This window comes from Hetaerina americana, unplaced genomic scaffold (assembly GCF_022747635.1).
Source record: "Hetaerina americana unplaced genomic scaffold, ioHetAmer1.1.p SCAF_60, whole genome shotgun sequence".
In the NCBI taxonomy this organism is placed as follows: Eukaryota; Metazoa; Arthropoda; class Insecta; order Odonata; family Calopterygidae; genus Hetaerina; species Hetaerina americana.
The window spans coordinates 1,645,290-1,789,468 of record NW_027287206.1 but is presented as its reverse complement, the minus strand read 5'-3'; the positions used below and the strand labels follow the sequence as shown (position 1 = coordinate 1,789,468).

General features: G+C 38.1%; 5 protein-coding genes across 6 annotated transcripts in view; 2 read left to right on the top strand and 3 right to left on the bottom strand.

The window, feature by feature from the left end:
• The window catches only part of LOC139695601 (zinc finger CCHC domain-containing protein 24-like), a 65,554-nt gene extending 19,019 nt beyond the window's left edge, over window positions 1-46,535 (bottom strand). The window contains exons 1-2 of the mRNA XM_071594401.1: window positions 46,398-46,535; window positions 20,938-21,178 (exon numbers count right to left, since the gene is read on the bottom strand). Of these exons, the coding sequence (XP_071450502.1) occupies window positions 20,938-21,178; window positions 46,398-46,532 (376 nt within the window). The 5' untranslated portion in view covers window positions 46,533-46,535. The remainder of the gene's footprint in view (window positions 1-20,937; window positions 21,179-46,397) is intronic.
• A 2,398-nt stretch (window positions 46,536-48,933) lies between these two features.
• Rev1 (Rev1 DNA directed polymerase) lies at window positions 48,934-84,218 on the bottom strand. Its single transcript, XM_071594393.1, has 17 exons — window positions 83,983-84,218; window positions 81,751-81,880; window positions 74,935-75,508; window positions 72,895-73,050; window positions 69,727-69,906; window positions 67,743-67,863; window positions 66,662-66,815; window positions 63,539-63,726; window positions 63,274-63,408; window positions 62,943-63,061; window positions 60,367-60,532; window positions 58,553-58,664; window positions 56,245-56,458; window positions 51,426-51,522; window positions 51,217-51,238; window positions 49,163-49,278; window positions 48,934-49,068 (listed from the first exon to the last, which is right to left on the bottom strand). The coding sequence occupies exons 1-17, from the start codon at window positions 84,007-84,009 to the stop codon at window positions 48,934-48,936; spliced, it is 2,646 nt and encodes an 881-aa protein (XP_071450494.1). The 5' UTR covers window positions 84,010-84,218.
• A 5,770-nt stretch (window positions 84,219-89,988) lies between these two features.
• LOC139695598 (tRNA (guanine(6)-N(2))-methyltransferase THUMP3-like) lies at window positions 89,989-109,194 on the bottom strand. Of its 2 annotated transcripts, none has more exons than XM_071594396.1 (9): window positions 109,074-109,194; window positions 108,712-108,990; window positions 98,958-99,032; window positions 94,790-95,099; window positions 94,166-94,354; window positions 93,898-94,076; window positions 93,632-93,817; window positions 91,951-92,088; window positions 89,989-90,113 (listed from the first exon to the last, which is right to left on the bottom strand). In XM_071594396.1, exons 2-9 carry the CDS (start codon window positions 108,907-108,909, stop codon window positions 90,006-90,008), a joined length of 1,383 nt encoding a protein of 460 aa, XP_071450497.1. In that variant the 5' UTR covers window positions 108,910-108,990; window positions 109,074-109,194; the 3' UTR covers window positions 89,989-90,005. The 2 variants fall into 2 exon arrangements, with proteins under 2 accessions (XP_071450497.1, XP_071450498.1); XM_071594397.1 differs by having other exon boundaries at window positions 108,712-108,978.
• Window positions 109,195-110,386: 1,192 nt separating this feature from the next.
• On the top strand, window positions 110,387-112,280 carry LOC139695600 (protein aveugle-like). Its single transcript, XM_071594400.1, has 3 exons — window positions 110,387-110,577; window positions 110,654-110,767; window positions 110,880-112,280. The coding sequence occupies exons 1-3, from the start codon at window positions 110,527-110,529 to the stop codon at window positions 111,054-111,056; spliced, it is 342 nt and encodes a 113-aa protein (XP_071450501.1). The 5' UTR covers window positions 110,387-110,526; the 3' UTR covers window positions 111,057-112,280.
• Window positions 112,281-116,704: 4,424 nt separating this feature from the next.
• On the top strand, window positions 116,705-138,521 carry LOC139695618 (protein O-linked-mannose beta-1,2-N-acetylglucosaminyltransferase 1-like). The gene is made up of 13 exons (XM_071594422.1): window positions 116,705-117,173; window positions 117,249-117,419; window positions 123,021-123,171; window positions 125,014-125,249; window positions 128,241-128,396; window positions 129,024-129,128; window positions 130,132-130,398; window positions 130,977-131,150; window positions 131,230-131,362; window positions 132,569-132,721; window positions 135,517-135,690; window positions 137,468-137,602; window positions 138,089-138,521. Exons 1-13 carry the CDS (start codon window positions 117,134-117,136, stop codon window positions 138,174-138,176), a joined length of 1,983 nt encoding a protein of 660 aa, XP_071450523.1. The 5' UTR covers window positions 116,705-117,133; the 3' UTR covers window positions 138,177-138,521.
• Window positions 138,522-144,179: the final 5,658 nt, after the last annotated feature.

Here is a 144,179-nt window from a genome sequence, read left to right as displayed (position 1 = left end):
CATAGGTGGCGATGGGAATTGTTACTCCATTATAGATGATTATTAAGAAGTCGGTGCCGAACTTAAACCTGCAGTATCTTCGAGCTGCCCGGAAGATTTTCTTTATTTAATTGGTGGTGTATTTAATGTGGACTTGGTAGGATAATTTCTCGTCTAGCATAATTCTGAGGTATTTAAATACGTAAGCCCTTTTTATGTTTTTATTATAAATTTTCACATTAGGGTTCCTAGCCAACTTGCTTCCGAAGATCATGTATTGGGTTTTAGCAGTCGATATCGTTAATTTGTTATCAGTTTCCCAGTTTTCAATTATATATATATATATATATATATATATATATATATATATATATATATATATATATATATATATATATATATATATATATATTATATAAATATATATACACCATAATCATAGGTTCCATTTTGGCTCTGGTGCTTGCTTCTATAGTCGGAGCCATATCGTCTGCGAAGGCAATGAGCTCGCACCCAATAGGGAAGTCTCCTAAATTCATATTGGTTAGCGTGTCGTCGAAAATAGCTTCAATTCTACCCTTGATAGCTCTTTCAAATGTTTTGCCTAGATCCGGAAGCAGTGTGATTAGCCTAAATGAGGAAGGCTCAGATGGATCCTTTTCCTTAGATTTTTAGATGGTATGCAAGGTTCCGATTTTCCATGAGCCTGGGAAATATGAAAACATGAGACAATCATTAAAGATGTTTGTAATGAATTTGTCCAGGTTTCCGGCTAGTTTTTGTAATATGATTCCATGTATCTGGTCGTGTCCAGGTGCCTTCTTGGGTTTGATTTGTTGGACTGCTAGTGATACTTCGTCCTCGTTGAACGGTTCCATGTCTGGGGTGTCCGGCATGATTAGTGACTCCTCCCTAATAATCAATTGTTCGTAATTGTCAGCAGTATCGTCGGCCAATAAGGTGTTTAATGATATTTTAATTATTTCCTCCGTAAGAGGGATGGTACTGTCAAGGATAGAAGTTCCAAGTATCGCGGGTAGTTTAACTTTTTCAGCAAATAGTTTGTAGACGAGTCCCCAAGCATTGTGTCAAGATTTCTTGAGCTAAATATTTCCCAAGATTTACGTTTGGATTCTTTCATGTTGAGCTTATATTCCTTTAACTTGGCTTTATATCTGTAACGAAAGATATTTTTATCCTGAGAGTTACACCTTTGGTAGTCTTTGCGAAGTTTGTCTACGACTTCTTTCATTCGTTCTAGTTTAGCGGTCCACCAAGGGTGTTGATTATCGAGCTTGATGTAAACCGGAATGTTTTCCATCATCGTGTCGTTAATGGCAGAAGTTAAGTTAGAAATGCGCTCATTTGTTTTGAGTGGGGAATCCAAAGTAAATGTCTATCAATATGAACTAATTTTTTTAAGAAGCTATTATTGATTTTTTCCCAATTCACGCTACCAAAGTTGAATCTTCTTTGTGGTGTCAATATCGTTTTGCCATCCTTAATTTTTATCAATAGTAGCCTATGATCACTTGTTATTAGATCATGCATGACCTTTCACTCATTAATCTTTCTAAGATAAGGGGCACTTATTACAGCTGGATCGATATTAGATGAACCGTTTAGACTATAAAAAGTTTCCGGTTCGCCAGGTTGGTTTACTATAAACAAGTTGGTCGAAAAGATTAGTTCTTCTAGGAGGTTCCCCCCAGCGTCAGATGTTGATCTAAACCAAGTTTCACTCTTGGCGTTAGAATCCATAGATATAATCAATTCTCTGTTCTTAAAATGATCTATTATTGAACGAATTTGCGAAAGAAAAGCAACAATGTCACGGCTTGGCGGGAAGTAAGCACTGACCAAGATAAAAGATTCTAAGAGAGATCTCACTTCTGCAACAACGATATACTGATTCGTAAAGTTAGCAATTTCCAGAATATCAAGGTCTTCATTGAACACAATAATAGCCGCATATCCTCTATTTATTGACCTGGTAGGCACAATTCTCGTTTTAAGGCCTTGTCCTGGAATAATCCAATGACTGTTAGGTGTTGTGAACATAGTATACGGTTCTTGAGCAAGGCAAATGTCTAAATGAAGCTGCTCCTTTACTACTCTTAGTTCGTCTGTTGGCGTCTTTGCACGTTGTAGATTGACTTGTGCTAATATAAGGCTATTACTAGATGCCTCCATGTCTATTGTCTCTATTAAGTTCCGCAGCCTTCTTTGATACAAACTACATTTAATACCCGACGCCTTATGGTTGCAGTCTTCGATCTTGGCTAATTTACAATTTGCACAGGTGGGTGTTCCTTCATTCTTCTTGCATTCCTTAGTAGTGTGCTCCTCGGAGCAATGGGCACACACAGAGTTTGGTGCATTGCAGTTCTTCGAAATGTGGCCGAACTTTTGGCATTTAAAGCATTGAGTGATTTTGATGTAATCACTTACTTTATGTGAGTCATAACCGGTATAGACCCTTTTTAAGTTGTTCAAGGTTTTCCTAGTTTCACAGTCTACTTCAATGACACAATTTACTCTCTTATTTTCCCGTTTCCCAAATTTGAAGATCAGCTTAAGGTGGCACGTGTCCAATAGGTCGTTTTGTTTCCTGATACACTTCAGTATGTCGTCTTCAGATAGGTTCGCGTTAACGCCAGTAATACATATTCTTGGTTTGTTTTTAACCTCTCTGCGTATCTTCAGGATTTTCTCGTTAACTTATTGATATTCTTTCAGTTTCAGTTCCAAATCGTGGTTTTCCGCCTCCAGGCTAACTCCGTTGTCCTTCATTTTCGTTAGTTTGGTGATTTTTATGCCGGTTTTACGCGGGTCCATTAATTTCATAATTTCTTTCTTCGTATCTTCACTGGTTTCGATGCCCTTGTCATCAGAGGGGTAAATCATCAATGCCGTCCTACGTTCTGTGGTGATTTTCTTACCACCTGGGAGCATGACTTTATTCGTGTTGTCCTTCCTCTTAATGGCAGCAATATCTGCAAACGATGCAGTTATGCATGGTTTGCGGCAGCTTGTCAACTCTTCCCGGACAATTTCCCTTATCATCTTGTCATCGAAACTGTGCCCAACTTTAGCTTCTAGTTTCCCGGTCGTTCTTTGGTATCTAGACATTAAATTACGGAATAAGTCGTCCAGTTTTTTAAATTCGACAAAGATTTCACCCTTTCTGGACGAGGAAATTCTCTCATTATTAATAATTCGTCGCGCGGTGTCACTGGCGGCACTAAATTGGACATCAAGTGACGGAAGTTCTGTTTCCCCAAGTTTAGGTTGGACGAGTGAGAGGTCCTCACCCGGAATGTTTCCCGAAACCATATTGGATGTTTAATGAATACTAAGATTTCATATGTTGTTTATTGCCTGGGCTCGCATATAAAACTGAGGTCACTTTTGCATTAGAGAGACACACTTTGAACCCTTCACTCGCTAAAACACACGAAACACATCACACTATAAAATAATACCTAAACCATCACACGCAAAAAAGGTAAGACAAAGCAAGCAGTAAGTTAAAGAAATATTGAGCAAATTTTTAACTGGTTGATGCAGGTGTTGAAGGATAATATGTAAACACTTTGAAACTCACTATGATGGATGTGTCTTTGATATTACACGCTGTTCTAGAGAATCAGCAACTCCCGGACCATGAGCACGTGTTCCGGTTTACTTTTAAGTCGTCAAATCGTCAGCTAATTCACAAACATTTTGACCATTTACATAAAAAATCACTGTTTAATTTGGATAAGAAATCTTTAGCCGTTCGGTCAGTATGGTCACTTCCGGACTGTGGCCACGTGTTCCGGTTCACCTTACTATCGACCAATCTTCACCAAATTTACAACCATTATTACTAATTACAACAAAAAACACTATGATTAATTTGGTTTTGTAACCATCACCGTTTCCGAAGATATGGCCACTTCCGGTCCGTGACCTCGTGTTCCGGTTCACCTTAAGGTCATCCGGTCTCCACCAAACCGACAGCACATATTACTTTTCACAATACTTCTCTCCCGTAACTATTAAAGCACTCACTTAACCGGTTTCCGGGATATTCGTCAAAACCGTTTTTTAGGGGTTTATTAAAAAATTAATTACGCCGTTATTTTTACCTTTTAGCTATCACAACTGGTCTGTTGATGGATAAAAGATGCGGGTACACAACAATAAGATAAAACTTAGGACCAGTTGACTAATAACCGAGAGAACACAGTTTCAAAAAGAGACTAATTCTTTCGGCTACGCTCAGGTCGGCCACGCAGAGCTCCTTGCCGGCACGTCTGACTTACCGGAATGAGGTCCCTGAACTGAGAGGTGACTTTTGTCAAACGAAAAAGAAATGTTTCCAAATCCAAGCTAAGCAAAACGGATAGTGGTGATAATTAACTTCATATGCCTACAAAAAATGCCCAATTATTTTTTAATCAAGACAAGAGAATTATGTGGTAGTTTTTGTCTATCCAAAACCTACCTTAACCGATAGATTACCAATATTAATAATGGAAATCAGAGCGAATTTTTCAAAATACGATTCGTTCAGATATTGACTAAAATACCAAAATGTACGATACATATGTTAAAATAACCTTCTCAAATAAAAATCATAACCACAATAATCGACCAGAAGGTCGGTTTGGTGGGTGATGGTAGAGTTCACCCTGTACTAATCCCGATGGTGAGTGAAATTCACCCATTAGGGTAATAATGAGGGCCAGATCATTTCACTGTACTTCAAATATAATTTATGCATATTTATGCTCAAAGTTGAATTTATACGCGGTCCATTACGCACAACGCGGCAGACATATTGAACCTAATTCACAAAACGTAAAGCTCCACGAATGTTGATTATTTCTTACCACTGCAGATAATATTGTATAAGGATACAAATGTGAAAAACCGGTGTACTGGGCGAAGGGTATACCATACTTTGTGCTCTCAGAGGAGGGAAAGATAATATTTGGCGAATTCCATTTTATTTGCTGGCATGATACGGAGGTTCATCATGATGGCCTAAATATTTGTCTGAAAAACTTTTTCTTCGGCGTTCCATCGAAATTCATTGACAAAAAGAATTAAAGTTGTGTACCCAGTAAGCTCACTCTTCATCATCAAGTCATTAAAAAACCATTATAAAAAGAATATGAGAAAATATCAAATTAGGTAAATTATTTCTCCTATGATTACTTGGGGGATGATTAGTTTCAGTTTAGGAAAGCGAAAAACACGCGCAATACATTAGTACTAATGAGGTCACAAATAGAGAGGAACATAGAATACAATCAGGATGTGATTGCTTCAATAGTAGATTTTGAGAAGGCATTTGATAGAAATAATTTGAAAAATTTCGTGTATGTACTCGTATTGTAAAATACAGGAGTAAATTGGAGGGCTAGCCGACTTATACGCAACCTGTACATATCTCAGTCAGATCAGATGCAGGTGGTTTACGGAGAGTTGGGATGGTCAGTGTTAGGAAGAGAAGTAAGGCAGGTATGCCCATTGTTACCTGTGCAGTTCACTGTTGATGAAAAGGAATTGATTGAATAGGTATGTGAAAAACTGCAGATAGCAATGATAGTCGGCAGGGAATTCATAAAATCAGTTAGGTTTGCTGATTTTCCAGCTATAGTTTGCCAGTCAGTCAAGGGATTTCATGAATTGCTGAGTGCATTGAAAATTCAGTGCAATAGAATTGGCATGCGAATCAATATAAATAAAACAAAGGTGTGTGATTTTCCAGAAAGAAAAAGGCTAAGCTAAACATTAAAATAGGAGGGAAAAAGGCAGAGCAGAGAGAACATTTTGCGTATCTCGGAAGTGTTTTGGACCAACACGGTCAAAGCAGTAGGGCTGTTAGGTCCCTACTTAATTTCATTCCTATCTGCAGGATCTCACATGCCTCTTTAATCATTTCCTCCTCATATACGTTGAACAGCACAGGTGATAATGGACATCCCTCTCTTACAACTCTTCTTAGCACTGCCCATCCGGACTCTCTGTAAACCACTCGCAGCTGATCTGTCTGAGACATGTACAGTTTGCAGATAAGTCGCCTATCCCTCCAATTTACTCCCGTTTTCTGCAATACAATAATTAATTATTATATTCCTTTTATCAAATCCCTTTTTGAAATCTATGAAACAGACAAGTACATCCTAATTGTATTATATGTTCTTTTATTAGTGAACTCATTACTACATTGGCATCACGCGTGCCCCTCCCCTTCCCGAATCCAAACTGATCATCCCCTGATTAATCATTTGCCCTACTCTCTATCCTTTTGTCGATGATCCTGAGAACAAATTTAGCTGCGTGTGGATTCGAACGTATTTTTCTGTTGTCCTCACATGATTGAGCCTTTGATTTCGGAAGAGGAACTAACACTGACCTGAAAAAGTATTCCAGCCAGATTCCTTCCTTAAAGATGCTACGAATTAGTCCATATAGATTCTTCCTCCCACATTTTCCTAAATCTTTTAGTAGTTCCGCAGGAATTTTATCCACCCCCAGAGACTTATTTGATTTCATCTCTCTCAATGCCCTTTCTATCTCATCTTCAAGTATGCCTGGACCTGAGCTATCTTCATCTACGTCATATTCCTTTTCTATGTCTAAGCTTGTTGGCCTAAGTTCTCCAGCATACATCTCTATACATTTCTTCCATATCTCTTGGATATTTTCTGGTTCAATCAATATTTTCCCCGATTTATCTCCGATCGTTAACACAGATTTCCCCTTCTCAATTCCCTTTAGTGATTTAACCTCCTTGTATAGCTCACCAATGTCACCACCAGTCCCCTGCAAACTTTCCACATCTTCGCACTGCGTCTTCCTCCATGCTTCTTTTTCTTTATTTGTTACCCGTCACAATTCATTTTTTAACTCTTTGTACTTCTTTCTGCCTAATTCTTTGTTTACATTCTTCCATTTTCTTCTCTCATTTGTCTTCCAATCACTCATCCGTGATCCATAGTTACCTATAAACAGTTGGTATAGTTTCTTTGGTGGCTTTCGATATCCATTTTTTTTAATATATTCCCTTTTTCTCGATAGTACTCAGCTCCTTTCAAATTTATCTCATGATTTTCTCTATAGCCTGCTGATACTCCTTCCTTGTCAATCCAGTTAATACTTTTACATTCCATTTCCTAACACGCCATCCCTTCTTCTCTTTTTGAATCAGACGCTACACTTCATTACTTCTAAATTGTGATCACAGTCTACATCCAATCCCGGGAAACTGTGCGAATTGATCACACTCTTCCTAAATCTGTGTCCAGCCATACTTTAGCCAGACGGATAAATTTTTTAGATCACCGGCATTTCCACCAACACCTTGATAGTGATGGAGATTAGGAAGGCGGTGTTAGCTGATGGGAGATCGGAGAGTGAGGTGCAGGGAGGGTTTGAGGAAAACCAAAACGTTGCAGGAGAAATGGTTTTAATTGAACCGACACCCAATTTAAACCCCAAAATACATTAGGTACGTGGGTTGTTCAATTGGTCCTCAGGAAAAATATAAAAATATTATTTTGGGTAATTTTTTATACTATTCAACAATTCCCTTTTATCTCGATTCACTTTCCCAGTGATCTCATACTTTTTATAGCCGTTCCAAAACGTAGGATTTTGGAAGGTACTCAAAATCTGTGTTGGCGATGACTTCCGCGTTTGGCGTGAATCGTTCTCCTCAGGGCAATTTTTTTTAGTTTGGCAACAAAAAATTTACTGGGGGTATTACCTGCTGAATATGGTGGATTATGTAATAACTTGTTCTTTAATCCTATAATATTTACCATCATTACTGAGTAAGTAAGCATTGTGTTGTCGAAGGAGAATTTTTTCTTTGTCAAACGAGGACGTTTTTTTCTTGATTTCTTTGTTCAACCGGTGCAATTATGACGTATAATAATCTCCACTTATTGTTTCTTCTTATCAGAAGTAATCGAAATAGGTGATTCCACGTGTATCCCAAAAAACCGTGACCAGCACCTTGTCCACCAATTTCACCGTCTTCACCTTGCTCGGAACTGGATCTCCTTTAGCCCCTGTTTCGAATGTTCCTTTGCCTCTGGAGTGAAGTAGTATATCCATATTTTGTCCAGAGTTATTATCGACAGCACCATCGTATCTGCAACCCCTACCCCTACTTCGAGGTTGCTGCCTATGGAAGAGGAAAGCGGTCTAGGAGGGGGGGGAATTACTCGTATTATGATAGGCAGTTCCAATGTCCTCCGTATAATGTTTCCCTTACGACTTAGGGTCCAAGGAGAGGGAGATGTTGGATCGTTGTCCTCGTGGTGTATACCCGGCGGCTGGGTTCCTCGGGTGACGCAGGCGGTGAAGGCGGCTGCACGTGACGTGGGTTGCTCCAAGCTACGAATTTTAGAACATGTAGGGATAAAAGACGCCACGCACTGCGGATCCATGGAAATTCAGCGTTTTTTTGAGGAACTGAATTCAGAGGGGAAGCGGGTCGGGGCGGAGTTTAAATTCCCAGTAAAGTTAAACATTTGTTCAATTGTCTCGCGATTTGACCGTGGTGGAATGGTTTGGAGTCGGTACGAAGGGGTTAATTATAGATTGGGAAATTTTTGTCGGGGAATTGGAGTGGACTTCATAGACTTGTGGCCTGTCCTTGCATCGTATCGGGAGTCTCTTAATCGTTCGGGAGTACATTACACGGTTAAGGTAGCGAAAAGGATTCAGGAACATATGAGGATAGTTTAGCACATTTAGTAGACTAGAGAGTAGGTCAACTAATAGGAATTTACTTAATAGACATTGCATGTGTCATTCACAAAAGAATTGCGACAAGAATCACGGCTTTATATAGTGAACTATTAGACTTAGCACAAGAGAATGAACAGGTACATATAACTCCTAGAGTAAGTAGCATCAAAAAGAAAAAATCACAATAAATTGATAAAGAACAGACCTATCTCCGTTGGGACAATCAACTGTCGAAGTTTAAAAAACAAATTAGCCGAATTTAACCATATGGTTAGAAATACCGAAGCCGATGTAATTATACGAACTGAGAACTGGTTATCTCAAGACATTACAGACGAGGAGATTTTTTCTAGGGGCATCAGAATTTCCAGAAGAGAGAGAAAAAATAGGATTGGGGGGAGGAGTGTTCATATCTGTTAAAGATATTCACGAAAGCAGAAGTGAATCATTCCTTAATCGTAGCATGTAAAATGTTTGGTGTTCCATAAAAAGTCCTCGGTCAAAAGGAGTCTACATTCGTGCATACTACGGACCCCCTGATTCCGGAGAAACACCAATATTAGAACTAGAAAGAGAGGTCGCAACTTTAATTTCCCATTTACACAATAGAAAAATTATAATCGGAAGGAATTTCAATCTTCCATTCATTAATTGGAAAAACTATAGTTTTATAGCAGGAGGTGAGGACAAGGAGTCATGCGAGTCCTTGCTTCGTGTTTTCGCATCACATTCGTTAAACCAATTAGTACTGACACCCACCTGAAGAAACAATATACTTGATCTAGTAGCCACACATTTATCCGAAGTTGTCCTAAATACAGCCACACTTTGGACTTAGTGACCACAGAATAGTGCTAGTTAAAAGTAACTTGATGACTATGAAAAATCGGAAACCCAAAAGAAAAATTTACTTGTTTGACCGGGCCGATTACGAAGGATTCAGGCGTGACCTACTGCAGTCTTATGGTACATTTAAGAAAAGTAGTAGAAACAGAGACAATGAGAGTTTTTGGAGTGCTTTTCTCGACGTCACACGAGCTACAATAGAAAAACACATACCTAGTAAATTTAAAAGTGACAGGAGGGAACCTGGATGGTACAACGTAGAAGTACGGAAAGCATAAAATACCAAAGCGCATGGTATTCAAAAATGAAGAGATCGCAAAAGGACGAGTCTGACATTAAACAATATGAAATAATACATAACTATGAAACAGCTAAATCGTTAGTAAGAAAAACATGTCGCCAGATGTTAATAGAATTTTAAAATAAAAGATAGGGTGAGTATTTGGAGTATTTGTAATCCAACTGGGAAACAAGTCGACAGTGCCATCCCTAAATAACAACGGGAAAACACTTAACACCAGTTTATAAAAAGCTAAAACATTAAACCACTATTTTCAAAGCGTTTTTAATTTCATAGGAAAAATTCGAATCACCACCCCTGAGTTATTACCGACCAACCTCTCTCACATCTATCTCATGCACAATTTCAGAGTACGTTATTGTAATAATTACGAGTAGCGGATGAAAAATCAGAATGGGCAGCATCAGCCAAATTGGTTAGACAAGGTTATCCATTATCACCCGTGCTAATCAAAGTATACAAAAAAATGGCAAAAGGCATAGGGAGAGATACAGGTATGAATTAAATTAAAGAGAGAGCACAACATTAGTCAGGATTGCTAATGATTAAATTTTAACCACCCAAAATTTCAGCCATAGTACCTCTGGCGGAAGCACTACACAAGTAGTGCGATAGAAATTGTTTGAGAGTAAATTAACAAACGAAGGTAATTAGGTTCTCGAGAAATTGAGAGGTTTAGTTAAGCTTTAAAGTTGAGATACAAACCAGAGCAGATAAGACAATTCAAGCATTTAGTTAGTGTTTTAGACAATAGTGATTTTAGATGGATCAAGTATGAAGGGAAAAAAAGAAGAATTGCGCAATAGAAGAAGCTTCTACCAAGAGGAGAGAGTTGATGGCAAGGACATTCGAAAAGAAAGAAAGTCAAAAATTTTGACGCATAGAATAGCTTAGTATAGCTCAGTCTACGGCGTCTGTCCCAAAAATAAGTAGAATAAATCCGGGAAAAAAATTTATTGCCAGTGACGAATGCCATTTACTCATATTCTTCAAAATAGCAGCGCCCTTGTGCTTCGACACACGACGCCAGCGCCACTACCAGTCGCGGTACGCTTCCTGGAAGGCGTCAACGGGATCCTCGTGTTAAGACATCTCAATGGCCTCTTTGGCGTTATTCAGCGTTCCAAAATGGTTTCCTATCGAGCTCTTTTTTATTATTGGGAACAAAAAGAAGTTCGGTGGAGACACATCGGGGCTTGAGGGCGGCTAAGGTGAGGTCTAAGAGATCACGCGAGTGTCACACGAGCAGCCTTCTGATCTTCCGACAGCACCATTGGGACCATTGGCACACACCGTTATCATTACTAAATATTCGGTAGGAATATGATGCACTGTTTTTTTTCGAATATTGCCCTCTTCTGCTAACATTTGGACACCCAGGTGTCGATCGGAGTTGAGCTGGTCTCTCTCACTTTTTGCACATTTCTGTCGCACTGTGTAGCTGACGGGCGCCCAGGGTGTTCCTCATTGTCAACCTCCTCTCTCTCCTCCTCTCTAACATTTTGTGTCTGCGGAACAACCATCCCTTAGGACATTCTTCACTAGCATACACGTCTCCGCACCCAATTTTCCGAGCTAAGCACATTTTATCGCGCCCCGTTGCTCCATGGAACGTGGTATCGTGGATTCATGACGCGATCCTCGAACAGGGGTCCAGTCTAGCAGGGATCTACACACGGCAACGACCCGCAGAAAAGTGAAGCGGGTCACGTCGCTTTCCTAAGACCTCTCACCCCTTTCCAAACCACAAATCGCCCCACTCCAGTCGTCCACGTCGGCGGGAAAAAAATTGTTCTACTTAGTTTTGAGGCAGAACTTGTAGTCATTGAGGCAAGAGGATTGTAGATTGGAGGACTTTGTGGTGTGGGTATGGTAGAGGACAGTAATAATGAAATGAATGGAAAATTAAAGCAAACGAAGAAGTGATAGGCATGGTAGAGTAATAAGGAAAGTTTTTCGAGGAAATTCAAAGGGAGCAGGGAAATTGAATACATGAGATTCTGAGATGCAATGAGGCTATGAAGGTGTGCATTTAGATTAGGCGACATAGAAAATATAAGGTATGTTGAACGGAATGAAGGAAGGTAGGAAACTATGCAGAATTGAAGAAATTCTCGTTGCAGCCAAGGGGGTCATTGTTTTAGTGTCCTGATGGACTGTACACGGTGGTAAGTGTATCACATAAAACTACATTGACCGGCGTATAACTGCTAATACTTAATAACAGTTGCTTATACTTGCACTTGCTTATACTTACTCTTGCTGCTTATACAAATAATAACAGGCATAAAGTAACAATGTTTGTAAATGACATTAACAGCAAAGCTTCATGATGCACATGAAAGTAATCGGAATCAAACCACTTGTCCACATTATCGTGAAAAAACAGCCGCAATAGTGAGGGCATATCTATTGCTCTAAGAAAGAATGCGATTGAAATTCACCCGTCACACAATCAGAGTGATAATACACAATTCGTCAGCGACAATTAAAAAATTATTGATAAATAAATAAAAATATGAGTCCATAGAGGGGTGAATATAACTAAAGGATCTCACCAAGTGAGTGTCCTTGGCCTCTGCATTCCAGCCACCTTCACACGGTGGGCCTGTTGAGATGAGTGACCTGGCGGGGATTGGGTTCGAACCCCAGAGGAAACGGGTGAACGAACGACTGAGATGTGGTCTAATGGGGACTGTGCAAGAGTAACACATCTTACAGACCCTCTCCCCTAATTTACAGAGTTATTAATACCCCAAAAATGGCAACGGAAGAACCCAGAGGCCAACCGCGGCGTCCATAGCCTACCAGAAATCTATCACTGCCTCCCCAAACTAAAAAGTATCAACTGAGGTCACCACCTTGAGACCCGGGATGTGCAACAAAAGCCATTGGGTATTTGACATCCTGCGAGTCAAACCAAGTAAGAGGGGATATAAAGGACAGCTGCTTGAAGGCCTAACACCCTCAGGTGTGTGTAAATTGGGTTCCAAAAAACCATATGAGAGCCTTGGGCGAGTGACGCAAGGGTGGAGGTCGTCGCGGAAGTAGGATACTCGACCAAAAGATCAACGAACTTGTAGACGGAAAATAACGCGCAGACCATGCTTGGCCCAGATAAGTGACAACCACAAAAGCAGGAGAACCAACGAGACGCCTGAGGTGGACGGACAAAAGAGATGAGCGGCTGTGTAAAGCACTACTGCTACATACAAAGTAACCAAACTATATGTACTCAACTAAACTGATAGCAATTAAGGTTTTCAAGCGCCATTCGTCATATTTTTTACGAGAGTCCTAGGTAGTGTTATTTCATTCAATTCATCCTGATTCCACACGTAGCATAAATGTGTATTGGTTTTACTATATTTGTAAATAGCTCAGAGATATCTTGTAATTAAAAATCTAACATGAATGGCACATATGAGATGACCGTTTAGCACCCACGCGGATAGAGTCGTTAAAACGAAGCATCGATAATGGAAGGACCATAGAGAGTTACGGACCAAAAATCACAGTGTTAAATGCTGCAACAGAATAGGGTGCGTTCATTAAGTAATGCTATTAAAATTCCCACGCCGCTCCTGTTGGTCGGTGTGGGATTGCACGACTTGGAGTAGGTGGCGGGGGGGGGGGGACAAACCTTTGCCGCAAATCCGGTCTCAGCACTCTCCAAGCTGTGAAAACGGCAGGACGTCAGTTATTGTAAATCTCTGCGCGCCGACCGTGTCACGAAAAATTTGATTCGACGATCGAGCAACGTTACGCGATTACTAAGTTTTGTGCTAAACTGAAAAAGTCTCTTGAGGAGACTAACAAAATGATTCGCGAGGCTTATGGGGACTCTTCCCTGTCCTACTCACAAGTATCGAGGCGGTTAAAGGCCTTTAAAGAGGGCCGGGAAGAGGTTCACGACGAACAACGTTCTGGGCGGCCGTCAACCAGCAAAACCGACAACAATGTGGCTCATGTTCGATAGTTGTTGGACTCTGACCGTCGATTGAGTATCAATATGGTTGCCAATGAATTGAACTGGTCGTCTACCGTTGTGTTTCGCATTGTTACCGGAGATTTAGCGATGAAGAAAGTATGCGCCAAGCTCGTGCCCAAGGTGTTTGCCACAACCCGCTACGAGTCCGCGAGTTTCTAGCGAATCAGCAGGTGTCAACGCTGTCCCAACCCCCCTATAGTCCTGACGTCGCTCTAGCAGACTTCATTTTGTTCCCTCAGATTAAGGCAGCCCTGAAAGGAACCCATTTTTCGTCCATAGAAGAGATGCAATCAGCCGTGACGAAGACCTTGCGAGAGGTCCCCGAAGATGCCTTCCAGGGCGCGTACCGGTCATGGCAAAGTTGCCATATCCCGCAAGCCGCCACACGCCCTTGCGGCGGCCTGCGAGATTTTAAGTAGATATAGATGCAGGTGTCTCACTAGGCTCGACCCCTGTGGTATGTGAAAAAATATCCCAGGCTGTAATAAAGACTGAATGGTCGCGCACAAAGGGTCATGCATGGTTGGAGCTCTAATGGGACTAAAGTCACGTGAAGTGTTCCCCAAGGAAGTGTCATCGACCTCTTCTACACCATATATAGGTAAACGGCATTAATCAACACTGCATTTAACTGAGAAAGATGCTTATTTGCAGACGACGCAGTGCAGTGCTCATTTTACGATCGTAGTTACAGATACATTCTTAACGTCTTGGAAATAAAGTTGCAAGCAGACTTTAATACATTACATTACTGGTGCGCTAAGTGTTAATTAGATTTAAACTTAAAAATAGGTGTAGTGGTTAGCTTAATTACATGAGTAGTTCTCCCCCGAATGCTTACTACATCAAAAACACCGAAATAGAAAGTATAATCTCTATTAAATCCTACGGGAGGGTTAAAACGCGACGACATATTTGACGCTTGTTAGGCCTCAAATAGAATATGCTTCGGAGTCCTTATGAAGACCGTTTCAATAACGAAATAGATTGTGACTGGGAAAGAGGAGTTACATTTGTAAAACGTTGGTATGATAGCCGTAGTTATTAAATTCATGAAAGGCATTAAATTATTAAGAGGAACTAGGTAGGGAATCACTCACGGAGCAAAGGTTAAAATTCAGGTTAAACCTCTTGCAAAAGTGGAAAGCAGGTGGAAGCAGCATCAGTATTGATGTTGAAAACATACGAGGTTGAGTCCCATGGTGCTACGGGAGCGGTGACCATAAAAATAATATTAGAGAGAACAAGTGCATCACCGACAAATTTAAGATTCATTTTTCCCCCGCGAAAGATAATGGATCAGAAAAATGCAAACGACCACGCTTGGGAGAAAAGTGTTCTTCATTCTAGGTAGTCTGGTATGTTGACAATTTTATCCAACACTTAATAGAATGAACTTCTTGGCCCTGGTAGTAGTGGGCGGCGACACTCAGGCCCCGCAACCATTCACGAGTAGAGTGCCCCCCTCCGAGAGACCAAGGGTCTCCCCCCTCAAGGCAGTCTCGTCTCCCTCTTGGCTGCCACCGGACTCAAAGCCCCCTCCCAAGGGAAGCTCTCCACCGTTTCATATCCCTCTGTGCGCGAAATCCCATTCCCTCCTCTCTATCTCTCTGCCAGCCTCCCAGTACCTGTCCGTTTCCCCCATCCAGCCCTCCTACAGTGTCCTCCTCCTTAGGTGATCTTTAATTGACTTTTTTAACTAACGCAATGGAACACAATTAACTGCTATTCAATGGTAATAATCTCTTTTGATTCGTGAAAGCATCATAATGCCTAGTCTTTTGCATTAGAAATGCTGATATAGATAGATATGTCGGCATGCATATATTTTCTGTCAACAATTTTATTATTTCCGATTGAGGATTATTGAATTTCTTCAACTTTAAATCATTTCGCACTGCATTTTAGCTCACTGTGGCTGGAGACACATTGCAAAAATTGCAGAGTGTAAAAATCATTCGTCTTGACCGGGATTGCGACCGGAGCGAATGATTTTCACACTCTGCAATTGTTGCATTATAATGCATATTAGCGGATGACTCGGTCAAAAAGTTACTGTCGCGGCATCTTCCACAGTTTCTTGTAATCTGTAAGCACATAAATACGAACGACAGGAAATGGTTAAATTTCAGCAGTGTTTCAATTTTATTTTCAGCAGTGTTTAGCGTTGGGAAGAGTCTAGATAAACAAAATTTGTAGAATTTTCCAGAAGTTAAACTTGTTCAGGAAGATTTCTTAGCAATTGAAACCACCCAATGCCTTCTGGTATCCAATAGTCAACACCAATGCCTTCAAAAAACACCACATACTGCAGACAAATAAAAATTTAGATGTTTCATTTGGACCAAAGTCATCGATACAACACCCCCCGCCTCCCCCCTCCTTAACCACCACCTCCATCGTCGCTTCATGCTCCACGTGTCCCCCCTCCACACACACACCCTCATCCCCCTCCCCCCTCCTGCCAGAGGACGACTGTGGCCTCGTTTGAATTTTCCTCGCCAATTTTATTTCCCCCACTTTTCCCCTTCCCACCTCCCAGTCCCGATTCCCCTTCATTCGTTTGAATCATTTTGCACTTGCCCCATCTCTCTCCCCATCACCAACAGCCATCATCGCCTCCCCTTCCCTCCCCCCCAACCCACCCCCTCACCTTCTCGTGCCGTTGATTCCCGCGTTCCGAGGCACACAGGGATCCGCGACTCATTACACCAGTAGGATGCCCGCGACAATGTTTGAGAGAGTCCTTCTATTACAATGCGGCCCTTCCCATTACATTGGACTCGGTTCTTCTGGACTTTCCGGCAAAATAGCACCCTCGTCCCCTCGCGCCTCCTGAGGCATGACGGCATGTTTTCCCTTTACCATGCGTCGTACAGTACTCTTTTGTCAATGACTTTCGCGCGCTCCTTCCCCTACCCTATTTCCTCAAAATTCGATGCATTCGACCACTCCCTCTCGCGAGTTCCCCTCGCCGATGGAGACCGTCACTCGGAGCCCAACCCCACTCCCACCTCCCGGGAGTGGTACAACACCTGAACGTTGACTGGACGCTGACCCCATGACTGCTTCCAAATCGATTTCTGCATTCATGTTTTCCCATATCAGAGACCGTAGCTTCCCAGATAATGTATCCATATTTTCGGACAAGATCGCTAAAACAATATATTAAACTTTTAAATATCAAACAGTTCTGGAAACTTGTACTTTAATAAATGATATTTCACAACGTCTGAATTACTGATTCCCAGCAGGTCTCGGACGAACGTTTGGCTATCGAAGCGGGGAAGGAGAAGATGCGTATTTTTTGGCAACTCTTCCTTTTTTCGCAAATTCAAATCAATAAACAAATCACAACTTAAGAAACTCTCACCCCGTTGAGGAAGAGGAAAAGGCCGCGTGGATATGAACCATAGGGATGATGAAGAGCACACGTCATCCTGATTTTGGTGAGATATTCAGCAATGCGGCCATGAATTATCGTGGTGCAACATTCCAGCTATTACTTTGGAATGTACACTTTTGCAACTAATATAGCTACATTTATAATATGCTACATTTGCGATAATCTGTGCTGGTACGTCATTCCGTAGCACCAATCCCACAACATCGAAAAATAGCACGACAAAACGTAGTTCTTCCCGCAGAAGCCACCCACCCGGCTTGTTGGTGATTCTGGAGATTACCGTACGAAATTTTGGTTTTTGCTATCAGGATTAAAATGATGTTGCCAAGTGTCATCACCTTTGATAAACTTCAAAATAAAGGCCTCATCTTCATGCACCATCAACTACAATCGCCAACATACGTGCTGTACGAGAATGTCTTGTTGCTTGGGTCTGAATAGCCTCGGAACCCACCGCGCACAAACACTTCTCACGTGCGATTCCTCTGCCACTACCTCGTGGATGGCTCTCAATGAAATCTCCAATATTTCTTAAAGTGCTGTACATGTCATTCCGTGATTTTCTCTCACAATGGCAGCAGCGATGTTAACGCTTACTTCTGGTAGAGTACCGACTACAGCTCTGGAGCCACCTTCCTTTGACATTGATTCTATTCACTCTTTAAATATTCCAGAACACCTTCCAACTGCGCTAAGGGAAATTACACAATTTTCCAAGACTATATGTTTACATTAATCTCAGCTTATGATTTGTTCTTAACTTCAATTTATACTTTTCCACAATAAATAATGCAAATAAAAATTTATGAACGACTCTCGACCCTTTGTAGGACTAACCATAAATTTAAATTTACAGTTAAATCTGATAACTTTGTCCTAAATCTTTTAAATAAAAACAATGCGGTCCCGAGCACCCATTTCATCCAAAGCATTATATTATCAGGTATCAAATAATTAAAAGCACCTATTGCTCTTTGGTGAGTTGCAGATGGGGTGTGTGAGTGCAAGCAAGCAAAAAATTAAGATTTATTAGATAATACAGGAGACATGTGACAAGAGCGACGCTGTATTTCTCTATTTATAACCTATTTAGTGTTGAGTGTGATCTCGAATAAATACTTAGGCGTTACCCTCACTCGCGAACTCTCCTGGGTGAAACAAAGACAGGGAATATGTGGACGAGCTAACAACAAATTAGAAACCATTAGAAAAGTATTGGGGAAATATGACGAGAAGATTGAAGAGTAGTGCCTATATATTTAAGGTCACTGACTCAAAGGATAGAGGATTAGAAAAACTGACGAGGACGACGCTTGGATAATAAGGTTTTAACATGATGCGTGCAAGTTGGCTGAGTGGTAGTAATTTTAACTACCATTTACAACATTGTTCTCTTGAATAGGTACATGTCTCAGATGCAGACGCCTGGAGATCTCGTATGTTATACTCAAATGATCACATTATTATTTAATGCACCATATATATGCTAACCCTCTCCGCGGATCCTCTCTCTTGTGTATTCTGATGACCCCCGGAGCTGTGCTTGCGGCAGTTCCTGGAAGGGCCACCCATGCCAGATAGATAGAAGGTTAGGAGCCGGACGTATGTTAGTCCGCGCAGGATCTGTGCCTCAGTGAGGCGGCTGCGAAGCCGTCTGACCCCAGCGGGGAGGCCATTGAGTGATGGTGTCACGTTAGAAACGCTATTGAGAAGGGACGCAGAAAACAAACCCCATTAATCTTCCCCTGCTACTATAAATGACATAGATCTGAGTATGAGTCCTGGCAACTACGGGATTCAGTCCGGGGAATCGGGATGGTGCGGTGGCTAATGTACAGGCTTCCCACCGAGAGGGCCCCGATTCAAATCCTGGGGACAACATATATTTTTCAGAGGTATGCGGAACCCTACTTGAGGTGCTTTGTGGAGAGCACTTTGAGTGAGTACGACGTCCGTCGCATGGGACGTTAAACTGCGGACCCCTTGGCGCCTTTCGACAAGAAGTAGGTATACATAAAAAATCCCAGGTGACTCAGAAAGGTATTATTTAGATTATATTATGGTAAGGCAAAGGTTAAGGAACAGTGTGATCGTTTCGCACAGCTTCCCGAAAGTGGATGCGGACTCTGGCCGCAATTTAGTTGTTATGAAATGTAGCGTCCGTTTCAAAAAGATTAGGCAGTATTGGAGTAGGGAAGAGATGACAACGAGGTGGGGGAATATGGTTTAGGTACGAGGATTAACCGCGGGGAGAAAGCAATAGAGTACGGGAATAAAAATAGTTTAATCCTAACAAACACTTGGTTTAAATACGACAACAGAAGTAGATGTATGTTGAAAATATTCATGGAACCATAAATTTATCAGTCAAATTATTTTATGGTGAAGCTTAGATTTAATAACAGAAATAACCCAGTTTCACAGAAGTGGATGCTAAATTTAAATATTAATTTAGTACTATCAAAATTTTAAGAAGTAGCAACATAAAGCAGCGGGAAAACTGATAAGTGAAGTTAGGAAAACTAGTGTATATAAAAGGGAATATATTTATACAAGTAGAAGGGATTTCCTCAGCCAGAAGCGACACTATCGACAGTTAATGTAAATAAACAAGGAATCCATGGATTACTGACAAGATGATTAGAAAGAGAGACGAGAGAAGGAAATGGATTAATATAAACACAGAATTAGGTAGAAGAAAGTGCAAAGAGATAAATACTAGACTGATGACGGATATTAATAGGCTGAAAAAAATGCTGGAAAATTTATTATGCAATAATGGAAATTTTCGAAGTAAGGGAGAAATTGGTGCGCTGTACAGGAGGGTGAAATCATTTCGAAAACTAAGTAGATTTCATCTGTACACACTATTAAATATACCAAATAATATTATTTATTGACGCAAAAAAGAATCGATTGGGATTGATAAAATACATTAGAGGATCAAAGGCAAGTACATTAGGCCAGAATTTTAAGATGCAGAAAAATAATGTTACCTAGATGAAGATAGCTTAGGGTTGGATATACTTGCATGCTAGATGGAAGTCCATTAAAGGAAATGAAATGAAATGAGGCACTGTAGATATATAAAATCCGGGCAGAGATAATTAAAAGTCTAGAAAAACGTGGAAGGAAATTTTTAATGAGTTAATACGAAACATTAATGAGGGAGTAATTTGTCCGGAGGGGTACGTTCGATCAGAATAAGTTCGCATCCCAAAAAAACGTACAGGGAGTCATACTAAGTGAGAATTTTAGACAATTAGTTTGATTTCACTCATGGCCAAAATGGTATTTAGGATCGATGATAAGATGATGGGGAGGAGGGCCAATGAGTACTCAGGGAACGAGTAGTTTAGGCTTAGGAGGGGGAGAGGTTGCGTGATACCAGAGCAGTAATGCAACCAGTATGCATTTTTTTACGTCATAGATTTCGAGAGAGCGCTCAATAGAGACTGGAGGAAAACAAGTACCAGAAAAGTTCACCGCACCACTAACAGAAAAAATAGAAAAAAGTGGTAATTAAGGAAACAATTACTCGGAATATTTCATGGTGCGATTGGCATATTTGGAAACGTGATGGCTTTTTCTCTTGCCCGTGCAACCGAAGGTGACGGATCTTATACGTCTCCGGTGTTACGTCAACCCTGCTCTCACCGATTATATCTCCAGGTGCAGGGTGTGATGCTCGGATGCCGCTTCCGTTGGCGGCGCCAACGACGCCGAGGGTGCGACGCGCGGGCGCCATGTGTGATGACGTAGTCACATGACTGACGTAACCACCGCCCTCGTACACCCGCTTGCCGCCACTGAGGCAGCCTCCTGCAAATGCCGCGTAGCCCAGGTGGTGGGGAGGGCCGCAGAGCGTTGGACTCCAGAGCGGAGAGACAATCTTCGGCTGAAAAATTGAAAGACGTTGCGATCAGATAGACGCCAACACTCCGGCAGTACATTCGTATCTGCTCGCGGACATAACTTCTTTTCTAATAACATACAAATTTTGAACATTTGGACGCAAAATTTGGAAAACTGAAAAGTTTAGGAAATGGAGAAGTTTTGGCTGATCATCATTATGAGAACATTGAGAATGACTCAGGAGGCCATATTGAGTACCACAGCCAAAGTACATAAAGTGTGTGTATATATATATATATATATATATATATATATATATATATATATATATATATATATATACACATATATACAGAAACATATATAAGGAAAAGGGATAGGAACACGTATAAAGGACGAACACAATAGAGGTGGGGAAGGCGGAATCGAACGGATCACAAGAGTAAAAATATTTCCTCAACCGGGACTCGAACACCGGATCTTTCCACTTGCCGGGCGGATGCTCTTAACCACTTGAGCTATCGAGGATATGTAATTTGCCCTGAGATCCGTGGGTCTTATATGTCGCCAAGCGCCCCGATTCTTTAGCCAAGAGATGGCGTCAGGGGGCTGTTTCACCCACCAAAGGAGAAATAGACAATACACCAGAGGAAAGGACAGTGGTTAGAATTCATACATATATATATATATATATATATATATATATATATATATATATATATATATATATATATGGGTCGCGGTAGTCCAGGGGGTAGAGCGTTGGACTACTGACCAGAGGGTCCCGGGTTCGTTTCCTGGGCAAGGCACTCTGGGCACCTGCAGCTCCACCCAAGCTATGTGATTATTCGGGTACCAGGTCTTCCTGGGAAACCATAACCGACAAAGGGAATGGAACTGGTCCTCATACCCTGATGTGTGAATGTCACACACCGTCGGCCTGGGTGAACTCTACCATCACCGACCGGACCGGTCGACCTTTAGGTTGATTACTGCGTTTATGGTTACATATATATTTAAAAGTTATATATATGTGTATAAATATTTAATACATATATGTATTAAATGTACACCAAGATAGAACTGGCGAACAAAAACACAGAAACATACAAAAAAGAAAACAATATCCCAAGTCATATCCTTACTCCCACCCCCAAACCTTAGAACACCCTAGTTGTCTCTCCTCCCAAAAATACACAAACCTAATATTCCCTGTCGCCCTATAGTTTCCAGTTTCAATTCTCCCGCCGAAAGAATCTCCGCATTCCTTGACCACCACCAAAACATATTGTTCTCTCCTTGCCCTACTCCATGAAAGACACATCTGACTACCACTTTCTCCGCCGTTTAAATTCTGTCTCCATTCCCCCAACCTCCCACCTTCTTATAAACCGCATCAGCATACTCACCGATACCCTCAATTTCTGTCGAAACTTTCAATGGTGCACCTTCTGTAAATCACATAGTAACCCTTCCGACCACATAAACGCCAATCCCGCACTTGACGAATTCCGCCCTGCTTCAACCCATGAACCAAAACCCCTTCCAAGTAACCATCCTGTTGAAATTTTCGTACGTCTACTTCTCCACAAAGTTTCCAATAAATCCTTCATAGAATCTCTCAAACCTAAACGTAACTTCTCCACGAAGGAACGTCATGCCCGAAATATCCTACAGTCCAATCCCAACATCGTAGTCACCACCGCCGGTAAAAGCTCCTCTGTTGTAATTCTAAACACCAAAGATTATATTTCCAAAGACCTCGGTCACCCCAATGATACATCCACCTATACCCCTCTCACCAACAACCCAACACAAACTTTCCAAACCGACATTTGGTCTTTCTTCCTCCACTCTGGACCTGAAGAAGGCCTCACCTCCCAAGACATATCCCTACTTTCACCCCCAAACCCCAGAACACCCCAGTTTAATCTCCTCCCAAAAATATGCAAACCTAACATCCCCTGTCACCCTATAGTTTCCAGTTTCAACTCTACCACCGAAAGAATCTCCGCAGTCCTTGACCACCACCTACAACCCCTTGTACTCTCCTTGCCCTCCTTCACGGAAGACAAATATCACATCCTCCGCCGTTTAAATTTTGTCTTCAATGCTTCCACCTCCAACCTACTTATGGCCACCATCGACGTCACCTCCCTCTATACTTTTATTCCCCACTTAGAAGGCGTATCCTCCCTCCGACATTATCTTTCTCTAAACCCCCCACCCCAACGCCCCACGACCGGATTTCTCCTCAATCTAGCTACTTTCGTATTGACAAAATACGCATTCCTGTTCCACATTTTTTTATTTACAGACCAAAGGCACAGCGATTGGAACGAGGATGGCGCCATCTTACCCCAATCTCTTCATGGGCCACCTTAAAGAGACTTTCCTTTCACAGGAACCTTTCCAACCTCTTTTCTGGGTTGTCTACATAGACTCCATTTTTATTTTCTGGGCACACGGCTCTGAGTCCCTCAATAATTCCTAATTGGCCTCAAATTCTTCTTTCACAGTTAAATTCACTTCTTCCAGTTCAGACTCCAACATTACCTTTCTTGACAAAGACCCACTAACCATCAGCAATATCTACAACTCACCAGCTGTCACCCTTCTCACGCCAAACGATCAATTGCTAGCTCTCTCTCTCTCTCTATCTGCGGGCACCGGATTTGCAACACCACAGCCACCCTCAACAAATACCTCTACAATCTACACCATTCACGTCAAAAACGCGGTTACCCAGAAAAGCTCCTACAGAATAAAATCCACCGCTCCACCCGACCGCAGACACCACAGAAAAACAACCCTACATCTGACGCAGGACTCAACCTTTGCAACACCTACTCGTATTTCCCCAGATCCCATAGACTAAAAACCTTTCTTAAAGGACTATTTCCTATTTTATGCGACAATGATACTACCTCATCCTTACTGCCCCAATGTCCCTCTCTCGCATACAGACGACCCGCCAATCTCAAAAACCTTCTGAGATCCACCAAACCATTTGGCGCCCCCCCGACAAATTTCCTCCTATTTCCTATACTTGTAACCACCCCCGATGTAAAGCATGTCTGCTTTTCAGATCTGCTCCCTTCTCCCCACAGCCCCTCGTTGCCCCCTCACCTCACTCCTAAGCTAATTGCCTCTCGAAAAACGTCATCTATCTTTTGATACTCCAACAATGCACTTCATTTTACATAGGCGAATGCATTACCCTTTATCCAACGAATGGATAATCACCGCTACTTCTGTAATTCTGCCTCTCTCCCTCCTCTTCCTATCCCTTGACACACAAAGTTCCACAACCTTTCCTTCAACCAGTGTTTCTCCCTAACCATCCTAGAATCCCTACCCGATTCAGCCACCAATATAGAGGTGAGAACTCGCAAATCCGCATATACAGGTATATTAGCTTTCCGATCTTTTAAAATTCCCGCCCTTAACCGCCATCTTTTATTCCCTTCCCAACATACTCTGCACCTTCTCCCCGATACTCCACAGCTCCCGTCCGTATGTGTATATACCATAAACCATAAACACAGTAATCAACCCGAAGGTCGGTTTAGTAGGTGATGGTAGAGTTCACCCAGTATTAAGCCCTATACGGCGTGTGAAATTCACACATAAGGGTAGGGGGGCCAGTTCCTTTCCCTGTGCCGATTATGGTTTCCCAGGAAGACCTGGTACCCGAAAAATCACTTTGGCTTGGGTGGAGCTTTAGGTGCCCAGAGTTCCTCTCCCGGGAATTGAACCCGGGACCCTCCGGTCAGCAGTCCAGCACTCTACCCCCTGGACTACACGTGTTTTTCATATACCTGTGTATGTATATATATATATATAAATATATATATATATAAATATATATATATGTATATATATGTATATATATGTTTATACACACACACGCACAGATATATATATATATATACATATATATATATATATATATATATATATATATATATATATATATACTATATATATCGCATACATTCGAGGGTAGGCTCAAAAGTAATGCACACATGCTTGTAGAACGCGAACAAAAACAAATAGCAAGATCGGGCAAAAAGTACATGCATTAAAGTACAATTCTTAAGTTTCAACATCATATATTTATTTTTCCACATATTCACCGTTAAGGCTAACACATTTCTTCCAACGTGCAACACGTTTTTTCATTCCGTCACTGAAAAACTCTTCCGACTTTTCTCCAATCTAGGAATTGACAGCTGCCTTCACTTCATCGTCCGAGGTGTAATGATTACCCTTGAGGTGTCTCTTGAGTTGAGGAAAAATATCGGGGCAATACGGTGGTGTGGAATCGGTTCAAATTTCAGGTCTTGCAGAGCCTCTCCAGTTGCGCGCGAGGTGTGTTGACGAGCGTTGTCATGTTGCAAGATTATTGGCGCCAGGCTGCCTCTAACGCGGCAAACGTCTTCCTTGGATATTCCAAAGTGGTTTGCGATACACTTTTGAATGATTCCTCAGTCTTTTTAAATCAAATCTTCGCCGATTTTGCGATGTTTATCGTCTGTGGCAGTAATCGGACGTCCGCTGCGTGTTTAATCAAGAATTATGGATTTTCCAGGCCCGCAACCACGAAATTTTGCTGCCCATCGAGTTAAAGTAGACCTATCAGCAGCATCGTCGCCATAAACAGCCTTTAAATGACGATGAATTTCAGTGGGGGTCAATTTTTCAGCAGTTAAAAATTCGATCACAGCACGCTGTTCAACTCGCGTTGACATAGCACTAGAGCACGTCTCCATACTTCCGCTTCTCGAAATACACTGGATGAATGAAATTACCTCAAACCTGAACATGCATGTCGAGAGGGAATGTTACTTCCACATTCCACCAGGAGTGCTTCTGCAGGTCATTTTTTGCGGTCTACAAGCTTGTGTGCAATAGTTTTCAGTTTACCTTCGTATTTGAGTGTATGTATATGTATGTATGTATATGTATGTATGTATATATACATATGTAATAATATATATTCATGTACATTTTTATATATTTATGCATGGACCATAGCAGATACAAACCGAATGTGGCCGGCCAGATTCCTCCCCAATAAATGTTAGGAAGTGGTCCATAAAATCTCTTACTCCCGCTCTTTCCTAAACTTTTAGGCAGTTCCACTGGAATTTTGTCTAGACCCTTAGCTTTATTTGATTTGAATTCCCTCAATGCACTTTCTATTCCGCCATCGAATAAGCCTGGACCTAAGCTATCGTTATCTACGTCATACGTCATTCTCTCTCCATCTATAATCTCGCTGGTCTACTTTCTTATCGGTCGTGGGAAAAATTACCTGTAAAAATCTGACGGTTTTACACTTAATCTCCCTAATCTTTTTGCCATGATCTCTCCTGTTGTAGTGCTAATAATGCAATTTCAACATAGCCGCTAAACATGCCTGTTTCCCATTAGTGCAAGAGATTTAATCTGTAATTTTACTCTAGCCCCGCGAGTGATTCTCAACCTAGGTCTTCTAATATTCTAGATAGGTTACTAACTCTATCATGGCAACGTTTTACAGGTCTACTTTTCCATGCTACATGGATCTTATTCGGCAATCAATCCAGTTCCATGAGGACCTCATGCATTGTGCTAGCAGCATATTCTAAATGAGGTTTAACTTACAAAAATATATTTTCTCTTCAGGCTTCTTTTCATATTCTACCAATATTTTTATATCAATTTTTTTTTCTAGCTTATCCACATATTCCCAGAATATATTTCACTCAATTACATCTTGAGTGAAGGTAACGTTCAAATATTAAATCGAGTCTACACTCCTATTTCAGTATTTTTGATGCAGTAAGAGTTCGGGATGGAAGTACTCCTATTCCAAAAATTCTTCACTTCGCAATTTTTTAAGTTGAATGCAAGTTCAATGCATTGTGTAGCGCCAGTGCTGCATTGCATAAAGGTCCTCTATCATTAATATTTTATCCTAAGGACGACGGGTGTCTCTATTAACCACTGCGTCGTCGACAAATAAGTTTTCGTTACTCCCCGGAGTTAATTTTTATGCAAAGAATCCATAAATCTCCTTGGCAAATGACCAAAACAATTTCCAGTTCTCGTTTAAAGTTTCAGCCCTTTTTTTAAATGTGCCAACCCTTCCGACAATTCTGATTGATCTCATTCCATTCGTCAATAGAAAACATAATTCCGTAAATTTTTCATTTGGACGTGACATATCCCATGACGCCTTAACGATTTTCTTAACTTCCGTGTTTTACCATATAGGGTACGTATTACCTTTTATAAATTTACTTAGGATGTTGACTGCTGAGTATGTGATGGCGCTGATGTGATTCTACGTATCCTCGGTTTTCGATGTTTGCCAAATCTCTGAAAATTAGCCGATGAACTCCGTAATACATACAAGTACATATTTTAAGCCATTATAGTTTCCGTTTTTAAACAAGTTACCTCGCAATTGGTAGCTCGCACTAGTCATCACCTTTGACAAAAACAGTGGCAGGTTGCACTGGTTTAACAAACCGAACACATTAAAATCAGTATCCTGTAAAACCTTAAATCTTATCATTGTTCGGAATACAATGGCCCTTGTCAACAGTAGGTTGGTTGATCGGTAGATCGGTTAGGTATAATAACATAAACGGCACGAGTTTAAGGAAATCATGTCTTGCGAATAAAGTTGGTTATTTTTTATACATGATATCCTGAAATTACGGGAAAGGATACAAAAATGAATGTTGTATGTTTTAGGTATCAACAAAGCCTTAGGCTGGAATATCCACGAGAAATTAATACACAAATTTAGGAATTATTGTGTAAAAAGGGCAAAAGCCTTAAGTTATTTTATTACGAAGAAAATCGGACATCAGCAGATCTTGGGCTGCTAGCGAGCGATTGAAGCCAGGTATTTATGTACTACGCTTTATTTAGGCCACATTTGGAATACGCGGCAAGTATTTGGCACTCACGGGAAAGAAGTTAATTAAGGAATTGGAGAAGATTCAGAGAAAATCCACCAGATGTGTTCAAAATTGCTACGAGAAGAGCGTAAGCCTATAAAGCGCATTAGTCTAAAGTGTATATGTCAAATTTAAAGTATTTCATAAACCTTTAAGGAGTTCCTCGGGAATGTTGTCCACCCACACGGCCTCATTTGATCATTCAAATGCACGCATGGATGGTGATCTAACACCCTCCCCCTTCCCGGCACAAGCACTTTCGGCCGTTTGCGTTCCTTAGTTATAGATGAAGAAATAAGCTTAAGTTCGACAGTGAGGCATCACGATAGCCAGGACTTACTAAAGAAGAATCAGCACTGTATTGGCAAGGGTATGTTCTGCGATACAAAACTTGTACTTTTTGTTCATGATGATTTGGATTCGGGGAAAACTAACGCTCCAGTAGGCTCGGTTTCCTAATACTACAAAAAAAACTTTGCGATAATGTGTATCATAGCAAGCTACTCACAAAACTAGTAGCCCACGGCATAAATAAAAATATCTTAGGCTGGATTTAATTCTTCTTAAATGTAACAAAGAAACCGTACAAATGTTAGTCATAGATGGTGTTACATCTAATGAAGTTGATTTCACGATCAGGTGTGCCCCAAGATACTGTCTTCGAAACCCCTGTATTCCATCTTTACGTAAAAAACATTAACGCCGTTCATAATAACTTTATATATTTCACTCCGACGCAATTGTTTTGAGAAATATCCGTAGTCCCGCGGATAAAGTGGCTTTAGAGATAGCATTACTGCATTGAAGAGCTTGGAATAACGCATGGTAATTATGCTTGAATAAATGTGTAGAGATGCATTTTTAAGAGTATTTCTTTCCCTAAAATTTACCACATTAAAATACAGGAATTGTTGACTCATTTAATTACTGAGTTTACCCTTCCCCACGATTTGAGAGAAACATGCATAGGAAATGCGTGGGCGAGCTAGCAAGAAAGTAAGATTTAAAAAATAATATTGGGGAAATGTGGCGAGGGGATTATAGAGCGATAACATCTTTCGCTATCCTTCATTAAGAATATGCTGCTAGCATATGGGACCCTCGCAGGAGGCTAATCCGCAACCTGCACGTACATGTCTCAGACTGATCAAGTGCGCGCGGGGAACGGAGAGTCCGGATGGGCATTGTCAGGAAGAGGTGTAAGGCAGGGTTGCCCATTATCACCGGTGCTGTTCAACGCATATGTGGAGGAAATGATTAAAGAGGCATGCGAAAAACTGGAGGTAGGAATGAAACGGGCTATTCTTAAAATCAGTTAGGTTTGCTGATGACCAAGCTTTCGTTTGTCAGTCAGCCAAGAGGTAGCAAGCATTGCTGAGGGAATTGGAAATTCAGTGCGATAAATATGGGATGAGAATCAATATAAATTAAAAAAAGGTTATGCGATTATCCAGAAAGAGAAATGCCAAGGTTAACATTAAAATAGCAGGGCAAAAACTGGAGTAGGTGGAACAATTAACGTATCTCGGAAGTGTTTTGGACCAGAATGGTCAAAGTAGGAGGGACGTAAGGAGAAGAATTGCACTTGGGAAAGAGAATTTCACAAGGAGGAGGAAATCGATGGCAGGGGCTTTGACTAAGGATATTAAGAAAAGGCTCGTGAAAACTTTGAAATGGAGCGTAGTTATGTACGGCGCGGAAACATGGTCACTCAAGCAGGAAAATAGACGTAGATTGGAGGCTTTTGAAAGGTAGGTGTGGAGAAGGTGAAATGGACGAAAAGAAAAACGAAGAAGTGCTGGGTACGGTGGGCGAGGAGAGAGGATTGTTGGAGAAATCATGAGGAGGTAGGAAAAATTGACGAAAAGCATATTGATCGGAAATTGGATTTTGAAGAATGTAATACAGGGGAGAATGTTAGGTAAACGAGGTAAGGGCAGAAATAGGATAGGGATGTTGGACGGGATGAAGGGAGGATGGAAGCACTCAGAGATTAATATGGACTTGTGGTAGAGTAGGATGCTGTATTGTGTTTTGTTAAGAGATTGTTATTTGGTAGTTGGGCCCATCGAAAACCTACCTTAACCGGTAGATTACCTTAAAAAATATGGGACTTTCATTAAGTTGAATTGATTGACAAATTAGATCATGTAAAGTGTAAAAGAGCTAGATGTGTGATACGATGTCATGAAAAACGTAGTATATCAAGATTATTAGAAGAATTGTTGGGAATCACTGACGGAGAGAGAATTCAATGGAAATTAAATATATTGCATGAATTGGAAACATTTACAAATTATTCTAAAAATCTGTTCCTAGCCTCATCGGAACTACGGTAGCAGAGATGTTGAATATAAGATTACTGCGTTCAAGCGTAGAGCGATAGATTATCATTTTTCCCGCGAACCACAATGCATCAGAATAACTGCAAGCGACTGCGCTAGAGGAATATAGTATTGTTTAGTGAAAGTGTTATCATAACTAGATCTAACACTCGTATTTTACACTTTTTCCGCTTACTAGCAGCTCGTTTCGCGAGTTTGGAGAAGTATTTCACACTTAGATCTCGTGGTGATTGTATCTGTATATTACACCACACATTTCATTTCAATAGTTTGACATATTTACTAGTAACTTACAACAAGGCAAAACGTAACTTTGATGTTGTATGCTTAGTGTGGAATCACCCCCTACTACACCCCCCAGTGATAGTTTGCCGTGTGCCGTGTACTCTTAAGGAAGTTTTTAACAGTAATGGAACAGACAGGAGGGAACGGAATTGGAAGTGAGCTGCATGCCATGAAAGAGAGGGGTGTTTTTCGCTTTTTGTTCAACTTTCAATTATTTGTTTGAGTTTCTACCATTTTTGGTGCGCCTAATTCTAGCAAAATAAGTTCGCAGGTGTGATCAAGATACAAGAAAATTAAGAAAGTGACACGGGAACCCAGATGGAACACAAAAATGCTGGAGGAAAAGCAGGCAAGAGAAAAGTTTACCTCGACCATTGAAAGAAAAATAGAAGTAATTAAAGCGACTACCATAGAAGGACGATGGAAGGAAATGAAGAATATCATAACCGAAGTAGCAGATGAACAACTCGTTTGTAGGACGGCGCCAACCAAACGTCCATGGATAACATCTCAAATAAGATACCTCATAGAGGAAAGAATAAAATACAAGAATCCAGGAAATGAAACTGAGGATGCCCTTTACAAGAAGTTGCGGAACCAAGTCATACGATAGTGCAAGAAGGCCAAGGAAGAGTGAATAGAAAGCTGCTGCGAGGAAATCAATGACAACGTAAAGAAGGGAACCAGTGAGACTGCTTATAAACTGGTTGAAGGCACAAATCGGAGTCAGAAAAACAAAATCCCACAACGTCCGAGATGCTAATGGGAAGATACTGACCGTTGATGAAGACATAGGGAAGAGATGGAAGGAATACATAGAAGATCTTTATCAAGGGCCCGAGCCACTTGCGGGTGACTTACTGAAAGAAGAAAATGTGATAGAAGAAGACGAATGGGGCCCGGAGATACTGAGAAGTGAATTCGACCGAGTCGTGAAAGACCTGAAGAACAACAAGGCACCGGGAGTTAATAAAATAAACGGAGAAATTATGAAAGCACTCGGGGCCAATGCAAATGATGCCCTATTTGAAATAATGAAAGATATCTACGACAGTGGAAGACTACCTGAGGACTTAGATAAGATTTTAATGATTCCAATACCGAAGAAACCTGGAACAGATAAATGTGAAGAACACAGAACATTGAGCCTGACTTCTCACGCATCCAAAATACCTACTCGGATAATTAGCCGACGAATAGAAGGAAAAGTAGAAGAAAGCCTCTCCGAAAACCAATCGGATTCAGGAAAAACCAAGGAGCAAGAGAGGCAATACTCAGCTTGAGGTTACTGGCCGAAAAATTGATCCATGTAAACAAGCCATTCTATGTGCCATCCGTGGACTTGGAGAAGGCCTTCGACAATGTTGTATGAAACAAAATGTTCAAGATACTAGGATCGTTTTGAATGGGCTGCAGCGACAGAAGAATAATCCATCGCCTCTACAAGAATCAGGTAACAACCATGCAAATGAAAAACGGAAGGAAAATAGATAGATAGTGGTCTTTATTTGGGCGAAATTGAGACCAAATGGTCCCTTCTTCCATTTAACCCATAGAAAATAGAAACCAAAAGAAACAGAGTTCGACAAGGATTCAAGGACACAAGCATGCAACCTCTCGCCTGCACTATTCAACGTATATCTATAACGGGCAATAAAGGAAGCACAAGAATAGGGAATCAAAGGAGTCAAGGTGAATGGCGAAGAAATTGACATGCTGCGGTTCGCAGACGACATTGCAGTAGTAGCAGAGACGCGAGGGGACCTGAATTCTATGGACCAGGAACTGGAGGAATATAATATGCGCATCAACAAGAATAAAACGAAAACCCTTGTGTGTGGAAGAAAGAAGTTGAATACTGATATCACAATTCGAGGAGTGAAACTGGAGCAAGTGGAATCCTTCATCTACTTGGGCACCAGTATAACTTGGGATGGTAGAAGCTCGACCGACATAAAGCGAAGAATAGTCCAAACAAAGAAGGCGTTCATAGAGAAGAGGCTACTACTGTATTAAAATAATTAAGATTGCAAACAAGGAAGCAGTTAATGAAATTAAGAATACAAAGTAACTTTCCACTGTCCTTTATTAGCGTACAACCGGTTTCAACGCTCAAGCGTCATCATCAGGTACAAAAATGAAGCAGTTCGTCAAAAACGTCGTGTGGAGCATGGTACTCTAAGGATCGGAGAGAGGGAATATTGCCAAAGTGGACCAACGAAGAATAGAAGCATTTGAAACATGGTGCTGGAGGGGAATGCTGAAGATTAAATGGACAGGCAAATTGAGGAACGATGAAGTATATAGAAGATCAGAAGAGGAAAGGACCATATGGAGAGCTCTACGGCAAAGAAGAACTGGAAGATGGATTGGACATACCTTGAGGCGCAATGGATTAGTAAGAAACATAATAGAAGGAAAATTTGAAGGAAATAACTCGCGAGGAAAGCCAAGAGACAAGTAGATAGGGCAAATTATAAAGGACGTAAAATAGGGAACTTATCAGAGGGTGAAGGAATTAACACTAACGAGGTAAGAATGGAGAGTTGCAATAAACAAATCTTATAATTAAAATACTGATGGTGATGATGTTGAGATATATTCACTAACATATACAGGGTCGCACCCAAAAGTGGTAGGACTGATTTTCTCTGGGGCGAACGGAGCGGTGGAGGGGGGTCTGCCTGGCAGGGTAAGGTGGAGGGGGCTCTTAGCAACAGACCGACACCAACCTGCGGGCTGTCGTTGAGTGAGGGCACCGTTTTAGTGAAGCAAGTTTTTTGTCCGCGTCGAAAAACAAAATGAATCTGAATTTAGAGAAACGTTATTCCGTGAAGTTTTGTGCGAAACTCGGGAAGACGGAAACTGAGACCCTCGATATGATCAAGCAGGCTTATGGGGACACTGCCTCAAGCCGTTCCACAGTATTTGAGTGGCACAAGTTGTTTAAACAGGGTAGGGAGGTGAAGACGACCATCGCTCCGGACGGCCGTCGACGGCAAGAACCGACACGAATGTGGACAGAGTGAGGACACTGCTGAACACAGACCGATACTTAACCAGTGAAGAAATTGCAGACCAGTTGGGTCTGTCTGCATCCAACGTCCAACGCATTATTTCACAGGATTTGGCCATGCGCAAGGTGTGCGCCAAGATGGTGCCGAAAATTCTGAGTGTCGACCAACAGGCAACGCGTGTGCGCATTTCCGAAGAAGTGTTAGCCAATTTGCACCGAGAGGAATGCTCCCGATCTGGCACCACCGGACTTCTTCTTCTTCCCCCTGATGAAAAGACAGCTCAAGGGACGACGTTTTGACTCGATAAAGGCCGTTCAAGAGGCTTCGACGAGGGTCATCAACGGCATCCCCAAAGAAAATTTCCAGCGGGCGTACGGGGAATGGGAGCAACGTTATATTAAGTGTGTAGCAGCTCAAGGAGCATACTTTGAAGATTATTAAGTCGATGTAAGTATATCGTCAATAAAATTCTTGTAAAAAAATCAGTCCTGCCACTTTTGGGTGCGACCCTGTATTTCGCGATCATTGGCCTAGGATAGTGCACACCTTATATTTATTTAATCGGGTGGAAAAATTTCTCTTCGTCTCCCCGACGTAGCTAGCTTTGCCTTAACATTTTAATACATTTAAGGTGGTGCAGAACGAGACCCTGTAATTAAACTTATTTAAATTTTCAACCTCCCCACCCCATCTTAGTTTTTCCATATTTTTTTTAATCACTTCTCAAATCCTAATGTCCTTCCTACAAATTTTCTATCCCCTTCATTTTAGAGCTATCATCTATTTTCCATAATCTAAATTTTATCACTTTCCCTCATCCGCTTCTTTCTTCCCCCTAACATTCATCCTCTTCCTCCCTTTGTTTGCCTCCCTCGCGTTTTCTCCGAATTTTCTGGTTCTTATCTTTCGATTCCCCCTCTGGGACTACAACCTTGACGTGGTAGAACAGCTTGTGCTTTCCGATGACCCCTAGAGCTGAGCTGGCGAGAGTAATAATAATTGCTCCTGGTAGGGTCGCCTATGTCAGATAGGTCAAAGGTTAGGAGTCAGACGAAAGATAGTCCACGCAGCGCCTGTTCCTCAGTGGGGCGGCTGCATAGGCGTGTGACCCCAGTGGGACGGCCATTGAGTGATGGCGTGACATTAAAAACACTATTGAGGAAGGCAACGGGACACCACCTCAATTATTTTTTCCAAGATGTTATCATGGACAGTAAAGGGAAAATCAATCCTGGGAAATACGGGACTCGGTTCAATCGGCCATGTGTCATGCCCGGCAGCGGGAGAGGCAAGACTTCCTCAGTCGTCATCTCACGAAACACTTGCAAATAAAAAGCGACAGCAGCAATACAGAAGACGCAGAAGAAGACTACCGATTTAGTTTCAAGAGGAACTTGGAATCCAAGGATAATGTCGAGGATGGGAAAATCAATGGCTATTAAGTGTGAGAAGGTAAGAGGAAATATGGGTATTTTAAGTCTATGCGAGGTGAGATAAACGGATGGCGGGAATTACCGTAGTGATAGTTATGGAGTAATATAGAGCGGTAGGACGAAAGCCAGCCAGGAGCTGAAATATTATTGAATTAAAATGTGAGAAGTATAGCTAATATAGAACTAACAACGAATAGAATGTTAGTAGTAGAAATAAATGCAGAACCGAAGAACTTGGTCACACAGGGTTCGTCCGGAAAATAAGTGTACTGAGCTCAGGAAAAAAAATTTATCACACTTTTACATATCTTAAGCTAATATTCCTCAAAATAGGACCCTTGTGAGTCGATACACTTGTTCCAGCGGCGTTCCCATTCCTGGAACGCTCCCGCGAAGGCATCATCGGGAACCTCTCGAAGACTCGTCGTCGACCTCTTCTCTGCCCTCCACGAACATCTTGTGCCACCGAAAGATCATGTTTCTGGACATGACTGACTCCCCGTAAGCCTGGTTAATCATACCGGCAGTTTCGGTAGACGATTTCCCAAGCTTTACCGCAAATTTGATGGAATAACGCTGCTCCAAAAACTTCGACATCGCCTTCCGTGACGTGGGTCGAAGCGTGGAGGTTCGCGTTAACAGAGCTCCTCACTACACCACAGCTCAGAGCCGACTGCCTTTTTCAGCGTCGCTTGCCAACATACCCCCCTCCAATCGCAACCCGTCAGAGCGGTGCTGGGCGCGCCTGGAGCGGCGCGCCCAGCCCAGGAGTCAATACACTTATTTTCCGGACGAACCCTGTAGTTCAGGTCTACTTGAAATCATTAAGAGGAAGAAGTCGATAGTGATTTAGCATCCACAAAAGGTGTAGGTATATATGGAAAATGCCAGATTGCTCAGAAAGGTAACAGTTAGGTTACATTATTGTTAGGCACAGATTTAGAAACAGCGTGATCAAATCGCACGGTTTCCCGGGAGTGGAGGCGGACTTAAATCACAATTTAATGCTCATGGAGTTTACCGTCCGATTCAAAATGATAAGGCGTGTTAGGAAATGTAATGAAAAAGCATCAACTGGATTGAAAAGGAAGTGGTATCAGCAGGATATAGAGAAAGTCATTAGATGAGTGAGAAAGGAGCTTAGTACCGTGGATCACGGATGAGATGATCAGAAAGATAGATGAGATAAGGAAATGGAAGAATGTAAACACAGAATTAGGCAGAAATTACAACAAAGATTTTAAAAATGAATTGTGACGGGTAGCGAATAAAGCAAAAGAAGCAGAGTGGAAGACGCATTGCGAGGATATGGAGAGTTTGCAGAGGAAAGGTGAAAATGGTGCGCTAAACAGCAAGGTTAAACCACTATCGGGAAGTATGACAGAAAGATCGGTGCTAGCAGTCAGAGATAAGTCGGGTAGCATAAATAATTGACACAGAAAAGATCCTAGAGAGACGGAAGGAATATATAGAAGCACTGTATGGTGAAGAACTTGGGCCAACAAGGCTAGACGCAGAAAAGGAATATGACGCAGATGAATATAGCTTAAGTCCAGACATACTCGACGATGAGAAAGGAAGGACATTAAGGGAGATGAAATCAAATAAGGCCGGGGGGGTAGACAATATTCCTCTGGAACTACTAAATGGTTTAGGAAAATGTAGTAAGAAGAGACTATAAGGACTGATTCTTTGAATATTTGAGTAAGGAATTTTGACGGAAGATTTGTGGGATGAGTGTTAGTTCCTATTCCAAAAAAAGGTAAAGGCTACATCATGTGAGAAAAACAGAACAATTAGTATGATTTCCCACGCAGCTGAAGTTGTTCTCAGGACAATCAACAAAAAGATAGAGAGCACGGAAAAATGATTACTTAGGGGATGAACGGTTTGGATTCAAGAAGGGGAAAGGCACGTGCCATGTCATTGCAGTAATGAGGTCACTAATACAGAGGATAATAGAATACAATCAGAATTAATTTGCCTGTTTTGTAGATTTAAAAAAAGGCCTTTGATAAAATTAATTGGGGAAAACTAATGGATATGTAGCAGAAAATTGAAATAGATTTTAGGGATAGGAGGCTAATCAGCAACCTGTACATGTCTCAGACTGCTCCGGTGCGAGTGTAGAATGGAGAGTCCGGATGAGCAGTGTTAGGAAGAGGAGTAACGCAGGGTTGCCCATTATCAACGGTGCTATTCAACGCATATTTGGAATAATAGGAACGTAAGGTAGAATCAAAGCAGTAGAGATGTAAGGAGAAGAGACACGTTGGACAATGGAGCTTTCAGGAGGAAAGAACTGATGACAGGGAAGTTGAGTAATGATTTTAAGAAAAGGCTCATAATAACTTTGATATGGAGCGTAGTTATGTACGGCGCGGAAACATGGTCATTTAAGCAGGAGGATAGACGATCGGAGGCTTTACAATGTGGGTGTGGAGAAGGTGAAGTGGACAGAAAGGAAGAAAAACGAGGAAGTGCTGAGAATAGTGGGGAAGGAGAGGGGATTTTTGGTAGAAATCCTAAGGAGGCAGGAAAAATAAATAAAAAGCCTTTGATTGGCAATGGAATGTTGAAGACTGCGAAAGAGGGGAGAACGTTAGACAAACGAGGAAGGGGGCAGGAATAGGATTGAGATGTTGGATGGGATGAAGGGAGGAAGGAAGAATACAGAGATGAAGAGGGGCTTGTAGGAAGTTAGGTGGTGTTTTGTTGGAATAGACAAGAGAATTATTTACTAGCTTCTGTCCAGCCAAAACCTATTTTTACCGGTAGATTACCTATAATAATCTTTCGATTAATTTGTCGCCTTCTCCTTCCTTTGCCTGTTTTTACCTTTCTTCCTCCATCGTCATTCACACGTACCCGTCATTCATACCTCTCTTCCGCCTTTTTTCTCTTTTTAATATTTTTACTTCCTCATCTTTATTTGATCTACCCATTGCATGTTTTCATCCTCCGCATTTCTTTAACCCCTTTACTTTTCCTTCTCCTTCTTTTCTTATTTATAAATTCTCCTTATATTCAGTTTTTTCACCTCTATTATTTTCCTCTTCTTCCTTTTCTTTTCTATCCTTTACTTTTTCTCCTTATCTTCTTTCTCTTACCAATGCTTACATTTATTCCTCCTGTTTGCCTCGTTTATGAATTTCCTGTTTTCCTCACCTCCTATAAATTTCTTCTCCTGCTCCTATATTTTTTAACTACTTTTTCTTCCCTTCCTTATCTTCACTTCGTTTCTTTCCCGCCTCATTTTTTCCTTTATTCTAATTTAATATTTCACCCCATCACCCACTCCCTCGGGGGTAGTTGCCCTTATGCCCGAGAGTGTCCTGGGCGAGACCGAATATGAAGTTCACGTTCCCCGCTTCGACTGCCGGTCATATTAAAAATATTCGAGCGATTTTTTAACAGGATTTTGAAAGGAATATTTTTCTGAAATTTTCAGAACGAAACACCATGAACAATATCTCCTACTGGCTCCCGTGTATTCAACGAATGCCTCACCACTGGTGAGACACAGCAGGTTCCCTAACGGCATTGACGTCGCAGATAAAGAGGATCGTTCCGTCAGCAACTGCCACAACTACGGACGAGAGTGGAGTCTACGTAAATGTCGGCAAAGATAAACCACCGCATTAGACTCCCTTGATGATACACAGCTTTCGAGACAGTAAGACGAGATGGCCTTCCTCCCGGTGAAATATTCCTGAGGTAAAGTAGTCCACCGTTCGGATCTCCGGGTGGGGATTAACGGGAGAGGCACCTGAGCCAGAACGGGAAAATGAAAGAGATGAACGTGGAGCGTTAAGTCCCTGGGAGCTGCAGGCAATTTAGTAAATGCAAAGAAGAGTGGAAATGACTAGGAGAGAGCTAGTTAAAGACTCAGCGTGTCAAAGAAATTAAATTGGCTTGGGCAAATGACTTCCGAAGCGACGCAGTGATACATATACTCAGGAAACGACCAGAAGATACATCCACACAATATTCCGTAATTCGCTGTAATGGCATGTGGCGGGGGGTGTTAGAGACCAGCTATAGTAGGATAGGAAATTATACTGAAAAGAACTGGCGAAGAAGAGTTACAGCATGCTGGCAGCTAGACGAGAGGATCCTGACGATGAAGTTAGAAGTAGACTCCACGTTCAAAATGATAGTGCAGGTGTATATGCCTACGTTCGGCCTCACAGAAAAAGAAATAGAAAAAGTATATGAACAAATGGAATAAGTTCTCCGCGAAGTAAGAGGGCGAGAAGAACGCAGGTGAAGGCAAATACGGAAGTAACGTAGAACAGGTTGGGCTGAGGAAATGAAAAGCCAAGAAGAGGGACTGCTAGAGCTATGCTACGAAAATGATATGGAAGTGAATTTCTCTCTCGCTCTCTTTTTCGGAAGTGAATTTCGCTCACCATTTGACCAACATAGACAAAATAGCAAGATGGTGAGGGAGATAATCAAATATCAAATCGAATACACCTTGCTCGGTGAGAGGTTTGAGCGTCTAGTGAAACGGTGAAAGAGCTACCCCGGGACGGATATAAATGGCTATTTGTCAAGGGAAGGCGTAGGCAATAAAAATAAATAAATAGGGTAAAGCATGAAATGAAATGGAATACCAAAAACCCAAGGGAAAGAAAATGCCAGCGAAATATTCAGCATAAACCTTGAAGAAATATTCGGATCTAGATAAGAATCCAGACTGAAGAAGAGATGACCAGAAGAAGACAACTGCAAAGATACCCGGGGAGAATTTTGCTCGCGAGAGAACTGAAACCCAGGAATCTTGGATATCTGAGCAGGTAAGAGAGTTTAAATAAGAAAGTGAAAAACAGAAAAACGTAATAAATGAAGGAGAGAAGTCTGACAAAGATGACCCAGGCCCAGACTCCGAAGCGAATGCGACAAAGCAGTGAAAGGATAGGAGAGGAAAAAAGAAGCCAAGAACCGAAAACATTGACGGAGAAATCATCATAGCACTCGAACGGAAAGCTAAACACGTCCTCTTTGGAAAATTCAAAGATATTTGTGAAGTTGTAGGACTACCGGTGGACTTAGAGAAGAGTTATAATGATTGCAACGCAAAGAAAACGAGATCCGACGAATGTGAGGAATATCGAATCTTGAGCATTGCTTCAAGTATACGTGAATCCAAAATACTAGCTAGGATGGAATAAGTCGACGGATTTAACAAACATTGAAGACATACTGTCGAAAACCAATTCCGATTCAGGAAATACAGGGGTAAGAGGGAGTCGCCACTCAGACTTGATTCTGGTCGAGAAAATGATGCCAAATAGCCACTGTACAACATTCGCGGACCCTGGAGAAGGTATTTGACGGCGTCGTGTAAAATAAGATGTTCCAGCTACTAAGAAAACTTTCAATGGATCACAAAGAGAACAGAATAATCTATCAACTGTATAAGAATCAAGTCGCCACGACGCAAATGAAAGACAGAAGGATAATAGAAGCTAAGATAAATAGAGCGGTTAAGCATGGATGCAAATCTCTCAGTGCCGTGTACTTAGAAGAAGCAAATACGGAGGCACAATTAATCGGCATCTAAGGAATTAGGGCGAACAGAGAAGGAATAAACAATCATTAAGCTACGGATAATATCGCCATAATAGTAGAAATTAGAGAAGACTTGCAAACCTCAATCACAATGGATCAGGTAATGGATGGATATAATATTTTAAAAAAAGAAAAACGAAAATCCTGATTGACGAAAGAGGAAAGCGAAAATTCTGAGCGAGTAGGAGAGAAATGAGAACAATTGAAGCATCTATCTGCCTCGGGAGAACCGTTCATTGGAATGAAAGCTCTACAAATGCGTAATAGCGCAACCAAAGAATGCATTCAGGATGAAAAGGCAAAGAAGCATGTGGTCAAAGAAGATATGGCTCAAAACAAGTATGCAGTTTGTGAAAACATTTATGCAGAGTGTGGCATTGCATGGTCAAATACATGGACCACTGGAAAAGTACACCAGAGGAGATTGAAAGCCTTCAAAACTTGGTGCTGGAGACATACTGAAAACTAAATGAGCATATAAGGTAAGAAATGAAGAGGCATATAGAGAAGAAGATGGAAATGCCATAAGGAGGACCTCTAGGAAAATAAGATCCAGATTAATTGGACACACCTTGAGAGACAACGAGTTTTCAAAGAAATTGTAAGTGGAAGGGGAATTAGATTGGAAGTTCCCACGAGGAAGGCCAAGGGACAAATACATCTTCATATTAATTAGGGGCCATGGATTGGTAGGGGGATTTAGGATCTTTTTTATACACTGATTATATGTAGCCCTTATCAGGACAAAAGATAATCAGTTTATATAATATTTCAAAATTAGTTCTAGGTAAGAACGGAGGGCTCCCGTCAACCATTCTCCGGACTGTACCGACGATCCCCTCGAACTCTTATCTACTTCCTCCTATTCTTTCTTTAACTGCCATTTTTTCTCCTCTTCCGCCACTCCTTACTTTCCCTTCACTTTTCTCCACCTCTTCACTTCCTTAGGCTTTCATTATTGTTTCCTCCTCCTCCATTTGTTGGCAATTCATTACTTTTCCACCTTCTCCATATCTTATTTTGCCTTTACTTTTCCTCTCCTTTAGTTTTCCCCTATTTCTCCTCTTCTCATTTCTCCTTCACCCATTCCACTCTTCCTCCACTTTATTACGAGTGCTCCACATATTATCCTCCTACACCCGTTTATTGGTATTCATTTTGATCTTGCACCTCTCCTTTCCTTACTCCCCGTTAATTTTTTATTCTTATCCTCTTGGTCTTACTCATCATTCACTTTTTTCCTCCTCCGACCATACATGGAATAAGTAGCAAGTGTTTGGGATGCATGAGGCCAAAGGGCAATTAAGGATTTGGAGAAGGTTTAGAGAAAATTCGTAATGCTTCTTGAATTTAGGTCCATGAAGAGATACACTAGAGCTTTGTCTCGGATAAGTTGGAGGATTTGGTTGAGATCCCACTGATTGGCGCGGAGAGAAGGCAAGGCGATAGACTTTTAGAGAGGTACAAGGCCGCCGAGTTTTCTTTCGACTCATAAGGAATTATTCTGGCCCCAAATTATATTGGCAGATTTGACCACCGAGATAAAATAAAGGAGATAGACACCGTCACAGACAGTACAAGTACAGCTCACAGCCCAAAAAACCCAAATATTCTAACTTTGAGACCAAAATTTGTTGATTTAGTCAACCACACAAAATACATGTATAGCATGATGTAAGTCTTCATCCACTGATGTGTACACATGTTCGCGTATATGAGATAACATATATTAACACGCATGCATGAACTCATATTTATGCATGCTTGTTTGGTGCCCTATATGAATTTTTCTCCTCTTCACCTTTTTGTTATTTGTACTTTCTATTTGTATTTTTCTATTTCTGCTCCCTTTCTTTGCTCTCCTTCACTTTTCTTACCTCCTTAACTTCCTCTTACCCATATGTTTCTCTCTCTTTTACCTCTCATCTAAGGTTCCATCGACTTTTTTCTGTCAGAAAATACCGATGTTTAGTTTTAAAATTTCAAATGAAGGTTTCACCTTTTAATATATGTCTTCCTTGAAGCGTGAAAAATATGATTTATGTGATACTTGTTATAAATTTTTCGGTGCTTTTATTCAACCCCCATTTTGATATATATCGTGCAGTCGATAAAAAATGTTGTGCACCGCTGGTGTAATAAGTTAAACCCTATAAATGGTTTCCAAACTATGTAAGGCAATATGTGACATTTTAACGAGGGGCTTACAGATAAGTGGGAGGAACTAGGGCTAGTAGAAACAACATACAATTCCATGAATCAGCGACCATTTGATCATCTGGTTTCTTTCCACTTTGCCTTGTTGAAGTTGCGAAGTTCGCTTCGACATACCTGGAGATAAATGGAACTCGCTATCCCTAGACCTATGGACACACTTCATCTACATCTACACAGTGCCTCGCAAGCCACCGCGAGGGAGTGTGGCGGGTGGTGCTACATGACAAAAGTATGAGTTCATACGTGTATATGAATATATATCTGCTCATATAAAACGTACGTACATGTCTGCCGTGCAATAATATGATACACCGTGCAATAATAAGTGTCCTTTAAATTTAAATATAAATAAACGGATCTTGGGTTTCATGCTGTCATATCTGTGTATCTCTCGAGGAAAGAACGAGTACTTGAATCTGTCTATGACGGTCTCTTTTTCTCTCCTATTTTATCCCAGTGATTGAATCTACCAATTAAAATTGGGGTCGTAATCATTCCCTCGGGGTTGCAAGAAAACTCAGGTGCCCTTTACTGTCCTAAAAGTCTCAAATCTTCTTGCCTTCTATCTTCGTGAATCAAGGGGCTCCCGACCTGATCCGTCCAACATACTCGTCACGCTTACTTTCTTCTCATAGCATCATTTTTTCACAAAACTGGCGGATTTCCAAAGAACCTCTACGAAATATTCCGGGGAAATATTTCCCCGATAACATTAAAAACCTTTGGCATTAGAAATGGGAGACTACGAGTAATTTGGAGTGAGAAACGAGGGAGTATCCTCGAGAAGGAGAGGAATATTTTTGGGATTTTGCCATTAATATCTAAGTTATGAAAACCGAAGATAAGTAATGTCAACTAAGAGAGGTGATTGGTTGAATTGAGAGATTTAGAATAACACAGGAGGGCGATACAGATCTGAATGAAAACAAAAAGAGCTGATGTGAAGCGAGGCTTGGGCCAATTGAAAAGTTATAAATAACTAATTATTTATATCTCAAGATCTGCTGCGGTGCATTTCCCAGGAATTGAGCGCACACAATCCAGCAAAACGAAATTTGATGATGGACATCTTGATAGTATTCCCCCAGGAGGCACTTGATGAGATACTATTAATATAAAGTGCTGAGCTTCCATCGAGCAAACATACGCAAAATATCAGGAGGGAAAAATTGTGGACTGGCCCAAGAGATAGAATGTTTGCAGAGTGCAAACTACATTATGCCATGTGTTGACTCGCTAACGTTTCGGAACCACCACAGAATCCACAGATTTTAATCGCTACTCATGCTATGCACTTCAATACATGGACGACATTCCTTGTACAGCTCAAATTTGTTTCAAGACACATGAAAACAGACGCTATAAATACTCGCACAAATAAAAGATTATTTTTGTGGTGCCTACAGGTGCAGCGAAAGCTCGAAATTATCATGTGGACTTTTTTCAAGGAAAAATATCAACAGTAGCTCGTCACCTATCCGAAAGCAGACACTGGCGCACCAGTATTGATGACGTCCGTAGTTTTCATTCCACACGTGTATGCCTGAAAGTAGCGTCAAAATGCAAGAAACACTTCCAGATGATAGGTAACAATCAATGTCCGTCCGCAAAAGGTAAATACGCACACGATGACACTGTAAATTCTCCCCAAGCCTCGCATTAACCTTAAAAAACTTAGTGAAATCATTACTGGAAAGGGAAAATACGAGTAACGAAAAAATGATAATGGATTTCAAATTTATCTCAAGATTCCCAAATCTTAGTAAATATTCAAATTTTAAAACATAAATAAATAGCACAGATGAAAGCGGCATAGTTAGGCTGAAGATGCTTAGATTAGTTTCCCGTGCGGAGGATAACAATCCCTGCGTTTAAATCGGTGTCGTCTTCTTCTTCGCGAGGGCGTCCGGCAGCCTCCTCGCTCCGACGAATCGCATTCAATCACAGCCCCCGGAAGAGGGGGTGACATATTTCGGGTCACAGCAGAAAATTTCTGTATACGCGCCGTGACTAAGAAATTCTATATTTACTGAAGAAAGGGAGCATTCCGCGGAGCATTTGAAGCGGCACGGCGCACGCTTTGTGGGCACGGGGAGCACAATGCGCTTGAAGGGACTAGCTGTCCCTTCATCGGCGGAGGCCGGGAAACCGAATTGGGGAAGGAAGCAAGGACACTTAATTTTAGATTTCAAAAATAGGTAAAACAACAATGCTCCGAAGCCTAACAACGATTTGGGAACTGGCGTCAAAGAGTTACCCGCATACTTTGCACCAGTACTAAGTTGTTAATAACATTTTTCTAAATATTAAACGGATTAGTTAGCAACAAATATGCGGAAAAGCATGCGTGAGTAATACAAAGAAAATTATCAAGTCAAATTAGTCTGTGGCTTAGTCATTTTGTATTTGCCTAATCTCGAGACGTACCCTGGGTTTTGTCAGTACGTTCACAAGTAAAATAGCTTGGCAGAACGCAAAGGCAATCAAAAATATATCTCGTTTCCAGGTCCTCACGGCATGCAGATTACTCCAGAGGTCATAATGAATCTGTTTAATGGAACTTTATACGGATATATATAACGTATTTTCATTCAGGAATTAACCCGATATGAAAAATACTCGAGCACACCATTAAGATCTATCATAAACGCCAATTATTCCTATTGACGCTAGCGCGGCCAGGTTCCAGAATATGCGGCGAAGCGGCATCCTAACAGTCGTAATCCTCATGGGTGAAAAAAATGGGAGTACAAAAGCTTATGAGGGTTTTCATTGAGCGTGAAAACATGGCAATCCCGAGGGTCATCACCGCCAAAGAAAGGAGCGTCGGTGATGGCCCGGCCGCTCAAACCGCCGCGAAGCAGGAGTGCGGCGAGCGGATGACAAAACGACGATCTCATTCCCGGGGCAAGTCGCGCACGCACGCACGCACTCCCTCACTGCTCTGGACGCGACGCGAGACCCTGTGCGCGTGCAGAGAAAACGTCGGCCCTGAAACACGTCATCTTGTTCATTTGGAATTCTAATTTTGTTGACATTGTTGCCATTGATACACCTGGGAATATTCAAAACCAAGCAAGAAAAAAAGTTGTATCAATGGTAAAACAGCTCTAATCCCTTTTGTGATTCGGAAAGTGGTGGAAAGAAAGAAAACCTTATCCTTATTTTCACACAGAAAGTTCACCCGAAAATTGATTTCGAACAAAAATTAAAAAACCTTTGAGAACACACTTGAAGAGGTAAAGAGACCCATTATTTCCTTGTCTCCAATGAATTGCCAGGAATCGCGCCCTAGACTAAGCAGGGCGCGAGATCGGAAAACAAATCTGTCACATCGAAATGATTCAAATGCAAAGAGTGTCGGTGTGGGCGGGGAAGAGGTAAGGGAAGGGAAAATGGAAAGGGGAAAGGGGGGGTGGGGGTGCTCACCTGCAGGCGGGCAGCCGAGGGCTGGCCGCCGGAGGAGGGCGACGGACGCCTCCGAAGCCGGGCGCCCGACGCCGCCAGCGTTGAGTAGAGCCAGTCGAGGAGGTGCGCGGGCTGTTCCGGCGGGAGGGAGGCCATGGGTGGGGTGGGGGGAGGTGCTCCGGCGGGGAGAGGGGGGCGGGACTCTTGCGGAGAGGCGGGCCCTGGGCGGAGAGGCGGGGGGAGCAGCTTCCCCGGGCGAGTTCCGCGCGAGTGTGAGAGGACGGACGGCGTCGGGAGAGGAGCAGAGCCGACCGCACCCCCTCCCCTAACCCCCCCGCGTCCCCCCGTGCACTCTCTCGCGTTCCCTTTTAGCCGTCGCGGCCCATCCCCGCTCCCCCGTCTCCTGGCGCCCTCTGCTCCTATTTCCCGCGGCCCTTTCCAGTGCCAGCTCACCCCCTCGCGTCCACCCCCTGCACCGCACCCCCCCACCCATCGGGTGCTGCGCCTTCCCGTCGCAGTGAACCAAGTGCACGCGACGACAGCGGACACGGCGAAAGAGACCTCTCCCTCGAGCCGCGAGACATTTACCGCGTCACGTCCCAGCCAAAGCGTCGCCAATAATTCCGCGGGGGCGGGTCCCCTCTCCTACGCCCACGGCCGCCCGGGGCGAGAGTGCTGGATGCATTCTAAGAATTCTCGTGCGCGGACACTATAGAGGGGCATTTGTGCAAAAACGTGTGAGGAATATTTCATCTTAGAATCGACCGAATGAGAAGTTGGCTCCGGCCACCCTTAACGCCTCAGTCGAAAGGTAAAGGCGAAGGGAGGCAAACTCGAGACATTTTTTGGGAAAGTTTTCATCATTTTGAAATCTTCAGGGAATTAAACACACTACTAGTAGAATCTAAATGTTCACACAGGTTCATCGAATTCATGCCGCTTTTGTTGTATTCTCAATGTTAAGTGCTGCAATGGGCCGATCAAAGACCAGAGCGCGCTCCGCACTTGCCACGCGCCGCGGATGTCCCATCCCCCCTCCCGTATCAACTCCCTCGCTCTCCACAACGCCTTTTCACTCCAAAATTAATTCGTAACAACAGTTCACGCAGAAATAGGAGCGATAACAACACTCAAAATCGGTAACAAATTTTTATTAGTCCCATTGAAGTAAGTTTGTGAAACGAAATCTTTACAATAGTTAGTTTTGACGTGTGTTGATAGATGAGATTGAATACTTTTTTGCCAATCGCCAATACCAGCCAGGTCCAGGGTTGGGAACTAGACGAAAGGTAGTCCACGCAGCGTCTGTTTCTCAGTGAGGCGGCTACAAAGGTGTCTGACCCCCGGTGGGGTGGCTATTGAGTGATGGCGTCACGTTAGAAACACTATTGAAGAAGGCAACGAAAAACCACTTCAATTATTATTCCCAAGATTCTCATTATGGACAGCATAGACGAAATGATCCTTGGCAACAATGGTACTCGGGTCAAATAGCCGTGGGTCATGCCCGGCTGCGGGAGAGGCAAGGCTTCCGCGGTCGTCATCTCACGAAAGCCTGTAAAGCAAAACCGACAGCAGCAGCACAGAAGACGCAGAAAAAGATCGACTTAGTTAGAATAGGAACTTTAAATGTAAGAACAATGTTGAGGACTGGAAAATTAGAGAATATAAAGCGAGATGGAAAGAAGAACTATATATGTTTCACGTAGGTCTAAGCGAAGTGAGATGGAAGGAAAGCGGGGATTACTGAAGTTTTAGGTAGAGAGTAATACATAGGGTAACGGACGAGAGCCAGCGAGGGGTTGCCATAATATTGAATAAAAGGGTAGAAAGAAGCGTAGATAACATGGAGTTATCGATGAATAGAATATTACTTGCAGATGTAAAAGCAAGACCGAAGAACTCGGTCATCCTTCAGGTATGCCTATACATGCCACCAAACCATCATAAGGAGGAAGAAGTCGATTAGGTATGTGTTCAGTTAGAGGATATAATAAGGTGTGTTTCTCCAGGGAAACATTTGATAGAAATGGGGCATAGGAATGCGATGGTAAGCAAAGGAAGAGATGATGATGAGGTGGGGGATTACAGCTTAGAGAGGAGGAATTACCGTGGGGAGAAAGTAATTTAGTTCTGCAGGAGACAGAGGTTAGTCATCACCAACACTTGGTTTAGACAACACCAAAAGTTTAAGTAAACATGAATATTCCCAGGTGACTCAGAAAGGTATCAATTAGATTATATTATGGTTAGGAATAGTGAGATAATTTTGCAGTTTCTTGGGAGCAAATGCCGTCTCCGATAACAATTTAGTAGTTATGAAGTGTAACGTCCAATTTATTTATTTATCAAATTAATTGGGCAAGGTTGAGGAACAGTATTCTATGTGCTCTAGGCAACATGGATAACCCAGCCTACCCCAGGAGGCTAGTGGCGAAATACTTTGAGAACAGAATTCTCACACAAGAAAATGCATGTTTATGGATATCCTTGCTTGAGGATAATTATGAATCATTCATATGCCATGAATAGCGGAGGCATTGGTCTAACATTACTGCTATTCTGCAGGGCTTGGTCCACTTTTGTTGAATACCATATATGATGGACTTCTATGGATACTGGAGCCAGAGAGGTTAGGATCTTCAGTTTTGCTGATGGCCTGACTATGGGAAGGCTGCTGGAGGGAATGAAGCTGGATTCAAAACAGGAGTCAAGGCCATTCTTGACTGGCTGACAATGATGCGGTTACAGCTAGCCAACCGCAAAATAGAAGCAGTGCTATTTACCAGCAGAAATGAAAGGGAGGCCATCACCCTAGTAGTTAGTGACTCTATGATCATATCATCACCATCTGTTTTGCCTCTTGTTGTGGACAGATGCCAGACTTCAATTTTAAGATCATCTTCATCAAGTCAAAGATCATTTTAAGATCATCTGAACAAGGTGGCAAAGTGGCCAGACTCATTCCAAATATGAACAGCCCCCGCCAACCGTGACATAGGTTCCTTATCAGGGTACTGAGCTCAGTATAACTCTATAGAACACCAATATGGTGTGAAGTATTGAAGGCAAGGTACTATGCCTGTGGTGCACTAGAACACCATTCCGAGTTGTTAGCAGCTCCCAAATATCATATTACAAGGTTGTATGCATACTGGTTAGGAGGCTCACTTTGGATCTTTTGCTGGACGAAAGGTTAGGACCCCATCCACGGAAGCGGGCAGAGGATCAAAGAGGACTAATGTCCACAGCTGCAGAGGAGAGAGACTAAACAATGGGCATAGGGCAGCAGTGATGGGATGAGCCAGACAAGGGTTGAATGGCACACCGACTCATTTCCCCGGGATCATTTTTTCAATAATCTGGTCAAAAAAATTGAATATTTTTATCATTGATATAAGTTGGGTACAAATCTTATATTGCAAATATAGAGGTATAGAGGGTCGCGGTAGTCCAGGGGGTAGAGCATTGGACTGCTGACCTGAGGGTTCCGGGTTCGATTCCCAGGCAAGGCACTCTGGGCACCTGCAGCTCCACCCAAGCTATGTGATTTTTTGGGAACCAGGTCTTCCTGGGAAACCAAAGCCGGCACAGGGAAAGGAACTTGCCGTCTACCCTGATGTGTGAAAATTAACACGCCGTATAGGGCTTAGTACTGGGTGAACACCATCACCTACCAAACCGACCTTCGGGTTGATTACTGAGTTTATGGTTTAGTTTATCTTATTTTTATGAAATAATAACAATTTCCTAAATAATATTCAATCAGAATTATTTTGCTTTTTTTCCTCAATTGTTATAACGAGGTTGTCATTGTTTATAAACTTTCATGTATATTCAAATATGCTTTTACTAAATGCGTAGATTTTTACACAAATTAAATTTCATAAACTTTCATACACGAGATATTTATTTTACACATGAAATTTCAGCTACCTACATTTTAACAAATTCTTATTTGTAGCGAAATTTTGCCATTGCAATTTTTTTCCCCGGAACAAAAATAATAATAAATAGATACTTTAAACAATAAAGTAAACACAAACAGCTATATTCCATTAACCTGAGGATTCAAAATGTTTTTTGGTGTGATAAATTATTTCAGTCTTCACACCAAGTCCTAATTTCCTTCCGCTTCGTTTCCCATTTTCATCTTTCTTGGAGCAGCATACAGCACATTGTCTTCTGGGCTCCTTTTTGATCAGATTAAGTGGCATGTATCTTGGGAAATGATGTGCTTTCAGTCTTATCGTAATGGAATTTTGCTAGGTCCTCCTTTCGCTGACTTCAAATTTGGATCATGACATTTTTTAATTTCACCTTCTATTAGTAGAAGTCTGAACTCATTGAACTAAAGGAACTTATGAGATGATTCTTTTTTGTATAAAACAAGAATTTCACACTGCTTGATCAAGTAAATGTCTAAAAATTGCCTTATAATATTTTTTTGCTGCTTTCTAACAGATGGATAATAAGAAAGCTCCTGGTCACAATGATCAACACTATCCATGGTCTTATTGTAATGTAATGTAATAACTTTAGGTATTTATTTATGAATTATCTAATATATTTGTCAGGAATTAAGGTTGTAGAACAATGGCTGAATTCATGAACCATGATTAGTCATGCTAAATCTACCCAAACATATTTAATAGGCATTGTGACGCTTTCTGCTCCCCTGGAATGACACCTTTTTTTGTTCTGAGTAGCATTTTTTCAAATTGCACACCTCGCTAATTTCAATTTTCTACTTCCAGTTGACTTGCATGTAAGGTGATTCTTGACTTGCAGGGTAATTGTTACTACAAGTACAACAGCAACTATTTCCCTTTCAATATACCTCTGTCATTGAATGTGATGCCCTGGGAAATAGGAAACTGGTTCAGCCATTTTAAAATTATTTATTAAAATGGATTAGTTTAAAAAATACAAAATATATGCAGTAAATTTTCAATAAAATTTTTTTCACTCAAAAATAAAGTCATAGACACACACACTTTCTCAAAATGTTCAACGAGAAGTAAAGTGGCTCATAGAAACACCAATTACTTTGGAAATTGCTTTGTACACCTTTCTCGAAATCTTTTCAAGCAGAATGGTCCACCGTTTTTGTTTTTCAGCATCCACAATTTTTGTCTCGATTAATCTGCAAGGAGAAAAGGTTTTAAATTTTGGATTTTGAGCACTGCTTACTACCTGAATAATCACAAATCCTCCAAAAAATGATGCAAATTTATAGCAATAATCAATAAATAATCTAATCTTCTAAAATACGTTTATTAAAGATCAATATCATTCACCTATAAAATATCAATAACACAGGAATTGAGGAATTATTTCTCAAAAGGCATTACATGATTGGTACAATATTACTCAATGAAATGATTTGCTATATATCATCATCAATTGTTCACCTATTATGCATATGAGAACTTTCAGGCATGTATGCCAGTGGAACCCTACGATTTTATGCATGGTACCATTTACTTTCTGATGTGGCAAAATATAAGCTGATGCAAGTAAAAAAGTACATCTATTCTCTAATTGGCATTCAGCAGCACATAAAACTCCAACTGCTGCAGCTTCATTGATAAACTCTGCTTGTTCAATTGGAATATCCATATGTAGCATAATTAGCTTGAGCATAAGCTTGATTTGCATCACTAGCACTATAACTATGCACTTCTTCTGCATGTATACACAAAACATGCACAAATAACCGATTGGCCTTACATATACACAACTGCATGAGTTTCAGGCTCAACTCCCTTCCTTGGCTTCCCAACTCCTCCATACGCATGCGTTATCATGCATTACCACTTTCTGCACAGGGACAGGGAGAGTAAAGGGGATGAAAGAGGGCAATGGGGTTATGATCTTCCTTCCTGTTAAATGCTAGCCTTACCATCCTCTCTATTTACCTCTCTATCATGTTTTCTCAATTCACTCCAATGTGTGCAAAACTTAGCAGCATAAGGTCAGTAAAGTAGCTGCAAATTTTCAAGTGAATACCACACACATGCATGCATGCCTAGCACATACCTTTATCAAATCATTCACTCCATTCACTGTGGTGAAAATTTAAAGACAGCTGAATGATTTCAATTGAAATAATTTGGTCCCTGAAGTTAACACACCTCATCATCAATGAGAAAAATCAACAGTGAAGGTTAATATGCTCATAATAACATGAGTCACGAAATCTATACCAATTGAACTTCTTTACCTTTTAACATAAGTCGGGCAATGTGTTTTAAATTATTAATCATTATTGATTGCATTCATTGCATAAAATTCATACATATATCAAATAAAGAAAACAGTACCAACCATTTCAACTTACATTCCAGGATAATTAGAACAATAAGATTGCCATGTAATAGTCTTATTTGCCAGGGCTCAACACCCAAGAGGAGAAAATAGTCAATGGAGAAGAGAAGCAGTTCAAGAGAACAGAGCTAGCCCTCTTGATAAATTGAGTAGCTTCAGGCGTGATGTGGTGGAAGTCGAACATAATGAATAACTGATCGTAGCACTTTTCCACTTGAAGGTAACCTGATGATGATGTAATACATCGAAACCCGGTCGTAAATAAAAATATTTTTATCAAGTGGAAAAGTGCTACGATCAGTTATTCATTAGCCCTCTTGACTTTCATGAGCAGTCACACAGGCATACAGTCCACTTGAGAGGCACCTTAGGATTCCAGTCCAGAACTAGCTGGCCCTCTTGTTCATACCATGACCTCTCACCTCCCCCTGAGCATGCCCATGTCAAGTTCACTGACCTCCCCTCCTCAGTTTCTATTCCTGCATACACCAAAGTCCACTTCACATGGCACACCTTGATGGATCCCTTACGTGAAGTCCTGCAGGCTGCTGAGCATACTTGCTTGCATAAAATGCTGCCCACAGCCGGCTGCTAAGGTGACTTTCTGCATCTTGAGCATAAGCCAACAACTATTTTCCACCAGTATTTACCTTATTGCTGTCAAGTACTGTCAAACTACTATTGGGCCCCATGTGATCAGCCTATACCGAAATTGTTTTTTTTTTAAGAATTAGTGAAACCATTACAACCATAAAGAGTTATCAATCCAAAGGTGAGCTTGGTAGGTGATGGTAGAGTTCACCTATTACTAAGCCCTATATGGCAAGTGAAATCAGGATAGGAAGGCCGGATCATTTCCCTGTGACCTTTATGGTTTCCCAGGAAGACCTGGTACATGAAAATCACAAAACTCAGGCTAAGCTGAGGGTGCCCAGAGTGGTGTGCCCAGGAATGAAACCGGGGCCCTTCAATCAGTAGTCCCAGACTATCATATACATATGAATTATTGAAATATTAGTTGAAATCTGTGGAATAGTGAACTAGTGATGGCACTAATTGAACTATACATAGATGAAGCCTGTTAACACACAATTCATAGTGCAAATCAGAGCCCTGATGCAATGCGGATATTAATAACTAGTACAAAATTCTTCTGACACAGCTTTCCATTCATAAGAACATCACAAAGAGTGAATTTTTCCATCAAGAGTTGAGACCACTGCTTTTAAATATTGGCCAACCAACTTTGACAGAACTCTTTGCAATCCTTATATAATGTGAGGTCATGAAATATAGTATGTTTCCAGTAGCCAGGTACTGAAAAGCAGCTGCAAGTACTGCTTGGGATGAAATAGATTCTCACATGAAGGCATCTGTTTCTTGATTAAAGGGATGATCAGCAACAGAGGTTCCTCTAGAACATCATCTAGTACGCTGTCATACATGCAGCTTGAAAGGACTTTAAGGCTGTCATTCACCATGTACATATTAATGAAAAAGATTCAAAATAACTACAAGAAAACTGGTTGGAAGATTCGTCAAGCATTGATTTGAAGTATCTGCGTATCTCAACACATGGTATAACATGCTTCAAATATCTCCTTCTGCATTTCTAATGAACAACCACTCCATACCTTCCTTTTTTTCACTTTTTGTACCATTCTCTTTGCTTCCAAAGCCTTCAAAAGCAGCAGACACTAAATGCCTTTCTGGCAATTTATAACCGTTGAAGAGGCACTAAACAACCTGAACCACAGCTTCTACCTTGACTTTTCTTCGATCTGTAATTGCTTTCAATTTTTCCAATCAGTACACCACTACCTGCTTTGGGGGCAGAATTCTTCACCACCTCTAATTTTAAACTGCCTGCCTTGCCCAACTGAACTGGCAACAGTCAGCAAAACAAGTTCATCAGTGAGTTGTAGGCAAGGGATCTTCCTAGGTAGCCATATTAAAAATCCACCAATCGAACTGGACTTCAAGTATGATAACTTAACCCATTTAGTTCCAGTGGGCCGATTTATTGGCCAGGTGCTTTTCCATTTGCATCTTTACTTTTCTGTGCATCACAAAGCTTTTGTAGACAATGTTTGAGTATCTGTCATGCTTTCTCATCATTGCTGGCAATTTTCATGATGAAAATTAAACATATGTTCACATTTTGGTAAGTTGAACATAAGAAGTTTTCTGCTTTGCAGCGAAACTTTATATCCTGTATATATAAGCTTATATCTTATCATGCATCTCTGTTGCACTTACAAGCTCGTCTTTGAAGCAAGCACAATTTACTTCATCCCTCTTGCACTAAACACTTTTCCGATAACACATGATAATTGATTTCAATGGAAATGAAACATTATATCTTCGCTCTGATATGGGATTCTCCATAGTAGCCCTTTTGGCGTTGCTTAGGAACGACTAGCAGTGACAATGAGTACTCAATTATTCATTCTGTTGGACTTACTTCATAAAAAACAAAGAAGATCTTCTTCCTTGAGTACCCTGTTTGAAGATTTGGATAGAGGGGAAGTAGTAGCTGACTCCCGGGAAGATGTTTGGGGTTATATCCCTGACAGCAGAATGTAATTATTTAAAAAATGTCAAAAACATTTAACTGTTTGTGTGAGCTAAATAATAGTAATAGATACTAATTATGACAAAATTATTTAGAAAGTAAAAGCATAATTTTTTTAATTACTTTTTTTTCTGTGGGTAGATGAGATAATGCATCATTGAATTTTTTTAATCATACCTGTAACTATTTAAAGTTTGCATGTATACCAAAAAATAGCTAAAACACATTCATATTAGGCTTTATATAAATTTCTAAGTGAAAACCAACATATTCATTAAAACAGCCCTGAGATTTTTCACGTATACCAGGGAAAAGAGGCTAGCACTAAAAGGGTTAATGGAGAGTCAGTATTTTTTTTCCAAACAATCATGACAGCTAAAAGGCCCAGACTTCTTTTTAAATCTCTTTGAAGGAAGCAAAGTCAAGATGAAGCATTCAAACAATTGTGGGATATTCTTTCACAATTACTTTAATGCAGCTGTCTACTCATAGACGCTAGAATTTCACTGAGTAAATATCACTCGTATTGACAAGAAATCAAGGGGCTGGGAGTTGGGGGTTCAAATTCCAAGCAGGGCAAATGATTTTAACACAGTGAGGATGAAGTATTGGTTAGAGAAGTTTATGCAGTCACTTACTCAGGCCCTAGTAATGTATATAAAAAACTCAACATAGTGCATTATTACAATACATCTTACTCAAGTCCTAGTAGTGTATAAGAAAAACTCAACACATCGAATTATTATTAGGCATGTGAGTGCAGCAGGAAACTTTCCCATTAATTTCAAATACTCCGTTCATGTAAAAGAGAGGGGGGAGGGGGGGAGGGATGGGAAAGGGAAGTGGGCAGGAGGGGAGAGAATGTTCCTCTTTCCAGCAACCAAGGAATAATCCACTAATAAGATAACTGATGATCAACTGTAAATAATTATTTATGCAAGAAATAAATAAATAAACCCCTACCTGTTTAATTCTTTTAAGGAACTTAATGCAGTTGCAATATTTAGTTGAGATATTTCATTTAGCAAAATGCACAATGCTGTATTTTCTAACTGCACATCTGGCATTCGTTCTGAACATATAAATGAATCCAAATGACTCCTTAAAAGCTTAATACAATCCATCTCTTCAACTGTATTATCGAACACTGGCCCATGTCCACATAAATGGTCAGAGACTGAAAGAAATGGAAAATTATCAACAGGTGGCATCTACAAGGGGATTACAATAATATTCAAGTCATATAATGTAAAATATTTGGCATTATAGAATCTGTGATGATCGGGACAGAAATGAGATGACACACAGAGTAGTTAAAGGAATCAGAAAATGAAGACTTTTTTTTAAATGGTTAACCCAAACAAGTGGCAAGCATTACATTTTATCAGATTTCATTTCTAAAATCTCCAATAGCCACTCTGTCCATCGCTAGCTCTCGAGGACTGCTGACTTTACAACAGTGGTTGCAGCACTAGAAAAGGCAAACCTGTCCATCCTTCCCACAATTCAGACAGCTGTCTCAATTCTCTGATAAGTAAAACTTTCTTCTTTGAAACCAAGTTGGATTCCATCACAATTTATTGTTGGAAAACTTTCACAGAACCACCGTGAAAGAGTCACACCACTGAGGTTTCAATGCACTAGCATCAACTGATGATGATGCTAATTCAAAGAAACCTGGGCCAGGAGAATTTTAAATTTTGGTTCTAAGTTTTCCAACAATAATTTGAATTTTCTGATGTGGTGGAAATATTATGGCTTAATCATAGGGTTATTTGTTCATTTCTAACCACCTGATCTGCTCCTCATGCAATGATTATGTTTTGAGAGAACATGAAGTTATGGAGGAGGGGGAAAAAGAGAATAAATACAAGCTGGTGGTGCATGGAGCATATTTGAAGCTACAGATAACTGAGTGGGTGGTAGTCCAAGGTTATTGTTGAAACTATTATTTTGATTTTTATATTTGTATAATCATGTGCTTTGTTCTTTTTGGTGTTTTCTGATGGCAAATTTTAAAGGTGCTTTCGGCATGCTTAATTTTATATGCACATCCTTTTAAAAGATTTAATCAGTCATGTTGTACATATCGAAGTACTGATGCAGAGTTTTATAAAGGTTCAAATGCATGGTTATTTAAAGTACTATGCCACAACTTTCATGCCTTGCAAGTCATTTTGAGTTTACCTTGTGGAAAATTTCAAACAGTTTTTCATTTGTGGGCAAGAAGCTGTGCTCTCGACGTGTAAGATACTGTGGAATAGTTTTTAAAGACTGACCAACACCTACCTACTAATATCACGAGTAGTTTACCCTAAGTGGTGCACCACCTATGACAGTAGTAGTAGTAGTAGTTTTTAGGGGAGGCGACCGACAGCTAAGGCCATTTGCACCATCAGGGATGGACAGGAAAGGATAGTGGGTGGAGAGAATCCTGGCATCGGCATTAGCCTACTCCTACGGAAAAGCTCCAAGGGGTTCACAGCTTAACGTCCCATCTGATGGACAGTGTACTCACTCAAAGTGCCCTCCACAAAACACCTTAAGTAGGAATCGGGCCCCTGAAAAATATCTGTCACTGCTGGGATTCGAACCCAGGCCCTCTGGGCGGGAGGCAAGAACGTTAGCCATTCCTAACACTAAGTAACATATGCTGCCCTGGGGATCTAGTCCTCAGGATAACACTAATCTACATGATTTGTCACAACAGGCTAATTTGTCTGTGCAAACCATCACAACAATAAGACCAAATTTGCAAGATTACAATAATGCATACAAGTAGTGGAGTTTGTAAACTACATGAGGATGAAAGATATGGGAGTCAATGCAATTTAATGCATCATTATTCAGGATTTAGACAAAATAGTGACCAGAGCACCGAATACCAAAATAAGTAAAACTACAATTGACAGAGAATTGGAATGTGAATTTTTTATCATATGGTAAACATGAGATTCTTTTCAAGTGTGTTTGTGAAATAAACTTCTTGTAATGGAACCCACTGCAAAGTAGGGACCCGATGTATGTGAGTAAGTAGTTTTTGGAAAAATTATGCACAAGAATTGTATAAACAATTAGATGAGACAATGAGAAACGATGAGATGGTACCATGGTGTGGAACAACATCCATAAACTGAGTTCTGGGGTCATTTAAAACCTTCACAGTTTGCTCAATTTGTTTTTGAGTGCACATGTGATTGAACGTTTCAAATAATTATGCTACAATTCGAAAAGAGTATTTACAACAAAAATGAAGAGAACAAAAACTCACCTGTCTTATCCAATTTGATATTTTTGCTGCTCAATAGTCTGAAAGCATTTACAAGAGGTTTGTCTGTGTGTGTTGTGGACTTCTGTTGCACATCTTGATAGTTAGTCTTTGCCTTCAAGAAAAAATGAGTAAATCAATACAGGTTTTAGATTTAAGACTCAGCCATAAATGACATTCATGGCAGCAAGCTGATTTCAGATGGCAAGCACGGTGTGGACACCGGCTGATACGTCACTTGCATACTAAACTGGAAAGCATCAATTTGATTAAAAATAAAACACGTTCTCCTAAAATGTTAGAAAGTTGATACCTAATCCACAAAGAATGCATATTCCAGTGAATATTGCATCAAGATGATCAATATCTCCGGACAAACAATAGTATCAATCTCTTCATGTGATTTCAATAATTCTACCCAAAAAGGGCACTGATATAACTGACATTTCCTCACTTTTGTCCTCTCTTGAGGCAGGTTTCGTACATTACCCCAATTTGCTAAATTTTTCTAATGACTGGATTACATTTGCCATGGAGGGGCACTGGTCTCTGCTCCATAATATTATGTTGAGGATCACTGTCAAAATATAAAGGAAAATTTCTGGAACTTGGAATTTTGGATAATGCTGACGATTTGACATTCCCACTTTGGATCGAAGGCCCAGTGGCTCTCCTCTTAGAAGACTACAGGAATTTTCACCTGTATGGGTGAAAAACTGTGGGAAGAGGAGAGGGTGAGAAGGTCCCATCTCTGGACCTTACCCTAATCATTTGATCCTTTCTGTTTTGCCTCCGGTTAATGAAATGGTATCATAAATTGAACAGCAGAACGTATTTTCATCAGAAAGCAGAAACAATCATGTAGCCAGGAAAAGAATAACAACTGGCAAAGGAATAATTGATAAATATTGAAAAAGGATTGCTGATAGTTTCATATTTGTCAAACGATATACTGAATGAAATAATATAGTGTTAGACAGTTAATGACTTATCTGTTGCAGAATGGAACTATGTCTGTAAATGCTCTTGCCTTAAAGGAGAACGTGGGATCTTCAGGCCTAATGAATGCACTGGAGGCAATAATGGAAAAGCACACACAGTACAAGAAAATATTTAAATGAAAATGTGAAATACTATTGCTTTTAATTTTGTAATAAAAATTAAAAACTTTTAAGAAAGCCGAGGCACTTCACACATGTATCTTTAAAATGAGTATATTAGTATTTCAAAGCATTTCATTATCATTACATTTATAATGTTATTGAAATTTTGACAAGCTGGGAAGAAAGAACAGTATGGATGATCCACAAGACTGATTATTGACACATGGATACTCAGAGTTCATGGCACGCATTGGGAAGTACAACTGTCATCGGTTCACTGCCAAAAGACATTTCTCCAGAAAATCAGCAGCACATCATGGTGAGATTTTGTTATGCATGCAAATGGCAATAAGATTCAAGTTGAATGCTTATTTTGGTGCCAGCTGTATTTACATGAAACATTTACAATTATAAAAACTAAATTCCATTTTTATCTTGAAGCAATTGATAACCATTAGATGATATATGTAGTGACTTCCCGATGAGTATGTGAGGCAGAAAGGACATCTGGTGCTTTTAATTGCACCAAATAATGGAGTGAAATTGACAGAATGTGGCTTATCAAGTTGAAAAACAAAATGTCCCTCAAATTTTCAAAATCCACGCATGGATTTGCTTGAATTCAGGCGTGATGCATCAAATATATGCTAAATGTATGCATCATACTATATTAAATGGGAGCTCATTGTAAAATTAAATGCAAAAAGAACCTACCTTTGGAGATGATGAGCCTTTGGATTTTTTATGATTGCTGAAATAATGAGTGATGGAATCAGTCTTTTGTTTTTGGTTTCCTGTCTCCAATTTGGTCACCATTATTCCTAAGCCTCGGAGATCATTCACAAGCACACTGCTTTTTCTCAGCAAATCGATTGCAATCCTACAGTGAAAAATGTATCATTGGAGCAAAACTCACAGACAATTACAAGAAATGCCATGACATTAACTGAAGTAGTATTCTGCGATGGCATGTGGGTCATTCAATAATTCCTTAGAAAATCCAAGAGATGGTGCTTGCAGTATCAGAAAAGTTTTACTCTTAGTAAGCCTCATCTCTTCCTAGACTGCTGCTTAAGTTTCAGTTATATTCATTGCTTGCTTTCATTTTCATAGGCAATTGATGCAACAATCTTTTGTTTATTTAGAAAATTTTTAAATGAAAAAAATGGGTTTCATGCGGTTATTAAACACTTCTATTTAAAAGTTTTAACAACAAAAGAGATCAAAGCTAAGTTGGATGAAGTTCATGGCACATCTGCTCCTGTGTTAGCGACTGTTTAAAATTAGGTTAATGAGTTCAAATGTGACAGTACATCCACAAATGACGAACATTCTTCAGGATGTCCACTGGAAGTGACTTTGAATGATTGAAAAAATCCCAAATATCGTTTTGAGTGATCGATGAATTAAAGTTTGTGAAACAGTTGAGGCCACAGGCATATCACAAGGTACAGTGTTTTCAATTACTTGCAAAATGGACAGAGGATAAATGGAGAGTATTATGCATCATTATTGCACTGGTTGAGCAAAGAAATCTAGAATAACAGTCCTCATTTGACAAAGAAAAAAATTCTCTCCCAAAAGCATAATGCACCAGTGCCCACCTGTGCATTAGTTTCCATGGTGAAAATTATGGAATTTACATTCAAATTACAACAACATCCACCATCTTCACCAGATCTGGCCCTTAGTGACTTTTTTCCATTTCCAAACTTGAAAAAATGGCAGTAACATTTTTACCTTTGGTGGAACTGAAAGTTAACGTTGATTTAAACCAAAGTCAGTTCAAATGACTTCATCTGAAGGCTTCCATAGCATCTAGTTGGTGAAGGCTTAATTCAGCTTCCAGGAAATTTCTGCACATTTTAATAAGTTTTCACTGAGAATTCATCATGTCACAAAAATTTAAACCCAGTCTACATCCAAAACACAAGTCATTAATGGGTTAGAAAAAATACACAACTTTTGGAAACAGTATCATCCCCTCAAGTGCAAGCAATTAACCAAGCAAGCAACCATTAAAATTCTTCAACTTAACCTCTTGAAAAGTCAAATGCAACCATGCAACAACTTTATCATCTCCTATAAGTCACATAACTTGAAATATATATAAAATAAAATCCCATGTTTACACAATATAGATTTTAATGGGCTTAATAATACCATTGGATAATATATCAGGGTAACTTCTTCAACTCCTAATTTCAGATTTTGCCCCTGCTGTTGCAGAAAAATGACAAGGGGGAAGGATGGAGATGTTGGTAAATGCCAATATCATTAATTTTTTTCTAAAACCAGGGCTGATATATAAATATACCCATTTCATTGAGCAGCAATAAGCTTAATAAAGAACTAAAATGAACAAGAGATGTTTAAGACCATTAGGATATCATCATCATTAGTATTTCAATCCTAAGATTTTTAACACTCATTTATTGGCCTCTCTCAAGATTGTACACACTTTAAAAGATGTTATACCAAAATCAGCAAAGATAATATTTTTTCTTTGATGATAGAAAAGTGCTGGAGAGTATTAATTCTCATCATAAATGCTCCAAGACAATCTGGACTTTCCTAAGCACAAAGGTTTTGATATTAAAAAAGTGATAAACAGTTCACAATGAGTTACCTAAGGAATCTGCTTTCAAGAAGAACATTCATGATTAACAGAGTATCCAGATTAAGTGTGCCAAAATTAGAGAGGGTTTACTGTGTACATTTTTTCTAGTACCACCTTACCCTACTGAACTAATCTCTGCACTAACTGACAATTACAAAGAGTAACATATAAAAGACTAAAAGCTGCAACATGAGCCACGCATGAAGTAGCTAATGCCCAATAAGAATAGCAGTCACAGCAATCATATGGATCAGCTGTTCACAAACTGAGATCGGGAATATAAATATTGTGCCCTCAGAAGTGTTTAAATTTTTCATTATAGTATGCTTATATTTTTCCAGTGACAAGAAGAATTGTTTACATATGTGCTACACCCAATGCACATCAATTTCCAAATGATTTTTTCTTTCATTTAAAGAGTGGATTTTGTGAGACTTCAATGTTCAATATTTTCCTCAATTTAGTAAGAAATAATTCATTACTGCTTGAATGGGATACATTAATTAAACTTCAGTCTGAAAATATATCACCTGCTCCATAGAAAAAACCATTGCATAAAAATACCACGCCACCACAAAACACCTCTGGTCTGGAAAAATCCTTAATCTGGACTACAGGTGCATTATTACATGATTCCTAAGCATACAGAATAAAATGAATGATAACTCACTTGGCAATGACATCAGGATCAGAGACAGGATTGTCTAAAGAAGAGGCTCGGCAAATGCTATCACAGATTCCATGCCCAAGAAACTTTGCTGTTATGAGAGGAGCATCAGGAGACCTCACCTTCAATAGAGGATGAATAGTGTTTATTATGGGGACAGACTCCAACACAGAGTATCATAACACACACACAACTATGAACAGACTGCATATACCAAGTAGAAAAAGAGAAGCGCTCAGTAATTATCTGAACAGAAGAAGAGGCATTTGTGCTAGTGCTTCAAGCAGTGCCTTCTAAGCAGTCAAGTAATAACATTTAATTTTTCAATAATTACCTTCAGTTTCAACGTAATGCATTTCCCTTTAAGTTCACCCAGCTTTGATGATACAACTTTGGATATCTTTCTTAAAGTTTCCTCAGCCTCTACGAATTCTGTAAATCGAATTCCATAGTTTATTTCTGAAGACACCTGAAATCAACCAATTATATGTTAACCAAATAGGATAATATACCCAGTGCAGGGTCAACGTCCAATCCCCACACACACCACAGTTACACTTTCACTTGGCTGCCTATTTAAGTGCATCAAAAACACTCACCGATTTCCTTTCCTCTTCGTGTCCTTCCTTCTGAGTCACAGACTCCAGCCCTCGGCAATTATTGTACAGCTTTTTTCCAGTATGTGGACCAAATTCATTTTCTAGCTTGGACAATTGCCAGGTCTTTAATTCACCACACGTGTGAATGTTTAATTCTTTTAGTCTACTATTCAGCTTAGGACCAATACCTATAAAGAGAGACATCCATCAATCAATGGTGTTTACATCAATAATCCCAGCAGCTCAACTACTTAAAAAAAACATTGATATTATTTTTTTAATGGGAGAGGCTGAATTTCAAGGTCTATGAATGCCTTCACTTTTTTCTAGTCATAATATCTAAGTGAACAATTCAGTTACTGCAGTTGCAGTTACAGAAGGTTCAGGTGCCATTGAAATTAGGTATACTAGTGCTCTAATTAAAAAAATCATCATTCAGGTAAAAGAGAATGAAATTGATGTTTTTTGGGTTCTGCAGTGTAGAAAGAGGTGTGCGAAAGACATCAAACAAACTTGATCACATTTTATCATAACCAATCATAATAAAACAGAGTGGAGCTATAACTTTAGTAGGTGGGATGTGAAATTTCCAACCAAACTGTCAAAACTTTTTTTCTAATGCATGCCCAACAGACATGAGGGTGTGTAAATAGCTATGTTTTTATATAAAATAAATAATTATTCCTTATTAACTAAATATGACAACTTATTTTTAAAGTTCTTTGCCAACGAAAAGTGAAGAGTCAGGCGTGATGTTGTGGAATCAAGACATAATAAAAACTTTGTTGCAATTTTCCACAATTAAAACTTTATTTCGACCATGGTTTCAATGCACTGTATCATCATCAGGTGAGGAAAAGTACGAGGGGAAGGAATATATATACCAAGCTAGAAGGAGGGGTGGCAGGGGAGGAAAGAGTGGGGGGAGAAGGGGGGGGGAGAAGGGGGGGGGGGGGTTTGTCATGAAGAGAAAGGCAGGAAAAACCAATAGAACCCCCGAAGTGTGGACAGCTCACTCTTCATGGGGAGAGGAGGGGGGGGGAGGTGTCGTCAGAAAGGGCACTAAGGGAAGTTAATGGACAAAAGTGGGAAGGGGCAAGAGAGGAACTGAATGTCATTAAGGAGTTCTGTCTTCTGGTTTCTCCGTTGGATAATTTCTAAACTCTCGAGAGCATCCAATTTCTTGCTTTTATGGAATTTGTGCAACGGTTTAAATTCAAAGTCAGGGGAATGGTTCTTCTCCAAGAGGTGGGTCGCAAAGATGGATATGGTGTTGCCTAACGTATAACATTTCCAATGTTCCTTGATGCGTGTGGCAAAATTTTGTCCAGTCTGCCCCACATAAGTCACATTACATTGGCACTTTAATTCATAAACACCACACTGTTTATCGATGTCAAATTTGTCTTTGTTTAAGCATAGTGCTGTGGATATAGAAAAAGGGGTGTAGAATGAAACACGGAATTTATCCTTGGGTAGAATGCTGGCAATTCCCCCCCCCCGCTCTTTCCTCCCCTGCCACCCCCTCCTTGTAGCTTGGTATATATATTCCTTCCCCTTGTACTTTTCCTCACCTGATGATGATACAGTGTATCGAAACCATGGTCGAAATAAAGTTTTAGTTGTGGAAAATTGCAATAAAGTTTTTATTATGTTCTTTGCCAAAATGAAACATCATTTAGTGTACCTGTCATACTTTTATATGAGAAAGTACATTTTTGCAGAATCTCCGTTGATTTTATCATAGGCTTGTCAACTTAGGCACAGAGTCAAAACATACAATTAGTGGAAACCAAAACATGCCAACTATATTTATCTACATGGATTGGGATCGGGATCAGAAGGAATAAATAGATTAAAATGGTACGCGAGGCCTGTCAATCAAGTTTCTGACCTTGAATTTTTCAGTACACAGTGGAAGGAGACATCTTAATGTGAATGCTTGAATGCTTTCTCCACCTTTAAGTGAGCCAGTCCCTGCTTGCTGGCCACCCCAAGTGAGGTGCCATCCATCACATATGTTCATCACTTTTCCATTTCTCTCTCAAGGTGACTGAGCGAATTGATTTTGTTGGGTTGTGCCTATGCACCCATGATTCATCTCCAGCACAGGATCTCCTGGACACTACCAACACTGATCCTGAGCGTCTGAACACCATGACAACTGGACGACCCAACAAAATCAACTCACTCAGTCACCTTGAGAGAGAAATGGAAAAGCGATGAACACACATGATGGATGGCACCTCACTTGGGGCCACAAGCAAGCAGCTACTGGCTCAATCAAAGGCGGAGAAAACATTCAAGCATGCGCATTAGGATGGCTCTTCCTGCTGTGCACAGTGGCGCCACCCTAGCATCACTAATGTGCATGGGCAAATGCAAGCCCAGGTACCTCCTTTTAAAAGGTCTCGTATGTGCTTCTAAGGACCATCCTTCACAAGAGTCAAATGTAGGTTTACCAATGCTTATTGTGTTCTTCAGTGAGGGTGAGAATAGGGAGAGAGTGGGGATGGGGTTAGGTTTCTACATAAGATGCTGATGAGGGTGGACGAGTCAATTGGTGAGGGGGGAGGGAGTACACCCAAGAAGGTGAAATGCTTAAATTGTATCATGTCCTACATATTTGCCAGTTGCTATCTGTGGTGGTCATCTCACATTTGGCTAATGGGCTCTTGAACTAATCTCTCAGAATCTCCTCATCCTTCCCCTCTTGGATTTGGGTCTTGTATAACCAACTCTCCCTACTAAAAAGGACACCGTCCACCCTTTAAAGGTGTTGACCTGGGCATTTCCATTGTGCCTCACTTTCTCTATCAATTAGTTGATAGTTCAAAACAATGATAAATGCATCCAAAACAGTACTTTTGCTTAATATGGAATACAGATACAATGACTGCATAGGGATAGCTGACAAGAAAATGCCTGAAAAGCACCTTACAAATGATCAATTAACAACAATCCAATTCCATCTTCTCACCAGATTTTGTAAGAACTGAAATACTATATCCATTCATAAGGTGAGAATTGAACAACAATTCTTTGTTAAGTACATAATCAAACATATAATCAATTTAACTAGCTAGCTAAATAGAAACACCAAAGGAAAAGAACAAGAAATACCAGGCAGATCCCGAAGAGGAATCACTTTCATGAACTCCTCCACCATTTCAGGTTCCACATAAAAGACCCCATTAGGTTTTGCTTTTCGAGTGGCCAGTCTTGCAAGAATGTGGTTTCCACCAAGGCCAGCAGAAGCACAGCACCCAGTTGACTCCTGAAGGGTAATGCACATGATTACGCCACCTCCTTAAAGTACTTTTTTGCTAGAGCTCTTGGGTTGGGGAGGAGGGAGAATGCAGGGCAGCAGGATGAGGAAGCAAGCAAGAGAGGGGGAGGTGGAAGGCAAGAGTTTGGAAAAATGAATCTTCTTTTTATTTTTTAGGAGTCGGAAGCAATCTTGTTTTCTTCTCCTACTCTCCAAGGTCCACGTCATAATTGGAATAAAAGGTGAGGTGAAGCATAAATCATAAGGGAAGAAGAGCTGCTGATCAGCAGCTCCTCCTTTCTGGGTCACTGACCCCTCCGCCCACGGCCTTCCAGAAGATGCATAAGTACTGTAGTTCCCAAACCATATGTCGAACTTAGGGTAAACCCCAAAGTGCATCTGATGGGTTGGGAAATACAGTACTCTGAAAAAATTATCTACAGCCAAATGCATTTCTACTGGTAGAGAGAATGCAAGAAATGAGTTTGGTAAATGAAAAAATTATGCCTAACATGGGCATTGGGGCTCTCTGAGGAGGATCCAGTAAAAGATGAAAAGGCTTTAGATTGTTTATTATGATACCATCAAGTGGCAGAAGGATGACAAGATGCATTAAGCAGAGCAAGGCACATTGCAGAGTCCAAGTAAGAGTTAGTCCACAACAGTAAACTGGGATTTTAAGTTGGAATGTTTAGCAGCATTAACATACGGCAATTTGTAGAGAATAGTTGAGTTTTTAGTCAATTCCTCCTGCCAGAAATATAATTTTCATAGCATTTGCTTTTATTCTATGTTCACAGAAATATTTTGAAAATTAATAGGAATTCACATTCAAGGCCACATGGCATTTGATACATTATTGTTTTAGTGCCAGGAGAACCAGACGTTCCAACTCAAAATATAATAAATCAATTTGGTAGATATAACATACAATACCTTTATTTCTTTCCTGACATGCTCTGCAAAATCTACTGGGGAGCAATTGGCTTCCATCAAAATACTGGTGCAATCAATGTACATTTCATCACAACTCACAGCTTCTAAGGCTACAGTGTAACTGTAGAAGAAAAAGAATGACAACACAGGAGATAACACATAAATTTCACCAGCAATGTAATAATTTTATAATGCCAGTAAGACACATTAAAGGCCTTGTTTGCTTACACATGGACTTTTTAATAATGAAGAATTGTCCGCATGTTAAGGCTCTGACAACAAATCCTCACCAATAATCACTGACATAGCATAATGATAGAAAATGTTGAAGCTAAGCAAAAAAGAGACAAGGGTTTTCCATGAAGTTGAGTCCCAGTAACATTTAATTTCAGCAAAATACTGGCCCACAATGAAAGGGTTTTGTTGATGCTTGCCCAAGAGGGCTTGATCTTTTTAACACTAAGCAACATGGAAGAATAGATTGATAGCTAAGCAAAAGTATAAACCCTGATATAACTGTCGGGAAAAAAATACAGTTCTCATTTTATACATTCAGAAGTTTTCAGTAAAAATATGATAACTCTTTAGACAGGATTTAATGCATTCCAGACATCAACCTTCTGCTCAGTAAGAAATGTAAGCAACCAGAGGTCAAATCTTTCACGTGATCAAACTGATTTGTATCATTACTCCCATTTGAGGGCTAGCAAAGTGATCATGCTAACCAAAAGTTTTTATTCGAATTATATAAATCTCGTTTCAATTAGGCAATTGTCCTGGAGGCAATGTTCAAGTCTGGTCAATGGTCACTCTTACCATACACAAGAAGAATAGATATGAGACAAAATGCTCTTAAATGTTGTACAAGTATAAAAATTAATTTTGAGATTATATGGAGATTATGAAGCTATCTAAGCTAACAATATTTAAGATGTAACAGACTAGCTCCAAGGGGCGAGAATTGAGCTGACAAGTGACAGGTTAAAATCCTGATGTTAATTCAATATAGCCCATTTAAACTCATCTAGTTTGATTACTGGTGGCCGAAAGTGGTAGGGGGAAAGAAAATATGCTCCCTGTCCTAGATATGTGAATTTCATACATGATGGGGCTTAACAATTTGTCTCCAAAAGTCAAATTTATACAAGGCCAGTCCAGAAGATATCCAGCCATGCAATAATTTGTGAAAAGTAGCCTACCTAGAACAATGAGGCCTTAGTTGTCCCCCTTGAAATATTCTCCCCTTGGGACCTCACACACTTATCCCAGCATTTCTTCCACTTTTCAAAACAATCGGCAAAGTCCTTTTTTGAAATGGTCATCAGTTGCCTCATTGCATTCTCCTTTATCTTGTCAAAGTCACGAATTTCATGTTGCAGTTGCAGGAGACTTGCAAGCCGCAAACGAAGATCCAGGGTTTCAAAAAAAATTTCACAACTGCAGATGAGTCATGGGTCTGTCGCTATGACCCTGAAACAAAAGCACAGTCTTCCCTGCAGTCGGTTGACGAGATAAAGGGGAATGTGAGGAGGCAGCTGATGACCATTCCAAAAAAGGGCTGGGATGAGAGTGAGAGGTCCCAGGAGGAGATAACTTCGAAGGGGACAGCTAAAGCCTCATTGTTCTAGTTAGGCTGTTTTTCTCAAAGTATTGCTTGGCTGGATGCTTTATGGACAGACCTTATATGCTCTGGCATTTCAATCCTTAAAAAACTGATTCACACCAATAGATCCCAAAAAATGACTCATTCTAATGCAAGAAATACAGCAAATTGCTACTCAAGATCCTGACAAAATTGGTGTAACCCAAGTAACTTTGTTTTTAGTCCGTTAATGTAATCAATCGTTGATTAGCCTGACATTCAACACCCCATCAAGGAAAACAATAAAAACCTCTGCTACGGAATAAAACCAATCACATTTTGAAGGTTTCCACCACTAACTCACTGCACAAATGTGGCTGAAAATGACCAAAATATACTCACCTGGATGCAAGTTCATAGAGCTTCCTCGAAACCATACGATACTTCTCAAACTCATAGGGCACTGCAACAAGATTGGGACATATCTGCAATGCTGTCCCCACCCTCATGCCATTTCTCACTCCAGCAGCCCTTGCTTCATAATTGCAGCATGCAACATCAGCCATTGAGTCCAGATTTCGACTATTATAATAAAATGAAAACATTAAATCTCAGACATTATACTCACTTTACATAAAATAAGTGAATTCACGTGCAGGGCTGAACATGTGTATTTGAGCATCTTGTTGGAACATAAAGCAGTGGCATCCAGGCAAACTGTCATGAAGACAGGAGTAAAGAGTGCTTGGTTGTTCTTGAGTGAGCCCAGTTCTGTAAAAATCTGTCCTGGAATTGTACACGGAACAAATTATATGTCCAGTAAACCCCTGATTATTCATACATGATCAATTGGGCTGTGGACATTGGCCATGCCCATTGGTTTCATGTATTGGTAGTGTTGGTGGAGTGAAGGGCAATAGGAGGGGATGTTTCCCCATACAAAAGAGAGAAGAGCCTGTATTAATGAGATCGAGTCCAGTCTTGTTTGTGCAAGACAAACAAACATAACAGTTTCAGGTTTAACTTTGTGGAATTCCTTCATTATGAGGGTAAAAAAGAAACTTTACACTTCCACAATAAAGATTTAATATTTTACGACCATGGTTTCAATGCTGTGCATCATCATTAGGTGATGATGATGATGATGCGCAGAATTGAAACCATGGTCGTGAAATATTAAATCTTTATTGTGGAAGTGTAAAGTTTCTTTGATACCCTCATAAGACAAACAAAGCTGCTGAGACACAGTAGAGATATTCCTTGAGGGGGGCTTGGAACGCTGCTCTACTGTCTCCATCAGCCCACCCCAAAATGACTGCCCCTTCCTCTTCCCTGCACCCTGCACAACAGTTACAGGCAATCAGGGCCCAGAAGTGACTACAAAGCAGAGGAAGGCACTGCCCCTCCTCTCCATGATCCCTACCTATTTTTTGCAGTTTTCCCTGGTTGGCAAAAAGAGATTGCATACTTCATTCTAATTTGTGCTGGCTCCATCGCTCAGGTGAGGGGATGACCAGCTAGTAGTTTATGCTTGTCAAGTGCAGTGAAAGTGGGAAATGGCTACAAAAAGAAAAAGCATGTGCCACTGGTAAAACAGAAGCATTCTGTTATGAGCATTTTGGGCAAAGGTAAAGCAGCAAAAACAATTGCAAAAGAATTGGGGGAAGAGGGTGTAAAAGAGTTTGTAAAAGTCATCAAAAATAAATGAAAATTTTTGTACTCATTCATGATTGTGACAGCACCCTCTAGGGTAATGGAAAGAAAGTTGATGAAAGAATTAGTCAATCCAAATCTTGACACTGAGCTGCTCTCGTGGTTCAAACAAAAGTAAGACAGAGGAATTACTATTTCAGGTCCTATTTTGGCAAAGAAGGAAAAGTTTTCCCCAGTTCTTTAGGGAGTTTTGTGCACCCTCATAAAGGGTGGTTGATGCATCTTTAAAAACTATATAGAATCTGTGAAGTCAAGTAATGGGGGAAACCACTAAATGCCAATTGAAAAATCAACTAATGAATTTTGGGCTGAACTTCAAGAGCAAAAAGAAGAAAATCTGCTTCCAGAGCAAATCTTCAAAGCCAATTAAACTGGCCTGCATTGGAAATGCCTCCCAAAATACTCACTCACTGGAGAAAATGAAATATCAGTTCCTGGTAACAAAAATTACAATTTTCCACTTTTGAATCAATAAATTACATAATCTACCCATCCCAAGTTACAGCGCATAAAACTCAAGCCAATGATGTTTTGGATTCCATACTAGTATTGTCACCAAGATTAACCTACAAAAATGTTTATACAAATTGTTGAAATATGGCAAATACAGATATCCTACTAAGTAATATAAACGTATTATTAATTATAAGATATTATCATTTTAACTTTTCATGTGATGCTTATTTTCTGTTATTATTTTGATATTAAGAGCAACCATTTTCTATGCCTTTATGACATTCTCATACTACTTTAGGTTGAATGCGTGTGGACTCAGTTTGTTGGGAGAGAGACAATACATGTATTATTAGCAGAGGGGCAACATCCCCTTTAGCCCAACGTATTGAGTTTCAACAGAACCACACGTGATATTTAACATTTACAATTAATTTCAGAATTTTAGTGGGCAGTACTTTCAAAAAAATTTTAAAACTCTGTTGCTTACTACTGACGCAAAAGAGTGATATTATTGACATTTGTAATAAAAGAAACCATTTTCTATGCCTGGCGTGGGGAAAACTACTTCAACAGTAAGTATTTTTCTGGCAAACTGGCTTGCGCTTATAGGTCAAATTTATGCCCCCAGCCCATAAGATTAGAACTTTAGAGCACATGTTGGAGTAAAAAAAGTGCATCTTTTAGGCCGAGCAATGTTGGACTCTCTGAGTTTAAAAAATGGCCAACATGTATCAACCTTACTGCCCTTACATAAAAATTGACAACATGCATGTTGGTATAAGTAGACAAACCACTAATATTTGTTATGACTTCTACGGGAAACTTCTTAACTCCACTTGCAGACTTTTCTTCACAGTTCAAAATGTCAACATATTACAGAAAATTTTCATCTTGTTTTAAATAATCTGATCATTTCTGGTAAACATTTTCCACTAATGATGCCCCGTGATACTTTCTCAATGCACACGCATAAAAGTTTGGCATTACCATAGTTTGTAAACAAGCAATCTTGTTATGGAAGAAAGCCTGCTGTATTGCTTTCTATCGAGGTATTCACAACCATTTACGAACAACTTAAGTAAACTGCCGCATGGAAATTGCCCAATACCAAAAAAAATTAATCAAAACTAGTCAAAGATACATTTCAGTGACACAAAATATCTTCAATGAATGCATTCAAATAAGTGTAAAATCAAAGGCATGGCATTTTTTCAAAAAGAAAAACGAATTTAAATGTATTGAATAAAATATAATTTAAGCTGCGCTTTTGCCTGTGCTTTTAGAGTAACACAAGCCTTATGACCAAGCTTTAGAGCAACTGTGAGAGTTCATCAGGTGGCACCTTTTGAAAGCAATAGCTAAAAACATCAATTCTATCCTATTGCTCAGACAGAAGCATACCTTTGAGGCCCTTGGAGTTTAGAACTTGTAACAGCAATTGGCACACCTTCCAGGTTGGGCCGGCCACAACATGACACAGATGCAAAAAAGCAATCCATGTCAAGATGCATGACAACTTTTGGGGACAGCTCTGCAGCAACACTCTGATCAGCTGACCTAATTGATGAAAAGGGAATCTTGTAGAAATGGAGACGAGGTTGCTCATTTTGCAGCAACCCCCAACATTAACATTGGGTAGTTCAAATTAGCATCTCTAATAAATATTACATAAAACTACATGAAACTATTGCATTTAGACTACAGGTTAACTCAAAAATTATTCCAATATGAAGGCAGTTATCAACTCCAGGAAGCGATTTACACCAGTTTCTTTCAACAGCACAAGCTCATTTGGTAAACCTCTTTTGCTTAATTAAATTTGGTACATTGCAACATCTCAAGAAGCCGGAGTGTTTGTATTTCTGTACCTCTCATGAAATATCTAAAAAGACTGAAGTTTTCCCCTCTTCTTCCCTAGTTTCTAAAACCTTCCTCTCCTGTACATCTCCTCTGCATACAGCTACGATCATAAACTACATAAGAGGGGTGGTCATCCTTGAATAGCCTAGGTACAAAAAAGGCACATCAAGTTCAGTGCAACTGAGGCAAATCCTAGATTGGCCAAACTTTGAGAAGGTGCATGGCACATCAGTAATGACACCCTTAAATAGAGAGAACTCCAAAACCTACCCAGCTTCTATAATGATTGAAACTATCTTATAAAAAATGGTCAAATGATTTTCAATAAAATCGATGACACAATTTCAGACATGAAGCCAGTGAAATCAGGTAATAGTGACTTGAAGCCTTTCTCATTAGCATATATTAATTTCAACTGCTCTCTGTTCCTCTACCCTGGTGATGAAAAAGAGATTCTTTCTTGCCATCAAATGGTTAGCAGAAATCCTACACTGAGAATGGATGGTATTCTAAGAAAGCTATTCCTTAGATTGCAGAGAATTTATCATCAAACCCCTATTATTCTTACATAATAAATCCCTAACTAGGAGTTTTTTCTTAAGCCAGTAAATTTATTCCAATCTACAAAAAGAAAGGTGGTAAAAAAGATGTACGAAATTATAGACCTATCCAACACTTTTCAAGAGCTCCCAAAATTATTTGGATACATTTTTTTCAACAGACTATCAGCTTACTTTATAAACTATATATTTTATCATATTTTCCGCTATTCTCACAGAGAGAATTAGGTATACAACTCTGTTCCCACATATATCCTCTCTATCCATAGCCATGCACTAAACGAATGAAAAACTTCGTACTTATGAAATGATTGCATTCTGTAAATGAATATTTATATAATAACAAATAAGTTGTCAATTTATACCATTATAATTATTATTTTTTTGGATTTTGTATATAGTAATCTCTAAACAGTATCCTTTTCACTCTTTGCTGCATTAATCAGCCTCATGAAACCTGTGCACTTCCTGATATATGTTGAATGGCAAGAGTGTTTGAAGAATTGCTCATTTTTTATATGTATAGCCCTAGGAGAATAAATATTATTATTTTATCTTTCATAAAGCAGTTAATAAGTTTCTCATTCTTACATATGCATGTATTTAGTAATTTTATAATGATTTAACAATGGTTTCTAACATTTCTACACTAAGAAATACATCAGTTAAAACATATCCATACTCGCTTTTATAATTTTTTTTATTTTTAAGATGCATGCTTGGAAATTCTAAGAATTAACATCATCGTCGTCCACCAATCATTTGTATTTCATAAGCAATTAATAGCGATAATTTATAACATGAGAAGCCTTGCAATAGGTGTTGATATATAATATTCTTTTGCAATACAACTATGTTTATCAATCAGTGAGAAAATCAGTGTTCAGTATATCAGTAGAAAATAAATCAATTTTTCCGGGACATGTATGCCTCAGTTGGTAATTTTGAATAAACAAAAATGAAGGGACTAATAACAAGGAATGATCTGAGAATGATCATTTAGTAATTAGAAAGACCTTACCTTTGCCACTGTGTGGATCCATTTTCTTCCTTCCGTTCCTGAAGCCAAAGTTTCAACTTTTCCAGGCCCGGAAAGTGTTGATTACTCTCCTTCCTCAGAGTATTGACATAATTTTTAAATTCCATCTTCATTGTGCTCAGAAAATGCAACCGAGATTTATTATAAAAGGCATCGACGTCAGCCCCAACAGATGGCCCCTGCACTGATGTTTCACCTTTCCCTACAGAAGGTATTGTGCTATCAGCCACCTTCCCTGGAGCAACATCTGTGCTGTCATATTCCTTACGTCCCAAGTGCGTGCCTTGTTTAGATTCCTCAATGTACTTGCCCGGCAAAATTGTCCTCTGCCCTCTTAAGGGGTTGACTGTTAAATACCCAGCAGTGGGCAATTGTTTCCCTTTACTGATTGAGTCAGTCACCCATTCTGGACTTACAACTAGTACTTTCTTCAGTAATTTCATTTTGCTGTCCGGTAAATTGTTCGTTACCATGTGGGTGACACTGCTATCCAGAAAAAGTGAATAAACACCACCATGCCTGGTTATCAAATTTTTCAGTTCTTCAGCGGGTGGAACTAAATGAGAAAATGAAATTTTTTGGAAAGGGAAATATCAAGGTCTATTACATTCGCAATAAACAAATGGTGTACTGATTACTATCTAGCCTTAAATGAAAGTATAACTAAAATGCTGTACTTTTCACGCAATAAGAATGAGACAGAAAGTCTACAGGTAAAAATTAATGACCAATCAATTGAGCAAGTGATGGAATGTAAATTTTAAGGCATTTCTTTGAATGCATATATTTCTTGAGATACACACATAAAAGCCCTCCAGTGTAAGCTCAGTTTCGCTTGCTATTTATTATGACATCTGCACAAGACTACAAGCAAAACAGTACTAATGAATGTATACTATAGGGAAATGTGTTAAAATATAACCCATAGTATGTTTTGGGGCTCAGCTGCCAATTCTCTTGCCATCATTAAAATGCAAAAGAAAACCATCCGAATAATCACTGGGAAACCTCATAATCCTCCATTGAGGCCAAAATTCCAGAAATTAAATTTACCACCACTCCCATGCATTTATATAATATTTTTATTCCTGCATATAAAAAAACATCAGCAAATATTCTCTCAATTCCTGCTATCATCATTATTACACTAGAGTAAGGCACAACATCGATTATGACAGGATTGGAAGCATTAAAATTACGATCCAAGGAAATGGGCATCAGATTGTGTAACAAATTACCCAAAAGAATGAGAACTGCCAAGAGAGTAACTTACGTTTTGAAATAAAATATGAACCTAGTGACAAGACAAATTTTACAACATACATTTGTAAGGAACATTCTTAAACTATTTTTCTACATAGTTGCCATTCAAGTTGAGATAATTATCATAACAATACACAAGCTTTTCAATTCCATCTCTGAAGAAATCTGTCACCTTACACTTCCCCACTACAATTTCACGCAGTAGGCTTTGTGAAATTTGGGGAAAATGAAGCATAAATCTGTGATTTTCATGAATTTTTTCGTTGATTTACACCCTCAGTTCATCTGTCACAAGTCTAGGCCAACCACTGTCATCATCATCATGAACATTGGTGGGGCCATTTTTAAAATGAATGCACCACTGCCTCACTCCACCTTCACTCATTATTCCATCCCTGTACACTTCACAAAGTTACCTATGAATTTCAATTGGCTTGTGGTTTTTTGCCAGTAAAAAATTAATCACAGATTTCACTTCACAACTTGCAGAATTTTCTATTGCAGCGCACATTTTAACAATTCAAAGTGAGCAAAGTAAAAGAATCACAGTCTACACACTACCACAGCAGGATGCATGCTGAGTGTAGGGATATTTAGACACCAAGATGGTGACTCTAGCCCTATCAACCACCATGCTAAGCCAAAACATAAGTTACTTTCTGGACTGCCCTTGTATAAAGGATATTAGGGGAACTACCTCTTTCAAACATACGTACATTAAAAATATGCCTACACTGTATATAACAAGTTCTACTCTGTTGATAAATGCCCCAAAAATATTCCTGATCGCTGAATCCCTTCTTTAAGTTCATAGCAATGCTCTTAGTCTAGTTAATATTAATGCTACGTGATTAAATGGATATTTGCATGCATGCTACATTTAATGTAATTTTTAGTGCCAAATTTTGCATCCCAAATGAATCTGTATGCATTGCACTTAATTTGATACGCTTTATATCATGCCACCAGGTATTTTGTACAATGATCTTTGGGCAAATAAAATGTTTTATCATCATGCAAGAAAGTCTTGATAATGAGGTAAAACATTACATGACTCGATATCATGATTGATATCTTTTTGGGCCACTTAAAAAACAATAAGACAAAAAGCACTAAATTACTATACTACATCTGAGGCCATAATTTTCCCATCATTTCACATAGCAGACAGTGGTGCAACCTAACTCTCACTTTGAAATTGGGGCATACTATAACTCCTGCCATGGACTACTCAAGTTAAGGTAAAGTTAGGTACACTTGTTCCACAGAAATAAGGGCCACAAAACCTGATACTTCCTCACAATTTCATATATACTTAGTGTGGCTCACCAACCTCAGGTATTCAAAATTAGGATCTTCAGGAATGTAACCCTCAGAAACTTATGAAGGAGGCCTATATTGCCAAATGCAAATTACCATTTGTACTAATTCGTGAAAGTATGAGCCTAATTAAACATCAAATTCATTCAAGGTGCTGACTACCCCTTCCCACGGATCGCACCGTTGATGTGGTGGAAGGGTTTGTGCATTTCTTAGACAGGTAAATCCTGGCCAAATGAACATTTTATTCTGCTATTAGGCTCCTATAATGTCAATCGATGAATAAGTGGAGGCTGACTAATACTGGAGGGTTCTCATCTACATGCTGTGATGCAGTCTTATTGGCTGTGGCAATTCTTCTAAAAGTGCATTGTCTCTACTAATTATGTGCTTTAAGTTATACCCAAAAATGAATGATTAGTAGAAATGTAAAAGTTACTTTCAATATGAATGATAATGCATTTTGTAAATAAACTCACTGCAAAACTTTTAACCTAAAAGCGATTGAAAGTCCTGGTCCATACTGTTTGGGACCACAAGCTAGTGAAGAAAATGAGATTTTACTAAAATACATTCAAAGCCTCATAAACTCAGATTGTGTGCATATTCAGGCAAATGATTCCTCCCTTTTACTTTTATGAAAAACTGCACTTCCTTTGCATCTTTTTAAGCGTGGATTATTTCTTCAAACAAATTTAATGATTTAGATGTGCTCTTCCATTATTTCATTAATTCTTATGTATTAGATTTCTGCATAAGTATCCTTTTGAAGGGTTTATTTCATTGATTTATAATTTATTGCTACCATTATTTTTGCCCATGAGGTTATTTCTAATCAATTTCAGCTAGTTAAGAGTCAGTAGTGCATGTCACATTTATTTTGTGCTCACACTTTTCATATATATACTTAAAATTATTAAGTAAGATTCGCAGTTCATTTGAGGCATTCTCCCTGTTTAAAGGTAGGTTTCAGATGATCTCTAATGACTATTTACTTCTAAGAACAACAAGAACTTATTCTTTCTTCGCCCTACCTTATTTCTTCCTTCATTTATTCACAACTTATGCCTGCCTTCATGCTCTCTAAAATGCCTACTCCCTTCCTACCTCTACACCACTTCCCAAATGTTCTCCCTTCTACCATGGCCTTCAACATACCACTACTCACTTTCAATGCTTCCCCTATCTATCTCACCCACTTCTTTTGGATCCTCCGAGCAAATTCTTATTTCTGGACACACCAGTTTCAACTTAATTATTGGTCTTCTTCTATGTGCAACTTATTTTCCACAACACCCACATGTCAAAAGCTTCCAATTTCCACTCATCCTTTTGCCTCAAAGACCAAATGTCACATTCATAAAGCACTATGCTCCATAGTAAAGTTAAAGCAAATATTTTTTTCTAAATCTTACTCTGTACACCCAACATTTATTCTCTTATTTCAAATGCCTCTTTTGCTAATGCTATTCTTCTTCAAAAGCCCTCATTACAATGCCACTCTCTTTACTTCCAAAGGGCTGCCCAAATATGTACATGAACTGCTCCACATGCTTTAGCTGACTCCCTCCTGCTTTAATGTGAAAATTCACTTTTCTACTTCTCAAGAATTTTATTACTTTTGCTGTATTGTGCTTAATCCTCGTCTCATACCACTTGCATTCTCCCCACAAAGTAACCAATAATAACAATAATCCCTTGGCTGTCTGAGTAACTTTTCCTTGATCACCTGCAAACCTGCTTGACTCAATCATCTCACCACTCACTCCTATTTCTAGCTCAAGCAAGCCCTTCCGATGTTACCCTCAACATTTCCTCAGCATGCAAAAAGTTTAAAAGTGTTGGCGATTATGGGCGACCCTACCTCTCCCCTATGCCTTTACCTATCACTCCCCATCCCAACTCTCCCTCTGCCACCTGTTTCATGGACAAGGTTTGAATAAATGGGTAATCCTTCCAGTTCACTCCCATTTTCTACAATATCACCATTAATTATGCATAATCCACATGGCCAAATGCCTTTTCAGAATTCACAAAGCCCACAAAGATCTGCTGATTATATTCCATTCTATTTTTCTCAGCACTGCAATGGCATTACATATTTATCTCCTCTTGCCAATGCCAAGCTGATATTCACTTAGGCTTGGACTCTTTTATTAGCTTTCTATTGATGATTCTCACTACTACGTTTGCTGAGTCTGAAAATAACCTTATCAACCAATAGTCCTCACATACAGCTGCTATACACTCTTTTGGGAATAAGATCAAAAGATCTTCTGGCACTACTTCCTTCTTGTTTCATAGTGCACTATTGTTCAAAGAATCCAATTTTTCCATTTTTCTAGCTTCTTTAGTAATTCTGCAGGGACATCACCTATTTCTTTTGCTTTACAAAGCCTTTTGTAAGATGACGACTAGAGAAGCCCTGCCTATCCCGCTGCCTGGCATGACCCACTGCCGACTGAGCCAAGTACCATTGTGGTCAAGGCTCATTTCCCCTACAATGCCCATCATGAGAATCGTGGGATTAATTATTGAGGTGGTTTTTCGTTGCCTTCCTCAATAGTGTTTTTAACGTGACGCCATCACTCAACAGCCTCCCCACTGGGGTCACACACCTTCGTAGCCACCTCACTGAGAAACAGACTACTTTTCATCTGGCTCCTAACCTTTGACCTATCTGGCATGTGTGATCCTATCAGGAGCGCATATCATTGCTCCCGCCGGCACAGCTCTAGAGGTCATCGTGACACACAACCCCTTCCACCTCATCAAGGTTGTAGTCCATGGGAGGGTGTTGAGATATCGATTTAATTTTCCATTTTTGAACTATTGAAGTATTCTACTAGCACTACATCTACAACCATTACATGTTCGAAGAAGAATCTTAGGTCTTCTTTTCCTAAACAATTTATAGATCAACTAATAGGGTAGTCAGTATTTCTTAATTTTTACAAGATATCAACTTCATGGTGCCATCTAGGACTATTAGGGACCAGGTTTTATATTTTAAGCAAAATTACTCATAAAACTTTTTCGCCAAATTTTAGGCATAATGCATGTGATATTAGTAATAATGTTCACTTTTTCCAATTTTCTAAAGCGCGAGTCAGGAATTCTATGAGCATTTTACGACCAGGTGATAAATAAGTATCTCACTAATATAATATTAGTCGAGTGTCACCAGATACATTTCCATAATTATCAACAAAATATAAATTTACCATTATTTTTGTTTTTGTTCTTTATACTCAAAAACTTTTGATGAATAATAATTTTTTATTTTTCAATTGGTTATAACATCTCATTGTGTATTCATGATTTCTCAAAATTAAATACATACCACTCCCATATCCTAATGTAAACACTACGCATAACTGACCTTATTTTTGATACTTTTATCATTTTATGTTCGCTTTGAACGTGTAATCATGCATCAATGAAAACCTCTGTTTTTTTGCAGAAGGCACATTTGTCATAAAGTAAATTCACCACAAAATGTTACCCTACCAAGCTGAGAGAAGAAAGAGAAAATGAATATTAAACTTTTTGTAATTATAGATCATTCACAATAAACTACAATAAAAGATAATTTTTAATGGTTTCAAAAGGAGTAGAGAATATCTGGGCTTAAAATTATACAGGCAAGAATTCAGAATTCGGAGAGGTCGCCACACTTATGAAATCTTTTTACTTTTACTTTGACAGATATCAGTACTGAAAACAATTAGCCTTTGCAAAGCATTAATCCTTTCATAGGATGAGTTAAATACCGAGGGCCAGGTCATTACTGCCGACCCCGGTGGCGGCGGGGTAACGTCCTCGTCTGCCATTCCAAGGGTCGCGGGTTCGATTCCCGCCTGGGTGAGTTTTCCTCCACCTAGGGCTTGGGTGTTTGTAAATGTGATCATTGTTATCGTTGTTAATAGTTCGATGTAAAGGCCAGAATGCGCTGTTTTCGGACTTATACTGAATAAATAAATAAATAAATAAATTTCCATGCCCAAAGCTAGTTTTCCCATCCCAATGAGTATTTGATAGCTTTACTCTTGAATTAGAATCTGTAGCCAATTTATCACCCTATTCATCATGAATAGATGCATTGCAATATGTGGCACGAAAGCAATTACCATGTCCAATTTTACATTTTAAGGGAGCCAGAAACAGTTCTATTTTCAAAATGTAATTATTTTCTCTCCCAAAAGAGATAGATACCTGTGTATCCATTTACATAAATGTGAACATTGTGGAATAATGGTGTGTGCTTGTCATTTCCATTTTTACTACTCCCAACTTCTGCCAACTGCTCTTCAAGTTTGGCCTTCTTTGCTGTCCAATAGCTAACCTAAAAATTAATGACAAATGTCATAAAAATCTTCATCATTAAGATTCAGTGACTGAAAATTCATTCAAATAGTACAAACAAACAGTATTTACAATACATGCATACACGGTTTACATGTATATATGTGTGGTTATATAGTTTCTTCCCTCAAATGCAAGTAATTTTGAGCCAGAGATATTAATTGGCTTTTTTATATTTTGCTAGTTCTCATCTCACTCCTCAAGGTAAGATATCAAGAGGGAGCATCTTACCTTGCTGCATGATAGCATGATATCTTACCTTGAGGAGTGAGATGAGAACTAGCAAAATATAAAAAAAGCCAATTAATATCTCTGGCTCAAAATTACTTGCATTTGAGGGAAGAAACTATATAACCACACATATATACATGGGTCGCCTCCCCTCAAAACTACTACTACTAGCAGATGAGAAAAGAAAGCTATAACAGGACCCAGAAGGGATTTGAGCTAGGTGAAAAGAATACGTACAAGAGCTTTAGAGTAAAGAGGTTAGCCCAACAACCTTAGACTCAGAAAAGTAATGTGATGTCGGTAGTTATTTATATCCCAGCATAATTGCTACAGAATTTAATGAAAACTAGAAGGAAAAATTTTTTTGGGCTATGGAAAAAAATAATTTGGTCAGATGACTTCATTAGATCAATTTTGAGCCCAGAGTGAAGCAGCAGAATGAGAGGACTGATCAATATCATCAGGTGTTGGTGCGCTTCGTGGATTGTGGGAAGAAACACAACAGAGTAAAATCACCAAAGCTGATCAAACTACTACGGAATATTAGAGTAGACTCGCCAGATGGGCGGATAATCTTCAACAATGTGTCCACAAATCAGATGCCACAAGCAAGGGTGACAAATGGGCATTGATAGGCAGGGGACTGATACAGGGTTATCGTTAATTGTAGGTACTTTTAGACATGTAGAAGAAATGTTAAAAGTTGCATGGGATGCCCTGCTATGAATAATTAAATTAGGCAGTGAGCTGATTCACTTAGGTTGGAAGGGTATCAAACGCTTGGACACCCAAGGGACTGCAGTCATTGCTAGGTGCTTTGAAGAGCAATGTTTGAGGAACTGGATTAAGTTTAACCACAAAGAAAACCAAAGTATTGAGAATCTCAACATGCATAAAGGCTAGGTTAAATATTAGAATATATGAGAATAGGTTGCAGTATGTACAGGGGTGTGGCAGGGGAAAACATTAATTTGCATCAAGAATTTCGGATAATTGAATAAGCGAAAGAGGAATTTGCAGGAAAGGAATTTAACCTGGTACGATTAATAAAGACTAACGGAGGGAATATATAGAGAACATCACTGTGTACATACAAAACCTGGTTTTTGAGGTAAAATGAGAGGCATAGATTAGCGATTTAGACATAACTACAGAAAAATGGATAAAGAATGGCGAACAATGAGAGGAAGGAGGGCCACTGCATGCCAAGCTCCGTCACAATATTCATCTTTACGATTCAGATTTTGAATTATTTCTTGAATTGCTATACTTGAATCATGAAGAATTAGTCTTTCACTTTTATGTTGAATTTAGTTGTTTCCAATGACATGCGTTGTTCCTCATTCAACAGTACGTAGATGCTCAAATCGATTTCAGATGGCTTATTTATTAATAACTACTTTGAATTTGGTGTGAAATATTACCAAAAATTCTATGACACATGTATATCATCAAATTCGGAGATTTCACTGGGAATGACCCGTCGGTTAGCGGGCGGTGGAAGACAAACTAGTTGCTAAGGTCGTAATATATGGAAAAGGTAAGCTGACACGAGGAGAGAAAAGAATAAGACTTTCTGGGCGACATGAAAGTGTGTATATAGTACGAATAACCGAAGATATAAATATAATGCAAGGAAGACAAGATAAATACCATACGACCGGTATTACGTTCAGTTTTCTGGGGCCGTCCAAACCCTAGACTACAATTTCACTGAATGAAATAGATGACTAGTGAATAAACTACATTACACGAGTACCATAAAGCTTCAAATTTTGGGAGCACAATAACAAGACAAAATAAAACACGCAAAAATATAACTCCATTTTAACTATATTTAAATTAACTCACGTGAGCATCTACGGGACGCTTCGACATGTTAACGATATTGACAAACGGCAAGATTATGGCATAGGTCGAAACAAGGTATAAGATTATCCATGCCTTGGAACAACACTTATTAACAGTCGTTAAGACAACACCCAGATACTGTCATGCTGCGATTAGGTTGCGTAACAGAAGGACAAAAAGAAAATCATAAATTAATCATAATAGTTTAATTATCTCCAAAACCACCACGATAACATTACAAACCATGTCTTGAATAGCGCTTCACATGTTTTTCGTTGCGCTGCTATTGTCCCGCTCTTTCAGCCGGCAATTTAATTACTAGAGCTATAGTGTAAGCTCGCACGTGCGGGATGTTCAAAATTGTCTAGAGGAGAGCTCACTTACTAATATTATTTGTTTTAATACAAAATTTGCAATGTAAGAAAAATAGTGTTAAGGAAACATCCATCCTTATGAACTTAAATTTACCGACTTAAATTTATTTAGTCGTTACGTTGATTATAAGAGATATGGCTTAACAGCAGGCGAGAGCCACTGCTCTTTAATGCCCCCTTCACCCTATGTAAGAAACTTTTCGACAGTAGATTGGACGTGATGGTGTACACCTGGGAAAATGTTTCCCATCCAAATGGCTGAGGCTTCCCACTTCATCGTAGAAGGACAAAGGGAATATTCACGATTTTGGTGGTTCTATCAGTGATAACCACGTGGGCTGTGATTCACCCACACCACAAAATGTTCTAATACCATTAAAAACTATTAAGCGGCTGTATTCCGGAGCTATCAAACCGAAAGCTTTCTGACGGGCAGTATATGCATCCCTTTCTTCCAAAAACATCAGAGAGAACATTCTCAACAAAAATACCCATGTTTCCAACATTAATTCAACTGTAAATCACAAAATTCCACAGAGCCCTCATTATAAATGTGATCATTTCATTTCTTTACTCTACCAAAATAAAACCTAAGACTTGAAAGCTGAACTGGTTGAACTAGATTTATTGGTTTTGTGCAAAAGTGAACAATAGTGCAGAGAAGAAAAAAATTCTTTCTACTCAAATAATATATAGCTATAAGTTAGCTGAATATTACTGTCATTCTGTTTTTAAAAATGGTGGATCATGTATTCATGTCAAAAGTACTTGTCAGCTTAAAAATTTTATTATTTCCTTAGTACATTTTAAAAGAGAAATTTATTGAAATTTCCAGAATTGAATTGCTGAAAATACTAGGGGGTAATACAAACCCCCCAATGGAAATTTAATAATAAGATCACAAATGTAGAAAAATAATTCTTGGTGCATTCATCACGACAATTCACCGGTGCACAGATAATTGATTGTTACTGAATTTTTAGCCAAAAATAGCACACCGGTGATTCCTCAGCCACCCTACTCTTTGGATCTTGCTCCAGCAGACTTTTTCCTAATTCCTTAGTTGAAATCCACCGTGAAATGATGCCTATTTGAAACTAATAAAGATATCCCACAAAATTGTACCGCAGACTTAAAGGCTATTCCAAAAGAAGCATTCCACGGGGCATTCAAAAGCTGGGAAAAATGTTGGGATTGTTGTATTGGCAGCCAAATACTGTATTTTGAAGGCAATAAAAATGATGAAAGGATAACTAATAAAACCAAGCTTTATTCAAACAAGCTCATCTTCTTTTAAACTGACCTTGTACATGCTTTCCCCTGCCAGATAATGCTGGAGGTTGAGTAGATGAAAATTGTGAACTTTGATAGCCAACAAGCCGTGAGTCTCCATCTCACAATGATACACATGGTCCCACCACCATCCACCTAGGGGCAACTCACTCCCCACAAGAAATTGGTTGAAACAGCCTGAAGGGCCATGGTGGTTTTTAATAAAAAGGGTTGTTGGCTAAGGAACTTTGCCCCTAGCACAGTCCTCTGGTTTGTCATCCTAAACCCCCCCACCCTCACATTACAGACCTTTGAACTTCTCCTTATTCTGACTCCCCCACAAGTTAGGCAGTTTGTGTTAAAAAAAGGCCACCACCCTTCAAAATCTGCCTTGTTCTCCATAAAGAGGGAAACATCATCCATATGCAGAGCCAGAAACATGCGCTGGTCTGTCACATTGGGAAGTGGTATCCCACCAAGGCTCCACCAAAGTATTGAGAGTAGGGGCTCCAAGACAGGGTTTGGAGCTATCACAAGAGAAGGCACTCCTGCCTTATCCCTTTTGCTAAAGGGAAAGGTGCAAGGAGGGACAAGTTGACCTGTATGAGGCCCATGGAATAATTGTATATGGTAAGGATTACACTGGTGAAACCTCCCCCAAAGTTCACATGACCGTGAAATAGTAGCTATGCCACACTCTATTGAAGGCAAGGAAATGTCAAATATAGGGTGGGGCAGAATGGACTCCCTGATTTGTGGGTGAATTGTAAAACGAAATAAACTTTTAAACCATATTTATCACCAAAAAAACGTTTTTATTTCTGATAACTTAACCCAATGCCATCTTTTTTATTAGGCTTTGCAAATTATTTCATTCAGGTGACAACAGGTGAGTCTGCCAAAATCTACAACAAACTCTAGTCAAGCTGTCGATAATGGGGGCCATATGATAATGAGGACAAACAAGTATGACAGTCAATTTTAGAAATAAAGCATTGATTAGAGGCCTTTGGTAAAATGCTGAAAATATTTGGATGAGTGGAAGATAATGGACGAAGTTTTAATAAATAAAAATAAAGAAAAATGTTTAATAAAGGAAAGGGTTTATAGAGGAAATAAATTTTGGGAGGTCCTAGGTCAGTCAAGTCCGAAACAGAAGGAAGAATTTTTGAATATGCAGCAAAGAAGGGTATCAATATTCTACATCTAAAATAGGGTTTTTTAATGGAATACAGGTTGGTAGAAAGTAAGAAGGGCTAATATATAGGACAAACTAGAGTGTTTGCTAGAGATTGTGTGTAATAGTTGCCATGGATTTTCAAAAACCTGCTGCTGATTTGTAAGCTACCTATGAAAAAGAAAATCATGCTTTGGCCCGCTATAATTGATGTGCCTGGGTTCTGCGTTTGGGTCTCATATTAAATTTATATGTAAATCATAGAAAATTAAAATAATACCTTTATCACATAAATGATATTATAGCCAGGGTACAGTACCCATTAGAAAATGTTTCATTGTCGCCCAATGTTATTAGGAATTATAAACTATAAAAGTAATTATTTCCTGATGGTTGCAAAATATATTCCAGCTCATTATAAATTGTTATAGCATATTAAAAAAGGAATAGCAAAAAATTAGTTTGTGATCACCACTAAATTACCATATTAAGAGGGAAATTAAAAAATCTGCAGTCAGCCAAATAGTAGTAGTAGTTCTAAGAAGGTAACCACCAGCTAGGGACATTTTCCAAACAAAAGCCAAATGAATGAGCCAAATAGATCCAAATGAAGCTGAATTTGTACTCTTACACCATATGCCCTCCTCTAATTCAGATGGTTCCATTACCTCAAAAAAGTATGTACTTTAAATGTTAACATCCCTCCATCTAATCCTCATCGTTAAGTGTTGCTCTCCTCATACTCCATTATGGTCCCTCCACTTCTACTTGAAAAACAATTAATGAAGCAACAAATACACTACACCAGGTGAGCAAGGGGTGACTTCCATGTCACATCTCGATGCAGCATCTGGGAGGCAAATACCATCCTGCCCATGGTGAGGAAATACATTTTAAAAGCACATTCAACAAGAAATATGGCACCATCAATTCCAAATCACACGAGTTTTTGCCAGGTGACTCAAGTTGCGGAATAGCACCTAGATCATATTCTTCTTTTTGTTTCACACTCCCCCATGTGTAGCTGGGAATGGGTTGAGCTGTTTTTTCTTGACCTTTTCTCCCTTTCACCTCTGCTAGTCCCTCCATCATCATTCTTATAACAAATGCAAAATATAGAGTGAAATTCATGAGATAAACTTAAAACTTTCTTCAAGATGATTTACCATTAAATGTATTGAAAAAATGAATAGGGGTTTTCAACCTTTGCTTTATACAGGTTTAATGCCCTTGAGCAGCTAGTGGATGCAGAGAAAAGAATTTGCGTGGAAACTGCAGCAATGGAGTGGCCGACAGATTTGAAGACAGTATAACTACTGGCGGGTAAGGAGATGATGACCTGAGTGATGATGGGAATAATTACAGTAGAGTGTGGAGTTGGAGATGTAGGAGTGGTTGGTGGATGAGCAGAGATAAGGGCCTCAGGTGGTGATGGAATGAATGCTTATACTGTCAGAAATAGTGGCATGGCATGGCTTAATGGAAAAGAGGATAAGAGGACCTTAGTGAGGACAGCAGCAATGGAATACGACATCATGGTGCATGAGATGTTGGTGAAATGGCCAAACACATGATAAAACCTTGGAAAAATCAATAAACACATTTATTTGGGAGAAGATAAAGATTTAAAAGCATTGCAGTTTGACAGGGAAATCCAGTTTTAGCATCCTATATTCTTATATTGCAAATACACATATTTTTGCAATATAAGAATGTAGGATGTTAAACTTTCTTACCATATTCACCCATAACCTATCAGACTATGATGCATATTTCATGGTCACTTAACTTGGGAATGATGCAGAGAATGAACCACGTTCCTAGCAGAGAGATTAAAATTTATCTTTCTGAAAAAAATTAGATTAAAATTTTCCTAAATGGTTCATAGACACCATATGATTCAAGTATCTTCATTATCTGCATTAGTGGATAATCTCTAACAATATATTTTTGATACATAGGCAAAAGATTCTTGGCTACTTTTGCTTAATTCAATGCAAAGGTGTTTTTTCATATGATTGTAGCTTCGGAAGACACTAAACAAAAGTCATAATCAAGGAAGGAGTTCTTTGTAATCGATTTAGCAACTGAGGTGTTTAAGATGAGGAATATAGACACACTGAAAACATTTGGACTGCAATCAAATGCAACAATAGACAAGTATGTATAGTGATGTTTATCTAAAAATGGATGCAACTCTTTTAGCTGACGTTTTCGATAATATCCCCAACATATCCTTTTGTGCCAACAAAATTGAACTGTTTTGGGATTATACCCCTCTTGGGTTTGAACTTTTTATGCGATTCTAAAGTTACCTAAATCAATCCGGAACTATTGACAGATTAAAATATGATATTAACTATCAGGAAAGAGATTTATTGTGGAATTTCACAATGCTGCAAGATGTATGGTGAAACTATCATTATTTCCATCGAGGATTGTCACTGGAGTACTGATCATCATTCATTAAAAATTGGGATGAGAATAATTTAAATGAGTAGGCATCATCATCATCACCTTCCTTATGTTGATTTAGTGGTTTGTCAACAAAAAAATTCAGGGGATAAGTCATGGAAATCCCAAATCAAAATAGAAAAGGACATACAAGGGCATTTAGAAAGGTTCTCGGATTCACCACCAGATATCAGCGCTAGCACAAGTTTCCCACATAGTAATCAGTAATCCTTTAAGCATTAATACCTAATGCATCAGTACCCTGGGAAGAGATATGAAAAGCAGATGCCTCTCTGTTGTTGTTCCCTTGTAGTGATCTGTGAACATGGAAAAAACTGATATTTGAGCAGTGATTTAATGCTTCATTAAAAAAGGGCTACATACATATGAACTACCAGGATTACCGACACCTAGTTAAGCTACTGATAAATATTGATTTCAGTCAAGGTTTTCCATGACCCCATTAAATGATCTTTGATAACAAAGCAGTAAGCCACAGAATGCACATATGGAAAGTATGGCATTCAATATTTTTTCCTGTTCTTCTGTTTATTTCCTGATGAGTTAGTTAACCTAATTCTCTCTCATTTCCCAATTAATATGTGGCAAGAGATGTCCCTGCTAGCATGATTCAGCATAGTCAAGTTAATTTTAATTATACTCGACAAAAATAATTCTTCTTTTTAAAAGGTTTAACAAAAAGAAATTCAATTCATATATTTACAAGTTTTTATTGCTATGAAATATCAGTCAAATAATGTTCTGCGTAAGAGAAACACTACAGCTTTTAATCCGCCAACATTAACATGCCGTCGATCAGCCAAATTCCATAGTTTCTTTGTCATATTATGTGCCTGGAATAAAGAGTATTAGCATTATCAATCAATGTACAATTAATAAAAAACTTCAATGAATTCTATATACATAAATAAAAAATTAATCCACACACACACACACATGTGTGTGTATGCATATATATAATGCATATATTATATATTTATATATATATATATATATATGTGTGTGTGTGTATATATATATATGTATATATATATATGTGTGTGTATATATATATATATATATATATATATATATATATATATATATATATATATATATTTTATTTATTAAGTAATCAACTGGTAAAGGCAGGTTTTTGATGGACACAACTACCAAATAAATATTTTGTGACTCCTAACAAAACACAATCCAGCATCCTAGTCTACATCAGGTCCCTCTTCATCTCTTGAGTACTTCCTTCCTCCCTTCATCCCATCCAACATCCCTATTCTGTACCTGCCCTTTCCTCATTTGCATTCTCCCCTCTATTACAGTCTTCAACATCCCACTACCAATCAATATGCCCTTCATCTATTTTTCCTGCTCCATAGGATTTCTACCAATAAACCCCTCTCCTCGCCCACCATACCAAGTACTTCCTCATTTGTTTTCTTCTCTGTCCATTTCCCCTTCTCCATTCTTCTCCACACCTACATTTCAAAAGCCTCCAATCTACGTCTATTTTCCTGCTTGAGTGACCATGTTTCCGCGCTGTACATAACTACGCTTCATTTCAAAATTTTCATGAGTCTTTTCTTAATATCCTTACTCAACGTCTCTGTCATCAACTCCCTCCTCCTTGTGAAAGCCTCTTTGCCTAGCGCAATTCTTCTCCGTACGTCCCTACTACTTTGACCATGTTGGTCCAAAACACTTCCGAGATACGTAAACTGTTCTACCTGCTCTAGTTTTTGCCCTCCTATTTTAATGTTTAGCTTAGCCTTTTTCTTTCTAGAAAATCGCATAACCTTTGTATTATTAATATTGATTCTCATCCCATACCTGTCGCACTGAATTTCCAATTCGCTCAGCAATGCTTGCAACCCCTTGGCTGACTGACAAACTAAAGCTTGGTCATCAGCACACCTATCTGATTTTATGAATTCCCCGCCCACTTTCATTCCTACCTCCAGGTCTTCCCATGCCTCTTTAATCATTTCCTCCACATATAGGTTGAACAGCAGCACTGATAATGGGCAACCCTGCCTTACACCTCTTCCTAACACGGCCCATCCGGACTCCCGTTTCCAGTCACACCTGAGCAGTCTGAGACACGTACAGGTAGTGGATTAGCCTCCTGTCCCTCCAATCTATTCCTATTTTCTACAATATACTCATTAGTTTTTCCCAATTTACTCTATCAAATGCTTTTTCGAAATCTACAAAACAGGCAAGTACATCCTGATTGTAATTTATATTCCTCTCGATTAGTGATCTGATTACTGGAATGGCATCACTTGTACCTCTCCCCTTCCTAAACCAAACTGGTCATCCCCTTAGTAATCATTTAAAAAAGGAAGTTATGTAGCCACACCCTTTATAACTGAATCCCCTTCAATCCTTCTGAGTCCTCTACATTCAGTTTACCATGTCTTGCCTTTCAATTAATTCTATCACCCCCTTTCAATTTCAAAATCATCACCAACACTGAGTCAATGGGTGAGTTTTGTTTAATAACAAATAAGATGTCCTGGTGGATGCAATACTTTGACAACCCTATTGTTGATGCCTTCATGTTTTTTAGCTGAGTAATTGATGCAGCAGGAGTGATGACATGGAAAATATGCACACCTTTGCTTCCTAGCACATATGTCTATTATGTAATCATGACAAAAATGTATCCCTCATTACCATTTCTAAACTCCGCCTGTCTGCCGTGAGAAGCACTGCCCTCCCAGTGCCCTTCCTCAACACTCGACCAAGTTCTCTCAGCACACCAGGATAGAGCACTTTGTTGGACTTTTTGGATCCACTTCTTTTTCCAAAGGGCTTCAATCACATGCAAATAAAAGCAATAATACACCACAATGAATACATAATTTCAATTCTATACTGCTTTGGGAACAAAACTTACAGGATATAACATTGTAATCTTACAATTTTAACCATAAAAATATAAAATATTAACTTCAAAAATACCTGCCAATGAAAACATTGGTAGTGCCATTACCGTGCTTTACTAACAATATGCCACAGATTGCATTTCTGGAAGTACAGTTGCTATGAGTAGTAATGGTTTCAGTACGTGCTTTGTTAAAAAACACCCACTGGTAAAAAGTTTATTTTCCACATTTTTATTTCATATATTTTGTGTATACACAACTGAAAGAAGGCCCATGAAGCAGATGAGAATTAGAAGAGTGACAGGGTGGATAGTTGGGCTAAGGGAGGGTCTGTTTGATTAATGACATTGGAGGAGGTATCAAAGGTTAATGCAAGGAACAGAGACAGGTAAGCACATGAAACATAATTCAAAAGCTACCCACTCTTACTCTGCTACAGTATTTCCAATTATTCCAACACATCTAGCATATACCCCTTTATTTTAAAGCATAGGAGTCAGAAAGCAAATTGGATTTGTGAGAAGATTCACTCATAAGATGTCCAGTTTAACATGAAAGTGTGACCAACTGTGAGAGACGCAATAAAGAGATCATTATCAAATGGAAATTGGCAAATTATATCTAAAACTAATTCAATATTAAACTCTTCCACGCTCCTTTCCTATCGATCCTTATGTTAAAGGAAATGTCTATATTCCATGCCAATGCAATAATACTTAATTCTCAAGTGGAGAAGAGGTCTGGTTATGGTGCAGAAACAACACTTTGGAAGAGTGAAAGGAGGCAAGCTAGTCGCAGGCCAAATATCTTTTCATAGTGGAGTAAAAACCATAAAGCAATTTCTTTACTTAAATCACAAAATCACTTGTTGCCCAAATGCATACTGAGTGCCAATTTTGAGGCCCATAACATTTAAAATACAGGGTGTTTCAAAATGAATATTGGAGTTTTTCGGTGAAGTAACTGTTTACGATAAGGATGGAACAAGGGTGGTGGAGGTTAACTATTTCAGAATTACTTTTTGATATTGATATTTATTTCCCTTCATAATAAATAATTTGGAGAAGTAATTTTTACTAAATTTATAAACAAGGTGTTTACCAAATCTGAATGTTGTTTTTCCTTAACTTTCCCACATTTTTCGAGGGCATGTTTTATGCACATCCGATTGATTATTGTGCAAAATAACCAAGGAAAATGTCAATTTTCGTAAATGGCATGTCATGGAGAATAGGGTAGTTACATGCCAAATTTAAGATATCTTGAAAAAGAAAAATAAAGCAATCATAAATACAAGAAATATAGTTAATTGCATTAAGTAAACAAAAATCTCTTCCCAGAAAGGATTCCTTTTTGGTCAATAAAATTCTTTGTTTTTATAAGCTTGATGGACTTATAAATATGCTAGGGGGAAATTTAATGGATGAAGAGGATAATGAAGTGAAAAACAAAACGATTGTTTACAGTACCATATCCGTGACGACAACATCAACAGATGAGTTCCTAATAGGCAGCTTTAGAGAATCCCACTTCATAACATCAAGGGGCAAAGTTTTGCTTATATCATAATTTTCCAAATTCTTTTTGGTAAGACCACAGGGTACATCTTGAAAGTCTCCAGCCACGAAATATGACTTAGGAAATGCAGCTGCACCCTGAAATAAATAGTTTTGAATGAAGAAGATTAACATCAACATTTTCAACTATTTCTAGTCACTGATGCCAATGTACATACCTCAATTGGTATTGATCCACTACCCGAAAGTGGGTCAATTACAACATCACCTACTTGAGGGAGTGCCATTTTGATTAAGCTATAACAAATGGTAGCTCTAAGAGAAGTTAAACCAAAGACAGTGAGATTTCTTCTGTGTAATGAAGATTTTGTCAGTGATATGCTAATAATAAAATCCGCTGTGAATAAAATGAGAAACATTTTAGGCAAGAGTTGGGGCTGAAACAAAAAATCTACACATATGACATTGAGCAAAACCATTTCTTACAATCAGTGACATTAGTCATTATTTCCATATTAAAATCAGTTAGATCCACAATCCACAAAAAGTCTTCTTGGATCAAGGCACCATATGTCCTTGCAACATCTTCAGACGTGAAGGAATGAGTGCCCACTCGCTTTGCAGACACACGAAACTTTGGAACGGTAATTTTAGCATCAGCTGAAACTGCATCACCTTTTAAAATAAGTTTCCTTTTTAAATTTTGCAAAAATTTGTAATAAAAAGAAAATATTAGAAGAAATAAGTCAAAAATGTTATATGCAATAGTATATACTATAAATTTCCAAAATTCATTGGGCAGTCACAAGCCTGTTGAATGCTGGGCAGCGATAAAAATAATTGTTACGTTAGTATTAAATAGCTGGTAGATCTGCCTGCTTCTCAGGTTGGCAAAAATTTTTCAGCACAAAGCCTGACAGAGATTGAATACCAACATAATAAAAGTTTTAGGCATTCCCCAATTTGCAGCATGCCTGTGACTGCCTCCACTTTTGGAAATGATACATGCTAACTAAAACTTAACACCTTTTTTTTAAAGAATGCTAAACACATTGCAATGGATATCAATTAAAAATTTCTTTCAGCAGTTAAAATTGACAGGGGCCTTACCAACGTTTGAGTTGTCCTTAGCGATGTTTTCTTGAGGCTCATCATCTGGTCTTTCAACATTTGTTAAGTTTTTACAATTTTTTTCATTCCAATTACTTATTTCATTATAAATATGATTTTTCTCCTTTGCTATTTTACACTTTTTAGGATTACTGTCATTTAAAGTGTTATAAATTCTTTTACTTGTTTCATATTCTTCTTTTGTAGGGTAAGTGGTCCCTGAATACTGATATACATCCTTCCATACAGATATTGGCTTTCTCCATTCGATTTCAGAATAACAGTTCAACAGCATTGACAAATCTTCCTTCTAAAGAAAATGAAATGATAAAAGAAGAATAATTTACATCAGTGCAATCATGAATTGTTTAATTTTATAGGGGTGATTTGACAAGCCTGCACAACATTGAAAGCTACTTCATTTATTGAGATAAACCATTTTCATTTCACTACATAGTCTCCCTTTAGGCTGAAACATTTTGTCCAATGCTGCTCCAGTTTGTTGATCACTTCCAAATAATTCGTTTGATCCAACTCCACAAAATATGCAATCGTTTCTGTAATCACCTCCTCATGTCAATACAATCTCCTTCCTGCCAGCATTTTTTCATATTGGAGAGCAGGTAGTAGTCGGACGGAGCCGAATCTGGAGAATATGGATATCTGGAAAGAGTTGCTATTGTAACTCCTGATCACTTTTACTGCTGATGAGTTGTCTTGGCGGAAAAGGACTGTTTTGTGGGCCATTCATGAATGCTTTCCTTGTTGCCCAGTTGTCAAACAGTCCAATAATGATACATTATAAGCATCTTCAATAGTTTTGACACTTCTCCATGTAGTCAATGAAGATGATTCCTAAAAATCCCAAAAGAGTCCTTATAACCCGCCCAGGTGAAAAAATGTCCGTCAAATTCTTTGATTCCGACTCATCGCAGACAACACATTTTTTGGACTATTCCTTGAACTCAGGTGCATAGTGCATACATCCATTTTTCATTTAAAATGATGAAATGATGCTTGATGTCCCAAGGATTTAGCTGAGACAGCGGCAAATCTGACTTTAAAATGTCCCATAATTTACGTTTTGCTCAACTGTACACATTTGCAACCTCTCTTGTGGATAACTTTATCATGTGAAAATGTACATGGAAAATACTATGTAGCCAATCTCTTAAAGTTTATTAAGCATTAGCAGTCACACAAACCTTCATTCTTCACCTATCTATCACCATTTCATGGATTTTATCTATCATTTCTGATCCAGGAGCCTATACAGAGTGTCCAGAATATTCAGCATTCCTTGTACTCAGAAGGCCACCCCACAAGTCTTGAGACCACTTATAAGTCATTCCAATTGCATGGCTCATATTCACAATCATGCTTATCAAGTCTCTCTTAAAACTCCTGAAGCGATTAGCATTTCATGAAGTAATGTAATCAACATGTGAAATTCTTGATATGGATGAAACTTATTGTGTGCTCCGTGTTCCTTCAAGAGAAGCTACTGACTGACTGAAAATAACTGTGACACTAGTGGTGCCATCTCTCTGACCTAGCACTGCATTTTCACACCATCTCATCTGCCTTAAAGATTATAAACACAGAAAACAATACATAAAGGATAATACAAAGTGTGGCAACATAACTTCCTTTTTTGAAAGCATTTTGAATTTGAAAATAGGAAGTTATGTTGCCGCACCCTGTGGAACTAAAAACATGCTATACTATATTTCTAGGATTTCTGTAGCAACATTCTGGATTGGGTGAAGCAAACTTGGCGGAAAACTGTTATATTCCAGATGTGAATCAGTGATGACTCTCGACATCAAGAGCCAAAAAAAACTATCAAATTTTCTTTTTACCAAAGATAGAGGAATGATGTAAATTATGGTTAGACTTAGCAAAGAAACTTTGAAAGGATAATTTTAAGTATCACTCACAGCAAGAAACTGATAACAAGAAATTGAACCTGTGAGTGGTAGTAGTAGTTTTAGGGGAGGCAACTGACAGCTAAGTTCATTTGCACCATTAGGGATGGATGGGAAAGAGGGAAGGGTGGAGAAAAACCTCACGTTCGCATTAGCCTACTCTGAACGAAAAGCGCCAAGGAGTCCGCAGTTTAACATCCCATCCGATGGAAGGTGTATTCACTCAAAGTGCTCTCCACAAAGCACCTCAAGTAGGGATTGAGATGCCAATGCGCTAGACACCGCACCATTCCCATCACCACTTTGTCGGGTCATTCACATATTCTACACTTTATTTTACCAAAGGTGTGATAGCGTAGGTTGGTTGTGGGCAGTTCATGAAGGTTGGCAAAACTTAAACTTGCAAAGGATATAATAACAACAGATGAACATAATTTAGCAATGCCTGAGAAAATGCAACAAGTTGGTCATAGATAGTCACTAGATCAAGCAGCAGACATGTCAATTGATGGGAGCCAGTAGGTCTCCATAGAAACAAATTCAACTTTAACCTCTCATAGTGATTCAAACACTGCTCCAAGTTTGTCAAGTGTCACAAAGATAATGCTACCAAAGTTAGCGGGTAGTAACACAGCCAGCACATATACAGAGAACATTAGAGTAAACCCTAAGTGAGATCAACTAACTTGTTTTTGTCAGTCGGCCATCAATGAACCTGCACCAAAAGACAGTCATGGTAATGACCCTGGACATGAACAGAATGTGTCACGGTGCTGTGACAGTCGAGAAATTTTTAGAATGCTTAAAAAATCACGAGCCACTTTAGCTCGTGGAATGAAACTCAAAATCTTTGCGTAGCCTTCCCTTTTGATAAATTAGGAATAGCCCCATACGACCGCGTAGTGAGAAGCGCCTTCCTGTATGGACAATCATGTTTACCCTCATGATGCTTTAGTAATAAATCTAGGGGACACACACTATGAGGGCATAATTGGCTTGGATTTTATGAAAAAGTATTGTAGCAAGATTTCTTTCGAGAACAACACCATTAAATTTGAACCTGATCACATGATGTCTTTAGAATCTGTATGCAGTAAAGTTGAGGAAGTTGATTTAATTTCACTTGAGAATCCCCCGTTAGGACCCAGCTAAGAGGCCAAGAGGCCAACACGGTGCGACACTGTGTTTCATAACCTGAATGACTTCATGGAGAATAACGATGGGATGGGTTTAAGGACTTCCCATGAGTCCAGGTTAGCTTGGAGCGAGGATGCGGAGACGCTGGTGAAACATCGCTTGCATCCCATAACCTGAATGACTTCGTGAACCATGGCAAACCCAATGACCCATTCCCTTCCCCATTCCTCTCCCGATACCCTGCCTCTGTGTCTGTCAGTCGAGCCTACGACCACACCAGAGATGCCCAGCCCTACCCTGCATTTTTCTCAACGTCCTGTGCCGCCTCTGTGTCCGTCGGTCAAGCCTACAACCACACCATAGATGCCCAAGCCTTGCACCGCTCACTCGTCCCTACTCCCTGGTGCCTGAACCTGATAGCTTGAAAAGGGTTAAATAAAGACTCATAAACCAAATACAACTCTCTCATTCTGTGCTACGCTCCCACCAATGATGTCGCGGCTGCCAACCACGCGACACAGTGACAGCCTATTGCTTTATGTACTGAGCAACAGAAGTCATAGGCTGCCAATATTAACTATAGATAAAATAAGGACATGCATCCTATTTAAGAAATTGCTTCATCCATTGTTACCTTTTGGTGATCATCCAACCATGAGACTGGGTGCTGCTAAACTGCTTTGCTCGAGTGAAGTATTTACATATGTAGAGTGAAGGGAATTATGGCAAATGCCTTTGGCTGGCAATGGCTCATGTGGAGTTAAACCTAATGAGTAATACTGTTAGTTGGCTGGGCACACTATCAGAGAAAAATTTAGCTAGCACAACCTAATTTTTCAGGGCTGGAAAAATTCCCTGGTGGGCCGCTACATAACATTTAATTAGATCGCAATTGTTTCCAATGCCAAACACTTTTAAAAATTGATATATATGAAATATTAGTCATCAATTTTTAAATAGAATATAATGCTAACATCTGGTGTATTTGTTGTTTTTTGCATGCTACAATACTATGGAGTGAGCACATGTTTCTGAACCTGGGTTACGTTTGAGAGGAAGGATGCCTTCATATATTTATTCTCTATACTGAATCTGAAACATACCTTATCGGATCCAAAGTTGATTTCCTTCACATACACAATTATGTATACATTGTCGATTGATCTCATTAGAAACACCTGAAAAAGAAAAACTGAGTTAGTTGGATGTTACACAGACATTTTCATGTAAATTTCAGTACCGCAGCAAACCTGGAGCTTGAAATAGATGAAATAAAATACAGGCCTGAAGGCAAAAACACTTTTTACTTTCACTTGCATAACTTAGATAAAATAATCAATGCATTTCACACAAATGACTAATAATATTCATTTACTAAAGAGTAACACTATTATTATCAATATATAATGTAACCCAAAAATTGGTATTTATTTATTTGGTTTACATAGTACCCTGGAAGCCACCACTAGGGTGTGTGCATAGGGGCGATTACACATAAGACAACTTTTAACTAGAATATTTTTAACCCTACCATGGTTAAATATTGTTATTCTGATTCCTTTTTGGTCGTGGGAAAAATGACATCTTAAATCTATCTGTTCTAGACCTAATCTCTCTAATTTTATTGACATGATCTCTCGAACTGTAAAACAATGGGGCTTATAATGCATTTTCAGCATCATTGCTAAATAGACATCCTTCCAATACAGGCAAGAGATTTAAACTGTAATTCAACTTCACTCCATGAGTGATTCCCAGCCTCATTCTTCTAATAATTTAGATAACCTACTCATTTTACCATTATAATATTTTACAAATCTAGCTCCTCTACACTGCAGGCATTCCAATTCCGCAATCAATCCAACTCCATGAGGCTCCCATATGCTGGAAGCATATTCTAAATGTGGCCTAACCAGTGAAAGACAACATTTCTCTCTGACCTTTTCATCACATTTCCCCAGTGCTCTTCTAATAAATCATAATTTTTTGTTAGCTTATCCACATATTCACTGTACACGTTATGTTTCTTCCTGGAGAGGTCATGGCTGAAGGTAATGCCCAAGTATTGAATACCAAAAGTTAATCACTACGCACTTTTTAAGAGCAATTCTAATCACCAATGGTCGCACCAGAATTGCATAGCATTTAGGTCATCTGGTAAAGCTGCTTTATCCTCAGGATTATGGATGTGTGTAAACCATTGCATCATCAGCAAATTAATGTGCCTTACTAATAATACAGAATCAGTATACTTCTGTGTACTTCAAGGAAATACATCAGATCCATTCCTGCTATTAATTTATGTTAATGATTTAACAACCTATGCAAAGAGTGATAAAGTAATTCTTTATACAGATTACACGAATTTACTACAAAGTAAAAAGAACAACCCATTGCTGGAGTAAAATGCTAATAATTCCCCAGCACTCTTAGGAGACTGTTTCACAAAAATGAGCTTATAATAAATTTTGAAAAAACAAACTATATACCATAAAAAGAAATAACTCCCTGAAATTGATGTTCTCATCAAAGATAATCCTCTGAAGAAAGTTAGCAGAACCAACTTTTAGGTTAATAATGATGAAAAACTGGAATGAACATATTAGGCATTTATGCAGTAAACTTTCCAGAATTTCCTATGCCCTAAAAAACCTAGCAAAGATTGTGCATCAAGCAATTCTAAAAAAAGCCTACTTTGGTAATTTCTAATCTCAAGTTTGTAAATAAATTATCTTTTGGGGCTCTGCTACGGGTGTTAACATAGTATTCACCATGCAAAAAAGAGTTAGTAGGTATAAGGCCAAAATTCTAAGAAGGGAATCATGTAGACCACTTTGTATAAATCTTGAAATCTTACCTGTAACGTTTTTGTGCATATATCATGCATTTGTTCATGTCTGAAAAAGCATGTGTCCATTTTTAAAAAAATGTGAGTATGCAGTGTTATGCCACAAGACGAAGAGAGAAGGTGAATATAACACAGCATTTCACTTCTTTTTTTCAAAAAGGACCCCTTTATGCTGGCATTAAAGCTTATAACCATTTACCATCAGGCGGAGAAGCTATCGGAGACATTAGGGGAGACACTGGTGAAAGAACTTTGAAAGTAGGAATTTAATAAGTTGGCTTTTCCAAACTGCTGGTTACTCTTTCACGTTTATCATTTTTGAGTGAATTATCTATTGATTTCCCAGAACCTCTCTGGCATACAGCCAAAATGCTTTCGGATTCTGTTTAAAATTTTCTGCTAAGATTTCCCTTCTGAATTTGCTTAAGACTTTCTGAAATTCTCTCTTCACATTTGCCCCCGATACCTCAAAATCATAAATGATCACATTCCTTTTGTCTACAGAGATATCGTTCCCTATATTTTTCATCCTGTCCGACATAGTCCTTGACGTTGTGATGATTTTCCAACATCTTGTTTATACCATCTACATTCCACGTTATCACTTATAAACTTAATTGGAATAAACCAGATGACTGCTGAGGGTGTTATGTCAAGGAAGTCATTCCATGTACCCTTAGTATTTTGGTGTTCACTCTCTCCCTTAATAGATGCAAATTGACTCTACAATATGCATTTTAAATCATTTTAGTTCAATTTTCTTAAGCAAGTAAATTTTTCTTTTAGCCTTATTGTTTATGACCCCAACTAGGCATATTCTGCTCTAGGGTCACCTATTCCTTCGATACTTTCTATATTTATGCTTTTTCAGGAATGTTCATTGCTAACAAATCAAGAATATTTTCTGGTCTACTTAACAGGCCAAGATCATTACTTAGTGAAGTAAAAAGGAAGTTCCAAAATGAAATAAAGGTTTTATATGGTTTGAAATGATTATCTCAGTAACTACCAAACCGTACCATTCATTCAATTACGTGTCATGACATCTTCAGAACCTATTATATATTTTTATGCTCTTACACATTGTTCTTTATGCCCTTTGGTTTGATGTGATGATTTTTTGTGATAAGCTATTGCAAATTATTACAGGGTAACCAAGGTTACACTCTTATCAAGTCTTTCTGTTGTTACAATTTAAAGATTTTTGTGATGTGATCTACATACAGGCAAATATCTTTAAAGAGAGACAAGTAGTTTTTATCCCGCATTTTGTATTTTTCTTGTAAAGTGCTCCAGGTGCATTTTGTCATACATCCTCAAGGATTTGTATTAATTCCAAGGGAACCTTGCTAGATGTCATACACCTCACTATTTCCCCATAGGATGCCAATTCCTAGTATATGGAATATTTTTTCTCATGCTCAGTCCCTCAGTGATTCTCCTTTCTCAAAAAGAATGCATCCATTCACACCACAGGCACATGTGGATTTGATGGTAAATATATCATAATAGTACTTCAATTGGTTCTTCCCCATATTTTTTTAAAATATTAAATCTGCATAAAGAAGGCATTTTAGAGAATCAACCTTTGTCCTAGCATACATGTGCACTCTTTTCTTTGCTGCGCAAGGTTTTTCACAAACTTCTCTACTGAAACGATTCAAAAAGATATTCCTGAAAAAGAAATGTCAGACATGCTAACAAGATGTGGTAGTGAGATATTTATTCTATCAGTAGATAAGGTCCCTGTTGACACATTTCCTTCTTTATCTGGGAGTACCTCCCTACCCTTAATTCGCGGGAATCGCAAATGACTTCTGTGCCATCAGACACTGATTCGAAACGAAAATAACAATGGAGGTGAAGAGAACCCTTTTTCATCTAAAGATATGGAGCCGGGCAGTATTTCTGGGGAGGATAAAGATTTGGGGCCAAAGACCCACTTGATTAAATGAATTTGGAAGTCAAGGCCCCTGTGAGGAAAGAATCTTCTCTCTCTCTGTTCACCTTTTCTCAGCTTCCACTTAAAAAAATTTGCTTTGCTTTTGCTTTTTTTATTCTTAATAAAATCAATAAGTTTTACTACCAGCTGAAACACCATTCAATTGAGGATACAATAGGTGGAGTTTGTAGGATACAATAGGTGAAGTGAGGCAAAACTTTGAGATAATCATTGCTTCATGGCATTAAGCCCTACTGTTTCCAAGAATATGTAAACTTGACACCAAAGACTGTTTCTCAATGGAGTGGCTTCTGACAACAGCTGCTTATCCACCTATTATGTCTCAGGAAAGTTCCAAGGTCAATTCAAAAAAAGATGAGACTGGTCTTTCTACAAGTGAACTGCTTGACGGATCACAATCAGTGAAGTGTTGCCTTCTAACCACGTCTGTGAGAAGTAAAACACCACCTTACTCGTGGCCCTACATCGACTTGTCTCCGTACAACAGCGATTTTTGTCTGAGCTTGCACACGCTTACTGAGCAAAGTCATGTGTCTGTGAAGATATTAGAGAAACAGCATTTGTGCATTGAATTTTGTTTTGGGGAAAAGTGCAACTAAAACTTATGCAATTATTCAAGAGATATTTGGCAATGAATCAGTGAGTCAGGCACAGTGTTTTCATTGGTACAAGTACTTCCAGTCCAGACAAACCTTGAGCGATGAAGAACTGAAAAGTGGACGACCATCTACATCAACAAGCGATGTCCACATCACCAGTGTGAATGATTTCGTACATGTAAATCATGGGTTAACTGTCTCGGAGATTGCCAATGAAGTTGACATTAGTGTTGGATTGTGTTTCACCATTTTAACCGAAATGTTTGGTGGAAGAGACCACAAATGTGGAAAACATATCTTAGTGCTTTCATCCCGACAACGCACCGGTGCACTTGCCATCGATTGTTACAGAGTTTTAGGCCAAAAACATCACACTGGTCAAACCTACCCAGCCACCCTACTCTCAAGATCTTGCTCCAGCAAACTTTTCCTATTTCCTAAGTTGAAATCCATCTAGAAAGGATGCAGATTTGAAACTATTGATAACAGCCAACAAATAAGTACCGTAGACCGCTCTAACAAAAGAAGCTTTCCAGTTGGAATTTGAAACCTAGAAAACACGTTAGTAGTGTTGCATTGACAGCCAAAGACTGTATTTTGAAAGCAATAGGCATGATTAAAGGGTAACTAATAAAATCAAGTATTTATTCAGTGTCTCATTCTTTCAGTAGACTTAATGTATGCTGATTCTGTGGCTATTGCACATTAATGACAATTCTCAGCCAGCTGGGAGTGACAGGCTGAAATAAACAAGGATTGTGAAGGATTCTTTATGAGATTCTTTCAGAAATACTTTTTATCCTTTTGGTAGTTTGTACATAGTACTAGTTTATCTCTTTGTAAGGGAAACGATGTTCAGGTAATATATTCCATTGAAGTAAAGTAGGCTTGGCACCAAGATATTTGTCTGTGTGACTGCAAAACACATATTTTGCATTTCATTTTGTACACTGGTGCAAATACTGCTCGGAGAGAAAGGAGGAGGTCCGGAGAAATCAAAAGATATTAGGGCCACACTACTTAAGTCATATCTTGAAACTCTTTTATTTTGAGAACCCAAATAGCAGTCCAGCCTCATTTCGTGGTCAGCATGATAAGGCAATCAATCCTTGTGGGATAGTTAAAATGAATAGAAAGTGCACGCCAATAAATGAAGAGAAGCTGAAGGAAGGAGAGAAGTGTGGGTTCTCTATACAGCCCACAATTACAGAAGGGTAGAATCCTCTAAAACAGACTTTAAAACTGGGGATAAAATTGTGACGCTAAAATTTGCTTTGAATTAAAACAAGAGGATGGATGCAACAGATAAGAGAGATATGACTTTGAGGTCCACTGAATCAGCTAGAAAGATTGTGAAATGGTATCAAATGTTTCCATGTAGTGGATATGTACATGTTTAATTCCCATATCTTATATTGTGTTGCCAATAACACCAAAATTCCCAGGGCAAAATTTCACCACTCCCTCGTTCAGGAAATGGCAGAATGATTTTCCAGAGATCAACAAGGGGGTAGGATTGACAGGCCTTCATTTTCTGAAAAATGATAACTTAGGAGGCACACAAAGCCAGTTCACCCCAAAAAAAACATGCTCATTTAAAAGAAATAAATGAAGAGAAATCAGGTCTAAGTGGAAAGAGTAGAGTGTGGGATTGTGTGGTGCCATGATTTCAATTGTGCCACACAAAATATTTTTAGCATTTTTTACCACATGTAAATAAAAGCTATATTTATTTTTTTTTCCTTTAATATCTTTCTAGGCATTGCAATGGCAATAATGCTAACTTTTCAGCTCTGGAATGAAACAATTGCTTATCTTTCATTGAATAAAGACCTGCCATATCCATAGATAAAAAGAGAAGTGACAATAACATCATTATGTATTCACAGCAAAATATTTAATTTATTTTACAGATTTAGACCACTCTTCATTATGCTGTGAAGGGGAAGTCTTTGAATAACAGCTATGATCTCGTTAACTCTCACGTATACAAGGTATTGGCCATCCAAATTACAGCTTTCATTCTATTATGTTTTAGATCCCAAACATCAGTGTAATACTGTCTTCAATAATTGCCCATTCCATTGATTCGACATCACTCAGCTCAGCAGCAATGTATGAGGGTAACAGTCAACTGTGTTAGCTTCGCATGCTAGTAGTCATGCTAGTATTCAACTTCAATTAAATTAACCTTACATATCATTTTTACCTAAATGTTATGCATATTTGATATTTTATTGCAAACATTTTCAAATGAAGATATTTTTGGTTGTAGGAAAATTGTGAGTGATTTATCATTTGAATTTATATGTTTAATCACTTACAGTTCATGAAATATAATTTAGTTCATAAAAATGTTGAAAGACAGTTAACTTTTTTTAAATTATGCAAACAGATAATTTAAATGTCCTAACTGATAAGTCCTGTTTGAGTCACTGTAGAGGGCAAGGCTAAGCAGTCAAAGGGTTATGGATTTTGCAACAAAGAATGGTTTTTATGGGAATTGGGATGGTGCGGTGGCTAACATACTACCTTCCCACTGAGAAGGCCAGGTTTGAATCCGGGAGACTGCAGATATTTTTCAGGGGTATTCAATCCTTACTTGATATGCTTTGTGGAGAGCACTCTGAGTGAGTATGCTCTCTGTCAGATGGGATGTTTAACTGCAGACCCCTTGGCGTCTTGCGTTAAGAGTTGGCAAATGCTGATGCCAGGTTTTTTTCCACCCTTCCTCCTTTCCCATCCCTCTCTAATGTCGCAAATGACCTTAGCTGTCACCTTCCCTAAAACTACTACTACTATGGTTTTCATGTACTACTAGAAGCCCCAAAAATCCCCAGAGTAAAGGCTTAGTGGAAGCAAGGCAACAAAGAAAATAATAGAACAGTACAAAGATTCAAACTTTGGCCTACTAAGTTCTCAAAACACCCAATTATACAATTTGGTCTTACTCTGGCCCAGCTACATATTAATGGGTCAAAGATTAAGAAATACCTAGGCAGTAGAAGCAAAAAGGCCAAGAGTGAATAGGAGTCATTATGAACTGTAGTACCAACGAAATAAAGCAAATCAAAACCATATTAACACAAATGCCACAGGGTAACTCCTATGAGGATATTCAATCAAAAAGATTGAGTTGAGGTAAATAATAAAATGACATTTAGTTATGTGAGGAAGTGGTAATCCAGAGGTTTGACTAATGGACTACTGACCGGAGGGACCAAATTTGGTTCTTGGGCACCCTCAGCTTCACCCAAGCTCTGTTATTTTTTGGGTACCAGATCTTCATGGGGAAACCATAGCGGCACAAGGAAAGTCAAGAGCCCCCTAACCAGTTGATGTCTGCATTTCACATGCCATATAGGGCTTTTGTACTGGATGAACTCAACCATCACCTACCAAACTGACCTGCGGGTTGATTACTGCATCATGGTTTATACATAGGTATGTATTGCAGCAGGTAGAAGAACTATGGTCCTATCATATCATGGCAAGAGAAGTTGTCAAAGTAGATTCTCGACAATCTTTTTCCAGTAATTTTGACTTCAAATAATAATACTGTATCGCATGGACCGATCAGCATGCCAATCGACCGTGATTTAAAAGAGCAGCTCCAATGGCCTATTATAGACAAGGTTTCAAAGCCCCAGGCAACCAGGAAAGCACCCTAAGGATGATAAGATGATGTTGCCGCAGACCAAAAATATTTCCATGTCCCCAGACAGCAGAACTTGAACACCCAAAGCCCCAACTCGTGAAGCAACGTCAGGAGGTCTAAAGAAACAAGCACACCTGTGCACCCTCTTAATCTGTGTATTAATGCTTTAACTGAAATAGAGGCAATAAGTGATTCATAGGGGAAAGGATAACTGATGGTGTTTTGTGATAAGTGTGTTAAGTGATGATGTTTTATCATAGAATAATTGTGTAGTTTCAAGCGTGATAATGATGGACTTGGAAAATATTAATAACAAAATGATACCTATTTTTAACTTAGATGTACCACATCATCTCCAAGCATAGCATGGGCATAAGTGCTGCATCTTTTACTCTGATAGCCCAATTGAGAGGAAGTACGGATATGTGGCTGGGAGGAGGGTCATCCATCCTACCTCCACACCACAGCCTTCCCCTCTCTTCGTCACTTTCAGTCATTCCGTACTTCAAGATAATATAGTATAGTCAAATCTGTTCCATGACAAATTTTTGACTGATGGAAAAGTGCTCCTGCATGGCAATTAATTGTTGTTTTGTTTGAAAGTGTTGTACTATTGTCTATCAAACTAAAATTTTGTATAAATGGCTTAAAGTTACATTTTAATGAGGTTTAGAGACAAAGACTGAGGATTCAAAATTGTTTGTTGTAAATTTTTTTTTATTAACTAACAATCTGAAAACAGCAAAGTTTCAGCACCGTGCATCGGACTATTAATGTGGAATAACGACGATGACAACCCTAAGTATACAAGCCCTAAGTGGGGAAAATCCGCCTGTGATGGAATCGAACCACCGACCCCTTATGTAGCCAAACGTGAAAGTTACCCTGCCGCGTATTTGATCGGATATTTTGACTTTCTATAGGCAAAAATGGAGATGTAATGGTTATATCAAATTATGCATTGCATACTCCACCTTTCCATGCGTTGAAGTTATTAGATTTAATTGGCTGCCTGACAAAGGGAATGAAAACTGGGATGTTCAAGATAACTATACGATGGTATAACATGCATGCATGTGGGATTAGAAAATACATGCTAATGTAGATATATTACAGAAACAATAGTGAAAAGTTACATTGCTTACAGAAATATGAAACAAATAGACACATAAAAGAATATATTTTGGGTTAAATTAATTATCACTCAATAATAGTTACTTCGGAACATGAACTCGATCACCATTCTGGAAATGAACCCATTAGTTTACATTTTCCAACAAATTCATCACAATCAAGGTACTTCTAATGACTATTGAAATTTTTTAAACCGAATAGAATACCACCACTAGTAAAACTAAAATGGAAGGTGGCCCGTTAGCATTGCTGGCCGAGACTCATACCCATGGCTTTCTACTTACTACATAGGAGATTAAACATTTTTTTCACACACAACAGGCGAATTTTAAATGTGACAGTATAATTCAGTAATTAACTTAAACCCTATAAGCGATTCGATAATTAACTACACTGCTACCGCATAGTGCTCATTCATCAATTATTAAAGAGGTCGTTTGAATGCTGGCAGGTCGTGTACCCAATCACTATCGTCTACTATAAATAAAAGCTCGGGCAATAAGAATCCGCAACGAAATTCCAAACAGATAGCTAACAATAGATAAGAAGCGGTCAAAAACTTTTAAACGAAAAATAGATTGGTGCAGACTCTGGCAACGATCACCTTAAACTACACGTAGGTAACTCATATCTGTGCTTGAAATAGAATACTTACATTAGGTAAGTGCTCACGAAGAATATTGAAATACACACGTCCTCGCTCTGATATAATTAATGTTGTCTTTCCAAATATCTCGTAGCATTCACCCTCCGCTATTTTTTCCAATCCAGACACAACGGTTGCCTCAACAGTAATTAATTGTGGACTTGATCTTGATATTTCAATAAGGCATGCCAGTTTTTCATTCTCCATTCCAAAAAAATATTCTTTCTTTCATCAAGTCCGCAAAATTACGACAACCTCAGAGACTGATGGCCAATACTGAAATGAAGGCTGCAAATATTAAATCGTCTATTTTCAATTTTAAAAAGGAAAAAATTCAATACCCAATTCAATAGAGACATCCAGACTATTACTTTGTAAAATTCAGATCCTAAAAGTTCCGAATATCATTTGTTAAAGCTACGGAAAGATATGTTAATACAGGATCATAATAATTACTATACGAGATTTTCACAGATTTCGAGCTAGGATCCGAACAGCTGGATCGGAACGCTAAAACATATTAAGGAAAGACACGAAAATCTTACGCCCACTGGTCAAGTTTTCCTTTTAAACCGTTGCAGATGGCACTGTTTTACAATGTACTAAGTCGTGGGATTATAAAATTAGAAACCGTATATCAGTTATTTATGATAATACGAATAATAAGATCTATGTGATGAACAAATCGCTCCGTAAAATGAATTAACACTTAATTACAAAAAACTTGCGTCAATTCTGATTTATTTTCAAAGAGGAAGCAGGTAGAGGTGTTAATTAATACCTCCCCATTGGTTTGAGCTAGGACAAATATCAGAATGCCTAATGTTAGTAAAATATCTCGGCATTACAGTTAACTTACAGTCAATTTCCGAAACGAAATGTCAATAGGGTGTGTCAAAAAATTTTAAAAAGATTGAACTGTTATCCAGAGTAATTTTTATCAATGTGGGCGAGACCCATGTCCTAAAATTTGATAATAACCCTCAATTTGATTATTACCTGTTTGCCCCAAGAAAGAAAAATATTTATAAAAATTGCAGGACTTGTAATCGTGGGTTATGAGGTGTACTCTTAGCCACAGTAATATTCCGAAGGTTAGCTTGATGTATAAAAAGCTCATCTGGCGCTACACCGAACACACCTTTCAAATCAAGAATTGGGAGAGTTACTGCAATCCAGGGGGTTAAGGTAAAAAATCACGTCTGTGTAATTGAGACATAATTATAAAGGAGAATGCCTGGATCAACTATATTAAATACATACACAATCATAAGAAGTTGGCATTATATATAGAGTTATTTCTTTGGTATCAGTTCACTTAAAAGTTTTATTTGATAATGGTGATTTTCAATTTCCAAACAACGCCACTTTTCGCCTACTATCACATATAATTCCGGTTTATTCTGGTTGAATAGAATAATTAAAATTAAAAAAAGTACAGTAATTTTTGTCAAAGACCGTCTATTTTCCTGGTTAATAACCAAAAACCGAAGTTAAGGTATTTTTCGCATTTTCGGTAATCCGTAAGAATTGACTCCAGTTCCTCAGATGAGCCTGAACAGCTATAGCGCCGATTAGCCGAAGCGGCCGTAGTAGGCAAAAAGAAGTTATTACTAGTTCACCACTCCTTGCACGACAGAAAAGTTCATTGGTAGAAAAAAAACAAATGAACGATTAAATGGCCTCCGTTGTGCACGAAATTGACTTTGTGATGGACCTCACAAGTTCAATTTTAACCTGGTCCTAAAATTTTAATTATTTCTTTCGAGTTGTGGATATAGTTAAAATCTGCACTCGTGTTTGGATTTATTGAAAGACGTTTTAATGAAGGACACAATAATAGATGATTCGAGCAACTCAACATCTAAGCCGAAAGTAAGTTTCTTTGTGAGGTAGCAGAACATTTGTTTACTTCCTTCTGTCATAAATGTTCTGTTGTTATTTCATGCAGAATAAAACTGCCCGACCCAGGCCTGTGTATTTATGGACTGCAATAGATGTTCAAAAGTGGTTCAGAAGATTTTGTAGTGATTTTTACCCAATTTATGGCGAAAGATTTTTGCAAGTGAGTATGAAAGTTGAATTTTTGGAGAAATATTTATTAAAGATGGATGTTGTTGATTTTGTAAACGCATATTGGCAGCAAATATTGATTGACTCTGAATTTGACATTACAGCACGATATCACCGGTCGAGCATTAGTGAGAGTGAACGAAAGCACTCTGCTCAGACTAGGCGTCCAGGATCCTGACCACAGACAGGAAATTTGGAGAGAAATAATGAAACTGAAACTAAAAACTGACATTTTGGAAATTAGAGATCTTGAAAGAAGAAACAACACCAATTATGACTGATACAGGTTATCGGAATAAACATTAGAATGCTACGAAATTAAACTCAAGCTCTTTTGGAGCCATTAGGTACCTAATTGTAAAGTTCAAACTCATTTCAATGTTGTTGGGTTGATATATAAGAATGTAATTACTTTCTGTCGAGTAATAATGGAACTGTTCACTTATCTGAAAGTTATAATGTTATCGTTAAGTGAAGTTCTACAACTAACTTGCAATTGGAAAAGTAAACCTTCGTCTATTTTTATGGTACTCTTGGCGTGTTCATGTTTTTCATCATGATAGCCAGTTTTAATATGAAATTCTATTTTTGATGAGAACAGTTTTAAATATTTTTACATGATACGAAAAATCATGCCTCTTTTAAAATATTTGACTTTGCATTTGATCTACTGTAGCTCTGTAGTATGGCTGTTATATATTATTAAATTGTACAAGCATTTAACGGTTTACCTTTGTGAGGAGATTTAAAAATTCTATCAAAATATGTGGAGAATTATATTCTAGACTCTAGCGGGCATGGAAGAAGTTACTCAGTAACTTAGTAGCGTAGTCTGTGGAGAGCCTGTTCAAGGGTGCTGGAGAAATGCAGAGATAACTCTATTGCTTCAGGCACAGCCCTCTAGAAAAGTCCTGATAACTGAAGGTGGTCACTGCCACATAGTCATTTCACATCTACTTGTGATTGAAGATTGCTTGTATTGTTGACGTTATTGCACATTTTTCATTCTCATTAGACTGACAATTTGCATTCAAACATGCTCTTACAGGTTTTTTCTGTACCTAATAAAGAATAAATACCATGATGGATTAGCAATAAAGGACATGAAGTGCAATTTGAATGATAAAATCTTAGTATACAATATGTATTGTGCATGGAAGTATCTCAGGGTTCACATAATGGCTATATTTTTTACTCAGTCTGTGGTGGTACCTATGGGTTTACTAAGGTCACTCCACTAGAAGTCTGACGCGTTTCAGGGAGTGACTCCTCAGATAGTACATTTTCCATTAAATAGGTCTGTGATTATAATTTTTGTAATGCACTTATTTCAATGTAAATGGTGCATTCATAATATTATTGTACTACCTCTGTATTAACATTTTCTAAAAGTTACATCTTTCAAGAGACAGTCTTTAAAAATGTCTAGGGAATGTGTGGTGACTGGAATGAAACATCTCTGTGTAGATTTGGAACCATCCAATAAACTTGCTGTTTGTTTTGGAGTGTTGCCTTTTCTTTAAAGTTGATATAATTACCTTGGTACATGCTGGTCACCTAAAACGCGAATAATAATACCCATATGTACATCTACATCTATCTACATTACATAATACCCCGCAAGCCGCCGCAAGGGCGTGTGGCGGGGGATGTTAGGTCACCAACCGTAAAAAGGAAAAATACCACATGCAAAAAAACAACACGGAAAATTACACCCACAGCAGCGCACACACTCATGCAAAAATCCCTTCATTCAATACTCATGCAAACACATATACCGCAAAACAACTAAAAAACTGCACCCCATGATACAACACGGAAGCCAGGATACAACAAGCAAGAAATTGAAACATCACTACCACATGAAAATGCACCACGAAACACTCTACCCCCAAAGAGTCTGTAAAAGGCAGGGAATGCGACCCAACGTTGCAGGTAGCAGGAATTTCCCCCCGCGGAGAGGGACGAGGGATTGAAAGGGAAACTTAAAAACAGATGAACATAACACGAATGAGGTCATTCGGAAAGAATGGGTTATTATAACAAAACACATAAGGTTAGTGGAAGAGCATGCATTTAAATATAACTAATTATTTTTTAGACACTGAGGGTGGCAAGTGGAATTTTTGCTATCAATAACCCTGCAGTTGCTATCCCGTATTGTCCGTGGGAAGATGTGTACATGTGTTAAGTTCAGTAGGCAGTGTATAATTGTAATCCAATTTGGGTGTGAGTAATTTCCAAGTTCCGGACCCCATGTCTGGAATTCCACAATAAAGAAGAGCCTAAAATTATGCTTTAAGATAGATTGGTATTTGGATTGGAGACTGCCACTATCTGATTTTCTTGGTTTGCCACCCAGAAAGATTGTTGAAACTAGGACTAATTTGACTTTTCTGCTGATGTCCTAGTAAAGGTGGTCTTTAATATAAATGTCTCCCTTGATCTAGAGTCAAGCTTAGTTGTAACAAAATGTGAGAAGATTACATGTAGCATTGGGTTAGTAATATGCACTCTTGAATTCACTTGCCACTTTTCTCTTTTTTTACATAGACTATTACAAATGTGTGCCTAATCAGAGAAGATTAAAAATGACTTTAAATTGTTAAGAAAAACCACAGGTAATGTGCGACAACAGTAACTTTAGTGGAGTTTACTGGCTTGCACACACATTACAAACATCTGCATCTTCAAGTCACCATTTAGGAGTGCAGAGGGAGGTGATTTTACACCAGGTTTGCAACATCAAAGTTACTGAAATCCTTGGGTGAATCCCTGATTTTTGTAACATTCTTGGCAGCCCTTGGATTTTTGAATATACACTTTGGATTAATTGCCAAAATTTTGTTATTTCATTTTAATTTCACCCTGTGACTGCTTCTTGTTAATTTCTTAACCAACCCTTGTCATTCACAGCTTCCCTGTCATTAAATGGACAAGAAGTAGATAACCTGCTTGATTACTCCTCCCTGAGACCATATTGTGCAAATACTCTACAATATTTTCACTAATTTTATATTCCCATCATGTTTGCGTTCTACTCAATACCTTAACTTAATAGAAAAAATACAGCGTGACCTTACAAATGGGATATTATTCACTCAAGTCCACCCTATTGCCCTTTCCAGCTGTAGTTCATCTGTCATCTGAAGCAATTAATTCCTTCCATCACGGTCAGCTTTTTTCAGCCGCCTTCCTAATTTGTGCGAATGCCATTCATCTCTTTTCATATAATTCCAACCACCCAATCGTTATCACTGTATTCAGCGGAGTCCACTTTCAGCGTTAATAAAAAATCACATCTAAATGCAAACAATCATGTATTCCATTAGATATAATACTATTGTGCCAGCATATATCATTGAATTTATCATTTAATTATGCATGCAAAATTCCTTGCCCTTTTTAAAAAACTCTAAAATACCACAGAAGTTGGAGCCTTATCCAAAGACACCTTTGCACATAGGGAAATACATACGTATATGAGCAGCCCTGTAAATGAGTGAGCATATTTCCTATGAACCTATTATCGACAAATATGTAGTAGATTTCAGGCTTCCATGGACTTGGATATGCAGTGAGTGGTGACAGGAGGGAGCTGGTATTGTGCAGTGTCAGCCGAGCAGAGAGGGATAGCAGAGGCAAACAGGTCTTCCCGCTGTAGGTGTAGTCAAAAACTAATATAGTTTTTACACACTGAAGAAACCTTATGGAAAAATGCAACACAGTAAACAAGATTCTTAGGAAAAAAAATTGCTAAAATTACTCAATATGGACTAAAATTATTTATTCATGAATGAGTGATGGATAATTTTCAACCACTTTATAAAATGGATAATTTTTTGAAATGTAAAACAGATAAATATATCACAAAAGCGCTTTAGTAGTAAAAATTAACACAGTTCAAGAATGTTATATTTGGTAAAGTTGTTGTAAACAAATATTTTTCAGAAATGTGCTTAAAATAAACATTATGAAATAAGAAATATTAAATTGATTAACATGTAAATTTCAACTGGTATTTCATGTAACTAAGATTAGAAATACCAATGCTATCAAGTATGGATTTTTTCTAGACCACATTTTACTTCAATGCCCATTCCAATACCAACTGTCAACTTATTATAACCATATTGTTACCTTTTTGGTTTCACCTATGAAAAAATTATATACCATGTTTATAAAAAGTTTGCTTTACACTGTTTTAAATAATGCATTAAATTGTGTATATTTTTTTAATTGTTTTAAGCTAAATATGAGTACAATTTTAAGCATATAAATTTTAAACATTATATTAACCTCATATACCATTGTATAAATTGCATAAAACAGTATACATTGCATACAATATTGTGTCGCAAAAATTCCATTGCTCTAATTACGTTAAAGAATATTTATAATCTAAAGGCATCTATAAAAGGTATTTGAAGGAAATTTAAAAGTTGTTAATATTCAATGGTCTTCATTTTAAAATATGGGCTATCGACATGAATATATTGGTCATGATATGAAAGTCAAAGCAAGCAAAATCTTTTAGAAAATGCTAGTAACACAACAGAATAAACATATCAGTTGTGGAAAGTAAAATTCTGTGTTAATGAAACATAAGTGTTACTGCAGAAATACTGTAAAAATCACAGTCTAAGCCATTACTTTACCCTGCCAGATATCATGGTGGTTTGTATCAGGGAGCTTAGGGCAACACTATATCATCGATGTAATGTAGAGGAATCATCACCATCACCAGGGCTTGACTGGACTTACTACTAAACACTGAGATCATCATTCCAAATGACTTGATAAATTGAATAATTTTTTACAGTATATGTCCCTTATATATATATATATATATATATATATATATATATATATATATATATATATATATATATATATATATATATATATATATATATACGTACTGACTTAAGTATTCATATTTAACTCTTTACTTATTACCGAGAAATAATTGAAAACAAGTATTGCACAGTAAATCGCACTAAGTAGTTTTATTAACACCACCTTCCATAAAAACAAATTTGATCAATGCTGCAAAAGTTCTTTGTTCCGATATAATTTTATGACAATTTACTTTCAAAGGTACTTTCAAGCTAAACAAATTAACAGAAATTTAATCTTTCAATTTAGGTTTGCCATTTAGTTTTATATTCAAAATGCTCTGATTCTGAAGTTTTAAGACCAATTTATCCATTTATATTCTTGTGTGTGTAGTTAAATATCCTCGAAGAACAAAAAATATAACTCTAGCATAACATAGCTTTGTGCGACATTTAAATCGTACGAGCAAATTTTTCTTAATAAAGCAGGCATTATTTTTTTTAATAACTACTTACTTCAGTAAAAAATTAGTGAATCCTTTCATCATTTAAAATGCTGCCTTATATTTATAATTATCAATAGTCATATGCATTGGGCGTATCAAGTGTTGCACCACAGAAATAATCTCTTACATATATATGTTGTTTTCGGGGCGAAAGTATGATAATAACTTTCAACTTTCATTTTTGATATTTCAGCTGCACTACCCTCAGATAAACACAAAAATAAGGAAAGTGATAACAAGGTAAAGTGACATTTTGATAACTCTAAAGCACAAGAGGCAGCCTGAATGGTATATGTAGATGAGAGTGATAAAGATTTTCATAAACATACTTTCAACTGGAGAAAAACACTTTTAAGGTGTGCAATCGTTGATGTGATTATGGAAATTGCAAAATAAATGAAGGATTTAGTCGGTATCATCGATTTATACCTGCCATAACATAGAGGGAAGGAAACAGAAATGAAATCTATCTGTGAAAGCCCCCGTTGCGTGATTTGAGTAACCGCCCTGAGGGCGGCCATATTGGAATTCGCGACCGCCGCTCACTTGGTTATTAGCTGCTTTCGCACAATTTCGTTTCAGTTGTCAAATCTTAATTCATCTCTCATACAAGCAGTATAAGACATGTTTCTAAGAACTTTCCACCGGTTCTGAGCCTTCCTATAGTTTTTCAAAGTCGTATGCACAAATTCAGGCGAAAACCGTAGAAGGCTGTGACCCTTTGTGTAATTTGTGGATTTAAATTATAAATGAATTTGTTTTACAGGGTTTGTACTTCCTTTCACTTCATGTGGTGAAACGTCTTATATTCAAGAAATTATGGCAGTGAGAAAAATGAGCCCATTGACTTCTTATGTTTTTAATAAAACTGTAGCGAAAGTTTATGCTAACTATAAAATACATTCCAATTCGCGTTATGGTGTGATGCATTAAATGTCATGCTCCTTGAAGCTTTGGAATTAAGTTTGTTTTATAGTCCCAGTATATGACTGCCGGACGAACTCCAGGATTGACATGGCTTCGCACGAAAACATCAAAAGAAAATGTTTTAAATGTACGTGTCGTATCATATGAAATTACTGATAGCTATATTTCAAATAGTGTCAAGTTTATGGCCATTTTTTTGCAGTGCACCAATGTACCTGGGCCGCCGCTGTGTCGTTAACAATTATAGTTATTCTATGCTTACATTTCATGGGGAGTGCATTTCTGGGTTTGAAGAAGAAATTCTGTGAAGGAAGCTTTGAAAGCTATGCCAACCTTGAACTGAACGCTAGTTCTCCGCCTACTGTCATTGAAGGCAAGTTTCCCATAGTAATTGCAAAACCGTTAAAATGCTAAGCGTTTATTGCTTGTTGGATTGTGGGAACGCAGTGCATTTCCTAAATGTCCATGTCTAATTGTTTTTTTTTTAAATCTGCTATGGAATGCTGTACAGAAGTCTTTTTACTGCATTATGCGAACATTCAATAATAAAATGCATGAGACTGTGTCCATAAAATTACTAGTTTTGTTTACTGGAAACACTCCATGCTCATTAAGGCATAATGCTCCTTTCCATGTTAAAATTAGCTTTGATTAATGTGACTTACTTGTCAAGTAATGAATGATTTATTGGACCCCATTGTCTAAAGTGAGCTAACCATCTCAGATAAAGTAGCTTTACAAATATGTCAGGTGGCCACCCCATTTTTCAAATTATAGTGGTTACAACTACCGGAGAAAAACCATCTCTGTTGAATTTTGGCGAATTTTTTTACCAATTTTCAAATTGGAAAATATCAAAATATACCGAAAATTATGGCAGACTTGGGAAATTGAATTTTAAAATTTTCTTTTGTGAAACCAATGACGCTCTAAGACATTTTTTGTTTCATATCCTTTGAACAGCACTTTCTGTCAATTACTAGCGTGAAAATCAAATGCAACAGTAAGAGAAAAAAGTAGTTTATAGACGAAATTTGACTTTGTTTTGTACTTAATTACTTTTAAAGAGAAGTTGAACCAAAGAAACAACGTTGCCCGCGCCCCAATTTGCTTAGCACTGCTAATGACTTTTATATCTGACCTGTTGTGATCCTCACACTTCCTGAAATTAATCATCCCAAGTTGGCAAAATGCATGTATATGACATTTTTAATGGGAAAATTCTCTAAAATCTCCATTTATTGAGTCTGAAAATTCGGCCAAATAATCACCTGAGAAGACTTGAGTGATTGGTCAAACTAAATATCTGGATTTTTGCCATAAGCTGTCTGTGAAACTATGAATTAAAGATATAAAAATTTTCAAGTTTCCATGATCCAATTATTTTTCATATTTATAATATATGATAATTTTAACACTGCTACAACTACATTGGCCGTCGCCAATGAATCGTAAATTTTGTATTACCAAAAGTGTTGGTCTTCCACATATATTTTGTAGAAAACTTAGTAGAATGGATCATCTGTGACCTGTCAACACTTGATGTCAGACAAGTGCCATCATACCTATTAGACTGGGGCTGCTCAAGCACTCTTTGATAAGAACTGCTAGAATATATGTGATGAAACTCCAGTAGAATAAATATATATATATATATATATATATGTGTGTGTGTGATTGCTAGAATCTTTTCTTTGTTCACCTATATTCTAGTGTATTTCAAGGGAGTAAATTTTCTTCCGACTCAAATTATCATTCTCACCTTGCAAGAGCCAAACATTACTTATGAAATGTCAGTCAGGATAGATGGAATGGGAATATGGCTGTAAATATACTTCCCACTGATCTTTTGAACTGTAAGAATATTTATTCAAAAAGGCCAAATTGAAAATTTTATTCATCGAAAAAATTATTCTGTCGATGAATGCATGGGTGATAAGTTCATTAAATGTATTACCTAAGTGAAATATTTGGGTATGAATGTGCTTTATATTTTCATTTTCACTCTGAAAAAATTTTGTGTGCTTCATTTCTCTTTTTTGATGTTCATTATATCTTATATATTTTTATGTATGATGATCTACTGGGCAAATAAACTTTATTATTACTATTATTTTTTTTATTCTCTGTTATTCTAATTATTTTTTTTTTCACACTAGTTATCATTTGTTAAATTTAAAATTATGGAATTTAAAGTATGTGTAATGTAAATAATAATATTGTGATGCATCATGTCATTTTCTGTTGAAAATCTTTAATATGCAATCTCCACTGAACAATTATTTCTCTGCTCAAAAATTTGGAGAACTTAATACCAATTGACCACACTCAAACCTTATTTCCTTACTCAGTGATTCCCGAGAATTTTTTCGTCATTCCTCTCTTCAGCTCCTCAATCACTTTGATGGTCTATGTAGTTGAACTAATTCTGAAAAAATATGATTAAAAATGGAGCCTGAAACGGAGTAGGAGCGTACATAAAACTATTTTGAAATAAAATGTGTTGAATCATAATCAATTTTACTCACACTGGTTATTTTGTTAATATATTGTTGAAGGGGTGGCAAAGGAAACATTTTCTAACTGCCTCCAAATATTAAGACTTCCCCCTATTAGATGCACTTGCTAATTAATGCTGTAACCTAGCTTGTATGGTAATTATAGCATTGAAGATGTGTGACAATTATGGCAATTAAATGAACATTTTAGGACTGATGACATTACTTAAGAGAAAAGCATATTAGTTTATTTGGATTTGGCTAATCCAAATTCCACATAATCCAGGGTCCAGCCATGTAGGGTTGGCTTATTAAGGGGTCACGATAAGAGCACTGTTGTACTCTACTGAAAACTTCATTCAGCTTTCATGTTTCTATGAATATGGTTTTAATAATTATAACATTTCAATAAATACTCTAGCTGTACATTTGAAATGATGAATGAACTACTTCTTGAAACAGTTGATAGCAAATGCAATGTTCAAATAAACACTGCATGCCACTCATTAAATAGATGGCTAATTTTTTCCATGCAATTTCTTGACTCTACATATGCCAAAGTAAAAATTAAATAATTTTTTATGATAGTGCAAAATAAGGGTGTCAGTCAAAGAAAATGGAACTTAAAGCTCTCAGCAATCTGAAGTTTCTCTTGAAAATGGATGTGATGGCTTCTTTTGTGAGTTAGATATAGCTTGGCACACTATCAAATCTGAATAAAAGATGACAATCCATATATTTATTCATATTTGCCTTAAATTTCCACAAAAAAGAAAGGCAGGTTTCAAAAAATTATGTTACTAGAAGAGGAAAGAAGGCAAGAGGCCATCCACAAGTGATGTGTGTATTAAAAATCAAATGGAGTAGGAATGCCTGGTACTAATATGCAAAATGCGGTATATAACATTTTCCAAATACTGTATGGGGAGAACTTCACTGCAAGTACTGGTTGGCAATGGTGGTTTAAGAGAAGATAAAATCCGTACCCTAAAGATGCATCACAGGGGCTGATAGAATGTTGAATCATTAACAGAACATTTGCAAGCACTGGTGACTGAAAATGACTTACAGTAATCTCAGATCTAGAATACAGATGAAACAGGTAACTTCCACACAAAACACACAAGTTACACGTGTTGAATCCAAGGTTGAGGTAGCCGAGTTTTCACCAAGCAATCAGTTCCATATCTCCTGTTTGCCTCCCATATTCTTTTTGCATAACCCCAATTATATAACTAAACTTCCCTTTACAATATTTGCTCTATGGAATATTTTACTTTTATAAGAAATATCCTTCAAGGGCTCACTCCTCTATTGAGGTAGCCAGCATTTGCAAAAACCAAGAGCTATGGCATTGAGTCAGTAATTAATGTAACCTTACTTGGGTAAAAAATGTTACCTTGCCCCTTGCTAATTAGTGTTCAGAACTTTTACTTGTTTGATTTTGTAATTAATGAAGCAGAATACTCCAGAATAGAGAAGATGAATTCTCTCCTTATGTTGGGGAAGGTGCTGATTTATGAAAAAGACAATTGGCCGCATGGCAGTAGTAGATAGGAATTTAAAAGGAAATGGCATTGCTATGAAATCTCAGATTTATTCAGTAATCATGAAAATGATCACAAGAAGTTTTGTAATTCTTAGACTATCAAAGAGTAGTAATCTATTTTATTAATATTTTTCAATATGTGTCGCATGCATACCATCAGTTTGATGCGTATTCATTTGTACCAAAAGTAAACATCTTAAATATTAAAGAATATGGCAGGGCAACTGGGGTATAAGTACTAATCCCAAAGGCATTTGAGGGATCCATAAAAATTAGGGTGGTGATTTATTTTTGGATCAGGTATATTACAAAATCAGGGCACTTCTTCAATAATTGGTTGTTGAGCGAAAACATCTCTCACCCGCCTAACATATGGCTCAAATTATTCTATTTCGTTTGGGAGTCAGTCCATTTGGTCCCATAATTTTCATTGTTACCACCCAGCCTGAAACCACAACATTCAATTGGCATATAGATCCAATTATTGGCGTATGAATCCAATTATTGGCATACAGATCCAATTCCCAATACTTTTCATCGTCATGATTATTGATTTGCCCTGTTATATGAAACCAACATCTGTTTTTTATGCTGATGACACTACTTTTGTGCAAAAATGTCAACATCTAGAAGATGCAAAGGTACGATCTAGCGCTACACAAAGACAGGCTAAGGAATGGTTTGATGTTAATCATTTACATTTAAATACTAACAAAACTCAGCATATTGTGTGCAGTCTTAAATCAAAAATAACTGAAGTTGAAACTGTTAAAATATTAGGAATTTAAATTGATACAAAACTTATCTGGGAGACTCACATCAGTCAGACCTGTAATAAACTGAGTAAAGCTGTTTATATGTTAAGAAAGCTCAACTTTCTCATTTCGAATGAGTATCGTTTAACACTTTACCATGCCTTCTTTCAATGTCATTTGAATTATGGTGTTGAGTTATGGGGTCATTCCCCACGTGTTAAACAAATTGTGCTACTACAAAAGAGAGCTATTCGCTCTCTTGCTAATATACCACCACATGATACCTGCAAACCTTTTTTTATTAGGTATGAAATCATGACTGTACTTAGTTTTTATATCTTTAAGGCTCTGATGCATGTGAAAGTCAATATAGAAACTTACTAATTAAGATCTAATATCAATAACTACTCCACAAGAGGTAAATCAGATCTAAATACTACTTATTGTAGATTATCATCAACTTACAACACATTTCATAATATGAGCATACGATGGTATAACTATCTGCCTACTCAGTTGAAATCAGACGGTATCCAGAGATTCAAGAATAGGGTATATACCTGATTACATGCTCACCCACTTTACTCATTGGATGAATTCTTTTGTGATAATCTTCATCACATTTAAGAACTTGTGTTTATATGTTAAATAATATTTATATTGACGACATTTAATATGGTTGTACCATTTTTCAAAATGAATAAAGTATTATTATTATTAGCATTAGAATTTATGCTGCCTGGGGAAGTCTTCAAATTTACCATTCATCCCTTGGGAAAGACAAAATCAAAGCACAAATCAAGTATTATTATTCTTGAACAGAAAAGTAACATGCAAGGTGTTGGGCTCCCTTGAGGGGATGGTAGGGTCTAGCTACTCTTGGCTTCTAAACCTGCAAGATTTCTTCTTACATTTCATATTCTTTGGCTATTATACTGTGAGAATAAGGTCCAATGCAAAATTAAATATCTGGAATATATGATAGCATGATCCATTCCTCGATAAATACATGACTTTTCATGGGACTATCGTGAAGTATGGCATAAATTAATTAAATATTTTGAAGGGATTTGGTATCTCTGGTTTGACATTCTATACATACACTAGGCATTCTGTGTATTAAACTAGAATTTAGTGTTATTTATAGTATAATATATACTTTTCTTTTTCAGCAAAACGTCACTTTCAGGAGGTCATAGAGATTGGAGAAATTTTACCAAATTGTGGATTACCAGAGTTATGCCCTGATAATTCATTTCCAATGCATTTGTACACTGGTCAAGACAAAGATGACCAGCCCAGATTGTGTGTCCTTGGCAAATAGTAAGCATTGTCCCTTCACATTTGACTGAAAAATAAGGTGAAGCACAGTAAAAATTGAATGAATTCAAATGGCAAGGAGTGAATGTTTTCAGACATTGAACATTAATTGCTGCCATGATGTTCATAGGGCTTAGGATATATGATCAATTGAAGGACATAATCGCGATGGGGGATTGAAATGCGACGGCAGGCGAAAGAAGAGATGTTGATGAGGTGGGTGACTACACTTTAGGTATGAGGAATAACTGTGGTCAGAAAGCAATTAAGTTCTGCAGGAGATAGGGGTTAGTCATCACCAACACTTGGTTTAGATAGCACAAAAGGCTGAGGTATACATTAAATGCCAGGTGACTCAGAAAGGTATCAGTTAGATTATATTCTAGTTAGGCACAGGTTTAGGAACAGTGTGATCAATTCGCATGGCCTCCCAGGAGTGTATGCAGACTCCAACCAATATTTGGTACTCATGACGTGTAGCCTCCGTTTCAAAAAGATAAGGCAGGAGCGGCGGGTTAGGAAATGGAATTTAGAAGCATTAACTTGAATGGCAAGTAAGGGATATCAACAGGCTTTGGAAAAAATCATGAGTGAGGGAAATGAGCGGATACTATCGTGGTAAATTGGTAATATATCAAAATAGGGATACCAAAAGCCACAAAAGAAACTATAGGAACCATATACCTGTATATATAGGAAGGACGTATTGATCAGCAGTGGGATGCTGAAAACTGTAATAGAGGGGAGAATGTTAGGCAAATAGGGAAACGGCAGGAACAGGATAGGGATGTTGGGAGGGATGAAAGGAGGAAGGAAGTACATAGAGATGATGAGGGACCTGATGTAGACTAGGTAGCTGGGTTGTGTTTTGTTAGGAGTCACAAAATATTTATTTGGTAGTTGTATCCATCAAAAACCTGCCTTTACCAGTTGATTACTTAATAAATAAAATATATGTATATAAAATTTATGTGAAATTCTCACGAATGTAAATAATGTTGTATATGAAGTTAGCACTAGTGGACAAAGACAAAAACACAGAAACACACAAAAAAGAAAAGAAACTCACTAGTTTTCGAATTTTTGGTGGTCTAAGCTATCTTTCTCAAGGAAGAGAAGGAAGTAGCTGAGGGAAAGAATGGGCTGGAAAAGCTGTAAGAATGGGGAAGGTGGGGAAAGGTTTGCAAGGGGTAGAGTTGGGAGGAGGATTTTTAGAAGTGTGGGAATAATGTGAAAGGTTGTGGGAGTGGAGGGAGGATTAAAATATGTGAAGATTGTGGTAATTAATGTCTAATACTAATACCTCATAATAGTTATAATTAATTTTAGGAATCGAGGAGGCAGATAAATGCCTGCTCTATTGTTTTGAGTTTCAGTGGAGGGTGGCTAAAATGGATACACTATAGCATTTATCAAAGGGAGTGTTGTGTTCGGAGGCGTGTTTGGGGATTAGGAGCATACCAATCGTGGAATGATTCTTGCATGAGGCCCGGTGGTTATTGATTTTACCACATCCCTCAATATTAGAATATACATATATATGTAAAATCTAGTATTGCAATACATACATATATATGTACCTGCATAATATGCTGTACATTTTCAAATAACAGATGAGTTGTTATGAATATTTGTCAGTGATTACTTTAATTGAAATTTCTTTTAAAAAAAGAGGAGCCATTGTAATTTCATTTTGGCAGGGAATGATTTTCTTTTAAAAATATAGACATGAACAATCGCTAAATTTTTACTGGAAGTGATGGAATGTTAGCATTTTTATTGTATTCAGTTTAAAGGAAACACTTTTGTTTTTATTACTGACTTTGTTCTGCCATTTATTTCTAGCATTTTAGGAAATAACATTAATGGTGGTGGTAGGGGCTTGAATGTAGCCATAATTGAACCAATACATTTCCAAGTGGTGTCAGTGCAAAATTTTGACACCTACAACAAAGATGGGGGAGATTTTGAAGCATTTCTTCTTAATGAAGTTCTTACTGATGATATCATCATTTTATTTACATTTGATGAGGCCTCCAAAGAATTGGACAATAATTCAAAGAAACTTCTCTATGATTTGGGTAAGAAACCTCTTTAATATTGGTGAGTATGTCAAAAAATTGTAGAAATTTCTAGCTGAGTAAAAACTGAATATCTTGAACTATGATATTCAGAGAGTATAGGATTACTAAATACTAGGAAATGACTAATGAACATAAGTTAGTGAAATGTAAATTGCTTTGAATAAGACAACTTTTGCATTACTCTGGGCTAAAGTTTGGCCAAAGGTTGCATTCTAATGAAAATTAGATGTTTCATGAGGTGAACTTTTCTTGGGTGTTATTTTTATCCACTCACTGCATCATTATTTATTTTATGCTACATGTCCACCTGCTTTAATGACTTTATTCCCTGGAATAGCCATGTGAATAAATATGAAGGAGAGATAGAACTTTCATTCTTTGATTTTGATTCCCTCAACCAGGGTGAGGAATGAAGTATTCTATAAAAAAAATGGAAATTTCTATATTTTTACCCAATCTTATATTCTGTTTTATACCTTTCCTTTAGCCCATTATATTGTTTTCCACAATTTCAATTCATACTTTTATTGTTTTCAGTTCAAATCCTTAAGATACCTCAAAATCATTTAACTTGCTCATATTTTTATGCATACTAGTTGAAGCCTACACTAGTTTGATTTTTAAGGCATGGTGTATTACACCATGAACACTAATTGATGAAAACTATAATCATGATCAGTTTGAATTGTCTCTTCATCAGTTTATATGTAAGTTTGCTGTTTCCTGACTTCATGTTGTTATTGATTTACTCACAGCAGGTTTCTAGCCACTCTTCCGTGATTACCTTGCACTCTTGTATGGATTGATTCCACTACTTTTTATAAAGGTGTTCCTTTATTTCATTCCTTGGATTCTTGTATTATCTTCTTGGCTCCATGAGCTTTCTTATATGAGCTGTTATTCATGACCATTTAGTTTTCGGCTCACCTAATCCTGCTCAAACCCTGGGTGCCTGTCCACAGCCTGTTTGACTTCTATCTGAGCAGCATTTCCTAACTTCCTAATGGATTAACATTCCATATCCCTTACCCTCTATTTCCCTCCCTTGACCGATGTTCCCCTTCCAAGGAGTCCTGATCCGGACATCCTATTTTTACCTTTGGAATATTTTAGCGGGAGGATTGCCATTTCATCATATTTTAATGCAAGGTTGCTCTTCTAGAGAGGCTCATGTGGTGGTGTCCCATCGCCTTCCACATTTCGTTCCAATCCTGTGACTCCCATTTTCACCCATAGGATCATTGATACTGGACCGAACATCTTGATTTGCACAATTAACATTAAAAATTTTGTGCATTAACATCAAACTTGTGCCTTTTGCCATTGTGCAAGGTAGTTTCTGCTGTTGGATCCGCTTTTCTCAAGGCCTCGTCCTGGTGAAATCAGAAGTACAATTTTTCCTTTGTTAATTATTTTTGTTCAGATTTGTAGTCAGAATCACTACCCCTGGCTTTACCTCTTCCCTTTAATGTGTTTTTAACCTGAGTTTCCCTCAATTTTATTTTCTCACATTTTATTTTTCAATATGACCTTATTGAGTTATTATCTTCCAGTCCCTCTGATTTTTACGTGAAATTCCACCTATTATATTAATTCTATATTGGGTTCTCATTGCCTCTCAAAATGGTCTTTAGTATCAACTAAAATATTTCCTGGCATCCTTTTATCTGCCATTTTCTGTGGTCAGGTAAATTAGGAAATTGAGTTGAATTCGTTACTTGTGAATCTTTTATTGGCCTCAAAATGATTGAGCATAATTTTCTGAAATAAGATTTTCCTAATTTTGGATTCGAGGCTAACAGGGAAACTTTGTAATCTAGTCAGACAACCTGCAAGTTTGTCCGCTTCTCAATTGTAATCATAGTTTTTATTTACCTTGAAACAATACATGTGATACAGAAATTTCTTCCTCATTTGAAAAAATAATCATTGTAATTTTGCATTCCTAACTTGAGTTCAACTAGAGGACTTAATCACTTATGGAGACAACTCCAGTCATCAAGGTTCTATTGTGGAAATTTTGAATCTGTACATTTGAAGGGGAAAGGAATATGTTGTCGAGTTTCACATGCATTGGGTCTTGACTCATGTATCCCTGCTGGTGTTTTTGTTAGAAGTACTATTTCACCCAGTGCCTCCCTATTAAACTAAAACTTCTATGTATTAAAGATACCTGGATTTATTTAATCTTCCAATATTAAGGAGTCAATAAGATTAAAAATATGGTATATTAAGGCAATGAGACTAAAACCTATCTAAATTCCTGAACATATAATTGCAAATCTTTGGCTAAAAGCTATTAGTCACATTTAGCAGGGGAAGCCATCAGGGATTGTTATAATATAGGTTGAGAAAAGGTATTTTCTGGACTTTAGAAGGTACCCTTTGCATGAGTTTAATAGATATATATTTTAAATTTGTATTTCACTTCCTACATCCTATTATGGTGCATGTATTGCATTAGAAAGTGTAATCTTTCAAAGTAGTCCTCTTGATAAATGACTTATGACAGTGAAAGCTATGAACTGTCTGTGAACATTCATCATTCCTTGCAGTTATATTTTATGAGCAAGTGAATTCAAATAGTCACCCTTCACTATCCTGAAGGGCACTCCATGCATAATGGAAATGTTATGCCTTTTATGAAAGTGCTTTAACATCAAGAATTTCCTTTGCTAGGACTTCCTACATAATGGTACTAATGCAGAGAAATAACTTTGGTTTCGACCACCTCAAATGTATACCACATTTGGAGGGCACCATCTCAGTGATAGTTTCCTTGGTGACTTATAATTACTAGGTCATTTTTTTCCTTACTGATTCCTTTCTCCATCAACAGTCTTCATAGTCATGTTATGAGGAGAAACCTCCCTGACGTGCTTATCTTGTGTCTCCCCTATTTTGAGATCATACACCAGGAGCATAGAAGTCCCATTCTATCCTCTTCCTCCTCTAGTGAAATGTTGCTTATTATTTATTTCCATGCAGGTAGTGGAAAGATCCAGAACTTGCATTACCGTTCCCAATGGTATATGATATCTCAAAAAGGAATTAAAGGTTTTACAGTTTATGAGAAGCTGAATTTTGCAAAGAGCAATAAATGGGCTGAAGTTATAGATGAAAAATTCTGTGTTCCAGATAAAAGTAAGTACATATAATAAATTTTACTTCATATAAAATTAATTTGCAAGTTAGTGTAGGTGAATTTACACCAAGTGCTGTGGTTTGGTCTTTGACTTTCTATGGTTACCTATCATTTGCGCAAAACTCCATGAAAAAGTCATCTAAGTGTTCCATTTCATTTTTGATAATTGTCAGGCATAAGTCATTGCTGTTCTCTTCTTCTTTAGAACAATCTAAATCTAGGCCTCTAGTTTTCAAAACCTGAAGAAGATATTTTATTGTCTTTGATGTTCTTGTCTGCCAACTTTCTATTATCAAAACTTTTAGTTAATGTGAATTCATCTATTTTTCATACTATGACAACTGATACAATAATGCTTGCGTGCATTAAAATACATTTCAATTTTTGCCTCTTATTTACTGTATCACTTTTTCCTTTTGTATATTTTGTTTTGGTGTCATTGTTATTTTTCTTTTCATCCATCCCCTATGTTGCTCTTCATTTGAACCCTCCTCCTCATACACCTCCCTACAATTGAGCCTTAAGATACCTCTAATGATTGGGTATCCTACTGTCCGTATCCTAATTACTTCAATTTCATTTAATTTATTGCAGTAGAGTTTTAACATTTATTATTGTCTTGGCAGTCCCATCACAGATCATTTCTCCTGACCCATTTCCACGAGAAAACATGGAAAGAGTTTCCTTTTGCCAGCAGTTTAATAAAATAGAATATGAAGCATTTTGTGAAGGTAAGTTTTTCTGTGGCATGATTTGTTCTCTGTATGTGTATTTCAATGCATTAGTGGTAGTGGATATTGGACTGTTTGTGATATTGATGTAATCTAGATCCCATGATATTATTCAAATGAACAAATCAGTACTGCTTGTCCTCAGGCTAAACTTAAGGAATTACGTAGCATAAGTGGCATTTTGAAGGTAAATTAATTTTTGTTGATAATTTAAAATATGATGTGCGGACTGAATTTCAATGTTATTTTCAAAATCTTCATAAATTATAGTATATGTTTAGTTCTTTTGCCTTCAGTCAAAAGTTTGTTTAGCATTGTTATATTCCATCACCTCAAGTTAGCTCCAAATGAAAAGAAAGTTAATACAGGTATGAAGCAGGGTGGTGTGCTTTATGCCGGCAATGCTCTTAGAGGTGATATTTTAAGACTTAAAGAATTTAAATACAATTAATGCATAGTCTACTCTTCTGTATTTGATGTACCCTATATGCATCCATGTCCATTTCTCATCCCTTGTTCCATTTGAAATACATCCACTTGTCAAATTCAACATCCCTTGTAATTTTTAATTTGGAATGAAAAATTACACTACTGCATCCAGTTTGGCATACCTAATGAGTTCCCTTCTAGTTCATATTTCCTAATGTTCGCTGAGTACAATTCTATTGATGAAAATTAAGCAAAGACACAAAAGCTATTCTGTGGTACCTCCATTAGTTCACTTGTGCACAAGGGTTTCAATGCTGCTCATTGAAATTCAGTTAGAAATATTCACTATGTCTCCCATAGGAGGACAGGCAGGAAGGAATGTGATACATGAAGAGAGAATATTCCGCAGCATATAATTGTAACTAAGCAACTAAAGTCTTGTTTCTTTTCTCTTTAATGTTGATTAATACCCATGCTGCTGTTGAAACATTTTGTATGATGAAATTTTCTGTTTTAATAATAATAGGTCATTCATTATTTTTTACCAAGTTATATTTTTTCCTTTTGTTACTAGCCACAGCGCAACATGAGCCCATTCTCCCAACACTCTTAACAAACAGAAGTCTTATCGCAAGTAAAGCATTCTCCACACCAGTAATCATCTTGTCATGCAATTCTCCATCATCATTGTTGCTAACACTGGAGAGCCTTATCCATCAGCCAGGTATCCATCCTCCAAATGTTTTCATCCTTCACTGTGCCGGCCAGACGGAAATATCTAAAATGGCCCGCCTCTTTGGTTTCCAAGTGGTGGAGATAAATGAGACGGTTATGAATAATGGTATGTGAATGACATTTTTATACCCCTTTATGTGCAATAAAAGTGCATGTGCGCCGATTATGGATTTTTTGTAATTTTATTAAGTGTATTGTATATTAAAGCATGCATTTGTGTTTGTTAATTATATTTTGTGTGTCGCCAATAATTTAAAATTTCTTTGATCTTGCAAATTTTTACAAAAATTACTATTGCATGTTTAAAACTAACAATCAGTTGAGGCATCTTTCTCTCCCCTTTGTTAAAAGTATAATTATGTTTAAATATTCAATTTCTACCTCTGGGTCATGGTAGTCCAGGGGTAGAGCCCTGGACTACTGACCGGAGGGCCCGGGTTCAATTCCCAGGCAAGCCTCTCTGGGCACCTGCAGCTCCACCAAAGCTATGTGATTTTTCAGGTACCAAATCTTCTTGGGAAACCATAACAGACACAGGGAAAGGCACTGGCCCTCCCTACCCTGATGCGTGAATTTTACATGCCATTGGGCTTAGTACTGGGTGAACTCCCAGGTGAACTCCCTGAACCTACCAAACCGACCTTCGGGTTAATTACTGTGCTTGTGGTTTTATTCAACTTCTAGGTATTGAAAGAGCTTTTAAGCTCATGAAGGAAATATTCCCTCTTGAGAAAAATGTCATTATTCTGGAAGAAGGTCAGATTTTATCTCCTGACTTTTTATTCTTCATGGCTCAGATGATTCCTGTACTGGAGAAAGACAATTCTCTTCTTGGTGTTTCTTCATGGAATCCTAATGGTGAGTGCTGAAAATAAATTGCTAATTTTCTAATCATGGTTTGATAAAGGAAGTTTGATAACCTCCATCTCTATTTCAGGATTTGTAGGGTTTTCCAGCAATCCTCACAGTGCTTTCAGAGTTGAAGAGTTCCCTGGAGTAGCATTTTTAGTTCCAATGAAGGTATATGAGAACTACTTAGAAGGGCGATTTAACACATGCTGTACCAAATTGTGAGTTGATATACTTCTACAGTATTAGAATAATCAGCATCTGTAATTATCTGTCTTAAAGCACGATTCCTCAATTGTGATGTTTTGTTTATGCCTTGTTTCGAAAGTATCACAGGTATTATGATACTTTGTCATCCTGTTGCAAAATGAAATTTTGAGAAAAATATGTTTTCAATTTGACCCTCAGCTATAGGAATCTTCCCCACTGTAATCTCTTTGTAAGAGAAAGCAAGAAGTGGGGTTTCTTGGAAATTTGCCCTTCCACCTTGTAAAGAGGAAAAATTTTGCATTCAGTGCAGTAGTAGCCTTGGTCATCATAAATAAACATTCATATAATGAATTTGGATGAAAAATGATTTAGTCCATTATCCATCATGGAAAAGAAGCAGCACGAACAAGCAGAAAGTGGAATTGTAAATAAATTGCAATTGTCAAGGATATTAGTTTGAAATGCATGTGATATCCTGAATTTCATAGTATATTGCATTATCTTTGACACATACTATTCACTACATTTCTCTGCCCCTACTGTTAGTGCTAGATTAATTAAAGACCTATGCAAATTTCGACTAGTAGCTGGTGTTCAAACCCATTAATTATATTTCCTTTACTGTTCAGAATCATAGAATATAGTGAAGTAAGTATTGCGAATTGGGAGTAAGCTTTTGTACCTCTATGGATTCCCCTCTTTCTGGAAAATTTCTCTTGCTTGTAGGTGTTAGTCACTCTAAGCAGTTCAATATTTTAAGTATATATGTCACCTTTTGAGTGATGTAACTTAGTTCACTAAGCTATGCTTGTACTATATAAAAATACAAATTTCTTGATTTCAGTATTGATGCAATCCTTAAAAGATCCAATCATGGGATTCTTATAAGATTTCTCAGACTTATTTGGGAATCAATTATTTACAGATAAATTGTGGTTATCCCTTGAAGCATACCTGTTTAATAATGTGGTCACAATCTGCCCTCTGAAACTCCACATAGCAACCAGGGAGTGGTGTAACTCAAATACAGTTTCATTTGATGTGATAAAAAATGGAAATAAAACTAAACTTAAGTCTGAAATGAAACTAACCGACTTACATATTGTCTTATTGAAACAAGATTAGCAATTTTTTATTGTGGTGATATATTTTTGGTCATCATTGTGCCTATTTTTTCTTCAAGTATTTGAAATAACCTCTTTTATTTAACTTTCTAGCACATGGGAAGGGTGGGATACCATTGTCCAAGAAAGTGGTGGTAATATGATTGTTCCTGATGTATCCAGAGTTCTTCAGAGACCACTTGACATAATTGAGCAGTCATTTGGAAACAATAGTTTCACATATATTAAACAAAGGATAACTAACATGTAAATAACATTTATTTACATTTTTCACTTGATTACATTTGTTAATGTCTACATATATGTTTTATCAACTTCCTTAACTTTCATGCGCATGACATTATTTGGTACTTTAGTCAGGTGGGATTACTTTTATCTATGAGTTATTTATGAGCAGGTGTTATACAAAGACACTGGTGAAAAGAGTAAGATTCAGCACTCTTGTAACTAAATAATGACTTCAAATTTCTTATTACTGTTGATGTAAGAAAAAATACAATGAGTTTACAGAGGCAGAAGATAAGTTAGCATGGATGACAAAAAATGATAAATATTTGATAGCACTAAATAAACATTCCCAAGCATTTTATTTTAATGTCCTCTTCGAAATATAATGGCCCACCAGTTAAGGTTTTACTCAATTGGTTAATACATTTCATCATTATTACAAAACAGCAACGAAATCAAGCGAAAGCTGACATGTACAGATTTGCTGTAGATATCTATATTATTACTACTATCTATTTTACACAAAAGATTTGCCTTGGTCATTGACAGCACACAAGGTGATGAAGGAGAAAGGAGCACCAAAGAGAGATGGGATGGAATGAAGAGGGCAATCGCAGAAGTTGCAGAAGAGCAACTGGGGAGAAAGAGAGCTGACATGAAGAAACCATGGGTCACAATGGAGATAAGGGGATTAATAGAAGAAAGAAGAAAATACAAGAACACCAGGAATGATGATGAGGAAAGGCTCTAAAAGAAGGTTGAGAACCAAGTCAACCGAGAATGTAAAAAGGTTAGGAAGAATTAGATAGAAGGCTGCTGCGAGGAAATCAATGAAAATATGAAGATAGGGAATATCAACACAGCATACAAACTGGTGATGAAACATTTCAGAGAAAGGAAAATGAAAAGCAACAACATCAGGAATGTAAACGGGGATATACTGATAGAAGGTGAAGATATTGGCAACAGATGGAAGCATTACATCGAAGAACTCTACCAAGGCATGAGGCTGCTGGGTGAAAACCTGATGAAAGACCAGAGTGAAACGGATGACATGAACCAAGGCCTATACAAACTGAAGAACAAGCTCGATAGAGAAGTACCTTAAGTACAAAGACCTTAAGAAAAAAGCCAAGGACAATCTGTATGGAATAATCAAAGATAGCTACAAAGACGGAGGACTTCCTTAATACTTTACGAGTGTAATGATCGCGATACCAAAGAAGATGAAGAAAAAGAAATATGAGGAACACCTAACCTTGAGTCTTGTGTCACAAGCATCAAAAATACTTACGCAAATAATAAGTCACAGGATGGAAAGGAAAATTGAAGGTAACCTTTTGGAAAACCAATTTGGCTTTAGGAAGAACAGTGGAACCAGGGAAGCCCTACTCTGTCTGAGAATCAAGATGTAGAAAACAATACATGTGAACAAACAACTGTATGTGGCATTCGTGGACTTGGAGGAAGCCTTGAACAATGTGGAATGGAACAAGATATTTGGACTACTGGAAAAACAGATTACAATGACAGAAGAATAATCTATCAGCTACCCAAGAAGCAAGTAGCCGCAATGGGAATGAGAGATGGAAGCCATATAGAGACTAAAATTAATAAAGGAGTTAGACAAGGATGCAACCTTTCACCAGCATCATTCAATATGTACCTGAAGGAGGCAATAAGAGAAGCACAAGGTATCGGATTAAACGGAATTAGGATCAATGCAGATAAGGAAATGATCAAAGAGATAAGCATGCTACACTTCGCCAATGATATTGCAATGATAGCAGAAAACCAGAAGGATCTTCAAAGGTCACTAAATTTATTGGATAAAGTTCTACAAATATACAAAATGAACATAAACAAGATGAAGACTAAAATTTTAGCATGTGGAAGAGAGAAGCAAAATACAGTAGTCACACTAAAGGGACAAAAATTAGAGCAATTGGATTCCTTCCCCTATCTCAGAAGTACCATCACATGGGACAGAAGAAGTACTACAGACATCAAGCGAATAATAGCTCAAGCTAATAAAACATTTACAATGAAAAGACAACTGCTGTGTTCAAAGAAGATAGAACTACAGACGAGGAAACAATACGTGAAAACATTTGTATGGAGCGTGGCACACCATGGATCAGACACATGGACCATTGGGAAAGTAGACCAGAAAAGACTAGAAACCTTCAGCACCTGGTGCTGGGGGAGGATGCTTAAGATAAAATGGATAGATAAAATAAGAAATGAAGAGGTATGCAGAAGAACAGACAAAGAATGGACCTTATGAAACACCATAGAGAAAAGAAGAACCAAATGGATTGGCCACACCCTGAGGCACAATGGATTCGTAAAGAATATAATAGAAGGAAAAAATGAGGGAAAAGTTCCCAGAGGAAGGAAGAGGGATACATAAATGGGACAAATAAAGAAGAAAGTACATTGCAAAAAATACCAGGAAGTAAGCAAATTAGCATCCGATAGGGTAGGATGGAGGGCTGCAGTCAACCAATCTTAGGATTGAATGACCAATGATAGTCTATTTTGCATGGAAAGTAATACATATTCATTACATATAAAATAAATGAATATATATCTTATATACCTCACATATCATATGTAAGGTAAAGCTCGAAAAAGTACCTGATGATGACAGCATGTATTGAAACCTGGGTCATGAAATTAAAAAATTAAGTGGAATTAACTTAGCTGTTTTTTCTTTCCGTAATGGAAAGTTCCACTAAGTCAAGCTGGAAACTACAAAGTTTATTAATATTTTTAGATGGACCCTTCAACTTTATAAACTTTCATTACAGTGATGCCAGTGCCTGGATAGAGAGACCACAAGATTTGGTGCAGGATAAATATTTTCAACATGTGGCTGAAATGATGCAAACAAGCACACCATTGCATCTCTCAAAAGAAGACCTTGAGAAGTGCAAATACAAAGAAAATTCTGCAGCTATGACAATACTTAAAGAATATACAGGGTAAATAAAGAGGTGCCAGTGAACTCCATGATGAGAACCTAATGTACTCTAGAATGTTCACTAGAAAATTAAATTTTAGCAATCATTATTCTAATGAGGCATGAAGTAGAAATTCATTTGTTTATTGTATTCAATATTTTCTTAATATGGTATAATGACCATTTAATTTTAAGCGTTGCAAGAATTTCACCTATTTCTCATTCATATAAAATATATGTCTCAGTCCAGGACACTGAAGTGTCATCCTCACAGAAAATATCCTGTGCCCCATTAATAAATCTGGTCCTCCTGAAGAAGGGTAGTACTTGCCCCTCCAGATTGGCTGCCCATAATTCCTCTATCCTTTGTTTCTCTTCAGCAAACTACTCCCAGGTGATCATCACTACTGGAATGATGAAAACCTTTAAACCCTTGGTTGCCTCAGCATATGACTATTTGCCAGTCTTGATGCTTTTGGGACCCTGGACTATTTCTGGGGGTATCCTCAGGGGCCCATGACCACATATTCATTGCAGCATCAGCAGGCCCCCTTTTGCCTCACAATCAAGAGGCTCCAAAGAGCTCTCCCACTGTGCATCCTCCTGGGCCGAGATGCCCTCCCATCACTTCTTCCTGGCAGATCCGCTTAACCTTTTCTCCCCTTTCCTTGGAGGTGAGAGCTTGCACCTGAGAGGCCAAACCCTGAGGGTAGAGCAACTACAACTCCTCCAACTGCAGGAAGCATTAGAATATGAAGTTGCCCCTTTTGAGGAAGCGCCTGGCTTTGATGTCTCTTGGGAAGGGTTGAGTCAGAGAATTCAGTTGTATGGTTATCCTTCCAACCTCCAAGGGACTTGAGGGGTTGCTGGCAACATTGGATTCCCTCATTTTTGGCATCCAGGAATAGAGTGACAGTAGACAGTTCTTCATCAGGAACCTCCTCAGGGTTCCCAGAGAGTAGTGTCTGTTCTATAGACTGCGTCGGACTTTGAGGTCCATATATAGAGGGCACTCTTCAGTAGCCCCAATCTGTTGATTTTTTTGGCTCCATTTTTGGTCCCTCAAGTGGTGCATGATGGTCTGCCAATACAATGGCTTGCATGTAAGGTTAAGTAGAGCCAAAGATTGCCCATTAATTGTAATTTCACTGCTGAAGACCTGTTGCCCTTTGACTCACAGATGCAGTCACCTTGGCACAGAGAACCATCATGGTGATCAGGGCATTTCATTGACCAGCCAAATCTAGAGCCATAATGTTCTGCAAAAACCAGTGCTACCTTGTGGTGGCTCTTCACTGTGCAAGACATTCTTGAAAGGAATCCATTCATCATCAAGCAGGGATCACAAAACCCAAAACAAAAAAAAATCATTTTGTCTGGGGATTAAGATGAGGGTTGGAATGCCCTCACCTTAAAAGGAATGGTGCTTTTCAGTAACACCTCTGATAATCAAGGGAAAACATTGCATATATTGTATTTGTGTTCCTCCTCAGATGAGTAACCACTTGCGGTGTTGGTCAAATTATTGAAGAACAAGTCCATGTATAATTTTATTTGAATTCAAACATTGAGAAATTAAATTTAGCATTGAATTATTTGTGAATTTCTGTTAAATTAGGAAATCAATTTCTAACAAAACCTGAAAATTTTATCAAAAGATATAAATAATGGTAAAAAAACAATTCGGCAAAAATGTTGGCTTATGTTTGAGCATATATGGTCCTTAAATAAAGGGAGAAATAAGTGAAAAAATTTTAATGCTGTTATTAGAATAAAAACTAAAATAATCAACTTTTCAGGAAAGTGTTTGCTGTATATTTCATTGAAGAGTCATCAGCATCCTACAAAAAAATGGAAGCCCTATCCAAATGCTTAGGTCTGAAAGACACTCAGTTCAGCAATAAGCCTAAGGGAATCTATAAAAATGTTCTAAGGTATTTATTATGAATTCATTTTTTTCCATTGAGACAGTGAATTTCTTACCCACTAATTGAATATTTGAAGATTTTCTGTTTTCATTGTTTGCTCTATCAGTTATCACACATACATGCTCAAAGTCTGTCTGTAAAGGATCCAGCCATTCAATATTTTGATAATAATAGCCTACCTAGAACAATGTGGCCTTAGTCCCCTTCAAAGTATTCTCCCCTTTGGACCACACTCACTCATCCCAGCATCTTTTCCACTGTTCAAAACAATCAGAAAAGTCCTTTTTTGGAATTTCATCAACTGCCTCCTTGCATTTTCCTTTATCCTGTCAGCATCATGAATTTTGTGTGGCAGTTTCAGGGAACTTGATTCAATCCGCAAACTCATAGGCAAACATGTAGATATTTAAATTTACATAAAAATTGTAAATAATCAATTACAGAAGCTTATGATGGTTTACTTAATCAGATGAATTTTCATTACTTTTCCAGATTTAACATCAACTCCAACACAGTACTACTTGTGGAAGCTTCGTCACCTTTCTACAAAACACGGCCTTTAACTTTAGAGCCTTTATAGTTGTGAAATGAACAACTTGTATTCATGTGGGAAATTTTTCTTTGTTTTTAATTTTAACTATACTTTATACAATGTTTTCTAGATTTTAATAATGTTGGGATGTTTTCCATTGAATTCATTTTGTGAAATGATTTCAACTGCACTATTCATACCAGTATTTCCCTTTTACTAATCATTGTATTCATGTGGTAGCATTCCAAAGTAATAGAACCTCTATTTTACAGTGTTAAAGAATCTAGTCTGGACTTTTTAAATTATGACTATTATGCAATCATGCATAATTACTCTATATGAAGTTTGATTATGTTGGATGCATTTTGTTCAATTAAATGGTGATGTTAAGCAGTTTCTGTGATTCACTTCCTGTTCCCTTGGCAGCCATTCAGCCCTTTTCCCTATTGGTTTTCCTTTTTGACCCTAAGAAGTAGTGGTGGAGAGAAAGGAAAGACTTCACACCAAGTCTGATCTAGCAGAGGGACTGCATGAATTTTCAATTAATGCATCATATGTGTATTTGAGTAATGAATCATTTCTAGATTGATAACCCTAATTAATGTTGTCAGAAAGTGGAGAGCAATTAATTATAAGCTATCACAATTTTGTTGTGTTCTTCCACTTTATTGGGGATGTATTTGATCTCACTTGTGTAATTTGACCATTCATCCTCCACATACAACATTCCAACTTGATACAATCTTCATCATTGACCCATTTAATGATCAGTCATACTCATCAGGATGTTTTATCAGGTATTTGGCCAACATAATTTGCTGAGTAGCTTTTTGTTGGAATCAGTCAATAAACTCTTCTGATTACAAATTATGGAGTTAGTTCCGTGACCAATCCTTTGTCAACTGCTTCTCTGTTTCCATTGTTGAAACTCTTCCTAAATCTGCAAACAGAATAGAGATGAGAACATATGAGGTGCCCCATGCATAGGTGTTTAAATTTTTCAAACCTCCCGGGGTTAATATGACCCACTAAAATTATCCAATACCATCCCTCTCATCTCATTGTCCCTTCATCCTTTATTCCTCACCTCCTTCCACCCACACCCCTCCCACACATATTCTCCGTGCTCTCCCCCTGTGGATGGCATTCCAAAGATTCCTGTCTTTTCTTTGTGTTTCTGTGATAAGTTTTGCCCCTAAGTTTATTCATATATTCATATAGGCACTCTCTCTCTCTATATATATATATATATATATACAATAAAGACATAGAGAGGAAAAAAATATATATATATACACACACACAAAATATACATACTTGTTGACTGCGATGTATAAGATAGCAGCCAAGTGAAAAAGAGATTGACAGCTATGGATGACAAAATGAATAAAATAATATTAGGAGAATTTTTGCTGACTTGGATGAATGGCTCATATAAAAATGTGCTTTGGATAAATATCATAACAGTGTCAAAACTTAAGACTCAAATAAAAGTATCAAGAGTTAAAGAACAAAATTGGCATTAAGAGGGTAGCTATTAAGAGAAAAAAATTGAAGTCACATCAATCTCCCCATCAAATCTCCAAGTTTTTGTCAAAAGTTAGAGCTCAGAATAGAGAGTAGGAGAAGCCACGGGGGAGCCGAGTTTGAGGTCCAAGCCAAAAACCCTATTGGGTGGAAAAACCTTAAATGTTGTCAACACACTTGGACTGCAAAGAATTAAACATATGAGAGGAAGATTGTGTGGGCCTCAATGTAATTTTTCATAAAATATTATATGATGGAGGATTTAACAAGTTTCCTTAACATGGACATATCATCGACGGCTCTGAATAAGCTAATTTACAAGAAAATTACACAGGAATGGTTAAACTCTCAAGACATTTATATACTTATTTACATAAACCAGTCAAAAGAAATTTACTATTAGAAAGTTAATACCACATCTCATACATTGATGAAACATGAGTCATGCAATTTAAACAGAATGCAGAGCCTGAAAATGAACTTGATGGATTCATGTACATCTTAACAATGATTGATTTATTTTCCAAATTAGCATGAGTCTTTACATTAAGAGGCCAGAAATCGGATAAAATAATCAAAGCTTTCAGCCTAGTATTTTTGTCACATGAAGGATGGTGGAAACTACTGAAATTACAGAGTGATAATGGAGCAATTTTGTTAATATAATTTTTTTCAATTATGTCACAAACCTTGGTATTAAATTTTAAACTAATGAAAGCCAAGAAGTGAAGAGAGCTTTCATGAAAAGGTTTCCGAGAGTCCTGGGGAGCCAATGGGAATACGTAACACCACTACTTCTTATGTTACCACAGTGGTGAAGCTCTTGATGGTGAATTCTACACATTGAAAAGTCAAACTGGGGCAAGTGGCTAGTCCACTGGTGCTGCTGAATTCTGTTGAAATGAGCACTCCTTTTATACCCACTTCATGGTAGCATAGAAGGAAAAAGTTATGGGATGAGCTTGGGTGTTTCCTGATTAACTCAACTGTTTTCATATCTCTTGGAACTTATATTTGACCTGAGTTTTCATGGTTCTCATACCATACCAATGATGGCCTGGCTTCCCACCCAGAGGGCCTGGGTTCAAATCCCGATGGTGTTGAATATTTTTCAGAGGTATCTCGATCCCTACTTGAGGTACTTTGTGGAGGGCACTTTGAGTGAGTACGCCATCCGTCGGATGGGATGTTAAGCTGCGGACCCCTTGGCGCCTTTCGTAAAGAGTAGGCTAATGCCGACACCGGATTTCTCTCCACCCTTCATCCTTTCTTGTCCATCCCCTATGGTTCAAATACCCTCAGCTGTCGGTTGCCTCCCCTAAATACTACTACTACAACCAATGATGGCATGCTTCTATATCCAAAATTTAGTTTCCTATTACATGGTATTGTTACTTTTCTCCGGTGTTTATTAGTAATAAGATAATTGTAATTGCTCATAAGAGAGCAGATGCTTTTCAGTTAATTAATGCCCACATCAAACTTATTAAGAGATAATGAAAAAAGTTCATAATATATTTTTATGTAGAATTTTATCAGCTTTCACACAGTTTCATTTATGATTTCCTAAGTGCAATATTAAATGAGTGGATTGCTACTGTTTATACAATTAATTCTGATTTCCTTCATTACTGACTCCATTTAGATTAAATTGAAAAGGTATTACAAAATTATTTCTTGTACTCACATGACATAGCTGTTGCATGCTTTCACTGTCATATTTCTGGATTCATTATTTGATATGTAGTTCACAATGACATTCATCGGTTTCATGGTAGTTATACCATCATACGGTTTGGGAGTGGGGATACAATTTGACAGAATTTGATTCAACCTCGAAGTTTTTAACCAGGCGAGTTGAATGGGGTTGCAGTGTGCATGCATGCACACTTGTTGTGCTGGAGGATGGTGGTGGGATGGGGTGACCTTGTGCTTGTTTTCCCACTACTTGTACACATACTAAAGTTCTATGGTTGTGGCTAGTGACTAGCAGTAATGAGGTTTAAGGGTACTTTTTGATAATCAGCACTACTAGCTCTTTCCTTTACAGGTACTCATTAATTTTTGAAAAGGAACTAGTCATTCATGCTTCTCTTGTTATTTTTATTACAGAGTTCACACATCATGTTGCAGAGACGTCACAAGTATCAAGGGGCACAAATATATTTTTTTTTTTGATAAATCAAAAACAACTTAACTGCGTGAAACCTCAAAGGTTGTCAAGCAAGCATCTTAAACAGACCTAGTTAAGCCATAAATTCAGTTACATTACCTATATCCAGGGCGAGGTTATTTGCTGATTCAAGTGTATGGGAAGGAATTGAGTAATGGGTGGTCTACTGAAGCAAGTTCCAAATTTTTCATAGTAGATTAAAATCAAGTTTAAGTAACTCAGTGGGTTAACATTGACTATTTCATTCCTTTTTGAAAATTTACATATTTTACTTTTTTTTGCCATTGAATTTTTGTTTTCCTGCTCTATTCTTTCTGGTTAATTAATTGCTACACCAGACTTGTTTTTGCTGGTGTTCCACATTTAAGTAGGGACTATTGAAGGCTTTTTACAGATTGATTACCAATGTAACTTCTACAGAGGATGGTGCAATTTTGCCAAACTTTGAGTTATGACATATTTACACCACTTTTTAAACAATCGATAAAAGTTTTCCAATTTCTCTTCAGTAATTCAAATCTCAATTCTCTGGTTGCATTGTGTAATTTGCAATAGGTTGGTAATGGTTTATTATGCCTACATTTATCCTACTCGAGGAAATGTAAGTTACTCTCACTTTCACTCAAAAGATAAAATATTGAAACGAACTTCATAACTGTGTTTATGATATGCAATTTTTTCCCATGTACTTTTTAATCTTTTGGAATGTAGGCCAGAGAGCCTTATTTGTAATCCATAGTATTTCAGTGGTAAAACTTATTATCAGACACTTTTGTCAATACATGTATTTTGAAATGCAACATACCGCATTTATTAAGATTAATTTATGAATATTCCTTGAAAACACCCAAAAGAATTTGACATGCATGATCACTACTATTTTTTAAGCATTTCATTTAAATTGTTTACAAATTAATGACAAAATGAGCAACAATCTGTAAGTCACTGGTTCGAAAAATTATTAAATTTTCATTGTTTGAATAATTTAAGTTTTCACTATGCATTTCTGCTTTCATTTATTTTGACAGATGCGAGACTCTTTGAAACAGAACAATAGATATTAGAGTATCTATACAAGTAACCTGTGACTATAATTTCTCATTAGTTAAGCACATACCGTCGAAACATCTATTTATATCCAACTCTAGTTATTCTATTCCAACCCATGTAACTAAAGCTAAGTACATCTACAGGTAAACCCATTCATTAGTGTCTCCATAGAGGAAATAGTACAACTATATATTGATATACCTAAAAGGTATCAACACACCCATACATTACTCAGCCAATGGAAGATTCAAGATAGCCGTAGATGGGTGTAGTTAAAGATCAATTGTCACACTCATTTATGGGGGTACCTGAAACTTGTAAGTAATGAGTGGTTACCGTTTGGCCATCTGACATACTGGGAACTTCAGTCTAGAATCAAGATGGAGGATACTAATACCCTCACTTGATAAATTAAAAATTTTGCTGCCATTATATATTGTTCCCTCACTAATTATTATTCATCTTACTTGAACACCACTGGTCACTGTCTGTAGAAAATAGGTTTATTGTTAATATTTTCATTTAATACAAATGGTTTTTCAATATTCTATTAATATTTGTTTCTCAGTGCGCAATCCAAACATATACTGATATTTGTATTTGAATCACAAATTCACAATAGTAGATATATTCAAACTTTGTCATTCAAGCTAATTGAATGTTAGCAAACACTTGGTAATGGTAGTCAGGGGGAGAGCTCGAGAATGTATGCTTTAATTTTTTACTGTTTCTTTAAGATTTATGTCAAACTATCTCCCAAAAATTTTACCTACATTTGTATTTCCTGGAGAAAGTCACTTCAGGTGCAGTGGAGGGTTTTGTTCTGGATCTTAATATTCTTTTACCATTACCTACTAATTTAACCCAAAAAAGTGTTATCTAGTGACTTATCAGTATTGAATGGCAACAGAAATACGTCAATGTGTCAGCTCCCATCACTTGAGAGCCCTTAAGGGCAATCAGTGCCATATACATAATTTATCAAACCCCTTAATGAATGTGTAATTGTAACTTCCTAAAACTCATAAAGTTTTACCACCTCATGTGCCAACTTCTCTAACAAGAATGACATTAAAACTGCAATTTCAGTTCATAAGCCTGATCAACTTAAGTCCAGTTCTCTTTTTAGGTTTTACCAGCAAGTCAGAATCAATTTCCTTAAACATCCAAGATATTCTAAAATTGAGGACTTGATAATTTCATATCCTCCATTTTATTCAACGTGCTAATTACTGTATTTCGGCGAATGTTACCCAAAACTCACTTAAGATACCAATTTTCTGGATGTCTCTGCACAGGCT

What these genes read in the sequence shown, in the direction of transcription:
- Rev1 (XM_071594393.1), bottom strand. Translation starts at nt 84,009, where the DNA reads ATGTCGAAGCGTCCCGTAGATGCTCAC. An exon ending in AAACTCCAAGGGCCTCAAAG is followed by an intron (nt 69,907 to 72,894) that starts GTATGCTTCTGT and finishes TTATTATAATAG; the next exon opens with TCGAAATCTGGACTCAATGG. An exon ending in ACGAAGAGGAAAGGAAATCG is followed by an intron (nt 63,409 to 63,538) that starts GTGAGTGTTTTT and finishes GGTTGATTTCAG; the next exon opens with GTGTCTTCAGAAATAAACTA.
- LOC139695598 (XM_071594396.1), bottom strand. Translation starts at nt 108,909, where the DNA reads ATGGAGAATGAAAAACTGGCATGCCTTATTGAAATATCAAGATCAAGT. An exon ending in TTCGTGAGCACTTACCTAAT is followed by an intron (nt 99,033 to 108,711) that starts GTAAGTATTCTA and finishes TTTCTTTTTCAG; the next exon opens with GTGTTTCTAATGAGATCAAT. An exon ending in TCAACTTTGGATCCGATAAG is followed by an intron (nt 95,100 to 98,957) that starts GTATGTTTCAGA and finishes CATTTTCTTTAG; the next exon opens with AAGGAAGATTTGTCAATGCT.
- LOC139695600 (XM_071594400.1), top strand. Translation starts at nt 110,527, where the DNA reads ATGAAGGACACAATAATAGATGATTCGAGCAACTCAACATCTAAGCCG. An exon ending in ACTCAACATCTAAGCCGAAA is followed by an intron (nt 110,578 to 110,653) that starts GTAAGTTTCTTT and finishes TATTTCATGCAG; the next exon opens with AATAAAACTGCCCGACCCAG. An exon ending in ATGGCGAAAGATTTTTGCAA is followed by an intron (nt 110,768 to 110,879) that starts GTGAGTATGAAA and finishes TTGACATTACAG; the next exon opens with CACGATATCACCGGTCGAGC.
- LOC139695618 (XM_071594422.1), top strand. Translation starts at nt 117,134, where the DNA reads ATGGCTTCGCACGAAAACATCAAAAGAAAATGTTTTAAAT. An exon ending in TCCGCCTACTGTCATTGAAG is followed by an intron (nt 117,420 to 123,020) that starts GCAAGTTTCCCA and finishes TTTCTTTTTCAG; the next exon opens with CAAAACGTCACTTTCAGGAG. An exon ending in TTGTGTGTCCTTGGCAAATA is followed by an intron (nt 123,172 to 125,013) that starts GTAAGCATTGTC and finishes ATTTATTTCTAG; the next exon opens with CATTTTAGGAAATAACATTA.